We start from the raw sequence: 144179 nt of genomic DNA, 5'->3' as shown, positions 1-144179 counted from the left end.
GCTGTCCTTAGGTTAGTTAGGTTTAAGTAGTTCTAAGTTCTAGGGGACTTATGACCACAGCAGTTGAGTCCCATAGTGCTCAGAGCCATTTGAACCATTTGATCCTAGAGGGATATCTAATGTGCGTCGTAAATTGTGAAAGAAACAATCGGTAACACATTTCGTGTGCCACCCTGTACTACTAGTACTACTACTCATTTCATTTCCTGTGCCACTCGCAAATGAAGCAAGAGAAAATCGACTGTTTATATGCCTCCGTATGTGCCTTACTTCTCTGCACTTGTCTTCATGATCCTTACGGCGAATGTCCGTTGGCGACTGCAGAATCGTTCTGCAGTCAGCTTCAAATGACGAGTCGCTAAATTTTGTCAATAGAGTTCCTCGAAAAGAACGTTCTCTTCCCTCCAAGGATTCCCAAATGAGTTCCCGAAGCCTATCCGTAATACTTGCGTGTTGTTAGAATCTGCTGACAACAAATCTAGAAGCACCCTTCTGAATTACTTCGATGTCTTCCTTTAATAGGGGACTCCTGACATTCGAGCAGTACTCTAGAATGGGTCGCAGCGGTGTTCTACACGCGGTCTCCTTTACAGATGAGCTACACTTCCCTAAAATTCTCCCAAGCAACCGAAGTCAACCATTCGCCTTACCCACTGCCGTCCTTACGTGCTGGTTCCATTTCATATCGCTCTGCAACCATTACGCCTACATACTTAACGACGCGAATGTGTCACGCATCATACCGCCAGATAATGTATTAGAATATTACAGGATTGTTTTTCGTACTCATCTGCATTAACTTGCATTTTTGTACATTTACATCAAAGCAAATAGAAATTCTGTCAGTCATTCTGTATTTTTCTACAGTCACTCTTCGACGATACTGTGCCGTAAGCTACAGTATCATCAACAAAGAGCCGCAGACTACAGCTCACCATGTAAGTCAGATCATTTATTTATACGAAGCACAAGAGCGGTCCTATCCCACTTCCCTAGGGGACTTCTGACGATGCCCTTGTCTCTGGTGATCACTCAGCGTCGAAAACAACTTACCGGATTCTGTTACTTAAGAAGTCTTCGAGCTATTCACATACCTGGCAACCTATTCCGTACGCTCCGACCTTCGTTAAGAATTTGCAGTGGGGCACGGTAACAGACGTTTTCTGAAAATCTGGACTATAGAATCTGCCTGTTGCCCTTCATCCGTTGTTCGCAGTATATCTCATGAGAGAACGGCAAGCTGAGCTACCGTCCTTGTGAACCAAAGGTGATCGTGTTTTCTACTGGCCTCCTAAATTTGATTCTGTGACTATGGGTTTTAAAAACTGTTTTTCTATTGTACACTCATGCTCATAAATTAAGGATAATGCTGATACGTGGTGAAAAAACGCTCTGGTGGGCGGTTTGCGGGTTTAAATCATCTCAGATTATGATCATGCAGCGCATTTGACTTGCGGCCGTCGCTCGGTGGCGCTGGCAGCAGTCCACGTACGCATAGGTGTGTGGTGCGTGTCACAGTACGGTGCAGCAAGTAAGTGTTTAGAAGTTTTCAGACGTGACTGTGTTTTCAAAATAGCTCAAAGAACACATATTGATGACGTTATGAGAATACTGGGGCGACTGGGGGCTGGTCAAACACAGTAGATTGTAGCACGGGCCCTCCGTGTGCCACAAAGTGTGATCTCAAGATTATGGCAACCATTCCAGCAGACAGGAAACGTGTCCAGGCGCTACAGTACAGGACGTCCACAGTGTACATCACAAGAAGACCGATATCTCACCATCAGTGCCCGCAGACGGCCACGGAGTACTGCAGGTAGCACTGCTCGGGACGTTACTGCAGCCACTGCAACAGTTGTCTCCAGACACACAGTCTGCAGACGACTGAACAGACATGGTTTATTCGCCCGGAGACCTGCAAGGTGCATTCCACTGACCCCTGGTCACAGGAGAACTCGTAAAGCCTGGTGTCAAGAACAGAGTACATGGTCAATGGAACTGTGGTCTCAGGTTATGTTCACGGACGAGTCCAGGTATAGTCTGCACAGTGATTCTCGCCGGGTTTTCATCTGGGGCGAACCAGATATCAACCCTTTAATGTCCTTGAAAGGCACCTGTATGGAGATCGTGGTTTGATGGTGTGGGGTGGGATTATGATTGGTGCACGTACACCTCTGTATGTCTTTGACAGAGGAACTGTAACAGGTCAAGTGTATCGGGACGTCATTTTGCACCAGTATGTCCGCCTTTTCAGCGGTGCAGTGCGTCGCACCTTCCTCCAGATGGATGATAACGCACGGCACCACCGAGATTCCATCGTGGAGGAGTACCTTGAAACAGAAGATATCAGGTGAATGGAGCGGCCTGCCTTTTCTCCAGACCTAAACCCCAACGAGCACGTTTGGGATGCTCTCGGTCGACGTATCGCTGCACGTCTTCAAGCCCCTAGGACACTTCAGGAGCTCCAACAGGCACTGGTGCCAGAATGGGAGGCTATACCCCAGCAGCTGCTCGACCATCTAACCCAGGGTATGCCAACCCGTTGTACGGCCTGTGTACGTGTGCATGGTGATCATATCCCGTATTGATGTCGGGGTACATGCGCAGGAAACAGTGGCGTTTTGTAGCACATGTGTTTCGGGACGGTTTTCTCAACTTATCACCAATACTGTGGACTTACAGATGTGTGTCGTGTGTGTTCCCTATGTGTCTATGCTATTAGCGCCAGTTTTGTGTAGTGCCACGTTGTATGGCACCACATTCTGCAATTATCCTTAATTTATGAGCATGGGTGTAGTTGCTCCTGCAGATTCCGTAGTCTGCGGAATCCAGGGGACGGATGTCTACTCAAATACGATTGATCCCGACCTATACCTTCACCTCTGTGTCCTGTTAAACAGCCAATACCCCCTACGCTCTGCGTACAGCATGTGCAACGACGTCAGCAGGAACTTGTGCAAACATCTAGATCGTCATCGGGTTCCCAACCCGGAATAAACAAAGCTTTGTCACGATAAGACAGATTTTATTACAACTCTACCCAGCGTCAACACATTATTAATTTACTTTTCGGTAGTACAGACTATATACACTCCTGGAAATTGAAATAAGAACACCGTGAATTCATTGTCCCAGGAAGGGGAAACTTTATTGACACATTCCTGGGGTCAGATACATCACATGATCACACTGACAGAACCACAGGCACATAGACACAGGCAACAGAGCATGCACAATGTCGGCACTAGTACAGTGTATATCCACCTTTCGCAGCAATGCAGGCTGCTATTCTCCCATGGAGACGATCGTAGAGATGCTGGATGTAGTCCTGTAGAACGGCTTGCCATGCCATTTCCACCTGGCGCCTCAGTTGGACCAGTGTTCGTGCTGGACGTGCAGACCGCGTGAGACGACGCTTCATCCAGTCCCAAACATGCTCAATGGGGGACAGATCCGGTGATCTTGCTGGCCAGGGTAGTTGACTTACACCTTCTAGAGCACGTTGGGTGGCACGGGATACATGCGGACGTGTATTGTCCTGTTGGAACAGCAAGTTCCCTTGCCGGTCTAGGAATGGTAGAACGATGGGTTCGATGACGGTTTGGATGTACCGTGCACTATTCAGTGTCCCCTCGACGATCACCAGTGGTGTACGGCCAGTGTAGGAGATCGCTCCCCACACCATGATGCCGGGTGTTGGCCCTGTGTGCCTCGGTCGTATGCAGTCCTGCAGTCCTGCACGGCGCCAAACACGCATACGACCATCATTGGCACCAAGGCAGAAGCGACTCTCATCGCTGAAGACGACACGTCTCCATTCGTCCCTCCATTCACGCCTGTCGCGACACCACTGGAGGCGGGCTGCACGATGTTGGGGCGTGAGCGGAAGACGGCCTAACGGTGTGTGGGACCGTAGCCCAGCTTCATGGAGACGGTTGCGAATGGTCCTCGCCGATACCCCAGGAGCAACAGTGTCCCTAATTTGCTGGGAAGTGGCGGTGCGGTCCCCTACGGCACTGCGTAGGATCCTACGGTCTTGGCGTGCATCCGTGCGTCGCTGCGGTCCGGTCCCAGGTCGACGGGCACGTGCACCTTCCGCCGACCACTGGCGACAACATCGATGTACTGTGGAGACCTCACGCCCCACGTGTTGAGCAATTCGGCGGTACGTCCACCCGGCCTCCCGCATGCCCACTATACGCCCTCGCTCAAAGTCCGTCAACTGCACATACGGTTCACGTCCACGCTGTCGCGGCATGCTACCAGTGTTAAAGACTGCGATGGAGCTCCGTATGCCACGGCAAAGTGGCTGACACTGACGGCGGCGGTGCACAAATGCTGCGCAGCTAGCGCCATTCGACGGCCAACACCGCGGTTCCTGGTGTGTCCGCTGTGCCGTGCGTGTGATCATTGCTTGTACAGCCCTCTCGCAGTGTCCGGAGCAAGTATGGTGGGTCTGACACACCGGTGTCAATGTGTTCTGTTTTCCATTTCCAGGAGTGTATTAAGCTAATTATATGTACTAAACAGGTTAGGCCATGAATTGTTGCTGGATAAGGAAGACCACCGTGAGTGGAGCAAAGCAACTGATACACATCTCACCAATGTTGTTCTCCACTATACCCAAACTTATATGTCAGTTCATGAGTGTCGAGGAAGAAGTCTTGTGCGACCACAGGTCACGAGTGTCCAGGGCGAATGTCTTTTTCGAGCGATATCGTCTCCAGCCTGGCTGGCACAACAAATGTTTGTGCCAGTCAGGGGCCGATATCCTCTTCCAAGCTACTTTAGTTTTTAATGTAATTTTAAAGTGCGGCTTTGGTAAACTAATTACCCTTCCAATAGGAGTAAAACAATTTTCATTGATTCTCCAGTCTCAATTGCACATTTTTAATTACGCGAGAAGTTTCGATCTCTCTGGACCATCTTCAGATCTAGATGACTTGGTGGGAGATCGACTCTCTTCGCAGTATCGAAAGGCCACGATGCGTCACGTGCTGGCAGGCAGATCTCCCTGTTACAAGTGACGTGATTTGATTTTCCTAACAACCAACACTGAATGAAATGCTAATTTGAAATGAGAAAAACCTCATGTACAAAAAGTAGATGGCGTTACTTTTACACACTGGAGCGCTGGAATGATAATCATGTCCACATCAAAATATTTAGTCAGTTGGCATTAGTTCACGAAGCCGTCAAGATGATGTAATGCTATGGCTAGCAGTATACGTTGCGCTGTATATAAAGAGCACCAATAGTAGTGCGAACCTGTATTTCAAATTTTGCATGCTATGTCATATTGCTGTCAAGTGCCACGTCACATTGTATAAACAACACAACATTTTGTGAATAAAAGGGTACACCGACACATAGTCGAATGTTCCTTCTAAGAGTAGTCAAATAGTTTTCTTCTTTAGTTTCGGAAAATATCTCGTTTTTGTGGGGTATGAATGGAGCCAGCACTATAAAAAATTCTGTATTTCGTATTCGATGCGAAGCCCAGCCAAGAGAACACATCTCTTCGATTCTCGATATAAATAAAAATGTAGTCTGCGTTGTATTTTTAAGCGATCCATCGACGGAGAAACTTCGTTATATTAGTCTGGTGCAACAATCAGATCAACGATATGTACAGGGAATGGCAACAAAATGCGAAAAATAATCGACATTCCGGACATCTGTGACCGGTGACCGCCACTTTTCAAGGTAGTGATACTAGAGTGTATTTGTACAAGAGTATTACGATTTATTTTTCGTACATGTTCCCAGCGTGCGAAATTACTGTTCGTGTCCTTCAGGAAGTCACGTAATTACTTTAAATAATTTCAGTGAAAGCTCACACTAAAAACTTTGACAAACACAGTAGAAGTGTCATCTACCGCCTTACCCGCAATTAAAGTTCCCCAGTATACGTAGGTATACGTAGGTCAAATACGCAGAAATTCAAGAAATAGATACGTGCCCCGAACGCCTCAGAGCCCTGAAAAGTAGCGGGATAAAATCTACTTTTTCTGGTCAATTGTTTGATAGTAACCATCATCTGCCGGACATAGTAGCATTGAATTAACTTTTGAATTTTTGTAATAGCGAAATGATATATAAAATTTAAAATCTCGTATTCAAAATAAAACTGTAAGCTATAATACTGAGTTAAATGATTTCGATAACAATCTAATCAAATTGCCTACACTACTGAAAAAAAGCTAAATCAGTTTTAAACAGACATTAATCGCTGTATATAAATAGAGAATATACTAGTAGAATTCTGTTGTTTTGTTTACTTTTTGATGAGTATCAGTTATGTTATTAAGTGAGTTTATAAATGAAAAGTGTATTCATTGTGTGAAGAGGAGCCTATCTAGAGTCATATTTGGCGCCCAGATGGCGGTGAAGGGATTTCCATGTTAAACTTTCTATAGCGGAAACGCAATTAATTCTCTCGCATTTTGTTAGAGTGGTGCAAGTATTGTCATCCATGTTAGAGCAATGATGTACTCAATGTACAAGTGGAGGAAAATGTAAGAAGCAAATTATGAAGATACTTCTTGCTGAAGCTCACGGTATTTGAAAAGTTATTTCTAATACTTCATACTAATGTTCTGTAAATATACTAATGTTCTGTAACTGAACCTAAAGTAATAAGTAATGTAATCCCCACTTCAAGGACTTCAACAAATGGGCCAGAGCCAACATTTACTGATCAAAATCTCAGTGAACAGAGCTTTAGTCATCCAGTCCACAAGAAGAGATATCTAGTTCGCCATCTCTAAGAAATACAAACACTGAGATACTCAGTCATCACACGGTGATTCGACCTTCCTCCCTTCGGGGCTATAACAAATAAAATAGGGATACGTGCATTCAGTCCATTTTCTGAGCATCCAATAAAATTAAAAAGATGCGGCTCCTAATAAAACACGGCCTTTGTCTCGGTGTTCACGAAATTTTTAAAGTATTTTGCAAATATGATAGCAGTTACATTGAACAGTCATTACGAACGATTCCAGAAAGCAGCACAGAGCACAGGTGCTATGTTAAATATCGCTATTTCGAAGAAATTATGTTTGAAGTGAGAAACATTATCCCTCGATGTACCTGCTGGGAGTCTGGCATCAAAGCGTGACATAAACTTTAACCGAAATAGTGGTTACACCCTCAGCCGTGCGTGTAAACTGTCACTCGATGATGTAAGCCAATAGAGTAATCAGCTAAATCATCCGGCATCTAATGTATCCAGCATCGCTACTAATGTTCCTCCATCACAGTCATTCATACAATCGCTGGAAGCAGATAGAAGTTCCATGACATTGCGATGTCTTCGTGACATAAAGTAAATAAAAAAGCAAGTAATTTACCTAACAGCCTACAGAAATCTCCTGACGATGGATGAAGTTGTCTAAGGCTAGAGACTGAATACAGATCTGGCGCGGGAACAACTCAATGACACATTTATTCAACAATGGTGATTATTAGAGCTTCCAAAATTTCGTGCCTAAGATCGAATTAGTGGTGCTGAACTCACGCCCGTCATGATGTCGCATACTAATCCCCCTAGAATACGTGGCAAGGTCGCAATTTCTGTTGAGTAACCTAGCATCTCAGTTTCACGCCAAGAATAATGACGTCATATACACAAATGAAAAAAGTTTTGCATCACCCAGGTTCCCAGAACTGTTGAAGATAGACTTTGACTGTGGATATTGTATCACAGACACAGTACCTTTGGCTGTTCAGGGATGTCACTAGAGCCGCTCAGAAGTGTAAACAACCATGCTTGAGCAGCGCCTATTAGATGGAGGGGGTCCGACAGCCGATCAGTTCCAGTCGTTCTACCAGGAAGGAGGTACACGGCTCGTTTCGTCTGTGGTTCAACAATACCTAGACCGCGCGTCCGCATTGTTACTTTGTGCCAGGAAGGGCTCTCAACGAGGGAAGTGTCCAGGCGTCTCGTAGTAAACCATAGCGACGTGATTCGGACCTGGAGAAGATACAGAGAGACAGCAACTGTCTATGATATGCCTCGCTTAGGACGGCCAAGGGCTACTATTGCAGTGGATGACCGCTACCTACGGATTGTGGCTCCGAGGAGCCCTGACAGCAACGCCACAATGTTGAATAATGCTTTTCGTGCAGCCACAGGACGTCCTGTTACGACACAAACTGTACGCAATAGGCTGCATGATGCGCAGCTTCACTTCCGACGTCCATAGCGAGGTCCATCTTTGCAACCACGACACCATGCAGCGCGGTGCAGATGGTCCCAACAACATGCCGAATGGACCGCTCAGGATTGGCATGACGTTCTCTTCACCGATGAATGTTGCATATTCCTTCAACCAGGCAATCGTCGGAGACGTGTTTGGAGGCAATTCGGTCAGGCTGAAGGCCTTAGACACACTGCCCAGCGAGTGCAGCAAGGTGGAGGTTCCCTGCTGTTTTGGGGTGGCATTATGTGGGGCCGACGTACGCCGCTCGTGGTCATGGAAGGCGCCGTAACGGCTGTACGATCGTGAATGCCATCCTCCGACCGACAGTGCAACCATATCGGCAGCATATCGGCGAGGCATTCGTCTTTATGGACGACAATTCGCGCCCCCATCGTGCACGTCTTGTGAATTTCCTTCAGGATAATGACATCGCTCGACTAGCGTGTCCAAGTATGTTCTCCAGGCATGAACCACATCTAACATACGTGGGATAGATTGAAAAGGGCTGTTTATGGACGACGTGACCCAGAAACCACTCTGAGGGATCTACGACTAATCGCCGTTGAGGAGTGGAACAATCTGAACCAACAGTGGCTTGATGAACTTGTGGATAGTACGCCACGACGAATACAGGCATGCATCAATCCAAGAGCACTTGCTACTAGGTATTAGAAGTGCTGGTGTGTACAGCAGTCTGGACGACCACCTCTGAAGTTCTCGCTGTGTGGTGGTACAACATGCAATGTTTGGTTTTCATGAGCAATTAAAAGGGCGGAAATGATGTTTATGTTTATGTCTATTCCAATTTTCTGTATAGGTTCCGGAACTGTCGGAACCGAGCTGATGCAAAATGTTTTTTGATGAGTGTATTTTACCAGTCTCTAGCCTTGTAAAATGACTTACGGTGTCATCTAGAGCTATTGGTCCAATTCCTCAGTGACATGCTCACTTTCTTGGGTGTTGAGTCGGGCGACTTAATCTGACAGTGTGTTCCTAATGTTTTTACACTCTATAGATGCCCCAGAGACTCTCCAGTCAACAAAATTCGTCTTCACCTTCCACATGATGAGATTCAATCCAGAAAGCCTGTGTGGGATCTCAGTAATATCCACCCACATGCTCCTTACGACTTAGAAGAGTGTTGGAGGTCTAATTGGACATTGTTACCGGAGAGCGCCTGGCGTATCAAACTGACCCAGACGTACCGCCAAGAGGGAAGCTGATGCCAAGAAAAATCTGCAGCCACCTTAATTACATCTGAATCAGGAAGATAAGATGCAAAGCAACCCTTTAAAAATGGGGATCTCTTGCAGCTATGAATTCGATTTTGGTGCATGGAGCAATCAGTACACCACATTATTCGAGAGTTGTACTGGGAATGTGAGGGTAATAACATCTCTAAATGTTTTACACTGCTTTATTAATATTATTGTATGCTTCCCTTCTATCTAATTTTTGTTATATTACACATGTCCCTTTACTGCGCAGTTTTGCCATACGCTAAATAATAAATTATAGTAAAGTTACCTGCATCTTCTCTCAGAATTGCGCTGCTTGTTTCCTTAGCTGATAATTTACAACGTTCGGTTAGTGCTAGTTGAAAGGTGGCTACACTGTGCCACTGCGCCAGAGAGTGCGCCAAAGAGTACTATTAAGCCGCCTCCACAGTGCGTGTTTAGAGTTCGTAGCAGTCAGTGCTTGTGGAGAGATCGGAGAGGACAGTGGTTGTTGAGAGTTCATACCGAGATGTGCTAGTGGGCACTGCTTGTCGTGAAATCGGAGGGATATGTTGTAGTAAAGAGTGTTGTTCCATGTTGTATGCAGTTATTTGATGGGAGAGATAGCAGATGTTATTGTGTGCATTTCGTCAATATATATGAAGGTAAAACATACAATGTCTTTTTATTATTTGTGTATCTGAAATAATGTGTCACTACAGGTTCAGTCAACAAAGCATCTGGCTTGTGTTCTTATATTAGAGTGAATTCTGGTTTTCTTGCGTAATTATAGTTTTCTAATTTTCTTTTGTCACGTCAGTATAGTTGGTATTTAAGAATTCTTGTCTTGTTTGAGAAGAACCGTGCCAGATGTGGGCGTTGAGTCACACTCCCACATACAGAACAGTTACTCTTGTGCTCATTGGTTTCGTAGATTTTTATAGTTGCTGGGGTCTTAATTAATTAACTGTGTTTACGGAAATTTTCTTACATTGTTCTTTGCAGTCAGATAGCGTAAATATACTAGTCAGGGCCAACCGATTACGAGACTTACGTAATCGGACAGACAGTTACTAAAAATTAAAATTAAAAGTATTTTCAAATTTATTTATTTAAGCCCCCATGCACGTGGCGACCGCTGCTTCGGATCGTCCCTTGGATTCTTCTGATTGTGAAAATTGTAGACTGTAGTATTGTTGTAGTGATTTGTAGTTTATTAATTGTAGTCTATTTTGCATGTGTAGATTTGGTAATTGGCATTCTTCTAATGGTATTTTTCAAAATTTAATTTTTATTGCCTTGTATACGCGTTTGACAATTTTGTGCAATTATTTCAATTGTTCGATTGATCGTGTTTGAGGGAGACATTGCATGTGAATGGTATTGTTGGAGATAAGGAGGCATTGTGTGTAATTTTCGAACAGTGACGAATTTTTTTTTTATGTTTTGTAAATGATTACGCGGTCAATGAAACAGGCAAAAATGATGAATAGTCAGAACAACGAAATTGTTAACATGGCGAACTCGCCAACAGAGGAAAACAGTGTCATGAATAATGTAGTGGAAAACAATTTAATAAGCAGGGAAAATAGTCCGGAAACAGTTCAAAATTTTTCTCAATCAGAAAATTCACAGAATACGAGATTAACGACAGAAGAGATAAAGCAGTTGATGGGTGCAACTGATGGACTACTCCTACTGAAATGATATCACTTGTTGGTGTCTGCACCTGCTCTCAACATTGCTGGGTGCAACTGATAGACTGTTTTTACTGAAATGAAGTCACTTGTTGCTGTCTGCACCTACTCAACATTGCTGGGTGCAACTGATGAACTGTTTCTACTGAAATGAAGTCACTTGTTGCTGTCTGCACCTGCTCAACATTGCTGGGTGCAACTGATGGACTGCTTCTGAAATGATGTCACTTGTTGGTGTCTGCACCTACTCAACATGGCTGGGTGCAACTGATGAACTGTTTTTACTGAAATGAAGTCACTGGTTGCTGTCTGCACCTACTCAACATTGCTGGGTGCCACTGATGAACTGCTTCTACTGAATTAATGTGACTTGTTGCTGGGTGTACCTGCTAAACTTTACTGGGTGCAACTGATGGACTGCTTCTACTGAAAAGATGTCACCTGTTAGTGTCTTTTTTTTGTACAAACTAATCATTGAAAACATTTTATGTGAACTTTTGTATAAACTGATTTTTTGTATATTGTGTAAACTATTATGTAAAGTCACATGCATGAAAAGAAGTTGTATTGCTTACTGTATTTCATATATTAGGTTAGTAAAAGGTCAGTGCAAAGCCAAAAATTTTAACTAATTATGTTATATTTAGGTATTAATATTATCTTTTATTTTGTCTGTATTTTTCTGGACGAATTTGGTGGTATTTTCACCACCAATGCTGGCAAAAATACCATCAAATTCTGGCCTGTGGAGGAGGGGCATATGAAAGGTGGCTACACTGTGCCACTGCGCCAGAGAGTGCGCCAAAGAGTACTATTAAGCCGCCTCCACAGTGCGTGTTTAGAGTTCGTAGCAGTCAGTGCTTGTGGAGAGATCGGAGAGGACAGTGGTTGTTGAGAGTTCATACCGAGATGTGCTAGTGGGCACTGCTTGTCGTGAAATCGGAGGGATATGTTGTAGTAAAGAGTGTTGTTCCATGTTGTATGCAGTTATTTGATGGGAGAGATAGCAGATGTTATTGTGTGCATTTCGTCAATATATATGAAGGTAAAACATACAATGTCTTTTTATTATTTGTGTATCTGAAATAATGTGTCACTACAGGTTCAGTCAACAAAGCATCTGGCTTGTGTTCTTATATTAGAGTGAATTCTGGTTTTCTTGCGTAATTATAGTTTTCTAATTTTCTTTTGTCACGTCAGTATAGTTGGTATTTAAGAATTCTTGTCTTGTTTGAGAAGAACCGTGCCAGATGTGGGCGTTGAGTCACACTCCCACATACAGAACAGTTACTCTTGTGCTCATTGGTTTCGTAGATTTTTATAGTTGCTGGGGTCTTAATTAATTAACTGTGTTTACGGAAATTTTCTTACATTGTTCTTTGCAGTCAGATAGCGTAAATATACTAGTCAGGGCCAACCGATTACGAGACTTACGTAATCGGACATACAGCTACTAAAAAAGTATTTTCAAAATTATTTATTTAATTAAGCCCCCATGCATAGTTTAGGTAGACAACAACTCATAGCCGCGCGTGATTAGCCGAGCGGTATAAGACGCTGCAGTCATGGACTGCGCGGCTGGTCCAGTCGGAGGTTCGAGTCCTCCCTTGGGCATGAGTGCGTGTGTTTGTCCTTAGGATAAATTAGATTAAGTAGTGTGTAAGCTTAGGGACTGATGACCTTAGCAGCTAAGTTCCATAAGATTTCACACACATTTGCACAATTTGAACAACAACTCATGTCAGCACTTCATTCTGGACTGCACCAAGATGCACATAATAGGTAACAACAGATGCAATTGGGATAGTTTCGAAGTAGATAAAGGAATTCTCTACGGAAGCCGCTGATAAAAGAACCGAAACACGTTTGCTACTTATTCCAAACGCACGTTCATATGATGGATAGTGCAACATCTCCAAAAATTTCGTGCAGAAGTAACACATTACTTACTGCCATTTGTTCGGGAACGTCTACCACAACTTTGTCATAATTATAGAGTTTCAAGCCAAATTCCAAACGATTTAAGTAATAGTAATTTGATTAGTCTGGAGCTATCATTACCTACTTTTACTCTTGCTCCAATCGATTCGTAACAGCATATTAACTACAGCGAACATCTGTCAATGTCTTTTCCAGACAGATTAATAAATCCAGCACATATTCGAGCACAGGCTATCAATCATTATTCTCGCTTTACTACTTCGCTCACCTTTTGTATCAAACAGTTCTTCATTTCGCATTTTATCTACATTACTATATTTTGATATGTACATGTCTTTCTCGAGTTTACATTTTTATAATTATTATATCAAACGGATAACAAATGAATGACTTACATACCTGTACGGCCGGCCGCGGTGGTCTAGTGGTTCTAGGCGCGCAGTCCGGAACCGTAGGTTCGAATCCTGCCTCGGGCATGGATGTGTGTGATGTCCTTAGGTTAGTTAGGTTTAAGTAGTTCTAAGTTCTAGGGGACTGATGACCACAGAAGTTAAGTCTCATGGTGCTCAGAGCCATTTGAACCATTTTGAACATACCTGTAGTAAATAAATGCATTTTATCCAACACATCAGTTATTCGCTCACAAGAATATGATTTTAGGCACACATAATCAGCTTACTCGACATTTCACATTGAACGATGTGGTGTCGTACTAAGACACTGGAGACGCATTCGAGAGAATGAAGACCCAATTCCATCGGACCATTCATATTTAGATTTGCCGTGGTTCCATCAAATCGTGTAAGGTGAGTGTCGAGGTGTATCAGTGAAAAGAATACGTCAGGATTAATTCCCTATGTTTCCGAAACTCGAGTTTGCGCTCCGTCTCTAATAACCTCGTTGTCGACACAGTGCTAACACTAACCTTTCTCCCATCATTTGATAAGTTTACAAAAGCATGGACAGCGAATGGCTGATGTAGAAAGAAGGTTCGTGAACTCAAAACGGAATCGTTGGAGGGAATACGATGCTCTTTCCGCTAGCCACTACTGCGCAAATTTAGAGAATCGACATTTGAGGCCGATTGTAGGACGCTTCTATTGTCGCAGATTTCGCGTAAGGACTATGAAGGTAAGATCCGAGAAATTAAGACTCATGCGAGGGTTTTTGAGACTGTCGTTTTTCCCTCGTCCTGTTTGCGAATGGAATGGGAAAGGAAATGACTAGTAGTGGTATGAGGTCCCCCCCCCCCCCTCCCCCCTCCTGCCATCACCGTATACTGGTATGCGGAATATATATGTATGAAGCAGATTCGGAATTACGTGCCACTGGGAAATAATGGAGATACTTCTTGTGTATAGAATTTTGGTTTGGATTGTTTGCGGGAAGAGACCAAACAGCGAGGTCATCGGTCTCATCGGATTAGGGAAGGATGGGGAAGGAAGTCGGCCGTGTCCTTTCAAAGGAACCATCCCGGCATTTGCCTGGAGCGATTTAGGGAAATCACGGGAAACCTAAATCAGGATGGCCGGACGAGGGATTGAACCGTCGTCCTCCCGAATGCGAGTCCATTGTGCTAACCACTGCGCCACCTCGCTCGGTGTGTATAGAATTGCCGACGAGATTGGTGTCTGGTAATCTGGAGAAGAGATGGATAAAAAAAAAACAACATAAAACCGACATACAATAACATGTGAATGCTGATACCACTTAAATAGAAGTACCAGCTGGACGCATTCGTCTGTCATGATGCATTGCATTTGGAAAACCACTCGTGTGCTCTAGAACGAACTTCGGTACGACGCGCAGTAAAGCTACTACAATGAGAGAGCAGAAATTACCCGCCAAATAACATTGCCGTTAATTGCCCTCAAGCACCTGAAATACGGTTATGATCGCCGATTCCAAAATTACGCTAACAGCTAACGCAGATTTCGTGCTCGCGTAGGACCAACTAATTGATTACAGTTTGCAGATTAAGTCTATAAGCGCATTAGCGCTGTAACGGACGATTGCACGTTGATTATCGGAAAGACGAAAGGAACTGTACATATTAACTCACTTATCTTCAACAGGGTATAGAACAGTTTATTTCAAAATTTCCAGTGCTCAAGTTCATGAAATAAATTCGTATTTTTTCACATGTATGGCCATGGCGTCCGTAGTTGTTTTACAATTCTTGAGGGTATTTTTGTTCTGTCGTTGCAGCTACAAAAATGCGTGATCTTTTCACCAGACGCGTTTCGCTTTATTGAAGTAAAGCATCATCAGTGGTCTGTAATTAAGTTATTTACATTTTGATTTGCTTTTTAGATCGAAAAGCAGTTCGTCAAAAATAGGTTGATTTCTACTTACAGTGATTTTTTGGCCCATTTTTCGCTTACATCGGGAAATGCTATCTGCCAGCACATCGTTGTTTTTCTGTGTTAGACGCTGATAACTTTGGTCTAATTTTTAGATGTTCTGCAGCACTATGCATTTCTCACAACACACTTTTATGCACATCACTGTATTCTGTTTGTTTTTGTACTTCAAGTATGTGTTGTTGTTTGTGTTTCGTAGTGTTTACAACACAACCTTTCCACTACTTTGTCTTTGACCACAACATTTTTTTTCGTAAATTAGATTATTGTATGTGTGTAATTCTATTTAATTATGTTTCTGTTATTTATTCACTGTGTAAGAGTAGAGAAGAGATAGCCATGGAGATAATATTTTTTTGGGGAGGTGGAAACCGTGATGAGTGGACATGAGTTTATAGCAATGTCATGGAGTGTGAGTTAGAAGAGAACGTGAGGAGCGAGAAGTGAAATGAAACTGTGAGTGTGGTGAGGGAGGGGGGGGGGGGCTTTTTCTCTGGCTTCCTTTACAGCTTGATCAATGTACAGATTAAATAACGTCAGCAATAGACTACATACCTATCTCAATCCCTGCGCTACCACTGCTTCCCTTTCATGCCCCTCGACTCTTATAACGGCTGCCTGGTTTCTGTACAAGTTGCAAATGGCCTTTCGCTGCCTATATTTTACCCCTGCTGCCTTCAGAGTTTCAAAGAGAGTATTCCAGCATCCTTGTCAAAGCTTTTCTCTAGGTATACAAATGCTATAAACGTGGGTTTGCATTTCCTTAACCTTCTTCTAAGAGAAGTCGTAGGGTTAGTATTGTATCGCGTGTTGCATCAAAACTTTTCTTCCCCGAGGTCCGCTGGTACGAGCTATTCCATTCTTCTGTACAGAATTTGTGTTAGTATTTTGCAGCTATGACTTATTCAATTGGTAGTTTGGTAATTCACACCTATCAGCAGCCACTTTCTTTGGAGTTGCCATTATTAAATTCTTCTTGAACTCTGAGGGTATTTTGCCTGTCTCATACGTCTTACACGCCAGATGAAAGAGCTGACTATCCAAAGACTATCAGTAGTTCTGATGGAATGTTGTCTACTGCCAGGACCTTGTTTCGACTGAGATCTTTCAATGCCTTGTCAAATTCTCCTTGCAATATCATATCTTCCATCTCATCTTCATCTAAGTCCTCTCTCATTTCTATAATATTGCCTTCAAGTTCATCTCCCTTGTTTACAGTCGCTTTTGAAAACGCAAAATGTTGTTGATGAAATGAGACTGCTTCTTCGTCGTAAAGAAAATGTTATTAATTAATTAACTTTCTTGCTCTTTGACTTTTTGTCTTTGACAAAGATAAGGCAGGTACTACATTAAAAAAAACTCTTTTTGGAATTTTTTGCCTAGATGCATACATTATAAAACTTCTACCTGCCTAAAATAAAAAACAAATTTGTGAAAAAAACTGACTATAGGTGAAATATGTTTCCATTGTGGCTGCTGTAAAGAGAGAACGGGTTAGGTACGGGACGAGTTGACGGTCGCAGTTGGAGGAAAGTGCTACAACTCGTGATGAAGACTCCGTCCCCCTCTTGGTAACAAACGTTCTCACAGTCGCCGTAAGATTTTCTGGAAAACACTTTCGAAATGAGAAGGTTGAACAAACAGTGGCAGTGTGGTATCTTCTGACTAACAAACTGGTCGCTTAGGGATCGTCTTGAAAACACAAGCTGACGGCGAAATACCGCGCGTCGTTCCGACCGTGATAGTAGCAGATTCGCCCAGTATTGTTAATTCGCAAAGAAATCAATATGCACCGCATTGAAAAACACACTAACAGTTTTTTGAAGGTCCGGGGATCCAATATCGAATAAAAGTTCGTAAACGATATTTATATTTTTCGTAAATTAAATTTTTTATTCTCGATAATTGCGATTACATACCTCTGCACTCCACATTACTTCTATATGCAAACTTATTTCCAACCAAAAAAAAAAAAAAAAAAAAAAAGAAGAAGAAGTCTAATCGGCATTACTTATTTCCAACAATTACGAGAAGACATAGATGCTCCTCTTTTTTTTTCAGCAAAGAGCGTTGTCGTCAGAGAAAAGAGCGTCGTCGTATCAAATTTCGGTAGCGCATCATCGCTGGTACTTGCAGCAGGAATATTACAATCATATTACATTACATAGGGACATTCGATTTTTTAAATTTTCAAAACAATTATGTGACCACAGTCAAATAACGTCATTGAATCGCAGGTAGGTGCTGACTCTGATCACCGGCTGTCTCGACAATCATACACTCCTGGAAATTGAAATAAGAACACTGTGAATTCATTGTCCCAGGAAGGGGAAACTTTATTGACACATTCCTGGGGTCAGATACATCACATGATCACACTGACAGAACCACAGGCACATAGACACAGGCAACAGAGCATGCACAATGTCGGCACTAGTACAGTGTATATCCACCTTTCGCAGCAATGCAGGCTGCTATTCTCCCATGGAGACGATCGTAGAGATGCTGGATGTAGTCCTGTGGAACGGCTTGCCATGCCATTTCCACCTGGCGCCTCAGTTGGACCAGCGTTCGTGCTGGACGTGCAGACCGCGTGAGACGACGCTTCATCCAGTCCCAAACATGCTCAATGGGGGACAGATCCGGTGATCTTGCTGGCCAGGGTAGTTGACTTACACCTTCTAGAGCACGTTGGGTGGCACGGGATACATGCGGACGTGCATTGTCCTGTTGGAACAGCAAGTTCCCTTGCCGGTCTAGGAATGGTAGAACGATGGGTTCGATGACGGTTTGGATGTACCGTAGACTATTCAGTGTCCCCTCGACGATCATCAGTGGTGTACGGCCAGTGTAGGAGATCGCTCCCCACACCATGATGCCGGGTGTTGGCCCTGTGTGCCTCGGTCGTATGCATTCCTGATTGTGGCGCTCACCTGCACGTCGCCAAACACGCATACGACCATCATTGGCACCAAGGCAGAAGCGACTCTCATCGCTGAAGACGACACGTCTCCATTCGTCCCTCCATTCACGCCTGTCGCGACACCACTGGAGGCGGGCTGCACGATGTTGGGGCGTGAGCGGAAGACGGCCTAACGGTGTGCGGGACCGTAGCCCAGCTTCATGGAGACGGTTGCGAATGGTCCTCGCCGATACCCCAGAAGCAACAGTGTCCCTAATTTGCTGGGAAGTGGCGGTGCGGTCCCCTACGGCACTGCGTAGGATCCTACGGTCTTGGCGTGCATCCGTGCGTCGCTGCGGTCCGGTCCCAGGTCGACGGGCACGTCCACCTTCCGCCGACCACTGGCGACAACATCGATGTACTGCGGAGACCTCACGCCCCACGTGTTGAGCAATTCGGCGGTACCTCCACCCGGCCTCCCGCATGCCCACTATACGCCCTCGCTCAAAGTCCGTCAACTGCACATACGGTTCACGTCCACGCTATCGCGGCATGCTACCAGTGTTAAAGACTGCGATGGAGCTCCGTATGCCACGGCAAAGTGGCTGACACTGACGGCGGCGGTGCACAAATGCTGCGCAGCTAGCGCCATTCGACGGCCAACACCGCGGTTCCTGGTGTGTCCGCTGTGCCGTGCGTGTGATCATTGCTTGTACAGCCCTCTCGCAGTGTCCGGAGCAAGTATGGTGGGTCTGACACACCGGTGTCAATGTGTTCTTTTTTCCATTTCCAGGAGTGTACTAACTTTGAGATTGAGACCCACCCATTTGGGCGCGGTTGGTGGAGGAAACCCGAGATCAAAACTCCCCAATGGGCTTCGCCAGACCGGTTGTAATTATCATATTTAGAAAAAGAGAGGAATTTTGAATCAAACACGTTGGTTTTGAGCACGAATATTAAGAACAAATGTTACACTGTTAGTAAGGAACCAAAAAATACAGAAAATCGTTTAAATGTTAGCAGAACTTTTGAGAGTCTTTGAGAATGGAATTATTCACACAACACAAAATTCATTTAATAGACAATCACGTTCTGGATATTATGTCGACGATGCGCTGATAATGGTATGATGTCGACGGTGTGATGCCGATGGTACAGCAGAATGGTGAGAAGCTGCAAGACATTGGGATTGGGTAGGTGCACAATGGTGATGGCTGGTCAGGTGGTTGGATGCAAAGTTGTCAGTGAGCGACTGGAGGTTTGGATGAAACTGATAAGGCCTCACAGCGCCAAGGTAGAAGTTTTCGCGACATGCAACAGGGTGCAAAAGAATGAGCAAGGACAAAAAGGCGAACTACAGCACCTATCTGAAATAAAACGGGTTAGCGTTCAACTCTACACGACTAGCTCCAGTGTATAAACAGTCCACTTCGGTTCCTGTTTGTACTTGCACCCCAGAGTGCCCATCACAAAAAAAAGGGTCCACATCAATGGGAAATGCACAATGAACCCTTCCCTTAGAACAGTGCGGCGAAATTTGGTATTAATGGGCTATGGCAGCAGGCGACCGACGCGAGTGTCTTTGCTAACATCACGACATCACCTGCAGTGCCTCTCCTGGGCTTGTGACCATATCCGTTGAAACCTAAACGATTGGAAAACGGTGTCCTGATGCGATGAGTCTCGATTTCAGTTGGTAAGAGATGATGGTAGGCTTCCAGTGTGGCGCAGACCTCACGAAGCCATGGACCCAAGTTGTCAACTAGGCACTGTGCAAACTGGTGGTGGCTCCATAATGGTGTCGGCGGTGTTTACACGGAATAGACTGGATACCCTGATTGTTCGGCTATTTGGAGACTATTTACAGCCATTCGTGGACTTTACGTTCCTAAACAAAGATGGAAGTTTTTCCGGATAACAATGCGCCATGTCACCGGGCCAAAATTGATCACGATTTATCTGAAGTACATTCTGGAGAATTCGAACGAATGATTTGCCCACCCAGATCACCGGACGTGAATTCCGTCGAATATTTTTTGGGACATAGCCGAGAGGTCAGTTCGTTCAAATGGTTCAAATGGCTCTGAGCACTATGGGACTCAACTGCTGAGGTCATTAGTCCCCTAGAACTTAGAACTAGTTAAACCTAACTAACCTAAGGACATCACACACATCCACGCCCGAGGCAGGATTCGAACCTGCGACCGTAGCGGTCTCGCGGTGCCATACTGCAGCGCCAGAACCGCACGGCCACTTCGGCCGGCCGGTCAGTTCCTGCACAGTATCCTCCACCGGCAACACTTTCGCAGTTATGGATGGCTATAGAGGGAGCATGACTCAGTAATTCTGCAACGGATTTCAACGACTTATTGAGTCCATGCCACGTTGAGTTTCTGCATTACACCAGGCAAAAGAAAGTCGGACACGATATTAGGATGTACTCTGTGACTTTCCTCACCTCAGTGTATTTAACAGTCACAATAGTTTCCTTGGAATCAGGTACTTAATTTAGGTCTTTTCGAGAATAGAAGACGCCAGGGAAGCAAATGAGGGGTCGATTAGGCGATTCTTTCCAAATAAAACTCGAAAATAAAAAATAATATTTTGAAAAAATAACGTTTACCGAAATTATTTATCTAAAGGTTGATGTTGTTGTTGTTGAGGTCTTCAGTCCTGAGACTGGTTAGATGCAGCTCTCCATGCTACTCTATCCTGTGCAAGCATCTTCATCTCCCAGTACTTACTGCAGCCTAAATCCTTCTGAATCTGCTTAGTGTATTCATTTCTTGGTCTCGCTCTACGATTTTTACCCTCCACGCTGCCCTCCAATGCTAAATTTGTGATCCCCTGATGCCTCAGAACATGTCCTACCAACCGGTCCCTTCTTCCTGTCAAGTTGTGCCACAAACTCCTCCTCTCCCCAATTCTATTCAATTCCTCCTCATTAGTTTTACGATCTACCCATCTAATCTTCAGCATTCTTCTGTAGCTTCACATTTCGAATGCTTCTATTCTCTTCTTGTCCAAACTATTTATCGTCCATGTTTCACTTCCATACATGGCTACATTCCATACAAATACTTTCGGAAACGACTTCCTGACACTTAAATCTATACTCGATGTTAACAAAATTCTCTTCTTCAGAAACGCTTTCCTTGCCATTGCCACTCTACATTTTATATCCTCTCTACTTCGACCATCATCAGTTACTTTGATCCCCAAATATCAAAACTCCTTTACTGCTTTACGCGTCTCATTTCCTAATCTGATTCCATTAACCTCGTTTTGCTTTTGTTGATGTTAATCTTATATCCTCCTTTCAGGACACTGTCCATTTCGTTCAACTGCTCTTCCAAGTCCTTTGCTGTCTCTGTCAGAAAGACAATGTCATCGACGAATCTCAAAGTTTTTATTTCTTCTCCGTGGATTTTAATACCTACTCCGAATTTTTCTTTTTTTTCCTTTACCGCTTGCTCAATACGCAAATTGAATAACATGGCGGATAGGCTACAATCCTGTCTCACTCCCTTCCCAACCACTGATTCCCTTTCATGCCCCTCGACTCTTATAACTGCCATCTGGTTTCTGTACAAATTGTAAATAGCCTTTCGCTCTCTGTATTTTACCTCTGCCACCTTTAGAATTTGAAAGAGAGTATTACAGTCAACATTGTCAAAAGCTTTCTCAAAGTCTACAAATGCTAGAAACGAAGGTTTGCCTTTCCTTAATCTTTCTTCTAAGATAAGTCGTAAGGTCAGTATTGCCTCACGTGTTCCAGCATTTCTACGGAATCCAAACTGATCTTCCCCGAGGTCGGCTTCTACCAGCTTTTCCATTCATCTGTAAAGAATTCGTGTTAGTATTTTGCAGGCGTGACTTATTAAACTGATAGTTCGGTAATTTTCACATCTGTCAACACCTGCTTTCTTTGGGATTGGAATTATTATATTCTTCTAGAAGTCTGAGGGTATTTCGCCTGTCTCATACATCTTGCTCACCAGATGGTAGAGTTTTGTCAGGAATGGCTCTCCCAAGGCCGTCAGTAGTTCTAATGGAAAGTTGTCTACTCCTGGGACCTTGTTTCGACTCAGGTCTTTCAGTGCTCTGACAAACTCGTCACGCAGTATCGTATCTCCCATTTCATCTCCATATACATCCTCTTCCATTTCCACAATATTGTCCTCAAGTACATCGCCCTTATAGAACCTCTATATACTCCTTCCACCTTTCTGTTTTCCCTTCTTTGCTTAGAACTGGGTTTCCATCTGAGCTCTTGATATTCATACAAGTGGTTCTCTTTTCACCAAAGTTGTCTTTAATTTTCCTGTAGGCAGTATCTATCTTACCCGTAGTGAGATAAGCCTCTACATCCTTACATTTGTCCTCTAGCCATCCCTGCTTAGCCATTTTGCATTTCCTGTCGATCTCATTTTGAGACGATTGTATTCCTTTTTGCCTGTTTCATTTACTGATTTTTTGTGTTTTCTCCTTTCATCAATTAAATTCAATATTAATTTTATGATTCTTGAGCCAAGTGTTAGCTATGATTAAGTTATGCTCTGTGCAGACTTCTACGTGACGGCTTCCTCTTTCATTTCTTACCCCCAATCCATGTTCACCTACTATGTTTCCTTCTCTCCCTTTTCCTACTCTCGAATTCTAGTCACCCATGACTATTAAATTTTCGTCTCCTTTCACTACCTGAGTAATTTCTTTTATCTCGTCATACATTTCATCAATTTCTTCATCATCTGCAGAGCTAGTTGGCATATAAACTTGTACTACTGTAGTAGGCCTGGGCTTTGTGTCTATCTTGGCCACAATAATGCGTTCACTATGCCGTTTGTAGTAGCTTACCCACACTCCTATTTTTTTATTCATTATTAAACCTACTCCTGCATTACCCCTATTTGAGTTTGTATTTGTAACCCTGTATTCACTTGACCAAAAGTCTTGTTCCTCCTGCCACTGAACTTCACTTATTCCTACTGTATCTAACTTTAACCTATTCATTTCCCTTTTTAAATATTTTCAACTTACCTGCCCGATTAAGGGATCTGAAATTCAACGCTCCGATCCGTAGAACGCCAGTTTTCTTTCTCCTGATAACGACGTCGTCTTGAGTAGTCACCGCCCGGAGATCCGAACGGGGGACTATTTTACCTCCGGAATATTTTACCCAAGAGGACGCCATCATCATTTAACCATACAGTAAAGCTGCATGCCCTCGGGGAAAATTAAGGCTGTAATTTCCTCTTGCTTTCAGCCATTCGCAGTACCAGCACAGCTAGGCGGTTTTGGTTAGTGTTACAAGGCCAGATCAGTCAATCATCCAGACTGTTGCCCCTGCATCTACTGAAAAGGCTGCTGCCCCCCTTCAGGACCCACACGTTTGTCTGGCCTCTCCACAGATACCCCTCCATTGTGGTTGCACCTACGTTACGGCCATCTGTATCGTTGAGGCACGTAAGCCTCCCCACCAACGGCAAGGTCCATGGTTCATGGGGGGTACCTAAAGGTAAGAAATAAAACAGATTAGAGAAACATTTGACGTGCCTTTGAATGATCCTCGAAATCATTTATAGCAAATGAGATGCGCCAAATGGTTTCTCTTACGTACGGCATTTATTACTTTTAGACAAATCATTTCACAAAACATTTCACTGATATTATTTCAAATTTTTTGCATTGTGTACAATATTCACACTGCTCCAATTGTCTCTGTCACTGTAGTCATTATTTCAATTATGGTTCGTATTTCATGAAAATAATGCCTCAACAGTTCATGAACACTAGCCTCACTAAAGTGGGAGGGCTATTCGAAAGTAAGGTAAGCTCGGTCGTGAAAACCATAGGGAAAATCCGATGAAGCTTTGCACAGATGTGTTGGACAATGTCTCTAGTATGCCTGTCGATCGCGTCACGTCACTCTTTTGAGTACTAAGCACGCAGTGATCACGTAAAAATGCCTAGAACAATAGTGTCCCTCTCCAAGTATGGGTGCCCACAGAGAGGTTTCGCCTGATTTCATGCAACCCCATATAACGTAGCTGTTGCGCATTTTCTTTTTCATGATAATTCCCGGTCGCACACCGTAGCGTTTTCGATGGGAAGTGTTTGTTCACCCACCATACAGCCCGGAATTGGCTCCCTCTGATGTTCGTCTCTGCCGACATGAACCACTGTCTACGTAGACAACATTTTGGCACAGACAACGAACTGCAGACCAGCGGAGAAAATTGACGGAAAGCATAGGCGGCTGCCTTGTATGACGAGGCTATTGGAAAGCTAGTATAACTCTACGACAAGTGTCTAAGTCGGAGCGGCGACTGCTTAGAGAAGTAGCTGGAAGGAGGAGCAAACTGTTGAAAATAAAACATTTTTGAAATCGCGACCGACCGGACTTTGTTTTCGGAGTAGCCCTATCACGGCACTGCACTGAACAGATATTTGAATGTTGTGCAGAGGCAGTTGAATTCAATGAAACCAAACTTCTAATTGCTCTGGCGTCAGAGCATTTCTGTTCCAGCTATAGAGAGGGCTCTTGATTCACTTTGTAGGAAGTACCAGAAATTAGTTATGTGGTGACTTCAATATAAATTTTGTGTATGATGGTGCAAGAAAAAGGATGCTGGCAGATCTCCTAAATTGATATGATCTGATGCAGACTGTGTTTTTTCCAACTAGGGTGCAGGGGAACAGTAGAACAGCCATAGCATTCTTCATTACTAGATGGGAATTCTATTAGTAAAAGCGTGAATCGCCTTTCAGACCATGATGCACAAATTTAACACTAAAAGGCTGTTCTACCCAAACAAACGCCACATGTAATTACACACTATGTAGGAAAGTTAATCCAACAGTAATAGAGAGTTTTTTAAATCTTGTCAAGGAAAAACAGTGGCAGGATGTTTATAGTGCCGATAACATAGATGATAAATATAATGCTTTTCTTAACACATTTCTCACGCTCTTTGAGAGCTGCTTTTCATTAGAACATTCTAAAGGGGGTACTAGCAGTAATAGGCAGCCAAGGTGACTGACTGGTGGGATAAGGATATCATGTATAACAAAGCGGGAATTATATCAAAATGTAGAAGTAGTCACAATCAAGCTACAGTAGCCCATTACAAACAGTTTTGCAAGGTGCTTAAAAATGTTGTTAGGAAGGCAAAGAGTATGTGGTATGCAAAGAGAATAGCTAATTCACAGGATAAAATTAAAACCATATGGTCAGTTGTGAAGGAATTGTCTGGCCAGCAGCACAAGATCGACAATATAAAGTCAGTTCGCTGTAAAAATATTTCTGTTACTGATAAATCAGATATACGTACAGTATTTAACAGTCATTTTCTGAGCACTGCTGGTGAATTAAATGAAAAAATTTAGCTTCTGAAGGGAATCATATGACTCTCTTGGCAAATGCCTTTCAGAGATTAATGTCTGAAATATTCTTCTGTGATACAGACAAGTGAGAGATTGAGTCAATAATTAAATCACTGAAGACTACGGCCTCTCATGGTTATGATGGAGTGCCTAGCAGAATATTAAAGTACTGTGCTGCACATGTCAGCCCGGTATTTAGCCATATTTGTAATTTTTCCTTTAGGAATGGTCAGTTTCCTGAACGATTAAAGTACTCATTAGTAAAGCCGAGATCGGGAAAAAGAGATAATTTTAGACCTATTTCTATGCCATCAGTGTTTTCTACAATTATTGAAAAGGCTGTGTATGTAAGGGTCATTGATCATTTTATATCACACGATTTGCTATCAAATGTAACTTCGGCTTTAGAATTCGCTCAACAACTGAAAATTGCTATATTCTCTTTTCTTTGTGAAGTACTGGATGGGTTAAACAAAAGGTTTCGAACGCTAGGCATATTTTTTGATTTAACTAAGGAGTTTGATTGTGTTGATCACAAAATATTGCTCCAGAAGTTGTACCATTACGGAATACGGGCAGTAGCTCACAATTGGTTCACCTCTTATTTTAGCAACAGACAGCAAAAGGTCATTATTCACGATGTTGAGAATGGTTGAGATGTGGGGTCTGAGTGGGGTACGGTCAAGTAGGGGGTGCCCCAGTGATCAGTGTTCCTTATTTATATAAATGATATGCCCTCTAGTATTACGGGTAACTCTAAAATATTTGTGTTCGCTGGCGACACCAGCTTGGTAGTAAAGGATGTTGAGAGCAACATTGGCTCGGTTTCAAATAGTGCAGTTCATGACCTAAGTTCATGGCTTGTAGAAAATAAACTAACGCTAAATCACAGTAAGACTCAGTTTTTACAGTTTCTAACACACAATTCAACAAAACCTGACGTTTTAATTTCACAGAATGGGCATATGATTAGTGAAACTGAACAGTTCAAATTTCTAGGTGTTTAGATAGATAGTAAACTGTCGTGGAAAGCCCGCGTTCAGGATCTTGTTCAAACACTTAATGCTGCCACTTTTACTATTCGAACGATATCTGAAGTGAGTGATCGTTCGACTCGAAAATTAGTCTACTCTGCTTATTTTCATTCGCTTATGTCGTATGGTATTATATTTTAGGGTAACTCCTCTCATTCTAAAAGGATATTTTTGGCTCAGAAATGGGCGACCCGTTCAATAAGTGGTGTAAGTCCACGAACCGCCTGTCGACCCCTGGTCACGAGTCTGGTTATTTTGACATTGGCCTCTCAATATATACATATATATTCCTTACTGTCATTTCTTGTTAACGATATTAGCTTATTCCCAAGAATAAGCAGCTTTCCCTCATTTAATACTTGGCAGAAATCAAACCTGCGTTTGGATCGGACTTCCTTAGCTCTTCTGCAGAAAGGTGTGCAGTATACTGCAGCATCCATTTTCAATAAGCTACCACTCGAATTAAAAAAATCTTAGCAGTAATCCACGCGCTTTCAAATCGAAACTAAACCATCTGTTCTGTTGAGGACTTCCGTGAAAAAGTAAGCCGACTCTTGTTGTATTGTTGATTGCGTTTACTGAAACTTATGGATTGACTTTTTTCGGGTTCATAAAAATTTTATTTTTTATCTGTTATTACTTTTTTGTTGTAATTTCATGTACTGACACGTTCCATGACCTTGGAGATTTGCTCCTCAATTTGGTCTTACGGCACTTGACGCGTAAATATATAAAAATAAAAGTAATAATTATTTGAGAACTCTTAACATTGCAGCACGTCAGCAATCGTGAATAATTTAATGATTATAATGAATCCGCCTCGATTGCAAATTGAAGCCGGCCGGGGTGGCCGAGCGGCTCTAGGCGCTACAGTCTGGACCCGTGCGACCGCTACGGTAGCTGGTTCGAATCCTGCCTCGGGCATGGATGTGTGTGATGTCCTTAGATTAGTTAGGTTTAAGTAGTTCTAAGTTATAGGGGACTGATGACCTCAGAAGTTAAGTTCCATAGTGCTCAGAGCCATTTTTTTTTCTTTTTGCGAGTTGAAAACGGTTTCAGCAGGTTTCAGCAGGGATAAGCACGCCTTCTTCGGAACACACTAAAACTACAAACTGCCTAAAGAGGCATGCTCCAAAAGTAATACAGAACGCCCAGAAGTGCGAGTCTTTTGCTCTTTTGGGCGTTCTGTGCCTGGCTCTGAGCACTATGCGACTTAACTTCTGAGGTTATCAGTCGCCTAGAACTTAGAACTAATTAAACCTAACTAACCTAAGGACATCACACACATCCATGCTCGAGGCAAGACTCGAACCTGCGTCCGTAGCGGTCGCTCGGCTCCAGACTGTAGCGCCTAGAACCGCACGGCCACTCCGGCCGGCGGGCGTTCTGTATTAATGTTGGACCTTGCCTCTTTAGGCAGTTTGTAGTTTGTGTTCCGAAGAGGGCGTGGTTATCCGCGCCGAAACCTAGGTCGACATCCGGTTTCAATTTGCAGTCGAGGCGGAGTCTTTATAACATTAATAATCAACCATATGGAGTCCGCGGCTCGTGGACTTGCGGTAGCGGTCTCGCTTCCCACGCACGGGGTTCCGGGTTAGATTCCCGCCGGGTTCAGGGATTTTCTCTGCCTCGAGATGACTGGGTGTTGTGTGTCTTTCATCATCATTTCATCATCATTGACTCGCAAGTCGTCGCAGTGGCGTCAGCTAAAAAGGACTTGCAATTTCGGCGGCCGAACACCCCGCTTAGGGTCTCCCGGCCAACAATACCGTACATCTACATCTACATCCATACTCCGCAAGCCACCTGACGGTGTGTGGCGGAGGGTACGTTGGGTACCTCTATCGGTTCTCCCTTCTATTCCAGTCTCGTATTGTTCGTGGAAAGAATGATTGTCGGTATGCTTCTGTGTGGGCTCTAATCTCTCTGATTTTATCCTCATGGTCTCTTCGCGAGATATACGTAGGAGGGAGCAATATGCTGCTTGACTCATCGGTGAAGGTATGTTCTCGAAACTTTAACAAAAGCCCGTACCGAGCTACTGAGCGTCTCTCCTGCAGAGACTTCCACTGGAGTTTATCTATCATATCCGTAACGCTTTCGCGATTACTAAATGATCCTGTAACGAAGCGCGCTTCTCTCCGTAGGATCTTCTCTATCTCTTCTATCAACCCTAACTGGTACGGATACCACACTGCTGAGCAGTATTCAAGCAATGGGTGAACAAGCGTACTGTAACCTACTTCCTTTGTTTTCGGATTGCATTTCCTTAGGATTCTTCCAATGAATCTCAGTCGGGCATCTGCTTTACCGACGATCAACTTTACATGATCATTTCATTTTAAATCACTCATAATGCCTACTCCCAGATAATTTATGGAATTAACTTCTTCCAGTTGCTGACCTGCTATTTTGTAGCTAAATGATAAGGGATCCATCTTTCCATGTATTCGCAGCACATTACACTTGTCTACATTGAGATTCAATTGCCATTCCCTGCACCACGCGTCAATTCGCTGCAGATCCTCCTGCATTTCAGTACAATTTTCCATTGTTACAACCTCTCGACACACCACAGCATCATCTGCAAAAAGCCTCAGTGAACTTCCGATGTCATCCACAAGGTCATTTATGTATATTGTGAACATCAACGGTCCTCTGACACTCCCCAGCGGCACACCTGAAATCACTCCCACTTTGGAAGACTTCTCTCCACTGATCATTTCATTTCATTTCATTTGAATGGAACGTCCTGTGTGTCAGACAACATACCCGACCAGACATGCCAATCACCAGTTGAAACTTGCAGTTGGTCTCCGAAGGGATTTTGTTCACACGTACTGAATTGCAAAGGCCTTCTAAAACTGGTTGTAGTGTTGTGGCGCCTGGGGATCGGTGCGCGACGGCGCGGTGTCGTAGGCGAGGGCCGCGGACGCCGCACTTGTTGCCGCGCTCTCTTCCGCAACAACCGCCGGTCGGCACTAAGGCTGTCGCCGCAGTGACGCCGTAACGCTGTCTTCGCGACGGCCGCCAGAGGCGAGCTGTCAGCAGAGTCGCGCCTCGCTCCGCCACGGCCGGCCCAGGTCAATATTTGCGCGGGCGCCTCGCCGCCGGCCGGTCAAAGCGCTGCGACAGTCCTTCCGTCTGCCCCGGTCTCCTCCGGTCTCGCCCGGCCGCGGGGTGCGCCAAGTTATGACCGCCGCGAGACACGTGGCCGCAGAGGCCGTATTTATACCGCGGGGCTATTAATAGCGGGACCGTAGCCGCCACTTAGGCGCTAACGATGCACGCCCACGCCTCCAGCGCCGGCTGCTGTTCCAGGAGACTTCGCGAATACGCCGAGAGGATAACAGCAACCTGGTGTCGTCTGACGCGTACGAGGGATGTAACTGGCTGCGGTCGCGATGACACTGACAACGGTTGCCAGGAGCCTTCGCCAAAGGCCACTAGATAACATCCGTGGAAAACGTGGTGTGTCCGAACTCCTTCGTCAGTTTTTGGCGCTATCGTGGAGTTTAGAATCTACGCTAAAGTCGTTAGTCCTGCACAATCTTTCCTCATTTGTAATAGCCAGAGACGTTTTACGAATACAGGGTGTCCATGAGAAAACAATATACAGGGATATGACAGGAACAATTATTGGAAGGAAAAATATTTGGTAAACATGGGCTCTAAAACGCATACCTTAAGAACTCTGAGCACTTCTTTATCTTTTATACTGTCAGACATATCCCTTCTATTGCAAGGTCTTGGGTTTCCATATTTGAGGGAGGAGGTGGCATGGACCAAAACAAGGTGAAGCTGTCTAGTAAACATGGGCTCTAAAATCCATATCATACAGTTATGGGAATTTTCTCGGTAGAACAGATGCATTTCACGACAACGAATGTGAACAAGTGCACATGGCGCTTAAGGTTTGCCCATGGCCGGCCGCGGTGACCGAGCGGTTCTAGGCGCTTCAGTCCGGAACCGCGCTGCTGCTACGGTCGCAGGTTCGAATCCTGCCTCGGGCGTGGATGTGTATGATGTCCTTAGGTTAGTTAGGTTTAAGTAGTTCTAAGTCTAGGGGACTGATGACCTCAGATGTTAAGTCCCATAGTGCTTAGAGCCATTTGAACCATTTGTTTGCCCATGTTTACTGGACATTTTCCTCGTTTTGGTCCACACTACCGCCTCTCAAACTATGAAAGACAGAGAACCTGCAATAGAGAAGATTTCTTTCACAATATCGAAGACGAAGAAGTGGTCATAACTCTTACGATGTACATTTTATAGTGCATCTTTACCTCACTTTTTTGCCTCGAATGATTCTTCTTGTCACATCCCTCAATCTTCACCATTCGTCCTGAACACCCTGTATATGAGATGAACAGAGAAACATTGTGTTTCATACTCGAAATGATTCATAGTGACACTGGAAAGCAAGATTGCAAACACTCTGCACAACTCCAAATAAATTCGGCGAAACAGTCCTATGTCAGTTAAACTTCAATGACGCATTCGGCATCGTTGTGAAGCACAAAAATAAAGCATTGAAAAGTGGAAACACGTCTACATCTATACTCTGCAAACCACCGTGAGGTGCTTGGCAGAGGGTGCGTCACATTGTACCATTTATTAGAGATTCTTCCGGTTCCACTCACATATGAGGCACGGGAAAAGTGATTGTATACCTCTGTGCGTGCAGTAATTATTCTAATCTTATTCTCACGATCCCTATGTGAGCGATACGTAGGGAGTTGTAGCGTATTTCTAGAGTTATCACTTAAATCCGGTTTTTGAAACTTTTTTAACAAACTTTCCTGGGGTTGTTTACGAATATATTCAAGAGTCTTCCGGTTCAGTTTCTTCATTTCTCTCTGTGACAGTTTTCCTCTGATAAAAAAACCTGTGACCATTCGTACTGTCCTTCTCTGTATACGTTCAATCCTATCTGGTACGTGTCCCACACACTTGAGCAATATTCTAGAAACAGTCGCATGAGCGATTTGTAAGCAATCTCCTTCGTAGTTTGATTACAATTCCCCAGTAATCTACCAATAAACCCAAATCTACCATTTGCTTTACCCACAACTGAGCCTATGTTATCATTCCATTTCATATCCCTACAAAGTGTTACACCCAGGTATTGCTATGAGTTGGCAGATTCCAACTGTGACTCATTGGTATTATAGCCATATGACTCTGTTTTTTCGTTTTGTGAAGTGCACAGTTTTACATTTCTGAACATTTAAAGCAAGTTGCCAATCTTTGCACCACATTGAAATCTTATCGATAACTAACGGAATATTTATACAACTTCTTTCAGACAGTACTTAATCATAGAGAACTGTATCATCAGCAAGAAGTCTGAGGTTACTATTAAGATAGTCTGTAAGGTCATTTATATACATAATGATTAGCAAGGGTTTCAACACACTTATCTGGGTCATACCTAAAGTTATTTCTACATCTGACGATGACTCTCCAATCAAGATAAGATGCTGTGTCCTCCCTACCAAAAAGTCCTCAGTCCAGTCACAAATTTCTCTTGATACCCCATATGATCGTACTTTTGATAATAAGCGTACGTGTGGTACTAAGTCAAATGGTTTTCGCAAATCAAGAAATACTGCATCTACCTGGCTGTCTTGATCAAAGGCTTTCAGTACGTCACGTGAGAAAAGTGCGAGTTGGGTTTCACATGATCGATGTTTCCGCAGTCCGTATTGGCTGTCATTGAGGTGGTCATTCTGTTCAAGATACCTCATTATGTTTGAGCTCAGAATATGTTCTAAGAGTCTACAACAAATCGATGTCACGGATGTTGGACGGAAGTTTTCTGGATCACTTCTACCACCCTTGTTGTCTACGGGTGTGACTTGTGCTTTTTTCCAAGAAATGTGAACGTGTTTTTGTTCGAGGGAACTGCGATAGATTGTAATTAGAAGAGGGGTTAACTCAGACGCAAATTCAGATTAAAGTCTGATAGTAATTCCATCGGGCCTTGGAGCTTTGTTCAGTTTTAATAATTTCAGCTGTGTCTCAACACCACTGACACTAATACTTACTTTTTCAGATTTTGCTTTGCTACCCTCAATTTCAGTTTCTGTCTGATTCACTAGGGACTGGACAATAACTTTAGTACCACAAGCGGCCTTTACGTACTACCAGAATTTCTTTAGGTTTTGTGAAGTATTTCTAAACATGTTGTGCTACGGTAGTCATTGCAGGCATCACAAAATGCTCTCTTGACAGCCAAACGCATTTCGTTCTGCTTCTCGTTACCTATACCCCTACGCTTTGTTTTACACCTATTATGCAGTAATATTCGTTTCCTTAGAAGTATATTTACAGTGACTGTGTACTATGGAGGGTCTGTCCCATTAGTCCCATTGTGAACTTTTCTACTGGGTACATATCTCTCCAGTACATAGTCATGTATTCTTTTAAATTTGAGCCGTAGTTCCTCTACATGCTTCTGACCTGTGCTGAAAGCTTCAAGTTCCCCGTTGAGGTATTTCATTTCTGATCTTTTTTGTCTAGTTTACTGAACGTACATATCTTTCTGCTTGTTTTAATTGTCCTTTGTAATTTGATAATCATTGTTGTCACAACCGCGTCATGGTCACTGATACCAGTTTCGACGTGGACATCTTCAAAGAGGTCTGGTCTATTTGTTGACACTAGGTCCAATTAGATCCAATATATTTCCATCATGAATGGGGCTCTTAACTAGTTTACTTAGTTTTCAGAGAAGGCATGTAGTACTGTTTGTCGCGCCCATAATTAATAGAACTGTAATTTACACATTTAACTGTTGGATGATTGAAGTTTCCACCAATGATTACAGTATGATTGGGGAACTTAGGTTCAAGTTTCTCTAAAGTTTTCGGTTAAATCAGGAGATGAGTCTGGTGGGCGATAGAAGTATCCAGTTATTATTTCATGCCCACCCCTGATACCGAGTCTTACGCATACAATTTCACACGCAGCTTCAAATTATACCGGTGGATTTGAGTTCCTTGTCTACTGCGACAGATACACCACCTCCATTTGCCATTTGCCTGTCCTTTCGATATTCAAGTTAATTTAGCGCAAAAAACTCACTGCAATCAATTTCAGCTTTCTGTACCTGGACTATGTGAGCTTCACTGCTTTTTAGGAGCACTTCAAACTCTGGCACTTAACTGCGAATGCTTCGGTAGTTTACCATTAGGATTTAAATACTCTCACTTCTGGGAAGCACAACTTTCGATCTTACACTGATACTTCTGAGTTTCCTACAGATATCGTTAACTGGATTGGATGGAGATTCGCCTAATCTAAAAATCTCGTGTGTGCACCCCACACACAGTCAGCTACTTGAGTAGCAACCTCTGACGTGTAGTGCACACGTGACCCGTTAAGGGGGACCCTACATTTGTCAACTCTATGGCGCAAGTCCAGGAAGTCGAATCCTGGCTTGTTACAGAACCTTCGAAGTCTCTGTTTCAGTCCTTTCTCGCGGCTCAGAACCAAAGTGCCACGATCAGTTCTGGGCACAACGCTGCAAATTGTGAGCTTCTTTGATACTTCATGCACAAATCTGGTCTTCTCAATCGTCTTTGCCAGTCGCTAGAGCGACCCTAGTGTGACCTCGGAGCCCAGATGACAAGCATAATTTGTTCGAACGTGCGCCATAAACTCAACGGCTGCTCGAATAGCATCTTCTACAAGTTGAATATGGCCTTCAGGCAAACACACTGTGTGCACCTGGTGTCCTTTCCCATCCATGGCTGCCATTTTCCTAAGACCATACGTTTGAACTGCCGAGGTTTAAGAGACCCCCTACTCTTGTGCTGTGCCTCCTTTTGACACCGGACATGACAGGTTTCCCCAGAACTGGTTCAGTCTCAGTTGGTTGGCTAGAGGGATCGGTATAACACCATGAGTCCTCTCTTGTCCCCGTCCACCCTGGATCTACCACTGACATACCACTCGCAGTCAAGTGGACGAGTAATGATAGATCCTATACTTTGTGCACAGGTGACAGGTTGCACATGAGTGGATAGTACTTAAGGTACCTCTAGTACCGGTATCACAAGTACACGACTCTCGGGAGGTCTTCCATCACACCAATCGCAGATTCGCAGTAGATGCCAATCATTTGACAGTAATTATGTACATCACATTTGCAAATCACCTCACATAACAGAATCACACTTCTATTAGCATTAAAAGAAAAGAGTAACTAATAATCATAATTTGTAGATAGCTGATGCCTACCTACCATCATCCAATGAAGATCCACAACAATAAGTTTAAGCATCAGAACTGACATACACAACCGTTCTCACCTCAAAGCATATTTTTTTGAGGTTGTGATATAGGCATAAAATTTACGATATAGATTTTTTCTGTGTTACTGATGACATGAGGCTGAAATGGCTAGACAGAAATGGAAACGCATGATGTATTGTAAAGTAACATTCAATTAATTATTATGATTATTTTAAGATGTTCGAAACCTGTCCTTTCCAATAAAGTAGCGGTTTCAAATAATAGAATCCGGACCATACGGTCCACTAATTAATGCGACCACCGTCTATATTCGATGTCAACGTGAGTAGCCACTTACAGCCGGCAGGTGGAGGGTAGGTAAAGCGTGTCGTGTGACACGGAAACAGTGCAGCCGTTGTCATAATGCAGAAACGGAGCGATTGTCTAATGTCCAAAAGGTAACCATCATTGGCTTCCGGGCCTAGAGTAGAAACATTTACGAAATGGTTTAGTCTGTAAACCGTTCGCGTTCGCGTGTCCCTGTGGTTAAAGTATTTTGTTCAAGGCAAAATTGTGCTATCCAACACTGGCCCCGGGGCAATTGTAGCTCACCATTGATTGTAGATGACTAGGGTGAGCGACGGCTGCGGAGATGGATAAGTGCATATAGACGTATAACTATTGAGCAGCTGACTGACAAAATGAACCTAGGGGCTACCAACAGTGTTTCCTCAAAGAGCGTTCAGTGGACGTTGCTCCATATGGGACTCCGCACCAGGCGGTTGGGTAATGTGCATATGCTGACCGCTGCACGTCGCCGACGAACGCTGGAATTTGCAAGCCAATACCGCAACTTGACGTTCACCGCGTGGCGACCGTTGACCTTTTCACATAAATCAGGTTTTATGCTCCGTCGGACAGATGGCCGTTGGCTGGTAGGGCACGAATTGTCTGAAAGCAAACACCCTGCAACAAAGGTCGGAAGGATCCAGGCCGGAGGAGGGAGCGTTATATTCGTATTTTGGGGAATGTTTTCGATGTTTTCGTGGCATTCCCTGGGTGATCTCGTCACTCTGGAAGGCACAGTGGGTCACCTCAAGTATACATCTGTCTTTGTTCAAGTGTTTGACCCGTGGTCACGTTAATGTGGCTGGACAGCGTATACCCACGTTATTGTACTTATCATGCTCAATACCCACAGACAACGTCTTTCTTGAACGACGTTGGAACTTTAATAGTGGCAACTATTTATTTACAGCTCGTACAAAATCGATATGTCTTTCAAAGTTTAACTGACCTTCAAAGTAGTCACCAGCATTGTGTATAACCCGTTGCCAGCGATATGTTAGTCGTAGGATACTCTTAGCAGTGCCAGTTGTGTAGACAGTTATAGCGGCGCGGTCTATTGCCCAACGAATTTGTAGCAGTTCTGAAGCGAATGCCTTGAAGTGTTTCCTTCACTTTAGAAATCGATTTGAACTCACGAGGGCTTAATACAGGGGAATGCAGTAGGTGGTATATGACTTAGCAGCCCCATCAGTCAAACAAATCAGTAGCAGATTGCACTGTACGTGCTTGAGCATTGCCCTGCAAAATGATGGTCAGGACCTTCAGAAAGTGTCATCCCTTCTGCCTCTAAGCTAGTAGAAAATTGTGTTCCACGAGTGTGGAAATCTCGAGTACCGACGTATGACACAAGTGACACCCAATCACCTGACCACGTTCGAAGTCCAGGAGTTCCGCGGAGCGCCCCATTCTGCTCTCTCACGATGTCTAATGGCTACTGAGGTCGCTGATATGGAGTACCTGGCAGTAGGTGGCAGCGCAAAGCACCTAATATGAAAAACGTATGATTTTGGGAGTGTCCGGATACTTTTGATCACACAGTGTAGGTTCAAATGGCTCTGAGCACTATGGGACTTAACACCTATGGTCATCAGTCCCCTAGAACTTAGAACTACTTAAACCTAACTAACCTAAGGACAGCACACAACACCCAGCCATCACGAGGCAGAGAAAATCCCTGACCCCGCCGGGAATCGAACCCGGGAACCCGGGCGTGGGAAGCGAGAACGCTACCGCACGACCACGAGATGCGGGCCACAGTGTAGGACTTGTAGGGCGGAGTGAGTACATAATATTTTCAAATGAACCCAAGTCCGTGAACGTCACCCAACAACGATACTGAGCATTTTTTGGTTTAGAAGAAAAAAATTCTGAACATAAAAACGTGGTTATGTTTCGTAAATAGAGTTGTAGTGCGACCTCCAGCATGTGACCAGATGAGAGGAAACGCAGATGCCGACCAAGAACACAAAGAACTGTAAGTAATTACTTACACAAAAAAGAGATATGAACTGTTTTGTAATCTACAAATTACACATATCAAAACAAAAATGTATCATTCTAGATCCCACTGGTGATGTCATAAGGTGAAAGAGGCGAAATGCTTTTGGGAGAAATAACATACAGTGCAACAAGAAAAGGCGGTTTTTATTTACAAAGCAAAGGAATTTGTAACTGGCGTCCACTATTGAAACCATAACAATTGAAAAGTAATTTTTGTAATTGAAAAAAAAAGAGATCCGCTGTTTTTGGTGCTTTTACGCGCACATGTTTGCCGACACTACCCACTGCCAGAAATATTATTCAACATGCTTAAAAATGTTTTCATTTGGCGAGGGCAAGGCTATTGGCATCAGTTTTTTTCTCAGTACCTTCAAAAGTTTCCTAACGATCTGGGAGATATAGCCGTCTGATATGTGATCAGCGTATGAAACATTTAAAAGTTTCTCCTGTAGCCATGTATGAGAGAAAAGGGAAAAAAAGAATTAGTTATTATTATTATTCATATAGACAACATGTGTTTTATAAATGTACATGGCATTCGTAAGAAATTGAGATTAATTTATGAATTTTAGAATGTAAAATTTATGCCCTAATTTTCGCTACATGTGAGGATTGTAAAAGGAGGTGGAAACACATTAAAGACTCCGGCCATAGATTCAAGCGCAATAACCAGTAACAGCTTGCATTGTACGTGCTTGAGAGCTGTCCTACAAAATAATGGTCAGGTCCTGCAGAAAGTATCATCACTTCTGTCTCTATTCTGTTCATTTTTGGAACACAACCTACGACCAGCTTAGCGATAGAAGTGATGACACTTTCTGCATGACCTGACCATCATTTTACAGGACAACGCTCAAGCACATACAGTGATTTGTTTGACTGATGGGGCTCCAAAGTCCTGTACCATCTGCTGCACTCCCTCGGAAGTTCAAATCGATTTGTAAACTGAAGGCAACACTTCACGGCATTCGCTTCAGAACTGCTTCAAATTCGCCGGGCAATAGACCGCGCCGCTCGAACTGTCAACACAACTGACACTGCTAAGAGTATCCTACGACTTCCACATCGCTGGCAACGGGTTATACACAATGCTGGTGACTACTTCGAAGGTCAGTAAAACTTCTAAACACATATCTATTTTCTACGACTGTAAATAAATAGTTGCCACTATTAAAGTTCTAATCCTCGTATATTCATTTTGCAATCGCGTCGGAGATGTTTTGGGCTCGCTTCCACAAAAAAAAAAAAAAAAAAAAAAAAAAAAAAAAATATATATATATATATATATATATATATATATATGGTTCAAATGGCTCCCAGCACTATGGGATGTAACATCTGAGGTCACCAGTCCCCTAGAACTTAGAACTACTTAAACCTAACTAACCTAAGGACATCACACACATCCATGCCCGAGGCAGGATTCGAACCTGCGACCGTAGCGGTCGTGCGGTTCCAGACTGAAGCGCCTAGAACCGATCGGCCACACTGGCCGGCTCGCTTCCACAAAATTTCAAACTTAAAGCGAAGCAAGATGTTTTTAACTTTCTGGTTGATTATCAGGATCATTTAGTAATCACGAAAGCGTTACGGAGATGATAGATAAACTCCAGTGGAAGGCTCTGCAAGAGAGACGCTCAGTAGCTCGGTACGGGCTTTTGTTGAAGTTTCGAGAACATACCTTCACCGAGGAGTCATGCAGTATGTTGCTCCCTCCTACGTATATCTCGCGAAGAGGCCATGAGGATAAAATCAGAGAGATTAGAGCCCACACAGAGGCATACCGATAATCTTTCTTTCCACGAACGATACGAGACTGGAATTGAAGGGAGAACCGATAGAGGTACTCAAAGTACCCTCCACCACACACCGTCAGGTAGCTTGTGGAGTATGTATGTAGATGGATAGGTCGCGGGGGCCAAATCAACAGTCCTACCAGATCCCCAGATTCGACACCCCAAGATTACTGCATCTGGGGGTGGACGAAAGATATCGTGTACGATGTTAAGGTGGAAACACGAGAAGAATTGATACAAGATATTTTCAATGCTGCAACGTCAATCAGGAGCGAGCATGTGAAATTATGAAATGCTACTCGCGCGGTTCACTCCAGTGCGAATCTTTACCTTCAAATGCAGGTAGGAAATTCTGAACACTTGCTTTAAATCCACTCTGAATGCAAGAGACTGTTACAAAACTGTTTAAATTAATTATTATGTGGATTTTTGATAGCGAAATCCTACAACAGATGTTTTTTCTGCCATTTTCCTGAATTTTTCAGTTACTGTAGCTCCTTAATTATGTATCTGATTCCATCACATTATGTACATTTTTTGTTCCAAATAACCTATGGTATACCCTCCAGAAATTGGGGGAAAACATCGCAACTCACCCTGTGCAGAACAGTTCACGTCTCGTTTTTTATGTAAATAATTGATTCCTTACAGTTCTTCGCGTTTTTGGTTGGCATCTGCGTTTCCTCTCATCTGGTCACATTCTGGAGGTCGCACTACAACTCTACGAAACATAAGCACGTTTTTAAGTTCTTAATTTTTTTTCTTCTAAACATAAAAAAGCTCTCTATCGTTGTTGAGTGACTTTCACGGACAGGGGTCCCAATTTAAAATATTATGTACTCACTCCCCTCTACCAGTCCTGTACTTTGCAAAGGGAACTTCCGAACACCCTGTAGATATACACTCATGCTCATGAATTAAGGATAATGCTGATACAGGGTGAAACAACGCTCTGATGGGAGGTTTGCGGGTTTAAATCACCTCGGGGTATGACGATGCTGTGCATTTGACCTGCGGTCGTCGCATGGTATCGCTGACAGCAGTCTACATACGCAGAGGTGTGTTGGTGCATGTCAGAGTACGGTGCAGCGAGTAAGTGTGCAGACGTTTTCGGACGCGCTAATGGTGACTGTGTGTTGAAAATGGCTCAAAGAACACACATTGATGACGTTATGAGGGGTAGAATACTAGGGCGACTGGAGGCTGGTCAAACAAAGAAGGTCAAAGCACGGGCCCTCCGTGTGCCACAAAGTGTGATCTCAAGATTATGGTAACGATTCTAGTAGGACAGGAAACGTGTCCAGGCGTACAGTACGAGATGTCCACAGTGTACAACACCACAAGAAGACCGATACCTCACCATCAACGCCCGCAGACGGCCACGGAGTACTGCAGGTAGCCTTGCTCGGGATCTTACCGCAACCACTGGAACAGTTGTCTCCAGACACACAGTCTACAGACGACTGAACAGACATGGTTTACTCGCTCGGAGACCTGCAAGGTGCATTCCACTGACCCCAGGCCACAGGAGAGCCCGTAAAGCCTAGTGTCAAGAACACAGTACATGGTCATTGGAACAGTGGTCCCAGGTTATGTTCACGGGCGAATTCAGGTATAGTATGAACAGTGGTTCTCGCCGGGTTTTCATCTGGCATGAACCAGGAACCAGATAGCAACGCCTTAATGCCCTCGAAAGGGACATGTGTGGAGGTCGTAGTTTGATGGCGTGGGGTGGAATTATGATTGGTGCATGTACACCCCTGCATGTCTTCGACAGAGGAACTGTAACAGATGAGGTTTATTGGGATGTCATTTTGCACCAGTATATCTACCTTTTCAGGCGTGGAGTGGGTCCCACTTTTCTCCTAGTGGATGATAACAAATGGCCCCACCGAGATGCCATCGTGGAGGTGTAGCTGGAAACAGTAGATTTCAGGCGAATGTAGTGGCCTGCCTGTTCTCCAGACCTAAACCACATGGAGCACGTCTGGGATGCTCTCGGTCGACGTATCGCTGCACGTCTTCAAACCCCTACGACACTTCAGGAGCTCCGACAGGCACTTGTGCAAGAATGGGAGGCTATACCCCAGCAGCTGCTCGACCACCAGATCCAGAGTATGCCAACCCGTTGTGCAGCCTGTGTATGGGTGCATGGTGATGATATCCCATACTGATGTCGGGGTACATGCGCAGGAAACAGTGGAGTTTTGTAGCACATGTGTTTCGGGACGGTTTTCTCAACTTATCACCAGTACCGTGGACTTACAGTTCTGTGTCGTGTGTGTTTCCTATGTGCCTATGCTATTAGCGCCAGTTTTGTGTAGTGCCACGTTGTGTGGCACCACATTCTGCAATTATCCTTAATTTATGAGCATGAGTGTAGATTACTCGCAGTAGAATAGAGCTATTGTGCAAATAACGTTCATTCCTGTACAGTTTGTAGAGTTCTACCTGTCAGGCAGTGACACTAACGTTATTGTTCTGAAGTATGCATGTACGGAGCGCAGTGACCTGGTAACTGCTGGAACGGTTGGCAGGCCAACTGAGCCGCCGGCTGCCGCAGATTTCACGGCTGGCTGTCGTTTCGTCAGAGGCGAGCCCACAAAGTGTGCTGGCCGGCTATCGGCATGTGTGACGGCGCGCCTCGCCTCATTCGGAAGCGGCGGACGAGCGGCCGCCTCAGGCTCGTAAATCACGTCCTGATGACGCGACCCCTCGCGCCTGCCGAAACGCTCTGCGGATCGGCGGCAGAAGAGCGACCAGTCGTCACACTGGCTTCAGCGTTCTCCGTCCCTACAGCCTGTCGAGTTAATTTCGTAGAGCACGAAGGAGGAGGCTTATTACTAGATATCACTTTTACAGTTAATAAACGAAAGTTCGAGGAACTGCAAAATCCAAGACCCTTGGTTTATAGCGGAAGGAATCTCTCCCGTCAAGAAAGGGAAACACGGAGGCTGTAAAAGCTATCGTGGTCTCAGTCTTCTAAACACTGACTACAACCTTTACTCAGAGATGATCAATAATCGCACTAATAATAATTATTTCAGATGAACAAGATAGATTTAGATCAGGTAGTTCGTGCGCGCACAATTTGTTTGTGGTCAGAAAGCTTTCGATCATGTGAGCTTAGACAGCGTGCGGAAGACTACGTCTGAATGTGGTTAACCATTATCACCTGACAGAGGCAGAGAAAATTCTGTGTAAAAATACACGCATTGTAATAAACACAGGATGGAACCAATTAGAAGAAATAATTATTAACCACGGTGTGTGCTTCTGTTTACAGATGATATCATTATTATCCAAAAGAATGAAGATGATCTCCAAAGATCAATATACTAGCTGAATGAAATTAGCAGCGAATATAATTTAAAAGTTTCTAGCAATATAACGAAAGTAATGGCATTCCAACCGAAGTTTCCAGTCAGATTAAAAATTATTTAGATAATTCGGTTTTAGAAGAAGCCTCTAAAATTTGTTACTTAGGCTGTGATATATGTTTTGATTTTGACTCTGATACTGAAAATAAAGTACACAAATTCCAAGTTGTCTGTGGTACCATTAGCAGAACATTGGGCCATAAAGTACAAAATAAGGCGAAATTCTATAAAGTGACAGCTGCTCCTGTATTATCCTATGGAAGCGAAAGCAGGGTTACCATAGCAGAGTCAAATCCCTAAAGGAGACGAAAGGTTGCACAAGAAGAGACACGATTAGAGAAGAAGATACTGGGACACTATTAACGATTTTCAAGATGAGTGAAAAAATTAAAAAGTATCCTAAAAACTGGAGCCAACACTCAGAGAATTACCCAGAAGATCATAAAATACAAGCTGCATGGGAAAATAGATATTAGAAGACCTCACAAAAGATGGGAATGATTTTCTTTGTGAGTTCGGAACAAGCAATAGCCTAATCCTTGAAAGAAATATGGTGCTGATGAACGATGAACATTTCTGTAAAAGATTTTAGGGCAGTAAAAATGGCCCAGGAAGACAATGTAAAAAAAAAGAAGAAAAAATTTCTGACCCCTTACTGCTGGAACTGATAAAAGAAGAGAGTTGACACTAGTTCTTAGTACAGTGCCAAACTTATTATTTTTACTGATCCATTTTTGTGGATATGTACATTGTAGAAAATGAGGGTTGAACTTCCGATTCAATGTCTAATTATTCTCCCCATCTTTGGTGAGCTTTTCTCTTAAGAAGTATCTACATAAAATATATACGTGACCGAGAGGTCCCCATACCCCCGGTGAAACAATTAATTGCATGAGGACTGTTCAAAACAATTCCGAGCCATTCGTAATCTCGCCCCAATCGTGTGTTGGAGAGAAACGTGGTTGGCATCACCGCATACGCTTGTGCTTGATGTGTAGCTGCCGGAAGTTACATTGTTGTATGTCTATTAGTTACTGTTGAGTGCTGTATTGAATAGAACGTTGTGCCGTACAGTTTGCGAATTTCGAGATGGCAGAGTTAGAGGAGCAACGTGACTGCATTAAATTTTGTATGAAATTCAAGAAAACATTTATAGAGACACACCAAATTATACAAGAAGCCTAAGGGGATGAGTGCTTAGGCCGTACTCTTGTGTTACGAATGGTTCACACGGTTTAAAAATGCCGGTCGGAAGTTTAAAATGACCCTCGTTCAGGACGCCCTTCGACGTCTACCGACGAAGTTCATGTCAGGGACGTCAACGAAACTGTGCGTGTTAATCGAAGACTGACTGTCCGAGAGATTGCAGAAGAATGTAACATTTCAGTTGGATCATGTCGTGAAATCCTGACGCAACATCTTGGAATGCATTGTGTTGCCGCCAAGTTCGTCTCACGGCTGATGAGTCAAGACCAGAAAGATCTTCGCCTCGCAATCTGTGAAGAACCTTTGTATCGCGCAGACAAGAACGAGATGTTTCTTAAGAGAATCATATCTGGTGAGGAGACGTGGGTCTAAGGTTATGATGTTGAGACCAACGTTCAATCTTCTCAGCGGGTCGGTATGGGTTCTCCAAGACCAATAGAAGCTCGACAAGTCAGGTCAAATGTAAAAGCCATGCTGATAATTTTGACTTCGAAGTATAGTGAATTCGTGCCACAGGGAGAAACTGTTAATCGATGGTATTATAGGGACGTGTTGCGATGCCTGCGAGAAAATGTGAGAAGGAAACGGCCTGAAATGTAGCGAGACAATCCATGGCTCTTGCATCACAATAACGCACATTCATCCCTGTTGGTGCGTAGCTATTGCACAAAAAAACAAAATCACTGTCCTGTCTCATCCTCCATACTCTCCAGACCTGGCCCCTCCGGACGTTTTTTCATTTCCAATGTTGAAAACCCCGTTACAAGGACAAAGATTTGCAACGATAGTCGAGAGAAAGGAAAATTAGCAAACGGTACTTCGCGCGATCCTGTCAGAGGCGTACCAAGATTGCTTCCGGAAGTGGAAACAACGGTGGGAGTGGTGGATCAGTTGTGGAGGACAGTCTTTCGAAGGAGACGATGCACAATAAGTAGAAGGTAAGCGTAGAATAATTTTGTGGACAAAGTTCCAGAATTTTTTGAATAGATCTTGTATATTCCATGTTGGAGTATTTACATAGGGTATTTCACAATTCCTATTACAGCCTTGTAGGGACTGTACAGGGAAATTAATAGATAAAGTTCTGATAAGGAATCCATCCACAGAAATGTACCGTTTGGATGTGATACTATTTTGATGGTCACTTTCGAATCTCCCGCGTCATGATACGCACACAGTGGAGACAATGATCTCTGATCTCTATTCTCTACAGGAGCCCATGGCATTGGCAGTGTTTCCAGAACTCGTTCTTGGATTCTCTTCCACGAGATGAAGATCTCCAAAGTCCAGACTGCGGGGCATCTGTGGAGCTCCAGTCAATAATTGCGGAAGTATCAGATTTTCGCGGCCGTTGTTGCAGTCGGACGAAAATGGAATGTGATGTCATCATTACAACAGGGGCTGACGACGGCACTGGTTTGCGTGCGCATCGTGAAGCAGGAGAAGTGATCCGATCTCCAAACTTATTTCATATGCAAACAGTACGTTTCCGTTTTACCTACTAAGTTTCCTCAAAACCCATAGAAGCCTGTAATAGGTATTCTGAAACACCCTGCATAAACTATATTTAGAGTGGATCTGAATGCCTCACACAACGTGATCCGCAGCTAGTGGTCTAGTAGCTAGCGTTGCTGCCTCTGGATCACGAGCTCCCGGATTCGATTCCCGACCGGATCGGTGATTTTCTGCGCCCGGGGACTGGGTGTTTCCGTTGTCCTCGTCATCTCATTATCATTCGATACGTGACAAGAGTGGAAATGGAAAGATTGGGAACGTGTACGGGCGCTGATGACCACGATTTTGAGCGCCCCACAAACCAACATCATCATCACCTCACACAGCTACCTATGCATCTCCATGTCCTCCTTGATATCTTGGAGAGCAGAGCAGGAGTTATGCTTCGAAAGGCTTCCTCACCACCTTTCCGCAATTTCTCTTTAATTTTGTACCGACGCTAAGCCACACTAGACTTCATCGTACTCCATAAAGAGTCGTTTGTTTTGTAACCTGTCAGTGCATCTATCTCTGTCATGTATCAGAGAATACGGTAGCCACATTAAATTCTTGGCTCGATCCAACGAAATCAGAATTGTAATTCTGAACTTATTGCGTTTCTGATAAAAAAACTTAGTCTAATAAATGAAAAGCACCAGTTTGCTTTTGTTCTACAATATTACTTTTATTGTTAACCGATTTTCGGCTTACAAGGTCATCTTCACACATTTACTGAGTATTATCACCAAAGAAGTTACAATGTTTGCAAACAACATTAGAAGAAAAGTAACACGTCTAGTCTGAAGTAGAACCTGCTGGAAGCCCCGGAAATTAACAAACATCTTGCTCACAGTGCGGATCTAATCCTAAATGAACAGACACAGCTCAACACTTCCCCTTTCCTAAACTTCATATAATCATCCCTGTTGTTCATTACTTCCCACACTGTCTCTTCCTACATATTCCCATTTTCCTGTATTCATTAAGTTGCTTTGTTTTATTGAAGTTGTCTTTGTATTCCATATAGACTGTAGTTTCAATGGTTAAGGCTTTCTTATAACTGGTACTTGTATTACTATGTTTAACACCCGTTATAGTTGTCTCATCAAATACTGTTCATATTTTACTTTGCTCATTTATTTATTGAAAACTGTTACACAGCCACTGTTTTGATTATAATGTTAATGTTAAAATGCAGTACTACAACACTCTAAGATTGCATATATTGTAAGTTCCCTCAAACACCTCCATTTTCCTGCATTTATTTATTTTTGTTATCTTTTGACATTGCTTAAGTTCTTTATGTATTCAGTAGTTACGTTGATAATTGTCTCTTATTTTAATTAGTTTGTGTTTCACTCTCCGTGTTTCATACCTCCTGATGTAGCCTTGTCTAGTATTTATTTTATTAGTTTTGTTTATTAATAGAAACTGTTATGTAGGCATGCTATTCCAATTTTGTGCTAAAGGTTTTCCTGTCTACTCCATTGTTATTTATGTACTGTTTAATTTTTACTTTTTCATTACATTACCACCACACTGACAAAGATGTTACTTAATGTATGTTTCTATTTCAGTCTAGACGTGTTCCTTCTCTTCTAATGTTGTTTGCAAACATTGTAACTTCTTTGGTGATAATACTCAGTAAATGTCTGAAGATGGCCTTGTACTCCGAAAACCGGTTAATAATAAAAGTAATATTGTTGAAAAAAAGCAAACTGGTGCTTTTCATTTATTATAATGTTGTTCTACCAAGAACCGACGGAAGAGTCTGTTAACAACTTAGTCTCATATTTTTCATAAACAGAAATAAAACATGAAAGTTACATAACATTTATTTTTCAGAAAACTTCATTATGTTTTCATACATCAAATTAAATTCGAAATGGGAATCATATATGAATTTATCAGTAACATTCTATAATTTATTTTGAGTAATAATTTGAAAATATTTCTAAAAGAACTAATTGTGTACGAAACTCCTTGTAAAATATTGATGTTTTATAAAATCGCTGAGCTCAGTTTTTTTTGTATTATCTCTGTTCTTCTTTGAGTTAGTAACTGTTGTTATGGAGATGGCGCGAGGAGTAGTTATGCAGAAGTTTATACGAAGTTGTTATGTTCATATTAATGGATCGTATTGGAATGGAAACCGGTTTTTTGAAATTATGAGACGTTGAAAATAGAAGGAATGATGAATAATGAAGTTTCCAAATTGTCAAACTTAAAAGAACCTGACCTTACCTCATAGACAAAAGACAAGAGTCTAGGCTCCTTTGTCAACATATTGGCAATCCGTCATAAAGGAGCTCCTTTATAACGCAGGTGGTCGAGATTTGGATTAAACAGCAACAGTTTATGGCTCTGAGCACTATGGAACTGAACATCTGTGGTCATCAGTCGCCTAGAACTTAGAACTACTTAAACCTAACTAACCTAAGGACATCACACACATCCATGCCCGAGGCAGGATTCGAACCTGCGACCGTAGCAGTCGCGCGGTTCCGGACTGCGCGCCTAGAACCACTAGACCACCGCGGCCGGCTCAGCAACAGATTAAGATGAGACCAGATGTACACACTTAATAGGGCGTGGGCCAGATGTTTGGATATCGAAAGAAACCAAATACGTATGCTTGGTGCTTGTAAGAAGCGGCTGTTTCAAACGTGGCGCAGCCCCCTCCGCCACGTGACGTCACTCTTCCTACGGCCGGGGCAAACGAGATATTCGGGCCCTGGAACGAACTTGTGACGTCACACCAGTTGGCTTGTCCGCAACACTTCGGGAACGCTCAGTTCCATTCAGGGCCTTCCACTGGAAATCAATATTTAATTGAAAAAGTATCGTCTAAAGGTGTTTGTCGTATTCTACCGAGAGCCTGCATACAGTTAAACGCACAGTCAACAATTACACTACTGGCCATTAAAATTTCTCACCAAGAAGAAATGCAGATGATAAACGGGTATTCATTGGACAAATATATTATGCTAGAACTGACATGTGATTATATTTTCACACAATTTGGGTGCATAGATCACGAGAAATCAGTACCCAGAGCAACCACCTCTGGCCGTAAGAACGGCCTTGGTACGCCTGGGCATTAAGTCAAACAGAGCTTGCATGGCGTGTACAGGTACAGCTGCCTGTGCAGCTTCTACACGATACCACAGTTCACCAAGCGTAGGGACTGGCATATTGTGACGAGCCAGTTGCTGGGCCACCATTGACCGGACGTTTTCAATTGGTGAGAGATCTGGAGAATGTGCTGGCCAGGGCAGCAGTCGAACATTTTCTGTATCCAGAAAGGTCCGTACAGGACGTGCAACATGCGGTCGTGCATTATCCTTCTGAAATGTAGGGTTTCGCAGGAATCGAATGAAGGGTAAAGCCACAGGTCGTAACACATCTGAAATGTAACATCCACTGTTCAAAGTGCCGTCAATGCGAACAAGAGGTGACCGAGACGTGTAACCAATGGCACCCCATACCATCACGCCGGGTGATACGCCAGTATGGCGATGACGAATGCACGCTTCCAATGTGCGTTCACCGCGATGTCGCCAAACACGGATGCGACCATCATGATGCCGTAAACAGAACCTGGATTCATCCGAAAAAATGACGTTTTGCCATTCGTGCACCCAGGTTCGTCGGTGACTGCACAATCACAGGCGCACCTGTCTGTGACGCATCGTCAAGGGTAACCACAGCCATGGTCTCCGAGCTGATAGTCCATGCTGCTGCAAACGTCGTTGAACTGTTCGTCCAGATGGTTGTTGTCTTGCAAACGTCCCCATCTGTTGACTCAGGGATCGAGACGTGGCTGCACGATCCGTTACAGCCATGCGGCTAAGATGCCTTTCATCTGGACTGCTAGTGATACGAGGCCGTTGGGATCCAGCACGGCGTTCCGTATTACCCTCCTGAACCCACCGATTCCATATTCTGCTAACAGTGATTGGGTCTCGACCAACGCGAGCAGCAATGTCGCGATACGATAAACTGCAATCGCGATAGGCTACAATCCGACCTTTATCAAAGTCGGAAACGTGATGGTACCCATTTCTCCCCCTTACACGGCGGTCAACTGCTGTTTGTGTATGAAAAATCGGATGGAAACTTTCCTCACGTCAGCACGTTGTAGGTGTCGCCACCGGCCCCAACCTTGCGTGAATGCTCTGAAAAGCCACTCACTTGCATACCACAGCGTCTTCTTCCTGTCGGTTAAATTTCGCGTCTGTAGTTCGTCATTTTCGTGGTGTAGCAATTTTAATGGCCAGTAGTGTATTAAACTCGTCTGCAACAGTTACAGGAGACTGCGAGACGGCTGCTGGCACTCGCAAGACTTGCAGCGTCACGTGCTGTGACGTATGCGCACGGCGCGTCTCTCTCGTGGGCCTCGAACGCGTCTGACTGGACCTGCTGTGGGGTTGCCCAGCTAACCTTTCTGCGCACGCGTCGTTTCTGCCCTCTCTGATTGGTGCCAGATGTTGGAATCGTGACCATATAATCAGGAAACCGTGGCAGCCCCGGCTGTCAGCTGCTTTTATTCCTGACGGCGAAGTCAAAGATAGTCATCTAAAGCTCGAGTGCTTTATTCGAAATGGCGCAGGTTGTAAACCGAAAAGATATTATTCAAGCATGCCGCCACGGAAGACTCTGAAGACACATGTCTAACAAAGTTACTAAAGCCAACAATTGTTCGCTGTGAATATCATATCAACAATTGTCAAATGTTCGTGGACATAATTAAACAACAAAGCTCTCCACATGAAATTGTCGTCAGTATGAATGTGGTTCCATGCAGAAGAAATAAAAACTTTCAGGTTCGCCGAAGACATTGTAATTCTGTCAGAGACAGCAAAGGACCTGGAAGAGCAGCTGAACGGAATGGACAGTGTCTTGAAAGGAGGATATAAGTTGAACATCAACAAAAGCAAAACGAGGAGAATGGAATGTAGTCGAATTAAATCGGGTGATGCTGAGGGTATTAGATTAGGAAATGAGACACTTGAAGTAGTAAATGAGTTTCGCTATTTGGGGAGCAAAATAACTGATGATGGTCGAAGTAGAGAGGATATAAAATGTAGACTGGCAATGGCAAGGAAAGCGTTTCTGAAGAAGAGTGTAGATTTAAGTGTCAGGAAGTCGTTTCTGAAAGTTTCTGAGTGTGGCCATGTATGGAAGTGAAACAGGGACCATAAACAGTTCGGAGAAGAAGAGAACAGAAGCTTTCGAAATGTGATGCAACAGAAGAATGCTGAAGATTTGATGGGTAGATCACATAACTAATGAGGAGATATTGAATAGAAATAGGGAAAAGCGAAATTTGTGGCACGACTTCACTAGAAGAAGGGATCGGTTGGTAGGACATGTTCTGAGGCATCAAGGGATCACCAATTTAGCATTGGAGGGCAGCGTGGAGGGTAAAAACCATAGAAGGAGACCAGGAGATGATTACACTAAGTAGGTTCAGAAGGATGTAGGTTGCAGTAGGTACTGGGAGATGAAGAAGCTTGCACAGGATAGAGTAGCATGGAGAGCTGCATCAAACCAGTCTCTGGACTGAAGAGCACAATAACAACAACATGAATATGGTGTCTTTATTTTTCATAAAAGTTGGCTCTAAGCACTAAGGGACTTAACATTTGAGGTCATGAATACCCTGGACTTAGAACTAACTAAACCTAACTAACCTACGGACTTCACACACTTCCATGCCCGAGGCACGATTCGATCCTGTGACCGTAGCGGCAGCGCGATTCCGGACTGAAGCGCCTAGAACCGCTCGGCCACAGCGGCCGGCTGCCTTGGAAGATTTCTAAAGTTGTTACCATAGTCTAGCGTTCCGAGACCATCAAGATGTTTCACTATACTTTCACAACCATCTAGCTATGATATAGTGATAAATTTTGGGAAAAGATTGTCGGAATAGCCAAGGATACTAAATTGTCTCCAGCTGTATCTAATTTCTTTAAGGAACATTTCGAAGAATGCTGTTTATATTCAGCTTCTTTTCGTCCACTTTGCTTCTTTCTTTAAGCTGACGGGATCTTCTTGATTTGGCAACACAGGATCGAGTCTGTCGACCTCTTCATAGATCACATAAATATAGTAATATCTGTTTCACCGCTGAGATGAAAGAGAAGGAAAAATACCATTTTTGCAAGTTTTGCTTCAACTAAAATCGGATGTGCAGCTCGGTCACTCTGCTTGCCAGAAGCTTGTATCTCACTGTGCAAGACTTCCACCATCCAGACAACAAAGGGCAGTTTTAAACACGACGATACTGAGAGGTAAACGTGTTTCTAAAGGAAGGAGTGTGAGAGTTTAACCTGTCGTCGACAATGAGGTCATTACGTCCCGTCGGCAACGAGGTCATTAGGGACGCAGCACAAGCTCGGATGACGGAAGGAGGAGGAAGGAAACCGGCCGCGTCCCTTCAAAGGAACCACCAGTTAAAGTATTTCTGTTAAGGGCCACTTGGATTGCGACATCAGATGTCTAAAGAAATTGCGCCGGAACAACGGCTATAGGGAGTGAGATATTAAGGTTCCCTTGTGTGAAGAATGGAAACATGTAGACTGTGTAAGTAGGCTGTTCATGTTTTCTTACTGGCAACGTTACGTAGCGCTCTGTATGAAAAACACTGGCTGTGCTGTGTGCAGTCTGTGGCTAGTTTGCATTGTTGTCTGCCATTGTAGTGTTGGGCAGCGGCAGCTGGATGTGAACAGCGCGTAGCGTTGCGCAGTTGGAGGTGAGCCGCCAGCAGTGGTGGATGTGGAGAGAGAAATGGCGGAGTTTTGAAATTTGTATGACTCGATGTCATGAACTGCTATATATATGATGACTATTAAGGTAAATACATTGTTTGTTCTTTATTAAAATCTTTCATTTGCTAATTAAGCCTATCAGTAATTAGTGCCTTCCGTAGTTTGAATCTTTCATTTAGCAGGCAGTAGTGGTGCTCGCTGTATTGCAGTAGCTTGAGTAACGAAGATTTTTGTGAGGTAAGTGATTTGTGAAAGGTACGGGTTAATGTTAGTAAGGGCCATTCTTTTGTAGGGATTTCTGAAAGTCAGATTGCGTTGCGCTAAAAAAAATATTGTGTGTCAGGTTAAGCACAGTCGTGTTTAATTGTTCAAAGGGGACGTTTCATATGTCGACCCTTAGCCGAGGATACCTCACTGGAATCTTCTGATTTTTTCTTGTAGTTTGTGAAATTAGTGTAGCTATTGTTTATTGCTAGCGCGTAATTGTAGAGAGAATCTCCTTTATGGTTGCAGCCTTTCATTGTTGTACAGTAAAACAGTTGTGGTATGCATGTAGATTTGCACCAAGTATTTCGCTGCTGCGCTTGCAATTAACGAGATATTATTTTCAGTGCTATGTTAATGTGTTCTCTTATTGTTGCTCTTCGAATTGTGTTTTTCTGTGTTATCGTGTGAAATATTGTGACAATAATGGCGTGTGAAAAACGTAATACTAGGCTCCAAAGTAAACTGAGAAATGACAGTGAAGACGAAAGCAGTGTGTTAGCGCCACCGAGTAATGAATTAACTAATGTTCAAAGTAGTAATTTGGTAATTGTGCATAGAGAAATGGAGCGGGCGGCAAATAATGGTGTAGACAGTGAAACAGGCAGTGAACAGAGAAGCATTATCGATCGATAGGTCGGCAACAGCTCGCCTCAGGAATCCGAAATGACAGAACACAATACTGCAAATACTGTAGACTTAGGTTTTGGGTCCTCACCGTTTTCTCAAATGAGTCAAGACACATTTTCTGCTTGTCAAAATGTGAATGTTGCCGGTGAAAATGCACTGCAAAAAAGCATAGAGAAACAGATTCCAGACATTAATACATTATTATTGCAATTAATGCAACAAATGGAACAAAATCAGAAACAAATGGAACAAAATCTTAAAAAGTTAGACACAGTGGAACAAAATCTTAAAAAGTTAGACACAATGGAAGAAAATCTTCAAAAGTTAGACACCACACTTGAACAAACACGTGAAGATTTAACTACTGAGTTACATAACATTGAATCGAAATGTCAAAAAGTCTGTAAAGACGTAAAAACACAAATTTGTGAGCATTTTCAACCTATTTTTTCGCGGCATGAAAATGCATTACCGAATCACGAAGCAGCCATAAAAGAACTGGAAACCATTGTTCACGAAAATCATGAGACCTTGTGGGCTAAAATTGACTCAGTTGCATCTACCGATTCGGTTACGCAACTTGCAAAAACTCAGAAAAACTTATAGGACACACTAGAAAGACACATGGAGGAAATTAGTACATTATCAGAGAAAGTAGTTGAACTTTCGGATCAGGTCAGTAACTTATCTACAAAGGTAGATGATGATCTGAATGACACAAGACCTGTAGCCTTCACTGAAACAGAAGAGTATGAACAAATTAGAAAATTCAAACAAAATCAAAATCAAATCAATACACAGTACAAAAGAGAAATCCGGGAAGTACAAGATCAGTTGACGCAAGTAATACAAGAATTACATATTTCAGAGGACGCTCGAGCTCCAGTACGGGAAGAGGGACATAGAAATACGGAACAACTACAAAATAATAACACAGGACACTTCGGAAATTATGAAAGAAATTGGCAAGGCGCATTGGATTTTGAGATGGAACCGCTGACACGACGTAATAATGACCGATATGCTACTCGCCGACACAATGATTTTGACTATAAGCTGTTCATTACTACACGTAAATTCAAAAGCTTAAGAATTCTGCCAACGACATTCATCCACAAGCGTGGCTCCATCAATTCTCTCATTGTTTTCCTCCCAACTGGTCATTGGAGCACAGGTTAGAATTTATGTGTGGCTATTTGGAGAATGAACCAGCTGTAAGAATGCCATCGGTCATTCATGATTGTCACAGTGAAGGAGAATTTTATCATGCTTTCCTCTCAGCATATTGGTCTCAAGCTACACAAGACCGAGTAAAACATAGCATCATGATGATGAAACACTTTGAACAATCTGAATTTTCCAGTCTTGTCAAATATTTTGAAGACATGTTGCATAAGAATCAGTATCTTTCAAACCCATACAGCCCCTCAGAACTCATCCGCATTTGCTTAATCAAATTGCCTGAACATTTACGACATATTATTTTAGCAGGACGTTGCAAAGACGACATTGAAGCTTTTCAGGGACTGTTACAAGAATTAGAACTTGACACAGACAGTCGCAGGATGCAAAAACAGGAACACAATCACTACAGGTCACATCCGTCACAATTCCGTGACGACAGAAACAATAACTGGACACGACAAGTCTATTCTTACAACGCAAATCGTGACCAAAACAGACACCACCCATATGACAACCACTGGCAGAGTGATAATAGTTACAGAGAAAGATCGCATTTCCGTAGTAATGACTATCACAGAGACAATCAGAGAAACAGACAATATGGGAACCAAAACAATTATTATCAAGGGAGGCAGAATAACTTCAGACGCAACAGTTCGGCTCACAGTTACGATTCAGGGAGAAATTCTCCACCACGTGACGGACAAGGAAGAAACTACGGAATCTACCGACATGACGACAGACGATATATTCGTAACGACAGACCTGAATTGCATCAGAACTGGCGGGATTCAAACAGGGCAGGGCCTTCTCGTCAGAGTGAATTTGTAGAAGTTAGGTCTCCTAATCCCAATAACGGCGCGCGCCAACAAAGAGACAGACAATGACTCGCACAGCAGGCAGCCGCGTGCGCCCGCTGGCTCCGAGAAAAATAACATAAGACGTTAGCCTTGAGAAAAATTTTAGCATTCTTTACCGATGGATACAACATAATAATTGCTTTGAAGTTGAAACTCTGTGCACTAGGAAGAGTAAAGGTTTACACTACATTTCACATGTAAAACCGTTTATAGAAAGATAATCTGCTTTTTAACTTTGTCTTTGCCATAAAACTTTTCACTTCACATTTATAGTATGCTTTGTCAGACTTAAGAAACTGTTAACATGCAACAATGTTTGAAGTTAAATATCCAGTCAAGAACTAAGAGAACTTATTTAAACAGAAATTACGAATGCATTGTTATTGTGAACAGACGACACAGTGTTATTGTGTGTGTGCATTCTTGCTTGTTTGTTGCACGATTATAAGGCTCACATACTTAGAACATTTACCAGTACTGCTAATGAGATTTTAATGCAACATTCTGGTTTATTTGAAAATACATTCTGTATTTAAAGTGCTTTCTGAGAGATACCAGATGACACAGAGGTTAGCTTATGTGACAGCTACACGATTTCATCATGACGCTACTAATGAGTGACAATTTACAATGTTGCTTTTGTGGTGTATCTGTTTTATATCTGCACAGTTTTCTGAATTCTTCTGGAAAGTAAAACATGTTTTAGTAGTAACTTTTGTGGTATAGCTACAATGAGACAGCCTTTTCCATAGCACAACAATACGTTACAGCACAGTAATTTCTTCATCACAACAATAAGCGTAATAACTAAGATATCTATACGCAAAGCATTTCACTTTTGTTTGTCATGAGGTAAGTACATTGTCTTTTGCAGAACTTAGCTTTCGGAGGACGATAAATACGACACTTCCACAGAGATTATCTTACAACAAGATGCACAGTTTAGCGCTACAGTACACGTATTTGAGTGATTAATTTCGCACTTAAAACATGTATTTTTTAAGATATTTGAAGTACAACGATACAAGGGTTTTCCATGATATATTTCATTCCATTGCTGTAATCTATAACACCTGGGGGTATAATTACATTAATCCTCAGGAGGGTACACGCTTACTTTGTGTACCATGTGTTTGGCAAGCACAAGGAGCCCTAGCTAATATGGTATTTGCTTATACAACTTTACACATCGGTACCATATTTCTCTAACACATAAATTACACAGCTGTCTGATTATTTAACAGAGAAACAAACATTTTTTTATTACATCAGTGACAGATGTTTTCGCAATTACACAGTTGGATAACTTCACATTCATGAAACTGTATTTTGTCTGTACTTTGTAAACTGTTCATATTTTTTCGGAAACCATTGTGATACTATGAGAGCTTTGAATGATGTATTTGGTATGGGATCATGATTTTTAAAGTACGTTTGAGGTTGATGACACTATTGAAATGAGCAGAGAATTCTTTTTAGGTTTTGAAATTATTGGAGGAAGCTACGACGATTTTGAGAGTTGACTGAGGTGTTATGATGTTATTATTATGATGACTATGTGTATTATTCTGTTGCGGTATGTTTATGATCAGTAAGCTGATGCTATATGAGTTATTTGATTATGCTACGTATCTGTTATGATGAAATATTGAAGAAGTGTCGACGAATAAGGTAAGGAATAATGAGCAGTGGTTAGAGACTCTGGTTTGTGTAAAAGGTTGTTGGAAACCAAGAATCATACTTTAAGAATTATGAAATGTATGTAAATACGTGAATGTATTACAATGCCGCCGAAAATTTTTTTGGACACTGTTATATCAATAGGATTTTGTTTCTACAGATTTGTAACGCAAATTCTTGACCTGTGAAATTTTTTATATGAGACTGCCACTGTAGCGGAAACTGCTGTCTTAAATATTTCAGTAAGAAAGGTAAGTGACCTTCACGTAATGCGTTTTGGGCGCCGAGCTGAGAGGTAGTCGTCTGACAAAAGAAAGCCATTAGGTGGAGAAAAAAAAAAAGAAGCCATTATCCTTGCTATTGACATTTCTTTGTAGAAAACATCGCAAATACGACACGCTCATTACTTGGAAACATTCTTACATCTGCACACCTGATTAGGACAAGTGTCTATCTACGAGACTTGAGAGAATTTCTACTAACTTATGAAATGTCTCATGACTACTGAATGACTATTTTATGCTTTACTTTGTACATAGTTGCTTATTTCATTTGATATCTGGTTTCCAGCTGTGTTGCAGCATTGGTTTCATAAAATAAAATTAAATGCATTTGCTAATGTGAACACTTTCTGTCAACAGATCCATTAAATAATTATTTTATGATCCACATTCTTCGAAAAAGGAGCTCTTGGAATGGAAAGAACAATAAGAAGGGGCTAATAACAGTAACTGCATATATAATTTTCTTTTCAAGTACTTGGTAATTTTTTGTTGAATTAGTTTTTGTGGTGCACCACTTTAATTACATAGACATTAAGATGTGAATGGACATTTCCTTATCTGCATTGTTGTCTTTACTGTAATATTTTTCTGCTTGAGCTTTGTCACGTTTAGATATAATTTATTGCATTTGCTTCTACTGTTTGCCAGGCATAGTACTACTAAATTTCACTTTACATTACTCTGTTAAGCCAGTTTTACTACTGATTTATTTCTCTTGTTTGCTGCTCATTGTGTAATATTAGTTGTATTATTGCTGCTTGCTTGGCCAATTTGAATATTTTGTCATTGCTGTTTGTATTAATTGTTTTATGCTGCTGCATTGCCTCTTCCCTTAGTTTAGCATCTGAGCTCAGTAGATTTAAGTTAGCTTAAGAGGGGGTAGACTATATAAGAGAATGAGTTGCGATGAATTGGAAGAAATGCATTGAGAAGTTATACGAAAAAAGTACAGAAAACAGGTATAGATAGGACCTTCTGGAAATGATGAGGAACGAAGGGAGATCTCCGAGACGTAAAGAAAGTTTTGTTTGCAAAATACTGCAGTAAAAGAAACCCTGTCCTTTCCTTGTGTTATCCCACTATGTGTTTGTGTTCCCTTGTGTATTTGTGTTCTTCCTGTCTTTATGTGTTTAGCTAATACGATTTATGTTGTGGAATTTTTTTAGTACTGAGGTACATTCACTATGATGAGGAATACTGTTATCCTCAAATATAATTTGCATGAATAATATGTTATTCACCTTCTAAAGATGAATAGACACTATTAATTCTGTTCTGTTTCTATGCTCAAGTGTGAAATTAATGTTTCGAAAACTATTCTCATTATTTTATATATTTACTTATGTCATAATTCCTGTAACACTGATGTACATGTTTATTTCTTTTACTACAAATGTTATCTGTATTGTTATGTTCATTAATGATGTATTTTGTACCTTTGTTATTGTATTCTTATGTTATAAAATTGTAATTGACACCAGTTCATCAAATTAAGTAACTTGTAAGCATTCATTTCACTGCACACGTTCTGTTGGTCATAGTATATGGACAATATGTGAGAAGTAGGTACTGTTAGTGTTTACATGTGTGTTAATAATTCAGCAAGGGACTGGATAACAGCGTTGCTGGTTCTAAGGACAATTCTAAAAACTTTGTGAGTGCACAAGTGGTGGTTATGGACTTGTTATATTATCTGCAAGACTCTTTGATGGTGATTGTGCACCTGCACAGTCGCAACAGATGGCTGCTGGCCGTCTCTACATGGACTACAGTGGGTCTGCATCTTTGATGACCCACCAATACCATTATTTCTACAAGGACTACAGTGGGTCTACACCTTTGCTGACTCACTAGTACCATTATTTCTACAAGGACTGCAGTGGGTCTGCACCTCTGGTGGCCCACCATACCGTAATCTTTACCAGGACTACAGTGGGCCTGCTCTGTGATGACCCACCTACCAATACTCTTCAAAATTTCGACTGACTCTGCTGTGGGTTTGCTCTGTTGTGGCCCATTACCTGTCTGCATGTCAAGAGTCAGCACTGTCTTTCCATTGGAAGGACAAGACTACTTCTTCAAGACAGCATGGAAATCCACTACTTCTGTGTGCATTTTCTTTTACTGCTCAGACTTTGGGAAAAACACTGCTATTTTACTGTGATGAACGATCAGGACTTATAAAGGCACATTTGCATGCCGAGCGTGAGTTTCCTCGGAAACGCGAGATATTAATTAAATAAATAATCAGTGACAAATAAATAAAGCCTATGGCACACAACTGCAGCGCTGTGTCGCTGATAAAACAAAAGTACATTTACGTTACTCGTATGTTTGATTAAGAAAAGAGAGCTCTGGTTGAAGTGGTGTGAGAAGCACGTATTTTAGTTTATTGTCTGGCACACCGCCATATTTCATGATATAGAAAATTACTGCGAGTTGCAACCATACTAGGCACTCGATTCTGTAAAGAATTTATATTTATAAAAGTAAGTAGGATTATGAACTGTAGGCTTATTCATTGAATATATCTGATTTAACTAACTGTGTAATTTTTTGTTTAGTAGACAATCACCTCTGTACGACGTTTTGGCATGGCTGGCAAATTATTGTAATATTGAGATTTAGTTTATGAGTCCGCACCTACCGCAGCAGTCTTTGGAAACGATTTAATTACGAAGTCCGATTATTTCAGTTTTATTTCACGGTCAACTACGAGTAACATTGCCTTTACGAAAAAGCCACTGTCAAGCGTCTGATACCGAATAATTAAAACCTGACGACTCATAGGAGAGCCAATCATACAGATAAAAATAATTAATATAATATTATATTTTTATTTTATTTTATTTATTTTATATTGGCGACTGCGTGTCGGACTTGTTATTTTGTCATTTGTTACATTGTTCTCTTTGTTTCATGTGAAAAATCAACCTTCTGGTCCTGGACTTGACTATATGAGAAATAAAAAAATCAGAAGATATTTGCCAATTATAAAATTTTGCGGGAAGACGCAAAGAAGCTTCCAGCAAAATAAGGTAAGACGCAGCATCTTTGCATTAGCAGGCTTGACCAGACGTATAATTCAGTGTATTAGCTTTTCAGTAAAATTCTGTAGTGTTTCTTTTCCGCATAACAGTTTCAGTGATAAATTCCATTCTCAGTATTTTTCCTTAAACAATAACGTATGCAACAATACCAATACACGAGTGTACAATATGGCCGACATCTGTACGATATCATGTAACATGGCCAGCAGCCATTACCAATAATCTCAAATTCAGTTTATATTTTTAAATTAACAGACAGCCATTGTTGCTACGACCGATTCATACTCAACTGTATTTTATTTTAAAATCAGTGTCAAATATTTTCTTGAAACATATATCACGTGTGGCATGGTAATAACTAGAAAACAATACGCAAAAATGGAACAGCAAAGACGTACTATTCAGACGCAATCCGACTCGGACGAGAGACAAATGTTAGAAAATGACTTTACGACAGCAACCGGTAGTGACGATTCATCAAACATTGACGCGAGTGTTGACGAAAATTTTGACAATAGGCCTTCCACCACAAAAATTTCAAAGTCTCAATCAGAGCCCATGTTAATGCATGACGTCACGTCTAATGACGCGGCGGGGGCAGAGACCTTGCAAACGGTAAACATTGCCGACATGTTACAAATGCTAATGAAGCAAAACGCCGAAAACATGGCAACCTTACAGATGCAAAATGAACAGTTAAAGACACAAAATGACGGAATCAAATCTGATCTCATAGCACTCAAGACAGCTAATGACACTTTATGTAAGCGTGTGGAACTTATAGACGCCACACTGACCAAACAGATGACTGAACTCAGTACGAAATTTTCCAAGCTTAATACGAGACAAGAAAAGACTACAAATGACGTAGCACTTTTACAGACACAATTAAAAAACATTAATGTCACGTGTGAAGCTCTTACTGAACAAATTCAAACATATCCTTCAGTACACGACAACCTTGAAAAACGAATTACTGACGTGCAGAATAAATTTGACGATGTTGAACAACACCTGACTGACATCTTACAATCTGATGCCACAGCTCATTTTCAAAATATTAATAAAGAATTTCATGATTGGGTAGAGAACAAAGACAAACATTTTGATAGATGCATACGTGAAAATTTACCAACAATTGTGCACGACTCCGTAGCGGAATACATCACTAATAACAAACAGCTGATTAGTGACGCAGTACAATCCGTCACTGCACCCATGAGACAATTCACCGATCAACCACAGTCTGAATGTAACGAAAATATCAGTCAAAATGTACAGTTCAGAAATCAGTAGACATTCGAGTATGACGCACACATACCGCACACAACATACACACAAGAACAAAACACACCACGACAACAACACATACCACAACGTGCAAACACAAACACAAGCTATTATCGTGGTAAACCACAGCAACATTACCGTAATTACTCGCCAGCTGAGCATTGCAGTAATTACAGTGGTACAAATCCATATCATAATGCAAAGGAAGAAGAAAGCTTAATGAAACACAGGCAATTTCAGATTTTTATCCCAGAAAAACGAACCATTCATCCGGTGATTTTTCTCAAATCTTTTAGTAACGCATTTCCACGCACTTGGAGTGACCGGAAAAAGATTTCATATATTGTCGGTTACATCCAAGGCGATGCAGCTGTCTGGGCATACAGTCAAGCTGACGTATGTACCACGTACAGTGAGTTTGAGCGTGCTTTTCTGAACAAATTCTGGTCGCAATCCGTCCAGGAGCGACTCAGAAGACAAATTTTAGAACCTGAAACTTTTAACAGTAAAAATGGTAACTTACGCAGATATTTTGAAAAATACTTGAACATGGGACACTTTTTAGACGAACCAGTCGCAACACGTGATATACTCCGAGCGTTGAAGGCCAAATTGCCTTTCAACATTAAGGAAAAACTTCTACATATCCCGGATGACGATTCAGATTATTTTTTAACAGCTTTAGATTCGGTTGACATGTTACTTGAAGATCAGCGCTTCGCGCGGCAAAACAGCAGCCACAATGTTTACACTAGTGGTATGCAAAACATGCAGGCTTGCCAACACAATTCTGGCGCGCCCACAGTTGGATACGCGGTACAACAAAAACAGCAAACTCACATGCCGTCTCAGTACGGAAATCAAAATCAACACGCGTATTCCAATTCGAACAATAGTTACAACAGTAATAACATTTCATGCGGCAATCCATACAAAAGGCACCGCGGTAATAACTACAACGGTAACAACGGATACAAAGGTAATAACAAAAACACAAACAGAAATAGAAATAATAATAACTACGAGCCAAGACAGCATCAAGGTTGGACTCGTAACGATCAGTACTTTCATTCAAACTCTGCTTTACCACAGCAGCCACCAGGTCAAAATTGGAGCATACCTTACGACCGACAGGTAAGTTATAATGCGCAACAGCAACAACAACCGCAAAAGTTTGGAGATCATAATAGGCAATATCCGAATGTGAATATAATAGAAATGACACCTGATGCACAACCTCAATCTGTGTCAGTACCTAGTACAAATGCTAATCCAACAAACTAGAAACAGTCACTACTTTGCCCCAGGTCGTGGCTGAAGAATCCTTGGGGGGCGGCTTCAATGTTAATCAGTTATTTGACATCACACTTGAACAACGGAATAATGATATGCCGAGTAATTCTAAACAAAAACTACCTGTTTTACTTATAAAATACAACCACAATAATAATATATCAGATGAACTTTTACAAGACAGTACACAATGTCGTTTAAACACAAATGAAATTGTTTTAGCATCCACTACTGGTGTAGTAGGTGGGATTCCAACTACTATTATCCTAGATACAGGTGCAGCTGTGAGCGTTTTATCTTTTAATTTTTATAAAAAGATGTGTGAATTGGAACCTGTGCCTGAGTTTCCTGCCCAAAACTGTAAAATAACTACTGCACTAGGTAATAAGTCATGTAGGGTTACGAAGCAAGTTTTTGTAAACGTTAAAATAGGTAATGGAACCGTACAATGGCCATTCCTGGTTGTACAAAACCTTGTGACTAATTGCATATTAGGAATAGATATAATGAGCGAGAAGGACTGCATTATAGACTTCTCCAAAGGTAAATGTATTTTAAATGATAAAAGCAGGGTAATTATTATTGATTTGGACAGGAGAACTCTAAAGCATGACAAACACTGTACAGGGTACAAGGTTCAGTTAGTACTTGACAAAGACATTCAAGACATGCAAACATACTCATCTGACACAGAGCTAATGGACTTGAAAACATTGCTTGATCATAAGATAAGTGAAGCTACAGCTCTCAGTGTACATGAACGTATAAAACTACAGGAAGTGTTATCCAAATATTTACAAGTTTTTACCAAACGATTAGGTGTTATCAACACGTATGTGTACAAGATTGAAGTTAAGCCTCACAAGATCTTCTACCATAAGACATATAACGTACCGTTATCTCAACGACCTGCTGTGTGGCAAGAATTAAAACAAATGTTAGACTGGAAGGTCATTGAACCATCCACCTCACCTTATTGTAGTCCTCTACTTGTTGTCAAAAAATCAAATGGAAGCATTAGGTTAGTGTTAGACGCACGAGCTACTAATGAAATAATTTTACCGGTTCACACAAAACCTGAAAATTTAGAAGAGCAATTACAGAAATTTCTAGATGCAAAATATTTTTCCACAATAGATCTCGCTAATTCGTTTTGGCAGGTGGGTATCACTCCTGATTCTCGGAAATATACTGCATTTATGTTCGGGGGGCGAACCTATCAGTTTTGTGTTCTACCCTTCGGACTGAATGTCAGCTCTGGGGTATTCATTACAGCCCTGGATACCGTGCTTGGCGACGATTTAGTTGAGACAGTCACACACTATGTAGATGATATACTGATAGCTACACAATCCTGGAATGAACACGTTGACACACTTCAAAGAATTTTAGAAAAATTTGCACAAGCTGGAGTCACAGCCAATCTTAGAAAATCAAAGTTTGGTTGCAGTGAGATAAAGTATTTAGGACATATCATTAATTCACAGGGCATACGTCCGGATCCCAGTAAATTAGATGCTATCAGAAACTTTCCTAGCCCTCGAACTAAAAAGCAGTTAAAATCATTCCTTGGGCTATGTTCATTTTTCAGACGTTTTTTGCCACAACCACTTTTGAACAGTAAACATCTGCTAAATCTACTCAGAAGGAATCAAGTTTGGATCTGGTCGGAACAGTGCCAGAATGACTTTAATACAATTAAACATGCTTTAGTGAATGCTAACATTTTGAGCCATCCAGATTTCAATTTAGATTTTTGTATGACTTGTGACGCTTCACGTACTGGCTTGGGCTGTTGCTTATTTCAAGTTGTAAAGAATAAAGAGGAGGAACAGATAAGAATTATTGGGTTTGCGAGTCGCACTCTAACTGAATGTGAGCGTACATACTCCACTACTGAGTTAGAAACACTTTCCATAGCATGGGCATTCAAGAAATTCAATTATTATTTATTTGGAAAACATACGGTAATTTACACCGATCACCAGGCCCTGACATTTTTGTTAACTTGTAAACTTGTACATCCTAGACTATCACGATGGGCAGTTACACTTCAGAACTACTCTTTTGAAATTAAGTACATAAGAGGTAAGGACAACACCATTGCAGACACTTTGTCTAGACTTCCACAAGGTATGAATGATACCAACAGTGACTTAGAAAATATAAATGACTACAGGATTCTCTTAATGCAAGACAAGCAGTATCACCAATATTATATTGATATGTGCAGAAACATGGCTGAATTACAAAAATCTGATCCTCACTGGTATAAGATAATAACATTACTGGTAGAAAAACACAATCATCCTTTGACTAAGTATTACAAGTTACACAATGATGTGCTATTTTACCGCCGACATCCAAATGCTACTAACTGGTGTGTATGCATTCCCAAAGAGTCTGAACGTAATTTAATTTGGCACACACACTTAGTTTGGGGTCATTATGGGACGAAAAAGTGTTTGGCAAAGCTCAGTACATACTGTTATTTTAGCAATATGAGAAGAAAAATTTACAGGGAACTGAAAACATGTGTCATATATCAAAAATCAAAACCTCAGAATTTGTCCACAAAAACAGATTTACATTCTATTTTACCTAGTAAACCCCTGGAAATTCTGTGTACTGACATTAGTGGACCGCATCCAGCAAGCTCTGGAGGCGTCAAATATATCTTAGCTTTTTACGATATATTTTCTAAACATGTTAAACTTTATGCTTTAAAATCCGCCACTGCAAATGCTATAATACGAAGATTCTCAAGTGATTACCTGACGCACGTGGGAAAACCTAAAGCAATTCTATCAGATAATGCAGCATACTATTCTGGGTACAAATGGAGAAATTTCTTGAAGGACAATAACATTAAAAGTATATTTATTTCGAGGTTTAGTCCACAATGTAACGCGACTGAGAGACTTTTCCGAGAATTAAATCGATTCATGAGGACCTATGTTTCATCAAAACATACTAATTGGGTGTCCTACCTAAGTCTTTTCGAAGACGTACACAATAACTTAAATATTTACGATACAAATTACACACCTAACGAGATCATGTTCAATTGCAAACAGAACGATCAGTGGATAGAACCATTACCTAAGTTGTCAGACAAGGAAATCACACCTGAACAGAAAATAAAAGAAGTATTGACTACATTGACACATCACGCACAGATACGAAACAAACATCACAGAAACATAATAAAAAGAAAACAAAAATTCGAGGTAGGAATGCTTGTACTACTTCGTACTCATCATAAATCTGTTGCACTCAAACGACGCAACGCTAAGTGGCGTCTGCTATATGAAGGACCTTATATAATTGTTAACATACCGCACCCTGGTGCGTATCTGTTACAACATCGTAGAACTAACAAAATTATTGGGCTATACGCACACCGAGATCTTAGAGCATTTCAGGCTGAATAATGTAAAAGTCATACCCATCAAAATATTGCTAAGCAACTCGAAAAACTCTGTTGCTACAACACAGATAATAAGTAGTATAGAAATTTTCATTTCAGCGTTCCAGAGTCGCAGTTGAAGACAGAAGAACTTATCTTTCAACGCCGCGGCTCCACCGAGAAGACTGAATATTAAAGTAAAATTTATGATTACGTAGCAGTGAATGACATGTTAATTTTTCACGGAACATTTGTTATTGTAGGTACCACTGACTTGGTATGACACCTGACGAACTGACAGACGTCATCTGTGAAGCGATCTTTTACTTTGAGAAATAGATTAGACGCACATCTCTCAACACGAAAAGCATCTATCAGTAGTCAAGGCCACACAGACACTCTACACACACGCACAAAACGCGAGGAATCGAACATTTTCTCTCTCTTACTATTTTGAATATTTATTGAGTAGCGAAAACGCCTGGTCTTGCCTACTGATGTAATGAATGTTGTGTCTAACCTATCTTAGTTTCAGATGACATCACAAAAAACATCGATAATATCCCAGCAAAACCGCTAAAGAGGATGCAATTCATGTAATCAAATGTGACACAATGTAATAACCCATAGCTATGTAATGATGATGTAAACATGTTTATGTGCAACTGTATTATGCTTATGCTAAGAAAATATGTGACGTGTGTATGTATAATTACTTATTTTTTTAACTGATGTATCATGTAAAAATTTGAACAAAACGAGTGCCAAAAAGACATTGCATAGTGAACCTCTGTTCACGGACATTAACGAACATTTAGGTGAGCTATATTCAGCAAAAAACTGAAAATGTGAAGTGAATAATTCGTGCATCGTCTAGTGACATTACTACAGTACCCAACTTCAAGATGTTAACTGGATTAAATGGACACAAAGTGCCTGTCCAGAAAACAACACGACGGGTGGAAGAGTTTTGGTTGGAACTTCAGGGAATGAAATGTTCTCGAAATGTGACGGACACTCTTACCTGGACTGTCCAAGGATCGACGCCAGCTATGTGCCGTCCGAGGTTCTGCAACCAAGCTTCCACGGAATGTAAAAAACGAACTGCACGTGGACCAATTACTCGACGGGTCACGTCTGATCTGTAATAAGCAATGCTTTTACTCACTACGAACTGCATCACAACGACTATAATGGAAATAGGAAATGGACACGCTTATGTATTAATCACGTTGTTATACAACGATGTTACTGTGATCAAAAAACTTTACCACGACGATACTAACCTGTAAAAAATTATTGTGCAGCAGATGAATATGAACTGTGATAACGACACCATGTGTATAGGTCAACGCACCTGAAACAACAGAACATTTTTCGTTGAAGCATTTCATTGCAATGCTATGTAACTAAGAACATTCAACAATCTAAAGTTGTATTGTATTATAACAAATATTGTAATTTTAAAACTAAGTTACCTGTCACAGAATGTAGTCTTCATATGTAATCTTGGTGGAATATTTTCTTTGTGCAACGACTAAGAAATGCGCGCGCACACGAACAATATGAACTGCAATACTGTGCCGCGTGATCTAAATTTACGAAATAACGGCAGTGCCGTAGTTACACAGACGCTTCTGCGCATGCGCGCACTCTGTTTTGCCAACATAAGAACTTTTTCGGCGCACGCGCGTCATTCAAATTTTGTATATAATATACAGTATAATGTAAGTCATGTAAATAGTTGTAGATAACTTAGATTTTCTTGTGCCTTTAGGTGAATTGCTCGCCTGCAGGTGTGTCCTTTCGCCTCGCAATTCAGGGGGCAATATAAAGGCACATTTGCATGCCGAGCGTGAGTTTCCTCGGAAACGCGAGATATTAATTAAATAAATAATCAGTGACAAATAAATAAAGCCTATGGCACACAACTGCAGCGCTGTGTCGCTGATAAAACAAAAGTACATTTACATTACTCGTATGTTTGATTAAGAAAAGAGAGCTCTGGTTGAAGTGGTGTGAGAAGCACGTATTTTAGTTTATTGTCTGGCACACTGCCATATTTCATGATATAGAAAATTACTGCGAGTTGCAACCACACTAGGCACTCGATTCTGTAAAGAATTTATATTTATAAAAGTAAGTAGGATTATGAACCGTAGGCTTATTCATTGAATATATCTGATTTAACTAACTGTGTAATTTTTTGTTTAGTAGACAATCACCTCTGTACGACGTTTTGGCATGGCTGGCAAATTATTGTAATATTGAGATTTAGTTTATGAGTCCGCACCTACCGCAGCAGTCTTTGGAAACGATTTAATTACAAAGTCCGATTATTTCAGTTTTATTTCACGGTCAACTACGAGTAACATTGCCTTTACGAAAAAGCCACTGTCAAGCGTCTGATACCGAATAATTAAAACCTGACGACTCATAGGAGAGCCAATCATACAGATAAAAATAATTAATATTTTATTTATTTTATTTTATTTTATTTTATTTATTTTATAGACTGTCTTTATGGATTGTGAGAAAATTTTAGCTTTTGACCAACATTGTATCAATAAGTGTGTGCATTTACTATCTTTGTTATTGTAATTATGAAAAATTTTATCAAATCATTATTGGCCACTGCCCAAAACCATTTGTAAAATTTTTTGTGGGGAGCATGGGGGCTATGTAAGTAGGCTGTTCATGTTTTCTTACTGGCAACGTTACGTAGCGCTCTGTATGAAAATCACTGGCTGTGCTGTGTGCAGTCTGTGGCTAGTTTGCATTGTTGTCTGCCATTGTAGTGTTGGGCAGCGGTAGCTGGATGTGAACAGCGCGTAGCGTTGCGCAGTTGGAGGTGAGCCGCCAGCAGTGGTGGATGTGGGGAGAGAAATGGCGGAGTTTTGAAATTTGTATGACTCGATGTCATGAACTGCTATATATATGATGACTATTAAGGTAAATACATGTTTGTTCTCTATTAAAATCTTTCATTTGCTAACTATGCCTATCAGTAATTAGTGCCTTCCGTAGTTTGAATCTTTCATTTAGCTGGCAGTAGTGGCGCTCGCTGTATTGCAGTAGCTTGAGTAACGAAGATTTTTGTGAGGTAAGTGATTTGTGAAAGGTACAGGTTAATGTTAGTAAGGGCCATTCTTTTGTAGGGATTTCTGAAAGTCAGATTGCGTTGCGCTAAAAAAAAAATATTGTATGTCAGGTTAAGCACAGTTGTGTTTAATTGTTCAAAGGGGACGTTTCAACTGTCGTCGCGAAATTTCATTCTATAGCTCTGCCTACTATCTTTCGAGCAGCAAAATGTGGTAGCATGTACATTAGTCAGACAATGCGAAAAGTTTTAGAATGCTGCACAGGCCACCGATGCACAGTGGAGTATACTGGAATCTTGATCAAAATGCCAAAAATTAACGTTTGTCCAAGGACTGAAGCAAGTATACTTTACAGTAACTGACCAACGGGTGGGTTCGTATCTCAATTTTCAGGGGCCTAAGACAAGTTCGTTAGCCCCTAGGAGCAGATGAAAATGACATTTTTCTACCGGAGGACGTTTTCCTTGATTGAGGTATTAGCTTCAGTCTATTTTTTTCTGGTTTCATTAAATGATTGTTTTAAACTGGAGCAGATATAAACGTTAAAAGATTGTAACAGTTTGAATTTAAACATGGGCTAACGTAATTACTTAAATTTATGACACTATATCGACATTCAAAAGTTTTACTACACAATATTATTTCGTTTATCGTTTCCTTTAGCAGTTTTGAATGCATATCGGGGCTTGTCAGACCTATTCTAAAGTTGTGATTGTCACAGTACTGAGAGCCAGCTGCAAAATTAGAAAATTCCCCAAAATTCCCATATGTAAACAGAAGATTTTTAAAATTACATATTATTTATCTTATCGAAAAATTCATGTGTATTCCGATTACAAACGCCCTCTGAACTAAATATTATGTAATCTGTATGACTCAATGTGAACGCAAAAACTTTATTTATTCACATTTAGTGGTAATCATACGTTCATGTCCATACTGATGAATCTACAAACCAAGAGTCTTACGCAAAATCGTACATTAAAAATTTATAGTACCTACTCGAAGCGTACGGGCATACTCTTACGTAAATTGTTAGAGGTATTCTTCATATGTTTCTTCCAAAATATCATGATCTTATGAATAAAATCACGAGCTGAAACTGAAAAAAGTTGACCAGAAACCTGGGTCAATCGCCTATAGTGATCGAGATCACCAAACAAATGAATGGTAACCACACCAACCTACACATACTGACATATACACCCCAGTACATGTATCTGCGTATAACAAAGTACCTGAAATACCATTGAAAATATAGCTAGTATTACTGATTTAGTTTGAGAGAATATTTTTGAAAAATTACTGTTAGAAATTATAACAAACCAACTACGTAGCCTATTTATGGAACAATAATGTACATGGCGAGGCATTTGTCTACCGTAATTGGAGCACTCCTGCATCTTACCACCATCATAATCTACACTGCACATTTAAGTTATGAGTCTACGCTGAAATTTTCGTGCCAAAAGACCCGAAACTGCGGAAGGTAGTGTGGTAAAAACTGAAAGACATGCTGACAAACTAACAAATGCATACCAAGTAATCCGTGGCTCCTCTCTAAGGTTGGCACTTTAGTAATTTAGGGGTATTTACACACACAATTTAGTTAAACGTGAATGACAGTGCTTTAAAAATTTAAAACTGCGAGAAATAATTTGGGACAGGATTTCGGAACAAATTCTGCACTGTGCGAAGCCACATTAAATATAGCCATTTCTAAAAATCTGTTGTTGATATATTCTACAGTGCGTTTCAATAACAATCGTATGATTTTAGAAAACTGTATATGCTCCACGAATTGAGACAGAAACTTCGTAGGTATTTTAGCCTACGCATCTAAACGAAAAGTTTAGCTCGCGCCAGTCGTAAGTCAACCGTTCATGTGATTATCGGCAGAGATATCGGTAGTGGAAATTGAAACGTTTCCTTCTATAATTTATAGTACAAGAGAAAGGCCTGGGATATGATTATTATGAAAACTTTTCCCAGTACATCACGGCAAATAAAAATACTGATTATTATGCAATTCTGTGACAAGTGGGAGAAACGTTCAAAGACGGCAAACCTAAGGAAAAAATATAGATCAATGAAATTGATGATTACTTTCAAGTAACTTAAGTTACGTATTCACGTAATTATCAGGTTACCTCCTATTAATATCGAGAGGCATGATATTAATCCAGCCAATGAAGCGATTACGATCGTCATTGTTCGAAGGTAGTTGACCGATCAACCTAACATGTTTCTTACGTATCAAATCTCCTTGAGGAACGAAAAGAATTGATCGGCAACTGGCTCTCACATCCAAACCTCCAGACGTCAGACACTCAGATCTGTTTCAAACATTGTATGTCGATCAACCAAAACTCCGATTTAGTTCGTCCAGCAGAACGGGCATAAACGTTAATTAAAAATAACTCCAGAACTTCTAGAGAGCAGGGAAAGCGTTTCTTGTGAGGATATGATACGTATGGCTTCCGTAAGTGAGTTGGTCGAGCGTTAAGTCGTCGTAGCAAGAATATCGGGTTCAAATTCCAAAGGCGACCCTTCTTTTTTGTATTGTTTACTTGTGAAACTGTTATATGGGAGAACATTTTACTGACATGTAAAAAGACTTTTCGGAGTTTTCAGATACATTCTTTTGGCAGTCTGCTTTCGCTTCGTAAGTTGAAAGTATCGTACCTATAGAGTACATTTGTTTAGGTATGCTACTTTTAACTAACGAAGCGAAAGCAGACTGCCAAAAGAACATTAACATTAACATTAAAATTAAAACAAGCTAAAATACAGTGTTCAGAAATGGGTTGAAATGTCACTCAGCTTTCATATGCATCTAAGTTATAGTAGTGAACAATTACTGTCAAATATCGACCATATTTAAAGGCAACCTTCATATGTAAATAAAGTTTCGTTACAGTGCTTAATTATAAGCCTAGTATGTGAGCAATGCTAGTATCGTAAAGAAGGGGATGAGGATAAATAACCGCAGCATAACCAACCATGTGCCCAAATTTGGCTTTAAGGAATATTGACAACACATGTATATAATAGTGATAGTGATGAGTAACGTTCTGTAACCACTGTAAAACCTTAACTAAAAGGCACTAGAGGCTCAGCCATTAAGTATATATTTCGAGAGGCATATAGAAAAGATCCTTACATGATCAAGACAAGTGTTTGGTAAACAAAATACGTACTTGGATACGTAAGTTGACACTCTGTGTGCTGGCTGGTGGGAGCGACTGTAAATGCGAAATGCCTTTACGGTCGCTCCCATCAGCCACCGCGCCGAGTGTCAAGTTAGTTTGCGAGAATAGCACTGTGCAATGAGCCACTGATGAGGCTGTGTCCCTCATACCAAATCACTCAAAAAATATCGCTGAACAACCTCCAAAATTTTGTCGATGGAGTTCGGAACCACTCTGCATATTTAGGAAAACAGAAAGCTTCAAGCCAATGATATATTACTGGCACTTCTTCTCGTCTCCAGAGCTGAGGTCTAGTGCGCATTTCTGTGGTGGCGCTATACTCAGAGGTAGCCGCTTCGAATCAATTTAAAATTTTCATGGCCAGTAGTTGGCCGGCAAGAGCGAGATAGGTGTACGCGTATAGTTCTTGGTCGTAAATTACACTCCAAAGCCCTGGGTAAAATTCCAAATCTCTCTGTACTGTTATGTGGAGTGGCACTGTTATTGGTGATCTGCTGCTTTCTTGATGCTATTAGAGATGAGTAAGCTGTCTCACTGCCCCGGGTTTCGCCCTCTGCCTTCTTCCACAACCAAGAACATAGGCTCGCCACTACACGATACACGCAGGTACCTGGCCTCGATAGGACACTTCCATTTAAAGACACTTTACTTCCAGACAGCCCAACTGACGTCGAATGGAAAATTCTGTATTAGATCGCGAGACACACAAGTAGATAAACTGAGCTGGCACCTTGAACACAATAGCACAAGTTACATTGTTGGTGTTACGAGCTGTAGAGCTGTAAGGTCTCGAAAGAAATCTTAAAAGTATCAAACGTTTGTAGCATTTGAGGTAATGTGAAGCTTTTGTTCTGTCTGGACCGATGCCAAAATTTTATGTTTCTCAACAGTACGACATTATGATTTTAAAATTCTTTCTTTGGTGTCCTTTAAGTTTTCTCCAGCATGCACTAATAATTGTTTTAAGTGCACATAGTGCTCTTTTCTGATACAGATCCTTTCTAAGTAAATTTTTACATAGTTTTGTTTCGTATATCATAATTTCATGTTTGGCTGTTTAATGACAAAGTTTGCATGTGCGTTTCGAGAAAATATAGTTTACAACATATGTATTCATGGACGGTGGATTCATGGACTATGAAAACTTTTTTTTTTATTGAAGACTAAGTAACTGCTCACTCTAGGGTAAGTCGAGGTGAGATGCCGTGTTGAACAAGATGCGACGTCACGTGGTTCTATTATGTGCAGGCGCGGCAGAAGGGTGCTGGCCAGTGGTGGAAGAGAAGCTTCAAGATTGAGACTTTTGTTCAGTTCGTGGTACTTTTAAAATGATTTTAGTTTTGGATTTTTGTTGTTATTTCGTCTCAGCATATCAGGTAAGTGTGTAATAAGTTTACGTGTGCCTGTTTTTCTTACTTATACAGAGGGGCGCAAAGAAACGTATCCACTGTTTAAAAGTCCATTACAGGCAAATTAATTGACGGAGTTGTCTCATCTTTGGTAGTGTAATAGTTTGTAGTTCCGGCAATCGCCACACAAGCGTTGTATTGCGTTGTTTTGTTTTGTTAGATGACAGTCGCCAGGTAGCCAGTGTTTTGTTCTTAGTTGCACCTAGTTACTCGAGTAAACATGGCTGGCGCAAGGCTTACATTCAATGAAAGGAAGTCAGTTTTGAAGTGGTATTTTAAGTACGAAAACATTAATGGTTTTCAACGGCAATGGCGAAACGAGTATCAAACAGAGCCACCGACACGTTTTACGATTCGCCGCATTCGAGACAAATTTGAAGCCGAAGGCAGTGTTAAAGATGTACACAAACAACGATCTGGACGACCTGTAACAGTAACAAGTCCAGCTAACTCCCGTCGTGTGTTACAACAATTCACTCGCTCACCACAGAAGTCTCTGAGACAGGGTGCCCGTGAAACTGGAGTGAGTAGAATTTTGAAGACAGCAAAGTGGAAGTGCTACATCCCACGGTTGCTACACGCAATGAACGAGGACGTCCCAGATCGTACAATGGAGTACTGCGAGTGCTTTACTGAAATGGTGCGCAACGATGAAGAATTTGCAGAGATTATTGTGTGGTCTGATGATGCACAGTTCAAACTCAATGGTACAGTAAATCGCCACAATTGCCTCTACTGGGCCGTCGAAAATCCAAACGTCCATGTAGACAAAGCCGTGAATTTGCCAGGAGTAAATGTGTAGTGTGGGTTGTCTTACCGGGGCTTGATTGGGCATTCTTCTTTGACGGCACAGTTACCGGTGAGGTGTACCTTCAGAAGCTTCAGACATCCATTTTACCTGCCATCCGAGACTTGTATGGAGACGGAAGAGTTTACTTTCAACAAGATGGTGCCCCAGCCAACTACCAAAATAGTGTTAGGGCGTATATCGACGAAAATCTACCAGGAAGATGGATAGGCCGTAGAGGTGCTGTGGAGTATTCACCACGTTCCCCACACCCTAACTTCCCTGGACTTTTACCAGTGGGGAACACTAAAGGACGTCGTTTATCGCCAAAAGGCACGCACATTGGATGAATTTCGAGAATCCATGGTACATAGGACGTCGTTTATCGCCAAAAGCCACGCACATTGGATGAACTTCGAGAATCCATGGTGCATTCATGTGCAAATATCCAACTGAACACGATGCAGTCAGTAGTTCGTGCTGCAGTTCGGCATCATCAAATGGTTCAAATGGCTCTGAGCACTATGGGACTCAACTTCTGAGGTCATCAGTCCCCTAGAACTTAGAACAACTTAAACCTAACTAACCTAAGGACATCACACACATCCATGCCCGAGGCAGGATTCGAACCTGCGACCGTAGCGGTCTCGCGGTTCCAGACTGTAGCGCCTAGAACCGCACGGCCACTCCGGCCGGCTCGGCATCATCGTTTGCGTGTGGATGTTAATGGTGACCATTTCGAACATCTACAGTGATATTTTTAAGTTGGACTTTAAGCTACACTTTCACCAAAAATGAGACAACTCCATCAATTAGTTTGCAAGTTAAGGACTTTTAAACAGTGGATACATTTTTTTGGACCCCTCTGTATATGCCGCATTTAAACAGGAAAGTAAAAAATCGGATTATTTTAGACAGTTTAGTGTCACCCCCTTTCTACCAAAGATGTAATATCTGCTGGGCCACATCCTGTACATTGATAAACTGACCGGCGTCTTGTCCAACATTAGAGTGAGGTGATGAAATTATTTTTGGGGAAGATACCGGATAATTTCCCTTGGGGTAAGACGCCGGCTTGCTCTCTTTGTTATTTAAGTTACTTCTGGGTGTAAGGTGGTAACAATTCGCACCATACAATGATTTAGAAGCACACTATGACTTGGAATTAGATTGAGTTTTTATATTATTTGATAGGAGCAGGCCCGTTTTATTGTGAATACAGAGTACAGAATATGACTGACATCGAAAGGTAAACCTCGGCACTAGTAATTGAATCTCACTTACACACTGGGTGATCGGTCTTATACGTAGCGTTGCCGGGGAAAATTTCAGTGGTGGAACACGACATGGGGATCTAGTTCGGAGTGCTGTCAGAAGCGGGCGAATAAGATAGACAGCAGAAAGTCAGCCGATGGCTGGGCGCAGAAAGGCGCTTACTGCGGTGGTGCGCCACACCAGTGGGTGTCTGGAGATGCAACAGGCGGCACGGCTGTTGTAAGAGAGCAGTCGCCGACCCGGAGAGCGTCCACGAAGATGCGGCCGGAACGGAATGCGAGGGCAGGCGGCATCCAATGACTGCTGGCAGTTTTTGTAGACAATGCAGAGGCTGCATGGAATGTTCGGGTAGCAGGCCGGCTCCACCAGCCGTTAACACGAAGCCACGTCCACCAGCTTGTTTTCCGCGATTTTCAAAGCTGACGTTTCCCATAAACAGTAGACTCGTATGAAGCGAAGGGAGAAGAAACTTGTTCTGGAAGGTTCAACGGGAGAAAACGAACTTGAATTTTTGGTTGGCTGGAGCATTTTTAGAGCGAGGAGAGAGGGAATACGAACAGAGTGCGTACTAAGATTATGATTCACCCGCTCTTCCTTAGGTGGGAAGTAACCAGGGTTGAGCTGGAGAGCCAACAGTTTTTAGATAACTGATCTGCCTGAGCCTCGGAGCTGGGCAGACGTCTGTCAGATCTCTTGGGCTGGATTGAACTTCTGTTGGAGGCAGTTAAGGCCCATAGTGCCCAGAGCCACTTGAACCATTTTGCATTTTATTGGAGGCAGAATCTTGCTTATAGAATTTTGCTGTTCGCTTAAGACGATTTTGAACTTTGCTTCTTGACTGGGAGTCCTCGTCTTGTGTATGACATACAGTTTTCTGGAGAGCTCTTTCTCTGTGATCTGTGATACACTTATGGCTAAGGCATTTCTGAATTTCTCCTCTTTGGCTGGGAGTCCACATCTAACGTTAGTTGTTTGCAATGAAGCTATTTTGACAGAGCTTGGACTTAGCAGTTTCTGGACAGTAGTCTGCTTTCTGAGGATTTAGGTTTCAGCACTGAAGACATTGCGACGCCGCAGCCTTCCTAGCAGCGTACGATACTTCGAGAATTGTCACTGCACGGTGCCAGCAGACTGAGACGGTGAAACAGACACTGCTCAGCTCCCTTCAAGGCAGATAATTTAAATTGCTGGGATCACCTGTAAAAGTTTTCCACTGAGGTTTCACGACAGTTGACCGGAGTAGATACTTCTAGTTTTTCAGTACGGAAGCGAAGTCAGGCATTTCGTGTAGAGACTCTCGGATCGCAATGTTCAGAATGTGGTAAGATTAGGCAGAAGACAGTTAATATTAGATTTCCAGGCAGATTAAAACTGTGTCCCGGACCGAGACTCGAACTCGAGACCTTTGCCTTTGGCGGGCAAGTGCTCTGCTACCCAAGCACGACTCACGCCCCGTCCTCACAGCTTTACTTCTGTAAGTATCTCATCTCCTGCCTTCCAAACTTTACAGAAGCTCTCCTGCGACCTTGCAGAACTAGCACTCCTGAAAGAAAGGATATTGCGGAGACGTGGCTTAGGCACAGCCTGGGGGATGTTTCCAGAATGAGAATATCCTTTCTTTCAGGAGTGCTAGTTCTGCAAGGTCGCAGGAGAGCTTCCGTAAAGTTTGGAAGGTAGGAGCTGAGATACTGGCAAAGTAAAGCTGTGAGGACGGGGCGTGAGTCGTGCTTGGATAGCTCAGTTAGTAGAGCACGTGCCCGCGAAAGGCCAAGATCCCGATTTCGAGTCTCTGTACGCCACACAGTTTTAATCTGCCAGGAAGTTTCATATTAGCGCACACTCCGCTGCAGAGTGATAATCTCATTCTGACAGTTAATATTAGTTTATTGCAGCCACTTCATGTTTTTGTGTGTTCACAGGACGTTACGTGACTTATTTATTGTTCATGTTCATTACATGGATTGTACTCCAATAAATTGTTTTGCTAAGACTAGAAATTGTCCTGTCAGTAGAAGTGTAGCTCACCATCGACCGTTTAATTTATCCCCTTCGGTAGGTGAGTGGTAAGCTCGATGGAATGCCATGTAAAGGGGCCTGGGTTCGATTCCTGCCTGAATGGAATCTTTTTATCCGCTCAGACACTGGGTGTTAAGTTGTCCTCATTATCATCATCTCATCCCCATCGACACGCAAGTCGCCGAAGTGGCGTCAATTGAAAAGACTTGCACCAGGCGCCCGTTCTACACGATGGGAGGCCCTAGCCACACGACATTTCATTTCCTTTGATCATATGTTATGTATTTACTAAACGTGGATCAGAGCAAGTATTTGATCTGTGTCAGCAGGGCACGAGACTGAATATTTGATTAACCTCGCACTGAACAGAACAATCGATTGGATACGTTCATGTTGCAGACTACTGTTATTGTGGAACAGTTAAAGTTTTCCATAATTCGTGCTCTAAATGTCTCCTCCAGCAAGGCATTTTTGAGAGGGCGACCTCTTAAGATAACGTTTTAAAAATTCCATAGCGTTATTGTGAAATGAGCGTTTGGCGTCAATGGACGGGAGGCCCCCGACGGGGCAGGTCCAGCCACCTTGGTGCAGGTCTTACTACATTCGACGCCATATTGGGCGACCTGCGCGCCGGATGGGGGACGAAATGATGATGGAGACAACACAACACCCAGTCCCTGAGCGGAGAAAATTCCTGACCCAGCCAGGAATCGAACCCGGGCCCCTTAGGATAGCAGACCGTCACGCTGACCATTCAGCTATCGGGGCTGGTTTGCTGATTTTTCAACCTCTTCAGATTTACACTAGTGCTGTTTCGCAGCCACATATATATCGTTAGTTTAAGAGACTGCAGGCCATTCTCGTCAGCCATATTTCATTTTACTTTTACTCACAAGATTGTCGGGCAGGTAAATTTTTGTTTTATTTTCTACTTCATTCGATACATCAGCTTGGACGACCACAGGGTGAACATACTGAGGATCTGAATTAACAGCTCCTTATTTTCTACAGTCATTTCGTTCTGCTGTGGGCTGGAGGCGCCTACTTCATGAAAATCTCGCTGCCGCTGAAAATACTAACAAAGGTGTCCTGATATGGCAGATGCGTGGGTTCTAGGGCAGCACACACACACGCAATGAAAGTAACACAGAATAATTAGTAATAAAACATATTACTCAACATTGGTATCGCTGGTTACAGCAATTGTAGAATGCTGGTTTAGCCTATATGTCTTGCGTTGGGTACAGTTGCATGAACTCAAACCAATAAATTTTCTCTGAACTATAGTCGAAAGAAAATTAATCTTCTTCGTTGAAATGCTATACGAAGAACAGTTCCTAGTTAACGGAACCCAGTTAAATCTGTAGGCAGGCGTTCTCTGTCCATATACGATAATTCCATTCACTGTTCTGTTTCTACCGGAGACTAACCAGTGTCTGTCGGCCGCTATCTCACTCGATGACTTGAAGACGATGGTTCTGCAGGAACTCCCTGCCAAGACTCGGACTTACTTACAACCTGCAACTGACAACTTCTACTTGTACACGGTTACTAAAGCGCCCGACTCTTTTCCCGGTCGCGCTGCCACTCCAGAGGCGTGATTCTAAAGCCATGGCTTGGGATAATTCTTGTTTTGTTTAGCCGAGCGGTCTAAGGCGCTGCAGTCATGGACTGTGCGGCTGATCCCTGCGGAGGTTCGAGTCCTCCCTCGGGCATGGGTGTGTGTGTTTGTCCTTAGGATAATTTAGGTTAAGTAGTGTGTAAGCTTAGGGACTGATGACCTTAGCAGTTAAGTCCATAAGATTTCACACACACACACACATTTGTTTTGTCGATTTTATATATGACAAGAGTCGCTTTTCTTCATCGAATCCAATGTACCATCTTGTGAGGTAACAAGCCCCACTCCTTCTGAAGAGCGCGACTGCTACGGTCGCAGGTTCGAATCCTGCCTCGGGCATGGATGTGTGTGCTGTCCTTAGGTTAGTTAGGTTTAAGTAGTTCTAAGTTCTAGGGGAATGATGACCTTAGAAGTTAAGTCCCATAGTGCTCAGAGCCATTTGAACCATTTGAACCATCTGAAGAAGATATTTTTAGAAATATTGACTCCTAGCTCAAGGGCTAATAAACCTTTATTTTGCAGCTTGTTGGCTGATTTTTCAACCTCATCAGATTTACACTAGTGCTGTTTCGCAGCCATGTTTAAGGTTTTGAAATATGAATTTGTTCAAGCTGCAGCCGCTGTGTTGCAGCATCTACTGGAGAAGTAAAGGCTGGCTTCATGTGTAGCTACTGGGCATATACTACGAAATGTGAAAATCCTTGGTGGCTTCAAATGGAACCACATCGTCTGAAAGAGCCGGGGGACACAGGAGAACTCACTCTCGGTTCCGTATCCGTTTAGTGAGCACACTGCTATTCTACGTTTTGACGTTTTACTTGGATCCGGAGCCGCACTTGCGCTGGGTTCGGAGTTCTGCGAGTTTGCTGAATTTCGCTGATGTGTCGTGGAAGCATGGTGTATAGCAGCCCTGCTGCCGCGAATGTGACGCGAGTGTTTGGTAAGGCTGCAGCGCGATGACAACAATAGCGTGTGAACTTTCTGACAATTCGCTTGGGACAAGTAGACAAATTTCACGTTATCGGGTCGTTTGAGATGTGTGAGAGTCAGGAGGATCACTCACACAAACTCCCACATTCTTCTTTCGCTGGGTAGTTATTCAGGTGGTCACTCACGTTTTTGTGTAATCTACACTACTGGCCATTAAAATTGCTGCACCACGAAGATGACGTGCTACAGACGCGAGTTTTTAACCGACAGGAATAAGGTGCTGTGATATGCAAATGATTAGCTTTTCAGAGCATTCACACAAAGTTGGCGCCGGTGGCGACACCTACAACGTGCTGACATGAGGAAAGTTTCCAACCGATTTCTCATAAACAAACAGCAGTTGTGTATCAGCAGTTGACCGGCGTTGACTGATGAAACGTTGTTGTGATGCCTCGTGTAAGGAGGAGAAATGCGTACCATCACGGTCCGAATTTGATAAAGGTCGGATTGTAGCCTATCGCGATTGCGGTATATCGTATCACGACATTGCTGCTCGCGTTGGTCGAGACCCAATGACTGTTAGGAGAATATGGAATGGGTGGGTTCAGGAGGGTAATACGGAACGCCGTGCTGAATCCCAAAGGCCTCGTATCACCAGCAGTCGAGATGACAGGCATCTTATCCGCATGGCTGTAACGGATCGTGCAGCCACGTCTCGATCCCTGAGTCAGCAGATAGGGACGTTTGCAAGACAACAATCATCTGCACGAACAGTTCGACGACGTTTGCAGCAGCATGGACTATCAGCTCGGAGACCATGGCTGCGGTTACCCTTGACGCTGCATCACAGACAAGAGCGCCTGCGATGGTGTACTCAACGACGAACCTGGGTGCACGAATGGCAAAACGTCATATTTACAGATGAATCCAGGTTCTGTTTACAGCATCATGATGGTCGCATCCGTGTTTCGCGACATCGTGGTGAACGCACATTGGAAGCGTGTATTCGTCATTGCCGTACTGGCGTATCACCCGGCGTGATGGTATGGGGTGCCATTGGTTATACGTCTCGGTCACCTCTTGTTGGCACTGACGGCACTTTGGACAGAGGACGTCACATTTGAGATGTGTTACGACCCGTGGCTCTGCCCTTCATTCGATCCCTGCGAAACCCTACATTTCAGAAGGATAATGCACGACCGCATGTTGCAGGTCCTGTACGGGCCTTTCTGGATACAGAAAATGTTCGACTGCTGCCCTGGCCAGCACATTCTCCAGATCTCTCACCAATTGAAAACGTCTGGTCAATGGTGGCCGAGCAACTGGCTCGTCACAATACGCCAGTCACTACTCTTAATGAACTGTGGTATCGTGTTGAAGCTGCATGGGCAGCTGTACCTGTACACGCCATCCAAGCGGTTCTGGGCGCTTCAGTTTGGAACCGCGCGACGGCTACGGTCACAGGTTCGAAACCTGCCTTGGGCATGGATGTGTGTGATGTCCTTAGGTTAGTTAGGTTTAAGTAGTTCTAAGTCCTAGGGGACTGATGGCCTGAGATGTTAAGTCCCATAGTGCTCAGAGCCATTTGAACCACTCAAGGCACAAACAAAAATGGCTCTGAGCACTATGAGACTTAACATCTATGGTCATCAGTCCCCTAGAACTTAGAACTACTTAAACCTAACTAACCTAAGGACATCACACAACACCCAGTCATCACGAGGCAGGGAAAATCCCTGACCCCGCCGGGAATCGAACCCCGGAACCCGGGCGTGGGAAGCGAGAACGCTACCGCACGAAGGCACAAACAGTGTGCAATCGCACAGTAATCATCAGTTTCGTGAAGACTCCCTGTTTTACTAGATCTGGAGCCGCGTCAGGGATTAGCAGAAGTTAGCTTGTCCGTCCACAAGATACCTAGTAGGGGAGCTGACGTCTGCCAGGGCTCTGCCAGCATCAGGTACAATGTCAACGTTCTTTTTCACACACACTTCCTAACCTCTCCCAGGTTCACATATCTTAAAACTGCACAGCAGAGAGGTATAAATCAATATAAAGAGATAACTACGGATGTGGTGGGGGGTGGGGGGTGTGGGGAATGTTAGAAATGGCTGACCACGTCAGGACTAGTTTTTAGGCATCTCTCATAGACAATAAAAATCGTTTGACAGAAACCTCAACTTAAAATTCTAACAGTAAATAATTTGTTTAAAAAAGTACTTGCACAGATATTGTGTTTCTGTACTTTGCGTGCGTATAAAGTCAAGTAGTATCATTATTATTAGTATTAACTGAAAGCTGTATTTTATGTTGTATGTATCGCTTGCGCTTCGCTGGTTGCTGACAATTTTTTTTTCCCTTAGTGTTCTGTCGTTTGAATTTACTATTTTACTGTGTGATGTGGTCTTTACCGCTGTACTGCACGGTTAGCACAATGTTGCCACTTGTGTCATTTAATGCAGCGTACGTCTGGCTGCACTATAGAGTGATAATTACAACGATTTGGATTTCTCGCATAATGATTCAACGTTCTATGAGATGTAGTTTGAACAAAAGTAATTATTTCATGAACTCATGTTTTGCAGAGATCGTATTGAAATTCATATGTTAACAAGATATAAAGCTTGCATTTCAGCTCAGCAGAAAACGTAGGCAGTAGTAGCGAAGTGGAAAAACACGTGGGAGTAAGGGAAGTCTATGGGGTGACCAAGGAGAAGAGTTTCAGACAGGACGCAGAACCGGTGAGGAGAATATTGATCAACTAGAACTTAGTGGTCACAGATGTTTGATCGGGTTACTCGGGGGTCAACTGAGCAGCGAATACTGGGACACCATCGTAAGTGCCAGCAAGCAGCATTCCAATTGGTACACGGAGGCACGTATTTTACGCCCACGCAGATGTCAAAATAGCACAGGGCAGGAGATCCATTGAAAGTTTAGATGGAGGACGACAAAATAGTGGACAGGGTCTAGGAACAGGCGTGTCGAGCATTCTCGAGTGTCTTAACCGTATAAAGTGAATTGGAGAAGAAACTTGTAACGAGATGAAAAGGGTCAGTACCGACAGTACAGAACTACGTAACGAGATCAAAAAGATCGATACCGTCTGCACTGAGCTGAAGGGTGAGATACAGACCGTCAGACATTATAAGATTACCGACTACTTCTAAATTAGCAGTACAGCGATAACGTTACTCCTGTGAATGGATATTATTTGACCGTGATCGTGCGTAATGGAAAGGTATTGGACTATTTTTGTTTCTCTAAAGATTTCTACATAGAAAGGAAGCAACAGCATAACAAACGGGAATCGAACAAAGCTTCTATCAGTAATCAATTGAACTCCAAGCAAAAGGTAACGGTCGCCAGCCTCAATAGGCAAAGTTGTACCAAGTACAAGCATGGTTCGTAAGAAATTTAACTATTGGAAATGTCTTTACTTGATACTGAAATTCTGTTTTGCTGGTAAGATACAAAACAGTAGCGCAATTTAGCAAGTAATGTACCGGTGATATGAACACGTTTAGGCAGCATCTGGCTCTCAATAGCAATTACTGCCTGTACATTACAGTAGGAATCTAATGATCATTATAGGTAAATAATTACTAATGGTGGAGCCCTACTGACTTCGACAAGGGGTTCTTTTGTGAATTTAATTATTGGAAATTACTACCACGGAGAATGTTATCAAGTAATCGTATCTCTTGTAGTGTTTATTATTTGTATTCTCAAGGAACGTTCACTTCCTTCTACTATTTAGCTCAGGTGGGACATATGGTACGTGAATCTAGTATAGTTTGAATAGCTGTAGCTATTTGCTTACTATAATACACACAAGACGTAAGAATGACAGGTGCACTTCTTGACTGCTGTTATTGTGATATGAAATTTAAATCTGGCTCAGCTTTTAGCATAGGCACCCAGAAACTATTCTATCACTAGACTAGAATCTAGGTTGAACATTTTAGTCATAACACAATATTAGAAACACTGTTAACTATGTAACACATGAAATAATAAACACCATTACCTCAATAAGAAGAACCTCTGTCTTAGTTATTGTTCTTTGATGAAACTTGAGAAAATTACATGGACTATTTCAGAACTTATGCTCACTGTAATTACGTGCTTTACAACTCCACAGAGTTTATTAAGTTTTGTAAAGGAAGATAACAGCTTTTCAGTTCAGCAGAATAAGATACTCGGAATTATCGTAGCACATGAAATAGGACGACTAAGGATAAACTACGGTGGCTCAACACAAAGTTTACGGAATACAAGCTTATTATTGAAAATGAAACCACACACCTGGTCCATGCAATTATACAGTGCTCAACTGACAATTTGAGATGAAAATGGTGGCAGCATCGATCTCCTGTGCTATTCAAAAAAAAAACGGCAAATGTATCCATGGGCCGGCCGCGGTGGCCGAGCGGTTCTAGGCGCTTCAGTCCGGAACCACGCGGGTGCTACGGTCGCGGGTTCGAATCCTGCCTCGAGCATGGATGTGAGTGTTGTCTTTAGGTTAGTTAAGTTTACGTAGTTCTACGTCTAAGGGACTGATGACCTCAGATGTTAAGTCTCATAGTGCTTAGAGCCATTGGAATAATTTTGTATCCATGGCTCTTCCTGTGTAACAAGCTCTGAAATTCCTCTTCTCTGCGACGGATTCTCATAGTACAGAGCTAACCAAAGTATGCCATGAATAATAAGCCGAATCACCTCCGCATCCCTGGGTATATTACACTGCTGGCCATTAAAACTGCTACAACACGAAGATGACGTGCTACAGACGCGAAATTTACCGACAGAAAGAAGATGCTGTTATATGCAAATGATTAGCTTTGAAGAGCATTCACACAAAGTTGGCGTCGGTGGCGACACCTACAACGTGCTGACATGAGGAAAGTGTCCAACCGATTTCTCATACACAAACAGCAGTTGACCGGCGTTGCCTGGTGAAACGTTGTTGTGATGTCTCGTGTAAGGATGAGAAATGCGTACCACCACGTTTCCGACTTTGATAAAGATCGGATTGTAGCCTATTGCGTTGAGGTTTATCGTGTCGCGAAATTGCTGCTCGCGCTGGTCGAGATCCAATGACTGTTAGCAGAATATGAAATCGGTGGGTTCAGGAGGGTAATACGGAAAGCCGTGCTGGATCCGAACGGCCTCGTATCACCAGCAGTCGAGATGACAGGCATCTTATCCGCATGGCTGTAACGGATCGTGCAGCCACGTCTCGATCCCTGAGTCAGCAGATAGGGACGTTTGCAAGACAACAACCATCTGCACGAACAATTCGACGACGATTGCAGATGCATGGACTATCAGCTACGAGACCATGGATTCGGTTACCCTTGACGCTGCATCACAGACAGGAGCGCCTGCGATGGTGTACTCAACGACGAACCTGGGTGCACGAATGGCAAAACGTCATCTTTTCGGATGAATCCAGGTTCTGTTTACAGCATCGTGATGGTCGCATCCGTGTTTGACGACATCACGGTGAACGCACATTTGAAGCGAGTATTCGTCATCGCCATATTGGCCTATCTCCCGGCGTGATGGTATGGGGTGCCATTGGTTACACGTCTCGGTCACCTCTTGTTCGCATCGACGGCACTTTGAACAGTGGACGTTACACTTCAGATGTGTTACGACCCCGGTTCTAGGCGCTCAGTCCGGAACCGCGCGACTGCTACGGTCGCAGGTTCGAATCCTGTCTGGGGCATGGATGTGTGTGATGTCCTTAGGTTAGTTAGGTTTAAGTAGTTCTAAGTTCTAGGGGACTGATGACCATAGATGTTAAGTCCCATAGTGGTCAGAGCCATTTTTTTGTTACGACCCGTGGCTCTGCTCTTCATTCGATCCCTGCGAAACCCTAGCTTTCAGCAGGATAATGCACGACCGCGTGTTGCATGTCCTGTACGGGCCTTTCTGGATACAGAAAAAGTTCGGCTTCTGCCCTAGCCAGCACATTCGCCAGATCTCTCACCAACTGAAAACGTCTGGTCAATGGTGGCCGAGAAACTGGCTCGACACAATACGCCAGTCACTACTCTTGTTGGACTGTGGTATCGTGTTGAAGCTGCATGGGCAGCTGTACGTGTACACGGCATCCAAGCTCTGTTTGACTCAATGCCCAGGCGTATCATGGCTGTTATTACGGCCAGAGGTGGTTGCTCTGAGTACTGATTTCTCAGGATCTATGCACCCAAACTGCGTGAAAATGTCATCACATGTCAATTGTAGTATAATATATTTGTCCAATGAATACCCGTTTATCATCTGCATTTCTTCTTGGTGTAGCAATTTTAATGGCCAATAGTGTATATAATCTTGCAGTTCTTCTAGCCTCTTTCAGTTCGCAACATGCACACACTTTGGCTGTTAGCCACTGATTGACAAATGCGACAAAGGAGCTTTGCAGTTCGACCGCCAGATCCACCTTTTCTATTCCGCCAAACCAGTTTCGTTGCAGAGGGGCTTCCCTCCGTGTTATACGTGATTACAAACCTACATGCCACATGTATGAACCAGTATTACAAGTATAGTTTTAACGTTTTCAGTCTTTTACAGCACATAACTTCCGAAATTACACCCATAGATTTATTACAATTACATAAAATATCATAAATAACGAATAAAACATTTACATGGATGCTACATCAACGAGCATGGTCATGCAGAAGTCACATTAAGTAAAAACGGACAAAGTAGTTAGATAATACCATGATAGGTAATATCGATAATAGTGTTACAACACGAGACACGCGAAGTTAAGGACGAGGAAACAGCACTGCGCGTAGCCGAAGCGGGATTTTGCTGAAGCAAAGCGCACCGCAGATGAAGCAAAATTAATTGTAAGAGGAGCGAAACGTATTGTCGTGGAACGCTTGAGGAAGCGTCACAACCGCGCACGCCTAAATGAATGTATTTATCGATTTACACGCACGAATCAAAAAGACAGAAAAAACACCCAGTTACCAAAATCCGATGATGTAAATAGGATAGAACTGGCTTCTGACTTTTCCCGTTTCAAAGAACGAATAGAAATTGAAGTAAAACGGCTATCGGCAGAAGTCTGACTTTACACAGTTCATATACATGCTCAAGTTACAACATTACAAAGGTGAGGTAATACGCTCCACCTGGGGAATTTATAGACCAGTTCGATTTGTCTTTGCCAACGAACTGGCCTCTCATTTATAAACTTAACTTTGTATGTGCGCACTTGGAAGGCGCCATTTCAGAGAGCTTGTGAAATATTGCAAGATCTTGTAGGCCGTACCAGGAATTACTTGACGTATTTTTGAATAAGTACTGGTCTAGAGATATACAAGACCGAATAAAACAGGAACTCATGATGACTAGGGATTTGGAAGGTTCCGGATTCCGCACCCCGTAAAATTCTTCAAGCAAATGACAAAAAAGATCCAGTACTTAGACGATCCGTAGAGTCCTGGCGAGATTATACGCCTTTGTTTCATGAAACTGTCAATCTCATAGCAGCAGACTCTCATAGGTAGATATGGGAACGATGTGAAAGTATTTAAAGGAATACTCAGACAGCTAGAGTTTGCGTTTAATGAAAAGCAAGTGCGCGAAAAGAGGGAACAGAAAGAGACGCAGTATGAGAGGAGGGATGGCAACAGTGGGAGCAACAGAAGCCAGAATTGGCAAGGGAACGGGAACAGGCAGCCACAGCACAACCAGAATAATAAAAGTCAAGATGAAAATAACCCCCATCGGAGAAACAACAGTCGCGGTAACCGACCACGTTGTGAAGAGAGGTGGCAGTCACCAAACGATAATGAAAGGAGGGGTAAAAGTGTTGAGGTAAGACCGCCAAATCTGGACGGGATCATCAGGGAAGCAGTAGAGAGCGTCGATTAGGCCGCTTCGTAGGGCAGATTGAAAATGAATCCGTGACCAGTAACGGTGCCAGACACATTAAGCTGATTAAAAATGAAGACATCAAGGAGGTACTATTAGAGGAGAATGAAAATCACAACAAGAAGTCCATCCCATTGTCACTGTAAAATTTGTAGAAATGACGTGCACTGCTATAATCGATATCAGACAGCCTTTCCGCGAGATGTCGGGAACCAATCAACCCACTGACTCTCTCGATCTGGAAGACGGAAGTACGAGGGTAATCCCAAAAGTAAGGTCTCCTGTTTTTTTCTAAGTACCTAGACTTGCTTATTTCTACAATGGTTTACATCAGTTTACAGTTTGAACATTTAGCTATTTTTCGACATAATCACCATTTCTGTCGATGCATCTTTGTAGACTCTGTGGCAGTTTTTGTATGACCATGTCATACCAGTTGGCCGCTATGCTGTTCAGAAAGTTATGAACCTCTTCTTTCACCTCGTCGTCGGAGCTGAATCGCTTTCCGGCCAAATGTTCTTTTGGCCTAGGGAACAGGTGATAGTCACTGAGCGCCAAGTCAGGGTGGGTGGGTGATTATGTTCCACTGAAACTGTTAAAGGAGAGCGAGCGATGTGTGGGCGAGCGTTGTCATGGAGAATGTGTTCGCCCTTGCTCAACATTCCTCTTCTCCTGTTCTGAATTGCCCGTTTGAATTTTTTCAGAGTCTCACAGTACCTGTCAGCCTTAATTGCGGTCCCAGTGGTCATAAAGTCGACCAACAATACCCCTTTCCGATCTCAAAAAACGGTTGTCATGACTTTACCGGCAGACTGCGTTTGTTTGAATTTCCGCGGCTTTGGCGAAGAAGGATGCCGCCACTGGCGTGATTGTTGCCTGATCTCAGGTGTAAAGTGGTATGCCCAGGTTTCGTCACCCGTGACAATTGAGTCCAGAAAGTAGTCCTGCTCGGCTGCAAGGCGGTGAAGAAATGCGCGGGAAGCATCAACTCGTTGCCGCAAGCGTCAGCATGCGTGGCAACCATCTTGCGCACACCTTCCGGTAATTCAATGTTTCCGTTAAAATTCTGTGAGCGGTGCTTAGGGAAACCTCAGGAACCAACGTGCAGAGATCATCCAGGGTGATACGCCGATCTTCACGCATGCTTTGCTCAACCTTCAACAATGCCTCCTCAGAAACTGATCGTCTCCCGCTCCTTTATTCGTCGTGAATTTCGGTCCGACCAGCTGCAAATTCTCTACACCACTTACGAACATTTTTGACATCCATGCACGACTCACCATATAATTCCGTCGATTGGCGATGGATTTAAATCGGCGCAGTGCTCTTTGCGTTCAAAAACCGAATAACTGCGCGCATTTCACACTTGGCGGCAATATCCAAAGGGAGCTCCATTCTCAACGGCTGCCAAGCCAAGACTAAGCGCCTCAGCGCGGCTTGCGCATGTTTACACACAGCGCGTGAAGCACTCTTCATAACAGTGTGACCAACTGCCACAGAAACAGAGTTCTGTACTTATAAAAAAATAGGAGACCTCGTAAGAGGTGCATTAACACAAATATAGTGATATACAGCAGAAGACACACCTGGAATTTGAATGCCAAGGACATCCGGTTGGTGCTCGATTCCCAGCAGATGAATACTGTTATCGTGTCCTAGATGGCTGACCAGAAAGACTGGAGGAATTACTAAAGAAGTTCCGTTGGGTATTCTCCTCACTGAATTTGCGGTCGTGCTTTCGGGAGATAGATCTCGACCCAGACTGCCACAAATACACTGCGCCTGGAAAGGGTTTTCAATTCAGAAGACTACTTTTCGGATTGCGCATCTCATCCGTGGCTTTCATTTCAGGTTCAGGGAAGATTCTGAGCGATGAGTTCAAAGGGAAGATCACATATTATATCAATGACATACTAATCGCTGAGGGACCCTGGGAATAGCAGGTGTATTATTAGGAAAAGTACTGAGCAGGCTAGATGAATATGGGGTGACAGCCAACATTACAAAATCATGCTTTGGAAGCAGTCATGTAGATGTCTCAGGGCAGACCATAAATGCGAAAACATCTATTCCGACTCTGAAAAGATGGACATAATAGCGGAGTTTACGACGGTGACCATCAGTAAACAGTAGAAGGGATTTCTGGAAGTAATAAATTTCTATAAAAAATTCATTTGCGTAGAAACTTTAGCTACTGATCCTCTCTGCCAACTAACAGGAAAGAAAACGCCATGGAAATGGGACGATGGTGCTGACTGTGAGTTCAGTGCTGTAAAATCAGCAGTTGCAGCGGCATTCATTCTATCTCGCAATGATTTATCTCAAGATTTTTGCATGGTCACAGGCAGCGCAAAATCTGGTTTGAAACTTGTGGTTTTTTTTTCAGGAATATGAGGAGAATGGACAAAAGACATGGAAAACGATCGCGTTTGTGGGCAGAGTGTCATCCAAAATCGAAAAGAACTACTCTGTTACCGTGTTGGAGGCTTTGGCGGTTGTACGGGGCTTTACGGAGTTTATTTATTTCCTGCTTGGTCCGAAGGCAAGGATCTACACGGACCACAAAAGCTTGGAGTTCCTACTAACTGCGAAGCTGACACACGGGAGATCGTCACGATGGGTCACACTCCTTCAGGAGTTCGATTTAACCATTGTTTACGTGCCCAGTCCAACCAACAACATCGTGGACGCCCTGTCTCGAACACTAATCGGTATAACAGAAAATGTTACGAATGACTTGGAGAAGCACTTTTCACTGTTTTACCTGCGAAAAGTGGCGTTCGAGAACTTTATAACTTTGACCATGCAGAACATTAGGAATGATGGGAATAAAGATCCGGACTTGCTCAAATTCTAAGGGAGGTGGAGGTATCGTAGTTCGGGACCGCACGCCTGCTACAGTCGCAGGTTCGTATCCTGCCTCGGGCATGGATGTGTGTGATGTCCTTAGGTTAGTTAGGTTTAAGTAGTTCTAAGTCTAGGGAACTGATGACCTCAGATGCTAAGTCCCATAGTGCTTAGAGCCATCTGAACCATTTTGAAGTACCGTACAGAAATCAGGATTAGCGAGCGCTACCTGCTGAGAAACGGGATTCATTCCCACAGGACGAACTTCAACGATTGAACGATTCATTGTGGGTTGTGTGTGGTCCAGAACAAGTAGAGACCCAATTAATAAGGTATATAACCTGATCTCCGAGTCTCGAAAATGTTTTATGAAGTGTGTATGATTTGAAATATATGAAAATATGGGTAGGGAAGATGCTTGCCATTTGTAAAAAGAAGTGCCAAAAGGCTACGACCACAAATGTGGCAACACAAGCTCCGCTTTATCCTATTATCACACAGCTGTTGCGACAAATAGCGGTCACAAATATGTAACTCACGTCGAAGTATGTTACTCTGTCACTTCAGAGCGCCACCTGCCTGTCCATTAGCAAAGTGCTCTGCAGAGAATTGCTAGCTGAGGTAGGGCTCGTGGATTCTGTACTTTCGGATAATGGTCCACAGTACAGATCTGAAATATGGAGAAGGAATTTAGAGAGGCAGAAGATGAAGCCGGTCTTTATCTCGCGTTATATTCCCAGTTCTAATCCCTCAGCGAGGACCGTGAAAGATTTAGGGAGACTATGCAGGTAGGACTGTGGAAGAAAATTTGCCAGATGGGACGTCTTCCAGAAGGAGACACAGAATATGATTAACGAACTTCCACACAGCACCACTTTGTCGCCACCTGTGGTCCTGAAAAACAAACAACCACCTAACATCATACAAGAGTTGTATTGTATTGTATGTTAACCGGGGGCCTAGAAATGACAGAGAGGCTCAGTCCCCGCCGCAGTGGTCCACAACCCCACGACGACTATCGCAGTCCACTTCACCCCTCCGCCGCCCCACACCGAACCACTCTTTCAGGGTTATAGTGCGGTTCGGCCACTGGTGAACAGAGAAATGACTGCAGTCTTCTTTCCGAACTGGCAACTGTTTCATGCGCTTCGGAAATGGCTCTGAGCACTATGCGACTTAACTTCTAATGTCATCAGTCGCCTATAACTTAGAACTAATTAAACCTAACTAACCTAAGGAGATCACACACATCCATGCCCGATGCAGGATTCGAACCTGCGACCGTAGCGGTCGCTCGGTTCCAGACTGTAGCGCCTAGAACCGCACGGCCACTCCGGCCGGCTCGCTTCTGAACATGGATTGCTTAAGAAAAACAAGTCAGAGACCAGAAAGGGAGAATCTGGTTCAGATGAGGACACGAATTATATGACAAGAATCAGACAGTAAAGGTGTTATGGAAGTGAACGAGAAACAGCGTTCAGAATGTTTGGAAGGATGCGATGAAACCTCATAGAAAATGTGACTGTATCAAGTGCATAGCGTGTAACAGGTGGCTATTCGAAATTTGCTCAAAGTTGGCTAACAAATGTACAGTTTGTGGTAGGGCTGACAGAGCTTACACGCAAACCTTGAAACATGTACGTTGGAAGTAACTGAGAGTAGGCCGCAACACATCTGTTAGAATGGGAATGAAATGCGAACTTGTATTTTATCTCGTCGCTTATGCGTTTTGCCCTGTACTGAACTTTCTGACTGCGAGAATGTAAACTGTCAGTTTTCAACCATACCAAAACGGCATGCATTTACATAACACAAAAGCGACGCTACTACACAATCGATACTACATTTGTCCTTCTCTTGTTCAATACAAAATTGTCTTACAAAATTTTACCCTGTGTATGTACCTTTCGACCTCCAGATGTCAGACACTCAGATCGGTACCAAATGTTGTACGTTGTCAACCAAAACACCGATATACACTCCTGGAAATGGAAAAAAGAACACATTGACACCGGTGTGTCAGACCCACCATACTTGCTCCGGACACTGCGAGAGGGCTGTACAAGCAATGATCACACGCACGCCACAGCGGACACACCAGGAACCGCGGTGTTGGCCGTCGAATGGCGCTAGCTGCGCAGCATTTGTGCACCGCCGCCGTCAGTGTCAGCCAGTTTGCCGTGGCATACGGAGCTCCATCGCAGTCTTTAACACAGGTAGCATGCCGCGACAGCGTGGACGTGAACCGTATGTGCAGTTTACGGACTTTGAGCGAGGGCGTATAGTGGGCATGCGGGAGGCCGGGTGGACGTACCGCCGAATTGCTCAACACGTGGGGCGTGAGGTCTCCACAGTACATCGATGTTGTCGCCAGTGGTCGGCGGAAGGTGCACGTGCCCGTCGACCTGGGACCGGACCGCAGCGACGCACGGATGCACGCCAAGACCGTAGGATCCTACGCAGTGCCGTAGGGGACCGCACCGCCACTTCCCAGCAAATTAGGGACACTGTTGCTCCTGGGGTATCGGCGAGGACCATTCGCAACCGTCTCCATGAAGCTGGGCTACGGTCCCGCACACCGTTAGGCCGTCTTCCGCTCACGCCCCAACATCGTGCAGCCCGCCTCCAGTGGTGTCGCGACAGGCGTGAATGGAGGGACGAATGGAGACGTGTCGTCTTCAGCGATGAGAGTCGCTTCTGCCTTGGTGCCAATGATGGTCGTATGCGTGTTTGGCGCCGTGCAGGTGAGCGCCACAATCAGGACTGCATACGACCGAGGCACACAGGGCCAACACCCGGCATCATGGTGTGGGGAGCGATCTCCTACACTGGCCGTACACCACTGGTGATCGTCGAGGGGACACTGAATAGTGCACGGTACATCCAAACCGTCATCGAACCCATCGTTCTACCATTCCTAGACCGGCAAGGGAACTTGCTGTTCCAACAGGACAATGCACGTCCGCATGTATCCCGTGCCACCCAACGTGCTCTAGAAGGTGTAAGTCAACTACCCTGGCCAGCAAGATCTCCGGATCTGTCCCCTATTGAGCATGTTTGGGACTGGATGAAGCGTCGTCTCACGCGGTCTGCACGTCCAGCACGAACGCTGGTCCAACTGAGGCGCCAGGTGGAAATGGCATGGCAAGCCGTTCCACAGGACTACACCCAGCATCTCTACGATCGTCTCCATGGGAGAATAGCAGCCTGGATTGCTGCGAAAGGTGGATATACACTGTACTAGTGCCAACATTGTGCATGCTCAGTTGCCTGTGTCTATGTGCCTGTGGTTCTGTCAGTGTGATCATGTGATGTATCTGACCCCTGGAATGTGTCAATAAAGTTTCCCCTTCCTGGGACAATGAATTCACGGTGTTCTTATTTCAATTTCCAGGAGTGTAGTTCGTGCTGCGCGCTGTCGCCCGCCAATAGCCTTGTCGTAGTGGTTAATAGCAGTTCCTATCAGATCACGAAACTTAGGCGCTGTCGGGCTTGGATGAGTGACGTTTGGTGAGCCGAGCACTTTTGACAAACGGGGTGCACTCAGCCCTTGTGAGGAAAACTGAGGAGCTACTTGATTGAGAAGTAGCGGCTCCGGTCACGAAAACTGACATACGGCCGGGAGAGCGGTGTGCTGACCATACGTCCCTCCATATCCGCATCCAGCGATGCCTATAGGATGAGTATGACTCGGCGGTTGGTCAGTACCGTTAGCGGCTTTCGAGGCATGTTCGGACTGAGTTAAGTTTAAGTTTAGTTTGCGTGCTGCCGTCCAGTAGAATATAGGTAAACAGTAATTAAAAGTAACACCAGAACTACGGAGCACAGGAAAAGCGTATCTATGAGTCATTGTTTTCAAGATCCCGCGTGGGTGAGTCGGTAGAGCGTTAGGTCATCATACCACGGGCCCTGCGTCCCAACCCCATTGATGACATATTTTTTAACTGTTTACCCGTCTGTAGCAATATTCTTTTGGCAGTGTGCATTCGCTTCGTTAGCACACCTATCTGTACCACTGTACTCTACAGGTTTGTTACTTTAGCTAACGAAGCGAAAGCAGACTGTTAAAAAAAAAGCTACAAACTGCAAAAAGTCCTTTTACATGTGAAGAAAATGTTCTCGCATATAACAGTTTTACACGTAAACAGTTAACAAAATTTTAATGAATGGGTCTCGACGTGCGACGTACTTTTACGTTAAGACAATACGTCGAAATTTGGGGTTAATGGACTGTGGCAGCAGACGACCGACACGAGAGCCTTTGGTAACAGCACAACATCGTCTGCAGCGCCTCTCCTGGGCTCGTGACCATACCGATTGCACCCTGTTGTTGTTGTGGTCTTCAGTCCTGAGACTGGTTAGATGCAGCTCTCCGTGCTACTCTATCCTGTGCAAGCTTCTTCATCTCCCAGTACTTACTGCAACCTACATCCTTCTGAATCTGCTTAGTTTATTCATCTCTTGGTCTCCCTCTACGATTTTTACCCTCCACGCTGCCCTACAATGCCAAATTGATGATCCCTTGATGCCTCAGAACATATCCTACTAACTGGTCCCTTCTTCTTGTCAAATTGTGCCACAAACTCCTCTTCTCCCCGATTCTATTCAATACCTCCTCATTAGTTATTTGATCAACCCATCTAATCTTCAGCATTATTCTGTAGCACCACATTTCGAAAGCTTCTATTCTCTTCTTGTCCAGGCTATTTATCGTCCATGTTTCACTTCCATACATGGCTACACTCCGTACAAATACTTTCAGAAACGACTTCCTGACTCTTAAATCTGTACTCGATGTTAACAAATTTCTCTTCTTCAGAAACGCTTTCCTTGCCATTGCCAGTCTACATTTTATATCTTTTCTACTTCGACCATCATCAGTTATTTTGCTCCCCAAATAGCAAAACTCATTTTCTACTTTAAGTGTCTCATTTCCTAATCTAATTCCCTCAATATCACTGGACTTAATTCGACTACATTCCATTATCCTCGTTTTGCTTTTGTTGATGTTCAACTTATATCCTCCTTTCAAGACACTGTCCATTCCGTTCAACTGCTCTTCCAAGTCCTTTGCTGTCTCTGACAGAATTTATGTCATCGGCGAACCTCAACGTTTTTATTTCTTCTCCATGAACTTTAATACCTACTCCGAATTTTTCTTTTGTTTCCTTTACTGCCTGCTCAATATACAGAATAACATCGGAGAGAGGCTACAACCCTGTCTCACTCCCTTCCCAACCACTGCTTCCGTTGCATGCCCCTCGACTCTTATAACTGCCATCTGGTTTCTGTACAAATTGTAAATAGCCTTTCGCTCCCTGTATTTTACGCCTGCCACCTTTAGAATTTGAAAGAGAGTATTCCAGTCAACATTGTCAAGAGCTTTCTCTAAGTCTACAAATGCTAGAAACGTAGGCTTGCCTTTCCTTAATCATTCTCACACTGTGGTTGGACCATAGTCAACTGGATAAGCGTGGCTTGGTCAGATGTTTCCCGATTTCAGTTGGTAGGAGCTAATGGTAGGATTCGAGTGTGCCAAAGACCCCAGGAAGCCATGGGGCCAAGTTGTCGGCAAGGTACTGGTCAAACTGGTGGTGTCTTGATAATGGTGTGGGCTGTGTTCACGTGGAATGGACTGGGTCCTCTGGTCCAACTGAACCAATCGTTGATTGAAAATGTTTATGTTAGGCTACCGAGACCATTTGCAGCCAATCATGGAGTTCATCGTCCCAGACAGGAATGGAATTTTTGCGGCTAACAATGCACAATGTCATTGAGCCTTATTTCTTCGCAATTGGATCGCAGAACATTCGGGGAAGTTGCAGTGAGTGTTTTGGCCACTCAGATTGCCCGATATCAGCTCCCTCGAACATTTATGGAGCGTGATAGAGACGTCAGTTCGTACACCAAATACTGTTCGGGTAACATTTTTGCAATTCCGGAAGGCTGTAGAGGCAGCATTACTCAGTATTTCTGATCGAACTTACAACGAATTGTTGAGTCCATGCCGTGTCGGGTTGCTGCACTACCGTAGACGAAAGGAGGTCCTGCACGATGTTAGGAGGTCACATCACTGTATATTCTTCTATTAGCATCATTACATTTTCCTGATTCCTCCATCGCTCACAAAACTTATCTGCATCTAGATTTACATCTACGTGGATACCCCGTAAATCACACATAAGTTCCTGGCAGTGGGTTCATGGAACCACCTTCACAATAATTCTCTGGTATTCCAATCTCGAACAGAGCGCGGAAAAAATTAACAGTTATTTCTTTCCGTGCGATCTCTGTTTTCCTTTGTTTTATTGTGATGGTCGTTTCTCCCTATGTAGGTCAACGTCAATAAAATATAGTCACATTCGGAGGAGAAAATCGGTGATTGAAATTTCACGAGAAGATCCGCCGCAACGAAAAACGCCATTGTTTTAATGGTGCCCACCACACATTCTGTATCATGTCAGTGACAGTCTCTTCCCTATTTCTCGATAATGCAAAACGTGGTGCTCTTCTTTGACGTTTATCGATGTACTCCGTTAATCCTCTTTGGTGAGGATACCACTCAGCCCAGCAGTACTCCAAAAGGGGACAGACAAGCGTAGTGTAGGCAGTCTCTTTAGCAGTTCTATGGCGTCTTCTAAATGTTCCTCCAATAAAACGGGGTCTTTGATTAGCCTTTCCCACCACATTTTCTATGCGTTCTTTTCAATTTAAGTTGTTCGTAGTTGTAATTCCCAGGTGTAGCGGAGTTTAACGGATTCCATTTAGCACTCATGTGGATGACGTCACTCGTTACATTATTTAGGGTCAATTTAGAATATTCGAACCATGCAGATATCTTTTCTAAATAGTTTTGCAGTTTGTTTTTATCTTCTGATGACTTTCCTAAGTGATAAATGACAGCATCATCTGCAAACAACCTAAATCGTTTTTATACCACAAACTTGGAGAACGTCATAAATCACTTCTGTTTTACTCGTTGTCTTTCCGTCAATTACTACGAACTGTGACCTCCGACAGGAAATAACGAATCCAGTTACATATATGAGACGATATTCCACAAGCACGCAATTTGACTACAAGCCGCTTGTGAGGTACAGTCTGAAAAGCGTTCTGGAAGTACAGAAATATGGAATCAACTTGAAATTCCTTGTCCATAGCACTCAACACTTCGTATGAGTAAAGAGCTACTTGTGTTTCACAAGAACGATGTTTCCCAAATCCGTGTTGAGTGTGTATTAATAGACCGTTTTCTTCGGGGTAATTCATAATGTTCGAGCACAATATATGTTCCCAAATCCTGCTGAAATCGACGTTAATGATGTGGGCCTGCAATTTAGTGGATTACTCTTACTGCCTTTCTTGAATATTGATGTGACCAGTTCTACTTTCTACTCTTCGGGTACGGATCTTTTGTCGAGCTAGCGGTTTTACATGATTGTTAAGTATGGAGCTATTGCATCAGCATGCACTGAAAGGAATCTAATTGGTGCACAGTCTGGACCGGAAGGCTTGCTTTTATTTAGTAATTTAAGTTCTTCACTACACCGAGGATACCTACTACTACGTTACTCATGTTGACAGCTGTTCTTGATTCGAATTCTGGAATATTTACTTCGTCTTCTTTGGTTAAGAAATTTCTAAAGGCTGTGTTTAGTGACTGCTTTAGCAGCACTGCCTTCGATAGTATTTCCATTACTATCGCGCAGGAATGGCGTGGATTGTGTCTTGCCCCTAGCATGCATACGACCAAAATTTGTTTGGATTTACTGCCAGGTTTCGAGACAAAGTTTCGTTGAAGAAAACTGTTATAAGCATCTCGGATTCAAATCCACGCAAAAGTTCGAGATTCGATTGCCAATCTTGGAAATTATGCGTTCATTTTAATTCGGCCTGCTTTTGTCATTGTTTCTGCAACAGTGTTTCGACCCGTTTTGTGTACCAAGGTGGATCAGCTTCGTCGTTTGTTAATTTATTTGGTACAAATCTTTCAGTTGCTGTCGATACTGTTTCTTTGAATTCAAGCCACATCTGGTCTAAATTTACTGGTACATTGTTGATTTGGAAGGAGTGGAGATTGTCTCTCAGGAAGGCGTCAAGTAAATTTTTATCTGCTTTTCTGAAAAGGTATATTTTTCATTTATTTTTGAAGGATTTGGTCGTTTACAATATTCTGTCTCGCTACGACAATCTTGTGTTCACTAATCTCTTTATCCGTTCTGATGCTCGTTATTAGCACAGAATTATTTGTTATTAAGAAGACAAGTGCGTTTTCACAACCGTTTATTATTCTAGTGAGCTCATGATCTATCTGCTCGAAATAATTTTCAGAGAATGCGTTCAGCACCATTTCGGACGATGTTTGATGCGTACCTCCGGATTCAAACACATATTTTCGCCAAAATATCGAGGGTAAATTTAAGCCACCACAACTATAATTGTATAACTCGGGTACACGTTTGAAATTTGACTCAAGTTTTCTTTGAACCCTTTAGCAATTTTATCATCTGAGTTGCGAGATTGGTAAAAGGATAAAATTATTATTTTATATTATTTAAATTAAAAAGGTAGTTCGCGGGTGAAAAACAACAGACTTAGAAAGCGAATACTACACTGATAAGCCAGTGCCTACTGCGATTTTGGATCCCGCCTGGTGGCGTTGCTGACGCAAGAGGCAGTAACAAAAGTATCTAAGGGGAGGAGACACAGCCGCGCAGAGCGGCCGCGCGGTTAGAGGCGTCATGTCAAGGACTGCGCGTTTCCTCCCGCCGGAGGTTCGAGTCCTCCCTCGGGCATGGGTGTGTGTGTTGTTCTTAGCATAAATTAGTTTAAGTAGTGTGTAACTCTAGGGACTGGTGACCTCAGCAGTTTGGTCCCTTATTCACACACATTTGAACATTTTTGAGGAGACACAGACGCGGGATCACCCTAGCAAAGATAAGGATTTCAGATGGCGAAATCCAATGAGATAACCGACTTTAACAAAGGGCAGATCATTATTATGCAGAACCTCAGAACGAGTATCTCGAAAATGGCGAAGCTGGTCGAATGTTCACGTGCTACTGTCGTTAGCGTCTACGGAAAGAAGTAGCAGGACAGTGAAACTGCCACTTGGCGCTAAGTGATTGGACGTCCACGACTCTTCACACAACGTGGGGTTCGGAAATTTTCTGCTCTGTAAAGTATGATACATGGTGCGCTGTTGCATTTCTGCCGAAAGAGTACAATGCTGGCGCACGCACAAGTGTTTCGGAGCGCGCCGTTCATTAAGCACTGTTCAACCTGGAGCTCCGCAGCAGCTTTGTCCACGTGTCGACCCAACGACATCGTCAATTATGAGTGCAGTGGGCACGAGTCCAACGAGATTCACCATCGATCAACGGAAACTTGTCGGCTATTTGGGTGAACCTCATTTTTACTACACTAGGTCGATTGTTGTGTCCAAAAAAGCCGTCATACACTACTGGCCATTAAAATTGCTACACCAAGAAGAAATGCAGATGATAAACGGGTATTCATTGGACAAATATATTATACTAGAACTGACATGTGATTACATTGTCACACAATTTGTGGTGCATAGGTAAAGAGAAATCAGGACCCAGAACAACCACCTCTGGCCGTAATAACGGCCTTGATACGCCTGGACGGCGTGTACAGGTACAGCTGCCCTGCAACTTCAACACGATACCACAGTTCATCAAGAGTAGTGACTGGCGTATTGTGACGAGCCAGTTGCTCGACCACCATTGACCAGACGTTTTCAGTTGGTGAGAGATCTGGAGAATGTGCTGACCAGGGCAGCAGTCGAACATTTTCTGTATCCAGAAAGGCCCGTACAGGACCTGCAACATGCGGTCGTGCATTATCCTGCAGAAATGTAGTGTTTCGCAGGGATCGAGTGAAGGGTAGAGCCACGGGTTGTAACTCATCTGAAATGTAACGTCCACCGTTCAAAGTGCCGTCAATCGAACAAGAGATGACCGAGACGTGTAACCAATGGCACCCCATACCATCACGCCGGGTGACACGTCAGTTCGGCGATGACGAATACACGCTTCCAATGTGCGTTCACTGCCATGTCGCCAAACACGGATGTGACTATCATGTTGCGGTAAACAGAACCTGGATTCATCCGAAAAAATGACGTTTTGCCATTCGTGCACCCAGGTTCGTCGTTGAGTACACCATCGCAGGCCCTCCTGTCTGTGATGCAGCGTCAAGGGTAACCGCAGCCATGGTCTCCGAGCTGATAGTCCATGCTGCTGCAAACGTCGTCGAACTGTTCGTGCAGATGGTTGTTGTCTTGCAAACGTGCCTATCTCTTGACTGAGGGTTCGAGACGTGGCCGCACGATCCGTTACAGCCATGCGGATAAGATGCCTGTCATCTCGACTGCTAGTGATGCGAGGCCGTTGGGTTCCAGCACGGCGTTCCGTATTACCCTCCTGAACCCACCGATTCCATATTCTGCAAACAGTCATTGGATCTCGACCAACGCGAGCAACAATGTCGCGATACGATAAACCGCAATCACGATAGGCTTCAAACGTGATGGTACGCATTTCTCCTCCTTACACGAGGCAACGTTTCACCAGGTAACACCGGTCAACTGCTGTTTGTGTATGAGAAATCAATTGGAAACGATGTAGGTGTCGCCAACGGTGCCAACCTTGTGTGAATGCTCTGAAAAGCTAATCATTTGCATATCACAGCATGTTCTTCCTGTCGGTTAAATTTCGCGTCTGTAGCACGTCATCTTCTTGGTGTAGCAGTTTTAATGGCCAGTAGTGTAGATGTGAACGGCGGCACGAAACGTGCAGCGCGCCACGGACGCGGGCTGATGGGAGCAGTATCATGCTATGGGAGACATTCTCCTGCGCTTGCATGAGACCTGTGGTAGTAATCGAAGAAGCGCTGACAGCTGCGAGCCACCTGCATCCCTTCATACTTCATGTGTTCCCCAACTGGGACGTCATCTTTCAGCAGTGTAATTGTCCGTGTCTCGGACCCAGAACCGTGCTACATTATAGTGAACTCACGTTGATGCCTCGGTGTCCAAATCCACCTGATGTAAATCCTATGAAACCCGTTTGGGTCGTTACAGGGCACCAATATCGCGTACGCAAATCAGCGGGCAGTTACGTATGAGAAGTACATGATTTGTGTGTATACATCTTATGCCATATACCTCCACAAACCTACCAATAAACTGTCGGATCCCCGATACGCAGACTCTGTGATGTATTTAGTTCCAAAGTTGGATAGCTAAGCTATTAAGCAACTGATCGTAATGTTTCGGCTGATAAGTGTATCTGTGTGGTTTACACCGAGGCGAGCGCGAACTTTCTCCGATGATTCGCTGACAGATCGACAACGATGGGAACATAATCGGACACTTCCGAATTCGAACCGAACATCACCGAATGCTTGTCTACCGTCTGCACCCAGCAGACTGACCTCCCACTGATGTTCGTTTGTGATCGCCCCGTGGCGTAGCAGGCTTAAGGAGCCGCGCCTCTCTAGGCTCTGTACAAATCCGCTGCCGAGAAGGATTAGCAGGCCTCTTTGCGATGCGGCGGGCGCAGCCCTCGGTGCGAGCCAAGAATGCTGCGTGGCGCAGCGCGGTGCGCGGCTTGCGAAAACCTCCGCCTTACCTCCTCCTCTCCCCGCCGCGCCCCCCACCAGTGTCCCACTCGGCGACTTCCCTCCCCCGGACTTGACGCACGAGCTAATTCGGACCGCAACGGTGTCCTAAAGCACCAGGTAGGTAAACATTCACTCCCGTCCTACCACAGTCCGTTTACACACACTGTATTGTACCACATTACGAGGATGAGCGAATGTCTGCATGAGAAATTTAGAAAAGTCTAAATGATTGTCGGAATGGTAGATTCAGCCTACAGAGAAGTTAAAATAATGTCGGGGAAACTGACAGCAAACGACTCAACAGTAAGAGCACAAAATGAATTCTGCAGGTAAAAGCAGAGGAGACAGAAGATAGATGAAAACAGTACATCATGAGCCTCTACGATGGGAAGCCACTGGATGATAATGTGGTAGACGAAGGGTATCCAGTTGGAACGCATAGCGAGTCCAGTATTGTAATCTGAAAGCGCTTTGGAGGCTCAAACAAGGCACAGTTACTAACAAACCCAAACTCATGTATTCTACGAAGTCATAGGAATATTCAGAGTTAAACCTTCCTTATTTACATTTCAGAGTTTGGGTTACTCTCTGGACCCATTTAATCTACTTTACGAAAACCTTCACAGTATTACGGATTTCTTCTCTATTCAGTCGTTCACTACATGAACTGTGACATTACAAACCCTGTGGAACTGGTCTGTGTGAACCACAGTGCGACTAATTATAAACTTTATTTTTAACCACGTCAGAACAAGATAGAAAAGTGGCGATGAGATCGTTTCTCAGCATTAAACTTCCCACTGTTTAGCACGACTCGGGAGTTTCTGAAGTTGTGCCATTTACAGGTGTAACTGTAGCGCAATAACTATAACAACGGTGATAACAACTGAAGTGTTGGCAGAAGAGCCAACACCGTGTTGCTAGAGGAGGCCGAAATGCACGCTTTTAAGCTCACGCAGCCTGGGGTGAGGTCTGGAACAGGTCAGAGAAATAAGACTAGCAAAACAGGAGGTAACTGGTAGAATACTTAACTTTAATCCATAAGTGGTGTACATCGGTCTGACGGTACAGGCATCACAAGTTAAATATCTCTTGATAATGGCGCCTTGCTAGGTCGTAGCAAATGACGTAGCTGAAGGCTATGCTAACTATCGTCTCGGCAAGTGAGAACGTATTTGTCAGTGAACCTTTCCTAGCAAAGTCGGCTGTACAACTGGGGCGAGTGCTAGGAAGTCTCTCTAGACCTGCCGTGTGGCGGCGCTCGGTCTGCAATCACTGACAGTGGCGACACGCGGGTCCGACGTATACTAGCGGGCTGCGGCCGAATTAAAGGCTACCACCTAGCAAGTGTGGTGTCTGGCGGTGACACCACAACAACCACAACACAAATAGGAAATTCAACACAACAGCAGTTGGAACTGCAACAGTAACACCAGTAATTTTTAAAGCAGCAGTACTCATTCAACATCTACAACACCAGCAGGTGCTGCAATTGTTGCAACATAAACTACAAGAATGACGACGATAACAGGCTGTTAACAGCATTTGAATTGGCTCCATCTCTGATGAAAGAAGCCAGCGTTGGGAGGTCTACTTGCGTTTTTTGGTTTTTCATTGAATGGCAAGTCGAATAAAATGGTTCAAATGGCTCTAAGCACTATGGGACGTAACATCGAATAACTGTCGCATATTGTCTACATGATTTCTTACTTACGCCTAGTAACAAATTGTACTAAGTGGCCCAAAAGTTACTACCACTGTCGGACCAAAGTACTTCAACTCGTTTATTTTATTTTTGTAATTTGCCGACTGACTGAAATGGTTATCAATCAACGTGGTTACAACTCAAGTTTAAGCATCGTATCCCATCCGTGATACGCCTAGCAACGGAAAACGGTTAGCGCAAAGACATATCGGAGTCAGCTGATTCTACATTAAATGAATTTCTGTAAGTTTTTAAAGCTCACGAAACAACACCTTCACTATGGGCTGTGTCTAACGATAACAATAGTGTTACATAGTTAGTGCTAGTTTTCGACGTGTTCATCGATCAACGAATTACATTAGTGTATAACTTCTTACTTGCAGCCGGCCGCGGTGGACGATCGGTTCTAGGCGCTTCAGTCCAGAACCGCGCGAGTGCTACGGTCGCAGATTCGAATCCTGCTTTGGCCATGGATGTGTGTGATATCCAGTTCTAAGTTCTACGGGACTGATGACCTCAGATGTTAAGTCCCAGAGTGCTCAGAGCCATTTGAACCATTCTTACTCGCATTCTACACTGTGTTCATGGATAACCTGATGACAGTCATTCAACGTAACAATCTAAGCTCCCCAGAATTAGGTCTTCCAGAAGTTGGGGATGCAGTAGTTCATCAGAAGTTAGTGATGCATCCTCCTCACCCTTGTTAGACGCTCAAAAAAAAAAAAAAAGGTTGGTTCACCGTCGTTGCCTCACACAGTGAGCATCCATCCTGCGCTTTTCTCACGTGGCATACTGAAAAACTTAGATAAAGGCGGTCACGTAGGTGCAGTAATTCTCGATTTCTGAAAATGATTTAACTCAGCACCACATTTACGGTTATTATCAAAAGTACGACCGTATGGGGTATCGAGTGAAGTATGTCACTGGACTGAGAATTTTTTGGAAGGAAGGACGGACCACGTTATCTCAGCTGGAGAGACATCGACATATGTACATGTAACTTAGGGTGTGCCCCAGGGAAGTGTGTTGGGGCCCTTGCTGTTCACCTTGTACGAGGGCAGTTCAATAAGTAATGCAACACATTTTTTTTCTGAAACAGGGGTTGTTTTATTCAGCATTTAAATACACCAGGTTATTCCCCAATCTTTTAGCTACACAATACTATTTTTCAACGTAATCTCCATTCAATGCTACGGCCTTACGCCACCTTGAAATGAGGGCCTGTATGCCTGCACGGTACCATTCCACTGGTCGATGTCGGAGCATCAATAACTTCTTCATCATCCGCGTAGTGCCTCCCACGGATTGCGTCCTTCATTGGGCCAAACATATGGAAATCCGACGGTGCGAGATCGGGGCTGTAGGGTGCATGAGGAAGAACAGTCCACTGAAGTTTTGTGAGCTCCTCTCGGGTGCGAAGACTTGTGTGAGGTCTTGCGTTGTCATGAAGAAGGAGAAGTTCGTTCAGATTTTTGTGCCTACGAACACGCTGAAGTCGTTTCTTCAATTTCTGAAGAGTAGCACAATACACTTCAGAGTTGATCGTTTGACCATGGGGAAGGACATCGAACAGAATAGCCCCTTCAGCGTCCCAGAAGACTGTAACCATGACTTTACCGGCTGAGGGTATGGCTTTAAACTTTTTCTTGGTAGGGGAGTGGGTGTGGTGCCACTCCATTGATTGCCGTTTTGTTTCAGGTTCGAAGTGATGAACCCCTGTTTCATCGCCTGTAACAATCTTTGACAAGAAATTGTCACCCTCAGCCACATGACGAGCAAGCAATTCCGCACAGATGGTTCTCCTTTGCTCTTTATGGTGTTCGGTTAGACAACGAGGGACCCAGCGGGAACAAACCTTTGAATATCCCAACTGGTGAACAATTGTGACAGCACTACCAACAGAAATGTCAAGTTGAGCACTGAGTTGTTTGATGGTGATCCGTCAATCATCTCGAACGAGTGTGTTCGCACGCTCCGCCATTGCAGGAGTCACAGCTGTGCACGGCCGGCCCGCACGCGGGAGATCAGACAGTCTTGCTTGACCTTGCGGCGATGATGACACACGCTTTGCCCAACGACTCACCGTGCTTCTGTCCACTGCCAGATCACCGTAGACATTCTGCAAGCGCCTATGAATATCTGAGATGCCCTGGTTTTCCGCCAAAAGAAACTCGATCACTGCCCGTTGTTTGCAACGCACATCCGTTACAGACGCCATTTTAACAGCTCCGTACAGCGCTGCCACCTGTCGGAAGTCAATGAAACTATACGAGACGAAGCGGGAATGTTTGAAAATATTCCACAAGAAATTTCCGGTTTTTTCAACCAAAATTGGCCGAGAAAAAAAATGTGTTGCATTACTTATTGAACTGCCCTCGTATATTAATGACCTTAACTATATTAACAGTATGTTCAGAAACGTAAAACTGCAATCAACAAAACAAAAAAAACGCAGTATTGTATGATCTAAAATCAATGAAACAGTTGGAATCGGCCAATTTATAGAAGTACCTCGGTGTTGCACTTTGCAGTGGTGTGAAATGGAATAATCACATAGGCATTTGGGTAAAACAGGTGGCAGACTTCGGTTTATTGGTAGAATAATGGGGAAATGTTGGCAGTCTGCAAAGGAGATAGCTTAGAGATCGCTCGTGCGACCCATCCCACAATACTGCTCAAGTATGTGGGACCCTCACCAATGAGAAATGCAGAAATGCAGAAATGCCGAAGAAACTGGACTGGCAGGCCCTTGTAGATAGAAGGTAACTATCCCGAGAAAGCCTACTTGCAAAGTTTCAGGAAGAATCTCTAAATTGTGACTCTGTGCATATACTACAGACCCCTATGTACGACTCTCATAGCGATCGTGAGGACAAGATTAGATTAATTACAACATGCTCCGAGGCATCTAAACTATCACTCTTCCCGCGCTCCATTTGTGAATGGAATGGGAAAATGCCATAATAACAGGTACAGTGGGACGTACCTGCTGCCATGAGCTTCACAGTGGTGTGCAGAATATAGACGTAGATGTAAATGTAGAAAAAAGTTTCACACACATCGCTGCCAACAACCCCGAGTAAAAATTACCACGAACACATCGTGTATCTGTTGCAGCACCAGATATGAAAGAAGTCGCAGGCCATTCTGTGACGTCATATGTTTTGCTTGCAAAGAACATGGGCACAGTGTTGCTAGCAGTCAGAAATACAATCCTTCAACATGCTGTTTGCTATGCAGTCTGTGCTAGCTACACCGAATAGAAAGCTGCAGAAGATCTCGTTATCACTGGAAGTCAACGGAGTTGTGTGTAAGCTGGCGAACACAGGCGCGGCTATGTGTCCGATTAAATTGTACACATACTAGGGCATTGCTTCACCACAGTGACAACGAAGTCAGCGTACAGCGCTGACAACAGGCAGTCGGTCAGATTACGTGGCCAAATCTCAGTAAAAACTAAGTCGAACAAAGTAGCTAAGCGCCTAAACTTGTGAGTAATAAACTCTTAAACAGCAACTAATAGTTTCCTGTCAGACGCTGTTGTTCTTTCTAGTCCACAATTTCAAGACCAAGTAATTCTAGTTTCATCTGCGACTCCATTACTGAAAATGGATACGTCATGTACACAACACAAGTTACTGTGGTGTGTGTGTGTGTGTGTGTTTGTGTGCGTGTGTTTTTTTTTAGGGGCGCTCAATGACGAAGTTATCAACGCCCAGTAACTGTTGGAGTCCACATTAGTCCGTGCAACAGAGTTTGAAGCACACATATTAAAGCAATCTGTGTAAGTAGGCTGTTTAGGTTTTCTTATTGGTAACGCCACGTAGCGCTCTGTGTGAGAATCACTGGCTGTGCTGTGTGCAGTCTGTGGCTAGTTTGCATTGTTGTCTGCCATTGTAGTGTTGGGCAGCGGCAGCTGGATGTGAACAGCGCGTAGCATTGCGCAGTTGGAGGTGAGCCGCCAGCAGTGGTGGATGTGGGGAGAGAGATGGCGGAGTTTTTAAATTTGTCATGAACTGCTATATACAGGGCGTTTCAAAAAGAAAGAGCAGATTTCAAACATTTATTTCTCAAAAACTACAAATGATAGAAACACAATTCAAACGTTTCTTGTCAGAGAAAGGTTCAAAGTTTTTCAATGGTCCGCGCAGAAGTTCCATGCAAATCCGCAGTGGCGCTGGCGTTTGTTTGTAGGAAAATGGCGACGACACCACAGGAACGATCATTTTGTGTGCTGCAATTTGCAAAGTTAGAGTCCATTGTTGGTGTGCAACGTGCATTCCGCCGTCAATTCAACAAACAGCCGCCTCGTCATAAGCAAATTTATGAGTGGCATCACAGATTCGTAGAAGATGGTTGCATCTGCAAGCGAAAAAGCACGGGTCGTCCACGCACATCGGATGAAAATGTCGAGCGTGTCCGTGCAGCTTACGAAAGGAGCCCTAGAAAATCCACGGCACGGGCAAGTCACGAACTAAACATGTCTAAAACAACGGTATGGCGCGTTCTGAGTAACCGTCTGCACATGAAGCCGTACAAACTGCAGTTATTGCAAGCATTGCGTCCTGACGACCACAACAAAAGGTTCGAATTTTCAACTGCAATTCTACAGGACATGGAAGAGGACAATTTTGCCGAACGATTAATTTTTTCAGATGAATCAACGTTTCACATTTCTGGTAAAGTTAATCGGCATAACGTACGAATTTGGGCGAGTGAAACTCCGAGGGACGTTATTCAACATGAAAGAGACTCACCAAAGGTTAACGTCTTTTGTGCAATTTCGGTAAACAAAGTTTATGGACCTTTCTTTTTCATGGAGAAAACTATCACAGGAACCATTTACCTGGACATGTTAGAAAACTGGCTATTTCCTCAACTTCAGGAAGATTCAAATCACTTCATCTTCATGCAAGATGGCGCCCCACCACACTTCTCTGAACCTGTACGACGGTACCTAAATAACACCATTCCAGGACGGTGGATTGGAAGAGCAGGAGCACAAGATCAATGTCATCGTCTGTGGCCTCCCAGGTCACCAGACCTTACTCCCTGCGATTTTTATTTGTGGGGGTACATAAAGGACTGTGTTTATGTCCCACCTATGCCCGCTACTCTTCAAGAGGTACGACATCGAATTGTTGCGGCCGTGAATTCGGTAACTAAAGACCAGTTGCGTCGTGTGTGGCAAGAAATGAGATACCGGTTTGATATTTGTCGTGTAACAAATGGTGCTCATATTGAGGTACAGTTTTGATATTTGTTGTGTAACATTTGGTACTCATATTGAGTGAAGGACCGTTGGAATTGTGTTTCTATCATTTGTAGTTTTTGAGAAATAAATGTTTGAAATCTGCTCTTTCTTTTTGAAACGTCCTGTATATATATATATATATATATATATATATATATATATATATATATATATATATGATGATTTAAGGTAAATACATTGTTTGTTCTCTATTAATATCTTTCATTTGCTAACTATGCCTATCAGTAGTTAGTGCCTTCCATAGCTTGAATCTTTTATTTAGCTGGCAGTAGTGGCGCTTGCTGTATTGCAGTAGTTCGAGTAACCAAGATTTTGGTGAGGTAAGCGATTTGTGAAACGCATAGGTTAATGTTAGTCAGGGCCATTCTTTTGTAGTGATTTCTGAAAGTCAGATTGCGTTGCGCAAAAAAATATTGTGTGTCAGGTTAAGCACAGTCTTGTATAAATTGTTCTAAGGGGACGTTTTATATGTCGAGCCTTAGCCTAGGATACCTCACTGGAATCTTCTGATTTTTTTCTTGTAGTTTGTGTAATTAGTGTAGCTATTGTTTATTGCTAGCGCGTAATTGTAGAGAGAATCTCCTTTGTAGTTGCAGTCTTTCATTGTTGTATAGTAAAACAGTTGTGGCATGCATGTAGATTTGCAGCAAGTATTTCGCAGCTGCGCTTGCAATTAACTAGATATTATTTTCAGTGCTATGTTAATGTGTTCCCCTACTTTTGCTCTTCAAATTGTGATTTCTGTGTTGTCGTGTGAAATATTGTGACAATAATGGCGTGTGAAAAACGTAACACTAGGCTCCAAAGTAAACTGAGAAATGACAGCGAAGACGAAAGCAGTGTGCTAGCGCCGCTGTGTAATGAATTAACTAATGTTCAACATAGTAACTTGGTAATTGTGCATAGGGAAACGGAGCGGGCGGCAAACAATGGCGTAGGCAGTGAAACAATTAGTGAACAGGGAAGCATTATCGATCGATCGGTCGGCAACAGCTCGCCTCAGAAATCCGAAATGACAGGACACAATCTTGCAAATACTGTAGATTCAGGTTTTGCGTCCTCACCCTTTTCTCAAATAAGTCAAGACACATTTTCTGCTTTTCAAACTGCGAATATTGCCGGTTCAAATGCATTGCCGAATAGCACTGAAGAACATGTTTCAGACACCAGTGCATTGTTATTACAATTAATGCAACAAATGGGACAAAAGCTTCAAAAGTTAGACATAATGGAACAAAATCTTCAAAAGTTAGACAAAATGGAACAAAATCAGAGACAAACACAGCAAAAGCTTCAAAAGTTAGACATAATGGAAGAAAATCTTCAAAAGTTAGACACCACACTTGAACAAACACGTGAAGATTTAACTACTGAGTTACATAAAATCGAATGGAAATGTCAAAAAGTCTGTAACGACGTAAAAACACAAATTTGTGAGCATTTTCAACCTATTTTTTCGCGGCATGAAAATGCATTACAGAATCACGAAGCAGCCATAAAAGAACTGCAAATTATTGTTCATGAAAATCATGAGACCTTGCAAGCTAAAATTGACTCAGTTGCATCTACCGATTCGGTTACGCAACTTGCAAAAACTCAGGAAAACTTAAAGGACACAGTAGAAAGACACATGGAGGAAATTAGTACATTATCAGAGAAAGTAGTTGAACTTTCGGATCAGGTCACTAACTTATCTACAAAGGTAGATGATGATCTGAATGACACAAGACCTGTAGCCTTCACTGACACAGAAGAGTATGAACAAATTAGAAAATTCAAACAAAATCAAAATCGAATCAATATACAGTACAAAAGAGAAATCCGGGAAGTACAAGATCAGTTGACGCAGGTAATACAAGAATTACATATTTCAGAGGACACTCGCGCTCCAACACGAGAAGAGGGACTTAGAAATACGGAATAGCCGCAAAATAATCACAGGGCATTTCGGAAGTTATGAAAGAAATTGGCAATGTGCACCGAATTTTGAGATGGAACGGCCGACACGACCTAACAATGACCGATATGCGACTCGCCGACATGATGATTTTGACTATAAGCTGTTCATTACTACACGTAAATTCAAAACATTTAAGAATTCTGGCAATGACATTCATCCACAAGCATGGCTCCATCAATTCTCTCATTGTTTTCCTCCCAACTGGTCGTTAGAACACAGATTAGAATTTATGTGTGGCTACTTAGAGAATGAACCAGCTGTAAGAATGCTATCGGTCATTCACGATTGCCACAGTGAAGGAGAATTTTACCATGCCTTCCTCTCAGCATATTGGTCTCAAGCCACACAAGACCGAGTAAAACATGGCATCATAATGATGAAACATTTCGAACAATCTGAATTTTCCAGTCTTGTGAAATATTTTGAAGACATGTTGCACAAGAATCAGTATCTTTCAAACCCATACAGCCCCTCAGAACTCATCCGCATTTGCTTAATCAAATTACCTGAACATTTACGGCATATAATTTTGGCAGGACGTTGCAAAGACGACATTGAAGCTTTTCAGGGGCTCTTACAAGAACTGGAAATTGACACTGACATTCGCAGAACGCGAAAACAGGAGCACAACAATTACAGGTCACATCCGTCACAATTCCGCGATGACAGAAATAATAACTGGACACGACAAGGCTATTCTCACAACACATATCGTGACCAAAACAGACACCACCCGTATGACAACCGTTGGCAGAGTAGTAATAAATACAGGGAAAGATCACCTCTCCGCGGTAGTGACTATCACAGAGACAATCAGAAAAACAGACAATTTGGGAACCAAAATAATTATTATCAAGGGAGACAGAATAACTTTAGACGCAACGGTCCAGCGCGCAGTTACGATTCAGGGAGAAATTCTCCACCATGTGACCGACAAGAAAGAAACTATGGCATCTACTGACATGACGACAGACGATATGATCGTAACGACAGACCTGAATTGCATCAGAACTGGCGGGATTCAAACAGGGCAGGGCCTTCTCGTCAGAGTGAATTTGTAGAAGTTAGGTCTCCAAATCCCAATAACGACGCGCGCCAACAAAGGAACAGACAATGACTCGCACCACAGGCAGCCGCGTGCGCCGGCTGGCTCAGAGAAAAATAACATTGACGCTAACCTTGAGAAAAATTTTAGCACTCCTTACCGATGTATACAACATGATAATTACTTTGAAGTTGAAACTCTGTGCACTAGGAAGAGTAAAGGTTTGCACCACATTTCACATGTAAAACCGTTTATTGAAAGATAATCTGCTTTTTAACTTTGTCTTTGCCAAAAAAAGTTTCACTTCACATGTCTAGTATGCATTGTCAGACTTAGAAACTGTTACCATGCAACAATGTTTGAAGTTAAATATCCAGTCAAGAACCAAGAGAACTTATTTAAACAGAAATTACGAATGCATTGTTTTTGTGAACAGATGACACAGTGTTATTGTGTGTGTGCATTCTTGCTCGTTTGTTGCACGATTACGTAACGACTATAAGGCTCACATACTTAGAACATTTACCAGTACTGCTAATGAGATTTTAATGCAACATTTTGGTTTACTTGAAAACACATTCTGGATTTAAAGTACTTTCTGTGAGATACCAGATGACACAGAGGTTAGTTTATGTGACAGTTACACAATTTTATCACGACACTACTAATGAGTGACAATTTACAATGTTGCTTTTGCGGTGTATCTGTTTTATATCTGCACAGTTTTTCTGTATTATTCTGGAAAGTAAAACATGTTTTAGTAGTAACTTTTGTGGTATAGCTACAATGAGACTGCCTTTTACGTAGCACAACAATACGTCACAGCACAGTACTTTCTTCATCACGGCAATAAGCGTAATAACTAAGATATCTATACGCAAAGCATTTCACTTTTGTTTATCATGAGGTAAGTACATTGACTTCAGCAGAACTTTGCTTACAGAGGACGATAACTACGACAGTTCCACAGAGATTATCTTACAGCAAGACGCACATTTAGCGCTACAGGACACGTATTTGAGTGATTAATTTTGTACTTAAATCATTTATTTTTAAAGATATTTGAAGTACAATGATACATTTCATTCCATTGTTGTAATCTGTAACACTTGAGGGTATAATTACATTAATCCTCAGGGGGGTACATGCCTACTTTGTGTACCATGTGTTTGGCAAGCACCAGGAGCCCTAGCTAATATGGTATTTGCTTATACAACTTTACACATCGGTACCATATTTCTCTAACACAGAATTACACAGCTATCTGATTATTTGACAGAGAAACAAACATTCTTTTTACTATGTCAGTGACAGATGTTTACGTAATTACACAGTTGGATAACTTCACACATATGAAATTGTATTTTGTCTGTACTTTGTAAACTGTTCATATTTTTTCGGAACCATTGTGATACTATGAGAGCTTTGAATGATATATTTGGTATGGGATCACAATTTTTAAAGTATGTTTGAGGCAGATGACACTTTTGACATGAGCAGAGAATTTTTTTTAGGTTTTGAAATTATTGGAGGAAGCTACAACGATTTTGAGAGTTGACTGAGGTGTTATGATGTTATTATTACGATGACTATGTGTATTATGCTGTTGAGGTATGTTTATGATCAATAAGATGATGATACCGTATATGAGGAATTTGATTATGCTACATGTTTCTTATGATGAAATATTGAAGAAGTGTCGACGAATAAGGCAAGGAATAATGAGTAGTGGTTAGGGACTCTGGTTTGTGAAAAAGGATGTTGGAAACCAAGAATCGTAGTTTAAGAGTTATGAAATGTGTGTAAATGCGTGAATGTATCACAATGCCGACAAAAACTTTTTGGACACTGTTATATTCATAGGATTTTGTTTCTACACATTTGTAACGCAAATTCTCGACCTGTGAAATTTTTTTTGGTGAGACTGTCACTGGGTCGTAAATATTTCGGTAAGAAAGTTAAGTGACCTTCACGTAATGTGTTGTGGACGCCCAGCTGTGCCACCTGCCTGGAGAAAAAGCCATTAGGCGGAGAAAAAAAGAGGCCATTAACTTCGCTTCTGACATTCCTATGTAGAAAGCATCGCAAATACGACACGCTCATTACTTGGAAACATATTGTACTTTGTGCTACTTACTGAAATGCTTATGAATTGATGGGAAATATTCATACATCTGCACACCTGATTATGACAAGTGTCTTTCTATGAGAATTGAGAGAATTTCTACTAACTTATGAAATGCTTCATGACTACTGAATGATATTTTTATTCTTTACTTTGTACATAGTTGCTTATTTTATTTGATATCTGTTTTCCAGATGTGTTGCATCATTGGTTTTATAAAATAAAATTAAATGCATTTGCTAATGTGAACACTTTCTGTCAACAGATCTATTAAATAATTATTTTATGATCCACATTCTTCGAAAAAGGAGCTCTTGGAATGGAAAGAACAATAAGAAGGGGCTAATAACAGTAACTGCATATATAATTTTCTTTTCAAGTTCTTGGTAATTTTTTGTAGAATTGGTTTTTGTGGTGCACCACTTTAATTACTTAGACATTAAGATGTGATTATACATTTCCCTTATATGCATTGTTGTCTTTAGTGTACTATTTTTTCTGCTTGAGCTTTGTCATGTTTAGGTTTATATCATTTGCTGCTGCTGATTGCCAGGCATAGTGTTACTGAATTTGAATTTGTGTTACTCTGCTAAGCCAGATTTATTTTTCTTGTTTGCTGCGCATTGCCTCATATTAGTTGTAATGTGAATTGCTTGGTAATTTAGATTTACTGTATCTTGCTTTGCCAATTTGAATTTTTTGTCATTGATTTTTATATTAATTGTTTTATGCTGCTGCATTGCCTTGTCTCTTAGTTTAGCATCTGAGCTCAGTAGATTTAAGTTAGCATAAGAGGGGGTAGACTATATAAGAAACTGACTATGGACAATAGGGAAAAAATGCATTGAGAAGTTATAAGAAACAGATTTGGAAAAAATGTTTTTTTCTCTTCTAATACTAAGCTACATTGACTATGATGAGGAATACTGTTATCCTCAAATATAACTGGCATTAATAATATCTTATTTACTTTGTAAAGATGTTAGACATTATTAATTCTGTTTTGTTTTCATGCTCATGTGTGAAGTTGGTGTTTCGAAAGTTATTCTGATCTTTTATGTATGTACTCATGTCATAATTCCTGTAACACTGATGTATATGTTATTTCGATTTTTTTGTAAAGCCTGTACTACAAATGTTATCTGTATTGGTATGTTCTATAATGATGTTTTTTGTACCTTTGTTATTGTATTCTTATGTTATAAAATTGTAATTGACACCAGTTCATCACATCAAGTAACTTGTAAGTTACATTTCACTGCACACGTTTCTGTTGGTCATAGTATATGGACAATATGTGAGAAGTAGGGACTGATAGTGTTTGCACGTGTGTTAATAATTCAGCAAGGGACTGGATAACAGCATTGCTGGTTCTAAGGACAATTAAAAAAAAAAAATAAAAAAAAATTAAATTTTTTGTGAGTGCACAGGTGGTGGTTATGGACTTGCTATATTATCTGCAAGACTCTTCAATGGTGATTGTGCACCTGCACAGTCACAACAGATGGCTGCTGGCCATTTCCACAAGGACTACAGTGGGTCTGCATCTTTGATGACCCACCAATACCATTATTTCTACAAGGACTGCAGTGGGTCTGCACCTCTGGTGGCCCACCAATACCGTAATCTCTACCAGGACTACAGTGGGTCTGCTATGTGATGACCTACCTACCAATATTCTTCAAAACTTCGAATGACTCTGTTGTGACCCATTACCTGTCTGCATGTCGAGAGTCAGCGCTGTCTCTCCGTTGGAAGGACAACACTACTTCTTCAAGACTGCATGGAAATCCACTACTTCTGTGTGCAATTTCTTTTACTAATGAAAATTTATGAAAAAAAATGTAATTACTATTATGATGAATGATCAGGACTGTCTTTATAGACTGTGACAAAATTTTAGCTTTTGACCAACATTGTATCAATAAGTGTGTGCATTTGATATCTTTGTTATTGTAATTATGAAAAATTTTATCAAATCATTATTGGCCACTGTCCAAAACAATTTGTAAAATTTTTTGTGGGGAGCATGGGGGCTATGTAAGTAGGCTGTTTAGGTTTTCTTATTGGTAACGCCACGTAGCGCTCTGTGTGAGGATCACTGGCTGTGCTGTGTGCAGTCTGTGGCTAGTTTGCATTGTTGTCTGCCATTGTAGTGTTGGGCAGCGGCAGTTGGATGTGAACAGCGCGTAGCGTTGCGCAGTTGGAGGTGAGCCGCCAGCAGTGGTGGATGTGGGGAGGGAGATGGCGGAGTTTTGAAATTTGTCATGAACTGCTATATGTATATATATATGATGATTTAAGGTAAATACATTGTTTGTTCTCTATTAATATCTTTCATTTGCTAACTATCCCTATCAGTAGTTAGTGCCTTCCATAGCTTGAATCTTTTATTTAGCTGGCAGTAGTGGCGCTTGCTGTATTGCAGTAGTTCGAGTAACCAAGATTTTTGTGAGGTAAGCGATTTGTGAAACGCATAGGTTAATATTAGTCAGGGCCATTCTTTTGTAGCGATTTTTGAAAGTCAGATTACGTTGCGCAAAAAAAATATTGTGTGTCAGGTTAAGCACAGTCATGTATAATTGTTCAAAGGGGACGTTTCATGTGCAGTAACGAAGTTTCACAAGGCATTACACCGTGCCATTTACCATGCGCAATCAACTTAATGGGGAAATCAACTGATTTGCCAGAACGTTATGACCTACTGTTTAACAGCGCGTTGGTCCGATTTGGTCTACAAGTATATCTATATCATACTCCGCAAGCCATCTAATGGTGCGTGGTGGAGGGTACTTTTTGTACCACTAAATGAGCTCTCCAATGCTATTCCACTCGCGAATAGCTCGTGGGAGGAATTAATGTCGGTAAGCCTCTGTATTGGTCCTAATTTCTCGAATTTTCTCTTCATAATCATTACGCAAGATGTGTGTGGGGGGAAGTAGTACGTTGTCCGATTCTTCCCGGAAAGTGCTTGCTCTCTTGAAATTTCAATAGCGAATCTCTCCGTGATGCACAACGCCTCTCTTGTAATGTCTGTCAATCGAGTTTGTTGAGCATCTCCGAACGCTCTCGTGCTGGCTAAACGATCCCGTCACGAAATGTGCCGCTCTTCGTTGGATCTTCTCTATCTCCTCTATCAGTCCCAGATAGGTGAACAAGAGAATTGGTCGAATACGTGTCTTATAAGTCACTTTCATCGTGTATGAGTTATATTTCCTTAAGATTCCTCCTATGAATCTGACTGTCGTCTGCTTCTCCCACTATTTGTTTTATGTGGTCATTCTACTGAAGGTCGCTCTGGATATTTACACCTAGATATTTTACGGCAGATATTGGTTTGTCGTCAGTAGTGTAGAATACGGTAGAGGATTTCTTTTCCTATGTCTGCGCAGTATATTGCACTTACTTACTTCAAGGGTCAACTGCCAGAGCCTGCATCATTCATCAATTCTCTGGAGATCATGCTGCAAATCTTTACTATTTTCTGGCGTTGATACTTCGCTATACACAACCGCATCATCCACGAACAGCCTCAGAGACAATGCGACCCTTTCTACTAGATCATTTATGTATATTGTAAACAGCAACGGTCCTATGAGGCTTCCTTGGGGTATTCCGGAAATTACATTTACATCTGTCGATTTTCTTCCATTAAGAGCGACGTGTTGAATTCTGTCTGCAAGGAAGTCTTGCATCCAGTCGCAAATCCGCTCCGATACTAGATAACTTTTTATTTGACTAAACGGCAGATAGGGACGTTGTCAAATGCCTTCCTGAAGTCAAGGAACACGGCATCAACCTGACTGCCTTTGTCTACGGCGCTGTGTATCTCATGGAGGAACAGAGCGAGCTGAGTTTCGCAGGATCTCTTTTCGCGGAATCCATGTTGATTTTTATACAGGAGATTTTCCTTCTCCAAGAACGTCATAAATCTTGAGCATAAAACAAGTTTCACAATTTTACAACAGATGACATCAACGATCAACGTCTATAATTGTGTGCATCTGTCCCACGGCCCTTCTTAAAACCGGGAAAGACCTGCACTTTCTTCGAGTCGCAAGGTACCCTGCGTTGCTCAAGCGATCTACGAAATACAGCAGCGATTCTTTATGGCCTGGATTCGGCAAGTCCTCTGCAGATTGGCACCAGCTGTCTACTTCCATAAATTGCGGGCTGGTGGTTTGTAGATGCGGAGCTAGCGCCCGATAGAGTCCCAGACGTGTACCACAGAGTTCAGACCAGACAAGTTTGGTGGGCAAGGCATCAACGTCAGTTCAGTATCATGCTCCTGAAACCATTTCAGCGAGATTCTCTTCTTGTGGTAAGGACAGTGAGCCGTGCGTGGCTCGTGTTCGTGCCATCTCTTACTTAACATCCTGTTTTTGCCGTACTGCCACCTCGTTACGTTAGTTTCAGTTACTTGTGTCACTGAGTTGCTGCTTTGCCTGCCCGTGAGCGGCAGCAGCTGTAGCAGCGCATATCAATATAAGCCCTGCCGTATTAGGTTTGCTGGACTGCTATTACTTCCCGGGCGTCGTGTGTCGCCCACTCAGTTGGAACGCGCCACCAGTTAGTTCGGACCTGGCAGTGTTGGAGTTGGCACACAGCACAAGTTCAGCGCAGCAGCAGTGAGGTCCGGACCGCCGTGACTCGCCCGACGGTTGCCGACACACATTATTGGAGTGGGGACGACTTTGGTTGGACATCGGTCGGTCGTCTACCCGGGCGACGTGTATTTGGCCGGCGATCGCTTATGGGTTGGCTGTGTATGCCGACGCGTGATTCGTCCCTGTTATTGTACAGTCACTGCCGTTAGCATTGTCTAGTTCTTCGTGTAAGTGTTAGTGAAACTGTGTGTAGTTCGTGTGATTTTGAGTGACAAGTTATTTTAAATGTTGTCGGCGTACTGGCTCTGAGCAGTCGGTCGGTTGGCGTGGAGCAGTGAGGAATTCTCGACGGGGCGTAGTTTGGCCGGGGCCCGCTGACGGTCTCTACGCGGTGTCGGAGTGTGTGGCGCTGTTCCCATTGCCCTGGACACCAAAGATGAGTTTTGATTTAACCTACTAGCAAGTCAAGACTGTTCGCATTGTGTAGTTTGGAGTTCGTTGTCGGCTGTTGGGATATTCAAAATGGCTCTGGGCACTATGGGACTCAACTGCTGAGGTCATTAGTCCCCTAGAACTTAGAACTAGTTAAACCTAACTAACCTAAGGACATCACAAACATCCACGCCCGAGGCAGGATTCGAACCTGCGACCGTAGCGGTCTTGCGGTTCCAGACTGCAGCGCCTTTAACCGCACGGCCACTTCGGCCGGCTGTTGGGATATTCCAGCGAGCAACAACGTGGTTTTCGAGTTGCAAAATTCTAGCCACCCTCCGGTGGAGTTTGACTGTATTTGGTTATTTGAATTGAAAGTGCACCAGCGGAATCTTCTGCCTTGTGACCATTAACGTTCCGGTTACCTGCACTGGCCGTTGACGTAAATTTCAGGCAGTGTGGTGTCCTCATCGTGTTGTTGCTGCCCAGCACGGTGTGTGGTTTGACAGCTCCGTGTATGATTGGTTGTGGGCGCCAATATATTCTACGTTGTTCCGTTCAACCCCCCCTTGTGCCCTGGTCGGGTGGAGTGGAAGTTATCTTGGCAGTGGGTCCGCTGACTGACTGTCGGTCGGTTGGGTTGTTATCGGATCGTGAATGGTTGGCCCGACTGCCTGTCTCACGTAAGCAAGCGTTAGTGTTTGAATTGAAAAAAAAATGGTTCAAATGGCTCTGAGTACTATGCGACTTAACATCTGAAGTCATCAGCCCCCTAGAACTAATTAAACCTAACTAATCTAAGGACATCACACACATCCATGCTCGAGGCAGGATTCGAACCTGCGACCGTAGCGGTCGCGCGTTTCCGGACTGAAGCGCCTAGAACCGCTCGGCCACTCCGGCCGGCGTTTGAATTGCAGGCCCACCCTCGAACATCTGGGTGCCCTTGTGTTGATTGCCTTAATTTTTTTTAAAATTTGTTCTTGTTATTGGTACTTGTATGGTTTCTAGCCGGTTTTGCGTTTTAAATTACAGTTGTTTTACTCTTAAGGCCTTCAGCCTAGTTTAAAGTACTGTTTCACGTAAGCCCTTTGGCATTTTACAAAATTTTTTAATTTTTAAGTCTTCGGTATTCGGCCGATTTGAATTTAACTTGTATACTTCAACCTATTGAATTTTAAAGTGTTTGGCCTTCAGCCGGTTTGAGTTTTAGTTGTTTGTTCTTAAGGCTTTCAGCCTAAATTAAAGAACTGTTTCACGTAAGGACTTTGGTACTTAAAAGAAATAATGTTATGGAGTTTTAAGTGTTAGATCTTCACCTGAGCGGTTCTAGGCGCTACAGTCTGGAATCGCGCGACCGCTACGGTCGCAGGTTCGAATTCTGCCTCTGGCATGGATGTGTGTGATGTCCTTAGGTTAGTTAGGTTGAAGTAGTTCTAAGTTCTAGGGGACTGATGACCTCAGAAGTTAAGTCCCAAAGTGCTCAGAGCCATTTGAACCAATCTTCAGCCGATTTGAATTTAAATTGTTTACTTTAGCCTAACTAAAGAACTGTTTTAAGATAAGGCTTGCCTTTTAAATTTCTGATTATGCTTGCGTTTTAAGTTATTGGCCTACAGCCGTTTTTAAATTAAAGTGGTTTTGAGCCGGTAATTAAGTCCCAAAGATTAAAGCTGCGTGTCTAAAAATTTTTTTTGGGGCTCTTGTAATGTTTGACCAAATGAAAAAGCTGTATGTTCGAGTGTAACTGACAGCCCCTTATTTTGGCCCCTTTCCACAATTTATTCTATCTGTCCTGTCCTGCGGGTTAAGCAGGGCATTTCAGACAGGTATCTAGCTGAAGGATAATATCGCCGTCGAGGAATCAACCAACCATGAATGTCTGCACCGGGCGCGCAATAATGATCACCTGGTCTACTGGTGTCTCGGTGGTATTGATTGCTGCCACAGGTCTCATAGGGGTCCAGGTGAAAGTCCCACATAGCATAACACTGCCCCACTGGCCTGCATCCGTGGTGTGGTACATGTTTTGAGCAGCAGTTCTCCTGGATGACACCACCATCGACGTCGTGTAACAAGAAACGTGATTCATCCGACCACGTGTTACGTTTCCATTGATCCACGGTGCAACCTCGATGATCCCGTGGTCACAGCAACAGTAACTGGTGACTTCATTGTGTGGGGTACACATACGAGTTGTCTACTGTGGAGTTCCATATTCAACAGTGTGCACCGAACGATGACCGATGGGCTGCGACACACTTGTGCCTACACCAGCACTGTGCTCTGACGTCACGTCACCACATATCGTCGCCTATCCTGCTATACGCAGCGAGCTAATCAGTGTCCTGTGATGAGGCGTGGACATCCAATACCTGCTCGTCTGCTCGAGGTTTCATCGTTCTTCAAGCATTCTACATCGAAGATCATGGCAGAAGCGCACCAACACCGATAAACGTTGCAGTTTCGAATATGTTCTTTCCCAGGCGCTGTGCTATAATGATCTACCCATTGTCAAAGCCTCTTAGGCTGTTCAGGTTTTTATGTTGGTAACGCCACGTAGCGATCTATATGAAAATCACTGACTGTGCTGTGTGCAGTCTGTGGCTGGTTGGCATTGTTGGAATATTCGCTATTGTAGTGATGGGCAGTTGGATGGGAACAGCGCGCAGCGTTGTGCAGTTGGAGGTATATATATATATATATGGCGCTCGTTGTATTGCTGTAGATGGAGTAACGAAGATTTTTGTGAGGTAAGTGATTCATGAAAGGTATAGGTTATTGTTAGTCAGGGCCATTCTTTTGGAGGGATTATTGAAAGTCAGACTGCGTTGCGCTAAAAATATTATGTGTCAGTTTAGTGATGATCAGAATAACTAAAGAGAAAACTGTTTGAATACATTGAGTTTTGCTCAGCTGTTTCAAATCAAATAACGTAGAGGTTTACCAGCACAGTAATAAATAATTTTCTACGGGACGTTTCAAGTGTTAAGAAAAAGTTCAATATGTTGCACCGTTTCTGATTTCATTAGCCCTTAAGTTAGCCAGTCAGGTCGTAGCGCATACAAATTCAAGTAGCTTACCGGAGCTGGCGTTGCTAATCGTGTTCTTCGTTTGGTTAGGTGAAACCGTAAATAAAGAAAAAAATAAGGGAAAAGGAATCATTGGACGGTAACATATCCGATACTTGCTATCGTCGAACGTCCAAATTTGTATCGGTCTCTTGTTCGGTTTGAGAAAACCAAATGAAGAACATGTTTGGCAAATTCGTCTCAGGCAGGCTGCTTGAATTTGCTTGAGCAAGGACTTGACTGGCTAACTTCAGTGCTAATAAAGTCGGAAACAGGGCAATGTATCGAATATTTTTCTGAACAATTATTTCTTAGCACAACTACCCTGCAACACCCTTACAAGCTTTACAGACTGTTTCTGACCATACTGTTCCTTTCCATGTCACTTGTCCATAGCGACACCAGTCAGTCTCTTGTTGAGCATGGCCACAATGATTTGGCACATCAGTATATGAACGATACTTAAGCATTTGGTACATTGCCTATGCCATTAATTCAGAATACCGAAAAAGTTCTAAAAATATGCACCGTTCGGGAATGATAATTAACCTCCAGAGTCAGCTTCTTGTACACTGACGGACAAAAAAAAATCGCAGCACCAAAAACTAATTAATGTAGGATACTGAAATTTCTGGAATACATTTGTCTATGTAATGCAAGATTAAAGATTAATAGGCGCGAGATAAGCCATTGTAAATGTCAAATATTGGTACTTTAATAACCGGTGTAACTGCCAGGCTATTGAGTGTAATTTAAGTTAAAATAAAAGAGTCGAGATCGCAATGATATTTCGTTATTGACCGATTTCGGCTTATATACAAGCCATCTTCAGAATTTTTCTTGGCCTCTATGGATGTTGCTGAAGGCTCCTCAGATTTTCGTGGTACCACGATCGTACACTCAACACCACGTACCATCGTGCTACCACGAGAAATCCGAGAAGCCGACAGCATCAGTCATAGGCGCCAAGAAAAATTGTGAAGATGGCTTGTATATAAGCCGTAACCGGTCAATAACGAATTATCATTGCGATCTCGACTGTTCATTTTAACTTAAATATGACATCAGTCGCTGCTCTCTGTAGACTATGTTGTCAAAATTTATGTTGAAAGTAAGTTTGCAAACGTGCATGCATTGTGTTATACAGATGCAGGATGTCAGTTTGTGGGATGGAGATTCATGTCTGTTGCTCTTGGTCGGTCAGTAGAGGGACGGATAATGCTGATTGCGGATGACGTTGGAGTTGTCCGATGACGTCCCATATGTGCTCGATTGGAGACAGATCTGGTAAAAGAGCGGGCCAAGGCAACATGTAGACACTCTGTAGAGGATACTGGGTTACAACAACGGTATGTGAGCGAGCGTTATGTTGGAAAACACCCTCTGGAATGCTGTTCATGAGTGGCAACACAACAGGTCGAATCACCAGATTAAAGTACAATGTTGATGTGACGGTGCGTAGGGTAACCACGAGAGTGCTCCTCCTGCCATACGAAATCGCACCCCAGACAGTAACTCCAGGTGTATGTCCACTGTGTCTCACACGCAGACAGGTTGGCTGCAGGCCCTCAACTGGCCTCATTCTAACCAGCACACGGCCATCACTGGCACCGAGGCAGAACTGGCTTTCACCATAAAAAACAACAGACCTCCACCCTGAACTCCAGTGAGCTCTCTCTTGACACAACTGAAGTCGCAGATGACAGTGGGTTGGGGTCAGTGGATTGCACGCTACAGGGCATCTGCCTCGGAACTTCCCTTGAAGTAATCGGTCTGTAACAGTTCGTTGTGTCACGTGGTGCCAACTGCTGCTCAAATCGTTGTTACAGAAGCAGTATGATGTGAGTCATACGCTGAACACGATGGTCTTCCCTCTTGGTAGAGCCATGTGGCCGCCCGAGCGTGGTCTTCTTGCGAGCGTACATTTTCGTGAACACCGCTGCCAGTAGTCATGTACAATGACTACCTGCCAAGTCTTTCTGCTGTATCTCGTAGTGCTATTACACGACCTTGTTCAAACTCAGAGATGTGTTGATAATGGCGTCTTTGTCAAAAATGTTCAAATGTGTGTGAAATCTTATGGGACTTAACTGCTAAGGTCATCAGTCCCTAAGCTTACACACTACTTAACCTAAATTATCCTAAGGACAAACACACACACCCCTGCCCGAGGGAGGACTCGAACCTTCGCTGGGACCAGCCGCACAGTCCATGACTGCAGCGCCTAGACCACTCGGCTAATCCCGCGCGGCGCGTCTTTGTCGCCTTAAAGGCATTCTTGACTAACCTCAACTCACCAGCCCTGTTGCAAAGGTAAATAACGCTCACGACCGTTACAGCATGTATTTAAAGCATACCTTATTTGCATGCCATTCTTGCAACTGGCTTGAAATTTCAACAGACATCATCTTTAAGATGTAGAAACACGCCTACCATCTTTCGTTTATGTCACAAAACTCCTCTTTGCCGTCGCTTTCTTTCGGCAATGTATTTAGAAGCTCTTCGTTACTACTTTTATTTCTCTGGTTTCTACACAACGTCTGTGTTTAACTACCTGTCCATTTCAGTAATTTGGCCTATTTTGAACAAGAAAGCCAAACGCCTTTGCGATATCTTTTGTAATTTGTGTATAGTTCTCCATTTAATTTTTTTTTTCATCATCTACTTTATCCTTTCAACTTACAAGTTAAACAGAAATGGAGATTTACTCCAAGAAGCTTATCTTACACAATTTAAAATTTTGTTATGATTATCGACTACTATTATTTCTATTTAGTAGTTGTAGAAATTGTTACTTATCATTTACGTGCTTCAGAATTGTGAACATGTTCGTGGACTATACATTCTCACACATTTATCCTAATTTTGCACATTTTATGAAGATGTCACTAATCTCTTGTTTCCTGCACTAGCCGCAAAAGTCGGGATATGTCACCATTTCCTGAAGTCAGACTCAAAACCTCTTTATTTCTATTTCAGTTTTCCTATGTGTCAAGTTAATTAAAAATTCTGACCAATAACATGATGTGACATAACTCTCACAAATCTCCTCCGGTTGTTTCTTCGATAATTTGTGATTAGTACTTATACAGAAGCTTCATATTACCTCCCAGATTTCATAGTCTTTGTTCATCACACTGTTTCTCAGTCATCCCGTAGAGTTTAAGTAAGTCCTAGAGAATCCTTCGAAATTCGCTGCTTTCTTTGGAATTACATATTTCAGCGTGAAATACCGGTATCTTTGTATCTCGAACTTGAACTCCACCTTGTTCGGTGTTCCTTTCGTCCAAGTGTTTTCACTTTCCTAAATAGCACGATTTCCGACTTGCATTGCTCCTTATTATTTTTCCGAAAGCCATCTTAATCTATGTGTTTACAGCAGTAATTTTTCCTATAAAAAGTTTTAACTAACTCTTAAACGAAAAAGTCGTAGAGCTAACAGTTATGCACGATGGAAGCTAATATGTGGTTGAGTAAGATATTGTAAGACAAAAATTCCGGCCTTCTTTACAGCCATAATCCTTTGTGTAGAGTTTGTTTTGTTTAATTACCTAAAGTGTTGATTCAGGAGAAGCGAGCCAACGGTCACACGGCTTCTCGGTGATTCATATAGCAAAGCTTTCGTCTGGGTCCTAGTAGTAAAGTATTAAGTCTACATCACAAGATATAAAACTTCATCGACATTGATAGATGAATACGAACAACAGATGGCCTACCATACAGTGGATACCCATGCTGGACTGATTTTGGTTGTTAGATTACCTGAAAGTGATCATAGGGCCGAAATCGGCAACAGTACGATAAATCAAACGAGGTTATGGTAGCAAACGATAGTTTCGTGTAATGACCGGCAACGGCTGCTGCTCAGTCGTGGCATATACAGGGTGTTAAAAAAATCTGTAGAAATAGGTTCCTTACACCAAAACAAGAAAAATATATGTAGGAAATAAGGGCTCTAAAGGGCACTTGTTCATCTTCCATGCAATGGAACACATCTCTTCTACAGCAATCTCTTTGCTTTTCATATTTTGGGAGGAGGTAGCATGGACTAAAACAAGAAAAAAAATCTAGTAAACATGGGATCTGAAATGGATACCTTAAGAGCTATGAGCACTTATACTGTAAATGACACGTGTTTCATACTAGCTAATATGAACACGTGTTCACAGCTGTTAAAGTATGCTTTTTTGACACCATGTTCACTAGACATTTTTGTTGTTTTAGTCAGTACTTCCTCCTCCCAAAATATAAAAGCGAAGACCCTGCAGTAGATGAGATATGTTTCACAGTAACGAAGATGAACAAGTGCTCATACCTCTTAAGGTATGCATTTAACTGCCCATGTTTGCCACACATTTTTTGCTTATTTCTGTACAAGGAACCTGTCTCTAAAGATTGTAGGTCTTCTCCGTTTTTTGTTGTTGTATAAATGCAGTACACGGTTTCAGTTCGTAAGGCATTAAGCAGCTCTGGGGCCGGAGACTTTACTTCCTAATTCAGGTCCCTCTGGTAGGCACCTTCGCGTGATACTAGGCAGTGTTCCTGGGGGGCGGCAACAAATACACCAATTGCTTTGTTCTTGCAAGATTCCCAGTGGTGTTAACCCGGAAAACCTGGTCATCAAACCCAATGTTCAGTGCTGCTCGCCTTTTTTGCTTGGCGTTGTCCCTGGTAGAAAACGCTTTCTGTGTAATTGCTTCGTTGCGCCATTGGCTAGCACAAGTTAGTACCTCCTTTCGGTTTTGCGTGCAAATCCGCGAAGCGCTTGACTTTAACTAATTATCTGACTAATAACTTATTAAAGCAGATAAACTATTAACTACAGCAAAGTTATTTAATTAGTGCGCTTTTATTTTGGAGGACAGAGAATATGATTAAACTACTTATTTCGCTCATAAGTACAAAATATCGTGGTAATGTTCGTTTGAGGACCACCGGGATGTTGGTATTTCCACCAACGTACAGAAGTGTGGAAGTGAAGCAATATGCTATACGTATGAAATATATGACCATACGTAGCAGAAATAGATCAAGTGTTTTGTTTTTGTTGTGCAGGTTCATTGACGTACGAGACAAGCGCTGAGCCGGGTGTTTCGTGTGAAAGAGGACAGGATAGGGTGGTAGGCGGGCTGCGATCGCTGTATGTGCTTCGGCCCGTTCCTCAGGCTTTAGCAGGTGACGTGACGGTTTTAGTTGAGCTGGACGATCACGAGTTTCGCATGAAAGAAATCCGAGAAAACCATTGCGCCAGTCAGCAGTTCGGGCTTGGGTGTCAAAGCATCCACAGCGCCTATCAATCCGAGAACTTCGTTCTTCGTCTACCATTCTTAATGGCCCTTCTTGTTTGTCATACATACTCGTATTATATGTTGCTTGTCTTCTTATAGTTTACACCTATTTTTCTGAGCATTTCGAACATCTTGCACCATTTTATATTGTCGAACGTTTCTTCTTAGTCTATAAATCCTATGAACATGTCTTGATTTTTCTGAATTAACTCTCCTTGGTGAGGGACCACAGACATGTAGAAGTTCTTAAAAGAATTTTAAGCTATTTGACAATTAATTTTTCATTTATTTTACACAATCATGCTTTCAGCTTTATACCCACTTACAGATAATGTTGAAATTTAAAATACTCATACTGAACTGACTGTGACATGTCATCGTCGAGCAACATATTTCTGGTGTTATAGGCCAGTTGTTGTATTACAGGATATGAGTACGTATTGATGGTACTAATATGGCTGACATTGTGCATTGTGAAAAACCATTAACACACAGTACGGCGTGTTTAACAGGCAATATATTTCTGTGAGCTGCACTCGTCACTTTTGTTCATCAGCTATTGCCCAATATCTGCCATGTCACGTATCTTCGATTTGTACTCATATCCCGTAATACGACAACTGATCCATAAGACCAGAAATATGTTTCTGGTGACGCTGACGTGTCACATACAGATCAGACAAATTTTAATATTTCAACATGCGCTTGAGATTGGCCAAAAAACCGAAATCAAGACTGTGTAAAAAAATTAAGTCGAATGGCTTAAATTTCGTAAAAAAAAACCTCAAGTTTTGCTTCGATTATCAAGCGCAACGTCAGTAATGTTTCCAGAAAAGTCTCGCCGGCTCCTTTACCTTCCATGAAGCCAAACTGATCGTCTCATAACAGCTCATCAATTTTCTTTTGAATTATTGAATATATTATTGTATTCAGTGTGATGCAAAAACTTTAAGGGTGACTGTACGATGGTTCTTGCACTAATCCGCCTTTACTATCTTCGGTACTGTGTGGATGATATTTTCAGGAAGTTGGATGGTATGTCTCTAATCTTATATATTCTATATGCTAACTTGACTAGTCATTTGGTTGTCACTTCCCTCAACGCTATCATAAAGTTCCAAGGAATGTTATTTACATCTATAGCTTTATTTGGTGCAAGTCTCCCAAAGGTCTGTTGAGTCTGACTATAATACTGGATCACCTATTTAATCCACGTCGTCTCACAATTCTTCTTGTATCCTATCATCAGACATTTCCTTCCTCTTGTGAGGGGCCTTTAGTGTATTCTTTCCACATACCCGCTCTCCCCTCTGCGTTAACATTTGAATTCCTTTTGCATTCTTAACGGCGACTGTTTTGTTTTTTATTTCACCATTAATTTAAGATTCTTGATTCTTCTATATGGTGAATATGTCCTTCGAACAAATTTTATGGCATGGAAACCACTCAATTACTGTTCATCAGGATATTTCAGAAGTTCGACAAGATAAATAGTTCAAAAATAGTTCGTGACTTCCACTGTTTGTAGTTTTTTTTTTTTTTGGTTAGGAAATTCTTCGCCAATACTCGTTTGAATACAGGAAATCGATACAAAAGGCCAGCATGTGTAATGGAATTAAAAGTATATCTGCCTTATCTGTGTGCTGTGTGAGTGTGTGAACAAGACAGTGAGGCTTTAGAATGCCTCGAATGGTCAGTTCAATCTCAGACCGCACAGGAATTGCCACTTTACGACGGGAGATTGCCCGCAGAATTGACCTGTGCCACAGAGACGTCATTCGCATATTGAACAGCTGTCGTGGGACGCAATAAATAAAAGTGTCTCATCGAAAGTATCTGGACACACCCCTCCCTATGTAATGCGGATGTCACGAGAGGCAGACCTACCAGTACAAAACGAGGCTGGGAGTGTTATGTTGTCAGTAGACAAGCAGGAACAGAAGAATGGGTGTGTCCCGAGAGCTCAGTGACTTCGAAAGTGGACTACTCATTGGACGTCACCTGAGTAACAGGCACATCAGGGACACTTGAACCCTTCTAAAGCTGCCCAAGTCGACTGTTGGTGATGTGATTGTGAAGTGGAACCGCGAAGAAACAACCGCAGATAAACCAAGATCAAACCACACTAAACAAGGGCCAGGCAGACATCATTTACTGACGTACAGTCAGCGCCGAGCGTTGAGCAGGGTGGTTGTACAAACCGCAGGAAATCAGCAAAAGGAATCACTCGTAAGTTCCAAAGTGCTATCCGCAGTCCAGCTAGCACAATGCCTGTGTGTCGGCAGTTAAAAAGAATAGGGTACGATGGTGGAGCTGTTCCTAATAAATTCTGCAGCCAATGCTAAGCGGAGGTTGAGGTGGTGTAAAGTGCGACAACCGATGAGTGGAAACGAATGACCTGAAGTGATGAAACACGCTGTACCCCATGGAAGGGTTTGGGTTTAGCGAATGTCTGGAGAACGTTACCTGCCTTCGTGTGTAGAGCCAGGAGTGAAGTACGGAGAAGGTGGCCTTACGGGACGACGATCACTTTCTCTTCGTGGTTAGACTCTGGTCTCCTTATTCCGCTTAAGAAAACACTAAATGCGGAAGAATAAGAAAACATTTTACAGAACTGCATATTGCTTAGTCGAGGGAACAGTTCGGAGAAGACGACTGTTGATTTCAACATGTCAGTGTACCCTGTCATAATTCAGCATCTGTTGGGTAATAGTTTGTGGACAATAGCATTCATGAAATGGACCGTCCTATCCCGATTCCCGGTCTGAACCCAATGGAACAACTATGTAATGAGTTAGAAAGTCGACTTTGCTCCTGACTGGTCGTGCGGTAGCGTTCTCGCTTCCCACGCCCGGGTTCCCGGGTTCGATTCCCGGCGGGGTCAGGGATTTTCTCTGCCTCGTGATGACTGGGTGTTGTGTGCTGTCCTTAGGTTAGTTAGGTTTCAGTAGTTCTAAGTTCTAGGGGACTGATGACCATAGATGTTAAGTCCCATAGTGCTCAGAGCCATTTGAACCATTTTGCTCCTGACACCAGCGGCTGGCAACAGCATCTCGATTCTCGAGGAAAAACGGGCCGCCATTCCTCCACATACGAGGGTCGTTTGAAAAGTCCGTGCCAAAATAAAAACTACTTACGTGTTTGGGGTAAACCTTTTTTATTTTTCGACATAGTCTCCTTTTAGACTTATACATTTCGTCCAACGCTATTCTATTTTGTTGATCCCTTCCGAATAAGAGGAATTGTCTAAGTCTGCAAAATAGCTATTAGTTGCTGCAATCACCTCCTCGTTTGAATAAAATCTTTATCTCGCCAGCCATTTCTTCAGATTGAGGAACAAATAGTAGTCCCAGTGAGCCAAGTCTGGAGAATAGGGGGGGGGGGGGGGGGGGGAGCATGTGAAACGAGTTGGAATCCTATTTCCATTAATTTTGCGACGACAACTGCTGAGGTGTGCTGGTGCATTGTCGTGATGGAAAAGGATTCTTTTGCGGTCCAATCGCCGGCGTTTTTCTTGCATCTCGGTTTTCATACGGACCAATAGCTTCAAATGGCTCTGAGCACTATGCGACTTAACTTCTGAGGTCATCAGTCGCCTAAAACTTAGAACTAATTAAACCTAACTAACCTAAGAACATCACACACATCCATGCCCGAGACAGGATTCGAACCTGCGACCGGAGCGGTCGCTCGGCTCCAGACTGTAGCGCCTAGAACCGCACGGCTACTCAAGCAATATGCACCTACGAAAGTTTTACCCTTTTCCAGATAGTCGATGAGGAATAACCCTTGCGAATCCCAAAAGACAGTCGACATAACCTTTCCGGCCCAAGTACTTGTCTTCGCCTTTTTTGGTGCAGATTCTCCCTTGGTAACCCATTGTTTAGATTGTTGTTTGGTCTCAGGAGTATAGTAATGTAGCCATATTCCATCCACAGTGACGAAACGACGCTTAAAGTCCTGCTGATTCTTCCTGAACAGCTGCAAACCATCCTTGCAACACTTCACACGATTCCGTTTTTGGTCAAGCGTGAGCAATCGCGGAACCCATCTTGCGGATAGCTTTCTCATGTCCAAATGTTTATGCAAAATATTACGTACCCATTCATTCGAGATGCCCACAGCACTAGCAATCTCACGCACCTTAACTCTTCTGTCATCCATCACCATATCATGGATTTTATCAATGATTTCTGGAGTCGTAACCTCCGCAGGGCGTCCAGAAAGTTCAGCATCACTTGTGCCCATATGGCCACTCTGAAAATTTTGAAACCACTTACAAACTGTTCTAATTGAAGGTACAGAATCATCGTAATGTTTATCAAGCTTTTCTTTACTGTCCTGAGGCATTTTGCCTTTCATAAAGTAATGTTTAATCACATTTTTCTTCCATTTTTTGACATCACTCGCCTTCCTTCGTTCACACGAATGCCAAACGCCAAGAAATAGACCAATATGGCTGAAACTTGGCATGCTTCTTTCCAAAAGATTCTGCTATCTAGACGTGACCTCGATACGCGCCGGTCGTGCCATCTCTCGGACTTTGCACGGACTTTTCAAACGCCCCTCGTACATTGAGACACTTCACTGAAACTATCCGCAGCAGAGTTGAACGCGATGTGTTGACAACCGTTATCTCAATGTGCACTAGTACGTGTCCTGATACTTTCGATCAAATTGTGTACAAACTTGTACACTTTAGGCCGAGTGCTTTATTTTAGTTAGTGTGTTGCTTTTATATCACAAAACTTATTTCTTCCATCATACATTCACAGGCGGTATTATTTTTACAGTTTTTTTTGCCCCCCCCTTAGATCTACGCTTTTTTGAGCAGTATATCATGTGACACAAGTTAGCAACATAAATACGTCTACTCTTGAAGTAGTGTCAGGTGTTTCATTAATCAGATTTTCTTTCGCATTTATTATTTATATTAAATTAATTTCCTATGCGAGTAACCGTCTGTATTCCCACGGCGAGTGGCCCCCAACTGCTCTGTATTTTTTAGAAGAGTACGAAAAAATCTAATTGAAGATATGAAAACTGTGATTCGCAGCACTGGTAGCGCTTGCAGACTTTCGCAGAATAGCGTCTGACTCAGCGGACATGAGAGTTACAGCCGAATTCCCGTGTGACGAGTCTGCTAGGCAGATACGCTGCTAGCGAAGGTCACCGTTTCAGCTTGTTCAATTTAAAATGCCCTATTTCACAACTAATCTTGAAAGGAAAACTTATCAGAGGACTTTAACGTTTGCTTATCGAAGCAACCGTTAATTCTCAGGATCCATGATGGTCGTTCTTTCATCAAAACCAGGCATGAATACTAGCAGAAAATACACTGTGAGATCAAAAATATCCGGACACCTGGCTGAAAACGACTTAAAAATTCGTGGCGCCCTCCATCGGTAATGCTGAAATTCAATATGGTGTTGACCCATCCTTAGCCTTGATGACAGCCTCCACTCTCGCAGGCATACGTTCAGTCAGGTGCTGGAAGGTTTCTTGGGGAATGGCAGCCGATTCTTCACGGAGTGCTGCACTCAGAAGAGGTATCGATATCGGTCGGTGAGGCCTGGCACGAAGTCGGCATTCAAAAACTTCCCATAGCTGTTCTATACGATTCAGGTCAGGACTCTGTGCAAGCCAGTCCATTACAGGGATGCTATTATCGTGTAACCACTCCGCCACAGACCGTGCATTATGGATAGGTGCTCCATCGTGTTGAAGGATTTAATCGCCATCCCCGAATTGCTCTTCAACAGTGGGAAGCAAGAAGGTACTTAAAACATCAATGTACGCCTGTGCTGTGATAGTGCCACACAAAACAACAAGAGGTGCAAGCCCCCTCCATGAAAAACACAACCACACCATTATACCACCACCTCCGAATTTTACTGCTGGCACAACACACTCTGGCAGATGACGTTCACCGGGAATTCGCCATACCCAGACCCTGCCATCGGATTGCCACATTGTGTACTGTGATTCGTCACTCCAAACAACGTTTTTCCACTGTTCGATCGTCCAATGTTTACGCTCCTTACACCAAGCGCGGCGTCGTTTGGCATTTACCAGCGTAATCTGTGGCTTATGAGCAGCCGCTCGACCATAAAATCCAAGTTTTCTCACTTTCCGCCTTACTGCCATGGTACTTGAAGTGGATCCTGATGCAGTTTGGAATTCCTGTGTGATGGTCTGGATAGATGTCTGCCTATTACACATTACGACCCTCTTCAACTGCCGGCGGTCTCTGTCAGTCAACAGACGAGGTCGACCTGTACGCTTTTGCGCTTACGTGTCCCTTCACGTTTCCACTTCACTATCACATCGGAAACAGTGGACCTACGGATGTTTAGGAGTGTGGACATCTCGCGTACAGACGTATGATTCAAGTGACACCCAATCACCTGACCCCGTTCGAAGTCCGTGAGTTCCACGATGTCTAATGACTACTGAGCTCACTGATATGGAGTGCCTGGCAGTAGGTGGCACCACAACGCACCTAATATGAAAACGTATGTTCTGGGGGGTGCCCGGATACTTTTGATCACATAGTGTATTTTCCCAACGGTTACTATTTTATATCTGTGATGAACTGTAATTTTCGCATTAGTAGTCCGCCGTCTTCTGAAAGCAGCTGCCATATAACACACAGATAAATCGTACACATATGGAATACAAGAGCGGCGGAGGGAGTACTTCTTTTCACGCTGCGTCCTCTCTGTTTCCAATCAAGTCATAATAAATCCCTGTTCTCTCCTATACTTTTTCAAATCGTTGTCAGTGTTGGGAATAATCTAAAACGTTTTCCTTCAGAATCGCCAGTTCGTTGATCGCACTTTGGCTACAATAGTACCAGAGGAAAACTGCTCCTATCGGGGTGCTCCTGTGTAAATAAAAGACTCTGACTGAAAAGTGGGGCACCAGCTGCCTCATTCTACCTTACTTAGCAATTATAAAAATTTTCCCAAAAATTTTGGCATGCGAACATATTCGCGCTCTTTTTAACATTTTTTTCTGATGATAACGCAAACACTTTACAGCACATGCCTCCGTGATACATCTCTTATAAACTGCAATTTCGCCTCAAAGTGGATTTTACGTGCATATTTTACGTGTACAGGAAGGGTTAATTTGAACCCCTGCATCTTGGAAACGGATAAGGTATCAAGAACATTTTCAGTTATTCGATATCGAGATCTTAGTAAAAAATTACAACCATTTGCTGTGCTTAGCCATCTTGGAATCAACGGCTCGGTTTCGGTACCGGAAAATCATGTTTTGGGGTGTTTCTCGGCAACGGATAAAGAGTTTTGAAAATGGAAACACAGCACTTCTAGAAAAATGCCTAGAGATCATGTCATGTAAATCTGAGAAATTTTGTTATGTTAGTTATTTACACTGAAGCGCCAAAGAAACTGATATAGGCAGGCGTATTCAAATACAAGGATATATAAACAGGCTGACTACGGCGCTGCGGTCGGCAATGCCTATATAAGACAATAAGTATGTGGCACAGTTGTTAGATCGGTTACTGCTGCTACAATGGTAGGTTATCAAGATCTAAGTGAGTTTGAACGTGGTGTTATAGTCGGCGCACGAGCGATGGGACACAGCATCTCTGACGTAGCGATGAAGTAGGAATTTTCCCGTATGACCATTTCATGAGCGTACGAATATCGGGTAAAACATCAAATCTTGGACGTCGCTGCGGCCGGAAAAAGATCCTGCAAGAACGGGACCAACAACGACTGGACTGGAAACATGTTGCCTGGTCGGAGAAGTCTTGTTTCAAATTGTATCTAGCGGATGGACGCGTTTGCATATGGAGACAACCTCATGAATCCAAGGACCCTGCATGTCATCAGGGGACTGTTGAAGCTGGTGGAGGCTCTGTAATGGTGCGGGGCGTGTGTTGTTCGAGTGATATAGAACCCCTGATAAGTCTGGGTACGACTCTGACAGGTGAGACGTACGCAAGAATTCTGTGTGATCACCTGTATCCATTCATGTCCATTGTGCATTCCGACGGGCAGTTCCAGCAGGACAATGCGACACCCCACACGTCCAGAATTGCTACAGAATGGTGGCTCCAGGAACACTCTTCTGAGTTTAAATACTTTCGCTGGCCAACAAACTCCCCAGATTTGAGTATTATTGAGCATATCTGCGATGCCTTGGAACGTGCTGTTCAGAAGAGATCTCCACCCCCTCGTATTCTTACGGATTTATGGAGAGCCCTTCTAGATTCATGGTTTAATTTCCCTTTAGTACTACTTCAGACATTAGTCGAGTCCTTGCCATGCAATGTTTCGGCATTTCATCGTGCTCGCAGGGGCCATACACGATAGTAGACAGATGGTACCAGTTTCTTTGGCTCTTCAGTGTAGATACCGGCTGCCGACGACGAAAAATGGTAAAAAACGCTGTTTTAGGATTTTCTCAGAAACCGCCCATGAACTACATGATACACCCATAAGCACCTAAAGACGCACCGTTGACTACATCTAATGCAAGACGAACCAACCGGTTTGCCCCATTTACCTAAGCTGGCGGAAGTGTGTAATATTCAAAATTTGACCCTGCACTGTAGTGTAGTTACAGTAAGGCAATCTTTCCGCTGCGTATACCAATGGTTTACAGCGCAAGAGCTGTCTAAAACACTTGCTTCTACTTTTCTATTAACAGTAGTATCAGAGGTATGAGCCCCGGAAAAATCCCGTTTTTATGACCGGCGTTTTGGACCATACTGGTAGAGTATCCTGTCGCATGCGCACCGATCACAGACCAGAATTACGTGAACCACCTGTTTGTCGTTTTCTTCTTTTACCACCTGTGCTTGTGCGTGTGCGTATGTGTGTGTGTGTGTGTGTGTGTGTGTGTGTGTGTGTGTGTGTTTGTGTGTGTTTATATGTATGTAAGTGTATTGTAACAGTGAATATTACTACCAGTCTAAGTCATTCACTTTTACTGATCCATCTGGTACCCTTATGTCATTTCAGAATTTGACTACGAATCCATCCAACTCCCTCTCCACTCCATCCTACCCCCAGCCTCCCGTCCCTACACCCATTTTTCATCACACGGTCTGATAGTTCTAGGCTCTAGGAATCTAAGCAAAAAGTAATAGACTTCCATAAAAAATGTTAAAGAAGAGATAAATAAGAAAATTAACTGCTGGGAGAAGATAATACATCCAGAATGGCTAACAACGGTGTAGTGAGTCCCTAGGCCCCTTAGTTGCCTGTTTGGTAAAATAACGATTGCAAAGAGGTCATTATTTCTTGCTATAAGACCGCTTTAAGGAGTAACTACACCAATTAACTCTGAAGTATGAAACTCGCTGGTGACCGCGTTTATGCTTCAGCGCACAGCTGATAGCCGCTTCCAGCTGATGGAGACGGGAGGTGTATAGCTGAGAAAACCTCAGGACCATTCACTGAGTCGTTTCATGCTGGAAAATGGGTTGGATGAGTGGGCGGAGGGCGAGAGGGGGACGACTATGGGACGCAAACAGCGTGCTTTGCTTCGTGAATGGAACTCGTTAATTGTGATAACGATGTGCCCGCCGCTTCACGTACAGCGCGAAAAAAGTGCTTTTTTTGGTTTGCACCTTTCTTTTACCAGTTTGTTAATACACTTCTGTAATCAACATTTTGTAGCCTGCCATAAGACAAACGAGAATTTAGACTATCTGCTTACCAGATAACCCGTTGTTGCAGCCATTATATTTTTACAGGTTTCCGTTTCACAGCAGTTCCATCGCGAACACGTCGAGAGTATAGGTTTAAATCTGCAAATTTCAGTTTACGGACCGACATATTGTATTAAAACTTGATCCGTTTACTTACCTACCGCTAGTCGTAACTGTATTTCAGGTTCTGATGTCCAGGCTGTTACAGAGATAGTTGCACATAGTAGTGCAACTTCTCGAAGGTCGACTCTTTATGCTAATTCGGTAGTTTCTGAGCATTTTCGGTGGTAAACACTAAGTAATATCTATATTTATAAAGGCAAGAAAAACATTTGGAACTTTAGCTCCTGTGGAGAGGCATTCAATTTATTACCAAACTAATCTAGCAAACTCTTCTTAATTCATCCACTGTACTAACGCCTTAAAGGAGTAATAAGCTAAGAAAAATTGCATACCAAACTTCATAACGAGTTCAAAACCCTTTTGAACAAAATTTTACATGCAAAGCGCAAAATGGCTCACATGGCTCTGAGCACTATGGGACTTAACATCTGTGGTCATCAGTCCCATAGAACTTAGAACTACTTAAACCTAGCTAACCTAAGGATATCACACACATCCATGTCCCAGGCAGGATTCGAACCTGCGACCGTAGCGGTCACGCGGTTCCAGACTGAAGCTCCTAGAAACGCACGGCCACAACGGCCGGCGTCAAAGCGCAAACTAAAAACAAACAGTGCAGTGGAATATGCTAAATAAAGGGGGTTGAGATGTGCACCACTCAGACGTATTCCTTCTACGTACCCAATTTAATAATGTGAAAACTTCCTCTAGCTTATTGCGAGCAGTTTTTTCGCTGTCTTGATGAATTTTAATGGAAACTGTGGCACTGACATGCATATTCTCCGGCGTACTGTAGATACTAAATCAGCACCTTGTATCTCAAGGGATATGGCACACATTTCGTCGCAGCACCTACGAAAGCTCTCGCAGAATCCGTGAAGTGGTAATTAATACTCAAGGCTTCAATAATTCCCTTTACGTTTTGCAAATAATCACTTGTACTACACCAAGTTTAAATGTCAAGTTTCCTTATATTGTCTGACTAAATCCCAATGTTCTTCTAGGCGGTTGGTGATAACTTAGTGAGTATCCAACACAAAATGGCTAGCAGGCTGATGGATCTGTTTTTATGTCTTTCTGTCCTCTTTCCGGTAAAAGAGGATAATTAGAGCGTTGTTCCAGTTTTTGAGAATAGCTTTCCTCCGCAACCGTTTTGTAAACATCTTTGCAAGCTCTTTATGCATTATTTTTGTTGCAGCTTTGATCGTTTATACTGGAACACCAACATCTCCAGACGCTGCTCCCTTCCTTCATAGACTGGATTTACACACTATATTTAAGATTACTTCTAGAATACAGAATGAGATTTTCACTCTGCAGCGGAGTGTGTGCTGATATGAAACTTCCTAGAAGATTAAAACTGTGTGCCGGACCGAGACTCGAACTCGGGATCTGTGCCTTTCGCGGGCAGGTGCTCTACCACGTGAGCTACCCAAGCATGACTCACACCTAGTCCTCAGAGCTGGCAGAAGTAAAGATGTGTGGACGGGGCGTGAGTCATGCTTGGGTAGCTCACGTGGTAGAGCACCTCCCCGCGAAAGGCACAGATCCCGAGTTCGAGTCTCGGTCCGGCACACAGTTTTAATCTGCCAGGAGGTTTCATACTTCTAGAATGTTAATGTTCACTCCACAGAAACTTGCAGTGGCTCCAAATAAAGCGAACGTGCAGGCCAGGTGTTAAGGCATTCACATCGTATTTAGCGTCCAGGAATTAATTGGGGAAGCTCTTTCCTATACAAGTGCGCACTCCATGTTAATTGTGAGTAAGTTTTCTGAAAACGAAGTATGGTTGCTTTATGTAAATACAAGAATTACACATATATCCATATCAATTTAAGACGAAACACGGAGGTATTATCGGAATGGGACGGAGATCGGTATTTGAGATGTGGACATACCAATGAACAAATGATTATAATTTCAGAAAAAATTGACGTTTTATTCAAGAGGAAGAGCTTTACAAATTGATCAAGCAAATAACGCGTTGGTACAACAGATGGTTTTAACCACTATGGGACTTAACATCTGAGTCATCAGTCCTTTAGACTTAGAACTACTTAAACATAACTAACCTGAGGACATCAGACACATCCATGCCAAAGGCAGGATTTGAACCTGCGACCGCAGCAGCAGCGCGATTCCAGACTGAAGCGCCTATAACGGCTCGGCCACAGCGGCCGGCGTTGGTACAACTCTGACCCTTGTGCAGACAGTAAATCGGCATGGCACTGATGGATAGAGGTCTTGGATGTCCTCTTGAGTCATATCGCACTAAACTGGCACGTTAGCTTATCAGAATCCCGTATTGGATGGAGGACCCTTCCCATAATACTCTAAAGGCCTGAATCGAGGAGAGATCTTGCGGCCTTGCTGGCCAAGGTAAGGATTAGGAAGCGCGAAGATAAGTAGTAGAAACTCTCGCCGTTGTGAGGAAGGGCTTTATCGTCCTGAAATGTAAGCCTATGACGGTTTGTCCTGAAGGGGACAAAACGGGCCGTAGAATATGGTCGACACTCCGCTGAGCCGTAAGGGCGCCACGAATGACAACTAAAGGGGTCCTGCTATGAAATGAAATGTCACCCCAGACCATCGTTCCTGGTTGTCGGGCCATATGGCAGGCGACAATCAAGTTGGTATCCCACCACTGACTGGGGCTTCTCCAGACACGTCTCCGCTAGTCATCGGGGCTCAGCTGGAATCATCAATGAAGACAGTTCAACGTCAGTGAATGAGATGTAAGGCCGAAGACGTATCTGGAGACGCCATGGGTAGTGGTGGGATACCAGCCTGAGTGTCGCCGGTCATAACATCCGACGGCCGGGGGTGATGGTCTGGGTGCCATTTCTTTTCGTAGCAAAGCCGATTTGGTTGTCATCTGCGGCACCCTTGCAGCACAACGGGTACTTCGACTATATTCTGCGCCTGGTTTTGTTGCCCTCCATGGCATGGCATCCTCGGCTTACATTTCAGCAAGATAACGCCAGCCTGCACTCGGCAAGTATTTCTACTGCTTGTCTTCGTGCTTGCCAAACCCTGTCTTGTACAACAGGGTCACAAAATCTCTAACGTTTGGAGCGTTATGGGGAATGCCCTCCACACACCTCGGGATTTTGAACATCTAACGCGCCAGTTGTACGGAATTTTGGTACACATACAACAATATGTGTCAGTGTCAAACCAAGTAAATGTTTGCATAAGGGCCAGAGTTGGACAATCGCGTTATTGACTTGCTCATTTTGTGAAGCTCCTTCTCTTGAATAAATCATCCAGTATTTCTGAAATTGGAATCATTTGTTTGTCCCTACATGTACATCACATTTACCGATTTCTGTCCGATTCTTATATATCCTTCACGGTGCGTCTTTTTTTCTTAGGGTGCATAAAAGATAAAACACGAATTGTACGGAGTTTCACCATTCAGAATCTGATTTCCAGTTTCGGAGGAATTACAAAATTTAGAGAATAGAGTTTATCTATTTTGAACATGAAATCGACTGCAATCGTGCGAGAAATATGGTAATTTGATACCCAGATATGAAAACGCGTCATGTTGGATAAGGAGGAAACAGTTTTGCAAAACCACTAGGCCGGTATAAAAGGTGCACAGAGGAAATTTAGTTCTCATTCAGTCCGTGTCGCTCTCGGGTCTCGAGTACTGGTTAGTTTGGAAGAATAAATGACCTTCACAAACCAAAAGATATTAGTTATGCTACTTCTTTACAGAGACTGCAGAAAGAACGCGAAGAGAGAATTTGTACTTGCGAGGTGTGATTGGATAGTTTTAAGAATGGATCCGCTACGGCTTACTGGTTTCGCGGGCAGGTACACGGAGGGTGGGGAGTGCGTCATTGCTTTGTCATTGAACACCCTCTAACAGGAAACTGCGTTTCCTTCACTCAGTTCGTTTTAGCAGCTGGTTGAGTGTCTGTTAGGACTCGTTGCCAGATTCTGTCTATGTGAAAATGGACGTAAAAATCGGAGCAATGAGTTTGAGTGAAATTCTGTTTTTCAACATAGAAATCAGCTTCTGAGAGTTACGAACTATTAAAAACAGCTTTTGGAAATAATTGTATGAGCCAGTCAAAGGTTTTCGTCTGGTTAAACAGATTTAAAAATGGCAGCGAAGTATTCGTGGTTGAACCACGGTCCATCCACCTCAAAAACGAATGAAAATCTTGTGCAAGTTTGCGACTTAGTGCGCTCTGATCGTAGAATTATAATGAGGGAGATGGCTGATGAACTTAATTTAGGTTTCTATTCAGTTCAGGCAATTTTAACTGAAGATCTGAATATGAGTCGAGTGTCCGCAAAATTCATTCGAAAGATGTTCTCAAGTGACTAGAGACAATACCGACTTGAAGCGTGCCAAGAACTGATTAATGGGACCAAAAATGACCCATCTTTGTTAAATAGGGTAATTACAGATGACGAATAGCATGTATATGGATACCATCATGTAACTTAAAGTGCAGTCTTCGCAGTGGAAGACTCCAGGTTCACCACTACCGAAAAAAAGCACGGCAAAGTCGGTCGAAGGTGAAGACAATATTCGATTCTACGGTATTGTGCGTCATGAATTTACCCCTGGAGGACAGACAATTAAGCAGGAATACTGCAAATGTGTCCTTGAGCGTTTGCGCGAAAAGGTGCGAAAGTAAAGGCCTGCATTGTGTAAAGACAGGAGTTGGGTGCTACACCATGACAATGCTCCGGCTCATCGTGCCTTCTCCATCGAATTTTCAACCAAATTCAAAATTCCTGTGCTTCCACAACTACTATATTCCACTGATTAGGACCCTGTGTATTTCTACTTGTTTCCTAAACTGAAATTTTCACCGAAAGGGAAACTATTTTACTCGACTGAAGACATCCAGGCAAATACAGAGAGCGTCCTTAACACACTTCAGAAAAAAAAATTCCAGGAATGTTTCCAAAAGTGGAAACATCGTTGGAGTCGGGATGTTCGATCAGAATGGGACTATTTTGAAGGAGATGCGTCACAGTAGCATGTAAGTACCACCATTGAACAATTACAAGCTTATTCTTAAAACTTTCCAATCACACTTCGTACATAGCCATACATAGTCCCCATGTTAACTACAGAGAAACTGGGAGTGCCTCTGGAATACGTCAGCCCAGCATTCATCGCATTTTGCACGCAAATGGCTCCCGTCTGTGTCATGTGTGGCCACTAATATGAACCAGCATGCTTATTTAAACTTTATGAATGACCAGGTGTTGCCTCTGAGTCAACATCCGCATGATGAGTGTGCTATTGACATCCCTCTTTCTCAAAACGACGACAGCAAAGTTCATCCGGCTGGAAGCATATGTGCCTGTTAGTCTGAACACTCTCCCACCTTATTAAATCACAACTGGCTTGCAAAGTTACCTGACCTGAAGCCTGCAGAAAATCTGTCGCACATGTTGGAACAGCGGATAAAACGCCGACATCAGCATCTCCGCTATTTGGAGGAACTACGTGATCAAATCCTCAGCGAGTGGTTTCACCTGAATGCGACGTACTTGCACAACCATGTGGACTCAGTTCCTAATCGAATCCAGTTGGTTACAACATCGAGTGGTGGAATTACACGGTATTAAATTGTGCGTGTAATCATTTCTTTAGGGGTCACTAATTTTTTGTTCGGTGAGTTTAGATTCTTTCACCAGATAACTCTTTGCCGAAGACGCTGCCCGAAAATCACAGAAAGCTAAACGGAAGAAATACACTCCTGGAAATTGAAATAAGAACACCGTGAATTCATTGTCCCAGGAAGGGGAAACTTTATTGACACATTCCTGGGGTCAGATACATCACATGATCACACTGACAGAACCACAGGCACATAGACACAGGCAACAGAGCATGCACAATGTCGGCACTAGTACAGTGTATATCCACCTTTCGCAGCAATGCAGGCTGCTATTCTCCCATGGAGACGATCATAGAGATGCTGGATGTAGTCCTGTGGAACGGCTTGCCATGCCATTACCACCTGGCGCCTCAGTTGGACCAGCGTTCGTGCTGGACGTGCAGACCGCGTGAGACGACACTTCATCCAGTCCCAAACATGCTCAATGGGGGACAGATCCGGAGATCTTGCTGGCCAGGGTAGTTGACTTACACCTTCTAGAGCACGTTGGGTGGCACGGGATACATGCGGACGTGCATTG

This window comes from Schistocerca piceifrons, chromosome 7 (assembly GCF_021461385.2).
Source record: "Schistocerca piceifrons isolate TAMUIC-IGC-003096 chromosome 7, iqSchPice1.1, whole genome shotgun sequence".
Taxonomy (NCBI): Eukaryota; Metazoa; Arthropoda; class Insecta; order Orthoptera; family Acrididae; genus Schistocerca; species Schistocerca piceifrons.
The sequence above is the reverse complement of the archived record's forward strand: the minus strand, read 5'-3'. Positions refer to the sequence as shown.